The 144,179-nt window shown below is 37.0% G+C and overlaps 6 protein-coding genes across 22 annotated transcripts; 1 reads left to right on the forward strand and 5 right to left on the reverse strand.

The window, feature by feature from the left end:
- Positions 1–3,025: 3,025 nt before the first annotated feature.
- Positions 3,026–32,037, reverse strand: UBQLN1 (ubiquilin 1). Its single transcript, XM_026674828.2, has 12 exons — positions 31,588–32,037; positions 21,895–22,046; positions 16,041–16,153; positions 14,746–15,008; positions 13,467–13,625; positions 12,271–12,514; positions 11,355–11,497; positions 8,786–8,869; positions 7,327–7,442; positions 6,985–7,183; positions 6,063–6,242; positions 3,026–3,753 (listed from the first exon to the last, which is right to left on the reverse strand). The coding sequence occupies exons 1-11, from the start codon at positions 31,750–31,752 to the stop codon at positions 6,087–6,089; spliced, it is 1,794 nt and encodes a 597-aa protein (XP_026530613.1). The 5' UTR covers positions 31,753–32,037; the 3' UTR covers positions 3,026–3,753; positions 6,063–6,086.
- A 3,068-nt stretch (positions 32,038–35,105) lies between these two features.
- GKAP1 (G kinase anchoring protein 1) lies at positions 35,106–62,511 on the reverse strand. 2 transcript variants are annotated; one of them, XM_026674769.2, is made up of 12 exons: positions 62,216–62,507; positions 59,710–59,976; positions 59,427–59,570; positions 57,430–57,507; positions 49,702–49,834; positions 48,309–48,331; positions 45,410–45,559; positions 42,433–42,534; positions 39,226–39,289; positions 38,893–38,963; positions 37,083–37,160; positions 35,106–35,462 (listed from the first exon to the last, which is right to left on the reverse strand). In XM_026674769.2, the coding sequence occupies exons 2-12, from the start codon at positions 59,926–59,928 to the stop codon at positions 35,415–35,417; spliced, it is 1,110 nt and encodes a 369-aa protein (XP_026530554.1). In that variant the 5' UTR covers positions 59,929–59,976; positions 62,216–62,507; the 3' UTR covers positions 35,106–35,414. The 2 variants fall into 2 exon arrangements, with proteins under 2 accessions (XP_026530554.1, XP_026530571.1); XM_026674786.2 differs by lacking the exon at positions 45,410–45,559 and having other exon boundaries at positions 62,216–62,511.
- Positions 62,512–74,118: 11,607 nt separating this feature from the next.
- Positions 74,119–101,605, reverse strand: KIF27 (kinesin family member 27). The gene is made up of 18 exons (XM_087957855.1): positions 101,354–101,605; positions 100,280–100,679; positions 98,478–98,678; positions 96,479–97,449; positions 93,392–93,535; positions 92,955–93,155; positions 91,346–91,530; positions 89,488–89,621; positions 88,114–88,269; positions 87,520–87,725; positions 86,548–86,745; positions 85,779–85,886; positions 80,914–81,090; positions 79,813–80,028; positions 78,832–79,038; positions 78,131–78,329; positions 76,481–76,639; positions 74,119–74,645 (listed from the first exon to the last, which is right to left on the reverse strand). The coding sequence occupies exons 2-18, from the start codon at positions 100,575–100,577 to the stop codon at positions 74,215–74,217; spliced, it is 4,191 nt and encodes a 1,396-aa protein (XP_087813981.1). The 5' UTR covers positions 100,578–100,679; positions 101,354–101,605; the 3' UTR covers positions 74,119–74,214.
- A 1,405-nt stretch (positions 101,606–103,010) lies between these two features.
- QNG1 (Q-nucleotide N-glycosylase 1) lies at positions 103,011–111,537 on the reverse strand. 3 transcript variants are annotated; one of them, XM_087957868.1, is made up of 6 exons: positions 111,295–111,426; positions 110,288–110,432; positions 109,178–109,556; positions 106,750–107,009; positions 105,514–105,709; positions 103,011–103,727 (listed from the first exon to the last, which is right to left on the reverse strand). In XM_087957868.1, exons 3-6 carry the CDS (start codon positions 109,512–109,514, stop codon positions 103,495–103,497), a joined length of 1,026 nt encoding a protein of 341 aa, XP_087813994.1. In that variant the 5' UTR covers positions 109,515–109,556; positions 110,288–110,432; positions 111,295–111,426; the 3' UTR covers positions 103,011–103,494. The 3 variants fall into 3 exon arrangements, with proteins under 3 accessions (XP_087813994.1, XP_026530593.2, XP_087813995.1); XM_026674808.2 differs by lacking the exon at positions 110,288–110,432 and having other exon boundaries at positions 111,295–111,537; XM_087957869.1 differs by lacking the exon at positions 110,288–110,432 and having other exon boundaries at positions 110,910–111,347.
- A 679-nt stretch (positions 111,538–112,216) lies between these two features.
- Positions 112,217–126,277, reverse strand: HNRNPK (heterogeneous nuclear ribonucleoprotein K). Of its 13 annotated transcripts, none has more exons than XM_026674757.2 (16): positions 126,148–126,277; positions 123,958–124,013; positions 123,794–123,852; positions 123,247–123,344; positions 123,044–123,100; positions 121,714–121,757; positions 120,782–120,854; positions 119,956–120,069; positions 118,137–118,265; positions 117,547–117,848; positions 117,186–117,240; positions 115,040–115,090; positions 114,529–114,550; positions 114,367–114,449; positions 113,975–114,144; positions 112,217–113,202 (listed from the first exon to the last, which is right to left on the reverse strand). In XM_026674757.2, the coding sequence occupies exons 3-16, from the start codon at positions 123,840–123,842 to the stop codon at positions 113,172–113,174; spliced, it is 1,278 nt and encodes a 425-aa protein (XP_026530542.1). In that variant the 5' UTR covers positions 123,843–123,852; positions 123,958–124,013; positions 126,148–126,277; the 3' UTR covers positions 112,217–113,171. The 13 variants fall into 13 exon arrangements, with proteins under 13 accessions (XP_026530542.1, XP_026530527.1, XP_087813991.1 ...); XM_026674742.2 differs by having other exon boundaries at positions 112,217–113,262; XM_087957865.1 differs by having other exon boundaries at positions 125,894–126,277.
- Positions 126,278–126,358: 81 nt separating this feature from the next.
- Positions 126,359–130,924, forward strand: RMI1 (RecQ mediated genome instability 1). Of its 2 annotated transcripts, XM_087957870.1 has the most exons (3): positions 126,389–126,507; positions 126,993–127,440; positions 127,842–128,882. In XM_087957870.1, the coding sequence occupies exons 2-3, from the start codon at positions 126,999–127,001 to the stop codon at positions 127,892–127,894; spliced, it is 495 nt and encodes a 164-aa protein (XP_087813996.1). In that variant the 5' UTR covers positions 126,389–126,507; positions 126,993–126,998; the 3' UTR covers positions 127,895–128,882. The 2 variants fall into 2 exon arrangements, with proteins under 2 accessions (XP_026530515.1, XP_087813996.1); XM_026674730.2 differs by having other exon boundaries at positions 126,359–126,507; positions 126,993–130,924.
- The last annotated feature ends 13,255 nt before the right edge of the window (positions 130,925–144,179 follow it).

The following is a 144,179-nucleotide window of genomic DNA, read 5'->3' on the forward strand; positions in this document are numbered from 1 at the left end:
CGGTGAGCTTTCTACCGGAAAAGCTCACGGAAGCACTTTTTACCAAAAAGATGGCGGCGCCAGCAACCAGCGGCCCGGTAAGACTTGTTCCGCGGCCCGGTACCGGTCTGCGGACCGGCGGTTGGGGACCCCTGATCTAGAAGCACAATGCAGTTTTACCATCATAGGGCAGGACTCAGACTCTATTCTGAAAAAGCTGCTCCAACTGAATGAGTGGAGTATCAGCCTTGAGAGACTGGAATAAGGAATCACCTGAGACTGATCACTAGGCACTATCAAAACAGCTAGATGAAATTTTGCCTCCAAGCCCTCGGACTTGCAAGACCAAAGACTTTACCTAGAGAGCAGAGCAAAATCGCTCAATAAGGTTCCTATCCTAATGAAACATAGCTAGTGGCAGCCTGATTTAAGAGGCAGTTGTGAACCATATTCTTCTGTTGGAAACAATTATCTGATCTCTTGTTCTGTTGTGTTACTCCTGTGAATTCTAGTCATATAAAATCCTGAAACTCTTGACTTTGGAACTAGGTGACAAATCTGACCTGGCTATCTGAACTCTGGACTGGATTTTGACTTCTGTATATTCCTATTGAAAGCAAAAGCACATAGACAAGCTTTCTTTCCCAGAGATTCTGTTTTGATTTACACTCCTTTTCTTTCCTTGTCTGCTGTTGATCTACTCAGTCTTGAATAAATTTCTATTCTCACCTAGCAACGGTGTGTGTATGAGTTTAAAACCTGAAACAGGATGCTTGGTTTCATGCCCAGATCTGAATCCCAACTGAAAGGGGTGCAGATAATTTGCTTCCATGTTAATCTTCTAAAAAAAACAACACACCACCACCCTTCTCTTTTAAAGAGCCAATGACATCACCCTTTCTCTCAAAGAATTCACCATGGTTAAAATCCAATCACGTCACTTTGCAAGATATGGATCTAAATATACAGATGGTTGAGCTAGTGTAGGTAGTCTTCAGTTATTATCCATTCATTCAGTTAATATTTGAAGTTATGAAGGCACTGAATGAAATTTTCAGCCAGGCCTCAAAGTTGTGGCCATCACAGAGTCCTACGGTTATGATTGCCATTTGCAACCTTCACTGCTGACTGAAAGTCAATGTGGAAGCGGGCAGGTTGCAAATGGTGATTACACGGCACTGTGTCTAACAACTGGAACTGCTTAACTACTATTGTAATGGATGCAACCATCAGTGTAGTCATACGACATTGTACATTATGACTCCATTGCTTAGTGATGGAATTACTGGTTCCAATTACTATTGTTAGCATTTACTCTCCTAAGGCATACTTAACTCATCTTGAGGGCCTTTACTCTGGCACATCCACCTCTCATTTGTCCTTGAAGGTTGATACAAGATCCCTACCCACAGAGACAAGGCCCTTGACTTTGAATATGCAGAAATTACAGAACATGCCCTTTTCCACTGCCTATTCACTAGTCACAGAATTTTATACCTCCCTGCAGCTCTCGGATACCAAGTCTGACACAACATAATGTGGTACACAGCCACACTTAAAATTAATCAGATAACCCATGCCACAAACCAGTTTTATTATCTAGCCTTTTCTTATAGTGCTTTATATTTTTACTTCCCTGTGTTTCCCTATGTCCATTTATTGTTCCTACCTCTCCATTTAGGATTGTTTTTATATTTTAGCTTTTTATATATAACTAGCTGGCTACCCGTGCTTCACTACGAAACTATGTGATCCGGCTTAATTTTGGGGGAGGAAAATAAGGAGAAAAAATTCTACCTCTGCCTAGCAGCATCCATCGGTATTCATCTGGCTAGTGTCCTGTCAGTGTGTGAGAATTGAGGGCTACTTGGAAGCAGTAGCAGTGTTTGCTGTGTGTGCAAGAAGGAGACAGCAAGGAGCCTGAGTGTGGCTTAGGTCAACTGTACTGTACTAAAGCTGCTTGCTGCTGTGAAACTAAAACTGAAATCCCTCTTTTCTGCTTGTCTTTTGCAGGTGGGGGGAGGGGAGTAGAACTTCTTAGCATCAGTGTGTTGATAATAATATAGGAAATGCAAATGCTCTGATGGTCATTTTGAAAAATCCTTTCTTAGTGAGCACCTAGAAGCCAAGAGGAACATACGTGCCAAATTTCAAGTTTGTAGGCTTTATGGTTCTGGAGATTTTGTGATGAGTGAGTAGTATTATATGCATTTTTTAATATTCCCCTCATGTTGGCCTGACCTTAATAAAGGTTTGGTTTGATCTGTTAGCCCAGCGCTACCTGTTACCCCAAAACTCTACAGATATTCCTTATGACTGTAATATAGCTTGCCTATTACAGTCCTAAGTCATGGCAGTTGTAAAATGGGTTATCTATGTAACTGACCTATTTTATGTCGGTCATTAAGCAAGCTCATTGTTTGCTGAGCCAATTTTTCCAAAACCCCCAGAAGTAAATGCCAGGTTTTGGCAGAAATACCATAAAACAATTGTGACTGTAGGAGGCTGCAAATGGCCATACATGGGAGCCAGTTACTGAGTGCCCAAAATGTGGCCAGGTGAATGCAGTGTGTGTGTAAGAGATAGTTGGAATTGTGTCGTGAATACCCCAGGAAGTCAATGTAACAATGACTGGTCATTAAGCAACTTTATCCACTTATCATGCCTAATTACTTCAAACTACTCCCAGATAACCAAGCCATTTGAGCTTCAATCATTCACATAGAATCTGCTTCGCAGCCTGAGTCCAACTTGGAATAAAGATAAATGATTTTATCCAACAGGTATCCAATAGCAAAGCAACCTTGCAGATGAACCTTCAACATTGGGTTTTCTAAAATTATTGGCATTTCACCACCGTTATATTATGATATATAAATTAATTATGATCCACACACTGGAACCCACTTCATCATGATTGAAAAATTTTGGCATATCTGCCAAAACAAAGTAACTTGAGACACTTTTGTCTTATTCTTTGCTTGCTTACTACAATGTTAGCCCACCCAGAAAAATATACTGCAAGTCAAAACTTCACAATTTAATACATGGTGAATTTGTGCTTTATTACCTCCAACAGAAAGTGTGTTGCTCAAAATAATGGCCCATAGCAAGAGTGTCATGGCTGTGATTTTTAATTAGAGTAACAGAAGATAAAGAGACTGGAAATACCAGTTACGATATGTTGCTTTGAAAAAAGGAAACAGGTTATGTGGAAATAGCTAAAAGGGAAAAGGCAACACTATGTTAACTGAGCCAAGTCAACAATTATGGTTTGTTGTTCACATAAATCCAGTAAACCAGAACCAGAAAGTTTTGGTCTTAATTCCACGGGTGGCCTGCTATTGGGAGGAAATGACTTTCCCCCCCCTAACCCTTTGTTCCAGATATTGTCAGCTGTAATAATTGTTACAAAGATTATATCACAGGGTAGATGGAGAATCACAAATTATTCACAGGATAGGTAGACTACAAATTACAACTTGTAGTCATAAAGCTACAGCTTTGAAGTGAAATGTTGCCTTTCTGTTACTGTAGAACATTGAGATTGTTCAACTCTTTCAAAGATAGCTACCGAAGTTATGTTCAAAGCATTGCAGACTTAGAGACTTACATAAAGTGTGCCCTCTTGTGGTGGAATTATTAGCAAAACATTACTTGATGTATCTCAATGCGGGCATGTTGTTTGAAGATTAGAAACATTCTGAATATGCTTAAAATTATCACGCATTTCCATGATATATTTTATTATGCCATCCGACAAGTTCTTCATATCTGAAAGTATAGCAAGCATTAAACAAGTTTAATGTTTTGAGCAAAATTCAGAAAGGGAGACCTGTGACCCCCCCACAGCTTTCCATTTGAGTAACATCTGACATAATGTTTCTCAGCACTGACTCCACAGATTAACTGTAAATCAATGAAACCTACAAATTCCAAACCAATAGTCCAAACAATTGGGATAGATAGATAGATAGATAGATAGATAGATAGATAGATAGATAGATAGATAGATAGACAGACAGACAGACAGACAGACAGACAGACGGGTATGAATATCATTTACATTGATCACTGAAAGAATATATGGAAAGTGTTGTGGTAGTTATCTGTATTAGGAAGTATGAGTATTTCATTAAATAAATTACAATTGTGGTGTTATTAAAAATTAGAGTGGAGACATCAGCCAATGAAAAAATATACAACTGAAGAAGATATGTTAAGGTCAATCATTCTGTTTTAGCCTTTTTTAACTTTTCGTTTATCTTTTATATTAAGAGTTCAAGATCTACAAAAATAGTGTAAAGACAAAATCCTCCTTTTCCCCTCTAAACCAAACTACAACAACAAAAACCACATAGTTGATGTAACCTCTAACAGTCTCTGTGTAACAGGGGGCTTCCCCTGGCAGTCAAGGGTATCTCTAAGACAGTGAAGTAGAATGGTTCTTTCCTTCAAGTCCTGAGCACAACAATAAGTTTAGAAATTTATTTCCAGGACAGGGTTCCATACTTTAATTCTCATACCATGTTTTAAAGAAAAGATTAATAGTTGATCTGAAAAAAGAGATACAGCCAGGGAGGGCTAGATGGACAAACAATTTGATTCTAAAGCAGTAGTTTTGGTTTTCATACTGCCAGCATCTTCCAGCTCAATTCTTATGAAAGGTCAGCTAGGAAATCTATTACTGGACCCAGGAATGTTTAGAGCAAAGAATGCAGCTTGAGACCTCAGGACTAAATATGATCTCCCAAATTGTACTATCCTAATCTTTAATGTGGCATGAAGGGAAAACAAATGATTGGTGTTTATCACAGTAATAGTTAAAACTCAATGTAATGATAAATCTATTAAAATATAATTTAGTTAACATTACAAATCCAGCAAAAATCCAGATAAACTGATTTGAGACCATGTAAAATGTTCAAATCTGTGAAAGAAGCTTCTATTGCAATATTGTTTCAGATAATACTCCACTTCCAGAAAGAGCATCTTAAATGCAAATTACTTGGACTGGGAAAGAAGGAAGCTGAATTAAGATGGTCTCAGCTTTAATACTGTAGTCTGAATTTCTTTATCAAGATAAAATGACTTTAAATTGTTGCTCACAAAGAAGTTTAATTTATTTATTACCTGTGCACAAGAGAAATAACTACCAATAAAAACCCAAAAGATATACAGTATTTTTACATGGTGGTTAAAAGTAATTAATAGTATCACATGACAGGGTCAGTGAAAATTACAAATCATAATGCAAGTTAGAATCTCAAGGGGATAAAGTTGAGAAGCTTTAGCCAAAGGCAGTCTCAGATCAAATGTGGTCCTCCAATCTGCACAAAGATGAAGGTAATTACAATCAATCCTTGTGAATATTGAGACAATGTTACAATATAATTCTGTACATTTATCAAGATCAGATCAGCAACCTCAGTATTTTAAAAGACTCTGCCAAAGCACTTTTATCAAGAGATGCTTGCTAAAGATGCTGTAAAATTCTATTACATTGGAGATGCCTTGCACATTTCATTTATTCTGGGCTCTGAGATATTTTATATTATTGCAATGAAAAAAATCTGCTTGGGAAAAAAAAACCTTTTTCCAAATGTATATACTTTGTAGAGATAAAAGAGCAAGAATAATAGCTAAATCAAATGGTATAAATCTTGCAGCATTTTGCTAGTAAGAGAGACATGCCAAGTCACAATAAGCAATATGTACCCCACAAATCATAGCTTCAATTAGTTTCCTCTTTAATTTGTATTCTACATAAATTACTATCAAAGGCTAATGTTTAAAGAAGCAACTAAATTGGACAGTTGGAGGTCAGATAAAACCTGGTCACTCAACTGTGGAAACGGATTTCCTTTTTTAAAAAAATCACAATAAATGCAAAATGAAGAAGTGTTTGATGCATGCAACAACCAAGTGAAAAGCATTGATTCCCACTGTTTGAAGAAAACTACTGCACTCCACCTTAAATGCATCAGACTGGGCTTAATTAGAACAGGACAATTCCCAAGAGTCAGAATGAAATAAAGCTGGTAATTTTAAAGATTTAAGAGCTGTTATCAAAAATAAATTACATTTGTCAAGTTTCAGAAACGTTGCTATGATGGCTGGGAACCCAATAGCCTTTCAATGGCTGCATTGATGTCACCTCCTGTTGCTATTAAAGCTTGTAAGTTGGCTTCACGATTCAAGAAGCCCATTGCGCTGAGTTGCTCCAGTTGCTGCTGAAATCTGACTTCAGGATTTTGTAGTTGCTAAACAGAAATAAATAAAAACTTTTAATATTTTGATACTTTTCCATTCAATGCAGTTTGAAAATAAATGAATCAAAAAATGAATTTCAATCACTCTTTTGTAATCAAATATCCTGTTATTTCCCAAAACACTGTAATGATGTGAAGCAGAATACAGTAATACAGAAGTAAAATCTTAAAGATTCAAATGATTTCTATCCTGAGAACATAATAAGAAATGGGATAATAAGAAATCCCACAAAAAGCTCATAAAGAACATGCAGTGTCTTAGAGATGATTAAAAAAAATAATCTGCCAGATTATCCCTCGGGCCTGATGCGTATGCCCTAATTATGTGGGGTTTTTTAAACATATCATAAGGGAGCTTACTCCAAGTTAGGTAAAATAATTTACAAGTTATATTGGATAGCATGAACATGCTAAAGCAATAATGGATAAATTACTGCTGGAATATAAAAATGCAACTATTACTGTGTTTTGGTGACTAGGAGGTAAAGCCAGCCACCTCATCCAAAGATAAATATTACTTTGGAAAATATTTAAACTCTCTGAATACATATATATTCAGCTTGGTTGAACATTTAAACCAAATCTGGAGCAATGGGCCTGCATGCACCTCAATGACTTGGGAATCAAAGTTGCACCACCATAACTTTGAACCATTTATACCAACAGTTTCTATTGGCTAAGATCTCTGCTTCTCTAATTCCCCCCTAAATCAGAGGCTGGTCAACTCTTTTACCTGAGCATTTGCTCCAGCAAGGGCCTGTAACATCTGCTGAACAAACTGTTGGTGTCCAGTTTCACCAGTTCCTGAAGCTGGGTTTGTATTTTCATTTACAACTGAAGTGGGCACTGTTGTTCCGGTAGGAATAGCAGTATTCCCTAATCCAGCACTTCCTAAACCAGAATTTCCTAGTCCAGCTATACCAGTATTAAATCTGCATGAAAAGAAACATGGAAACAAATTACTTATACAGTGAACACTAAGAATCATACGTAGAAATGCATGAAGCCAAGAGGGCCTGAAAATGTACAGGGAAAAATCACAAATTGTACAAATAAAATTTTTGCCCAAACTTACCCAGGTATAAGGCCTGGAGCTTCTGTTGCTAGAGTTTGTAAACCTTGCTGAATCTGTAGCAAGGCCTGCATTGCTCTAGGATTTGACATTGCAGATAAAGTATCAGGGTTCTGCATCTATGAGAATGAAGAAATGTTCATTTCATAATGATTGAGAATGTCTCCCTTCAAAACTGTAAATAAGCAGACAACCTTTTCATTTTCTTTCTGAGGAAGAAATAGGAGGTGGCAAAGCTATTCTATAATTACTCCAGTTCTTCAAGCTCAAAATCTTAATGAAGAATTGAGCTTTCAAAAATGCAAGCAAATGTTATTTATCTCATGCCGTGAAGGGAGGAGAAAAAAGAGAAATACATGGTGTAGACTTCCAGGGAAGAAATGGCAGAGCAAAGACAGCTCCACAAAAAGCAGAGCCAATAACTGCAGCAGAACGAAGGGCCAAAGAGCAGACAATAATCAAGATCATCTGCAAGGCTTCAAGGCTTCCCAGGGAGAAGATCCATCTTGGGCTGGTTGAAAGCTCTGGTATGTAAGGGAACAGCTATATTGCTCAAACTATGGTCAGTGCTTTCAAAAGGACAGCATACAAGCAATCCCCAGGTTAAGAACAAGTGCCATTCCTAACTCTTGTATTTAAGTTGAATTTGTACATAAGTTGGAACTGATAGTTACATACTGCCTATTATTAAAAATGGCAGGTGCCATTTTCCTTCCTCGAATAGATAAACTGCTGAAACTGCACAATGTTTTTATTAACTTCTGAAAACAAGCTGTATATTAAAAACACGAGGCTTCAGCGGCTTGTCAGCCGAAAGAAAGACATTGGTGTTTGCCACTTTTAATAAAAGGAAGACTGTTTATAAGTACAGATTGTCCATAAATTGGCCATTCTTAACTTGGAGACTGTCTGTACTTCCTTTTTACTTTCTAAATAAGTTTTAAATGCAATTTTAAGAACTTATGCATGTTTTGCAATATGCATAAGGAGAAAGAAATATTTCATCATGCAAATTGTATCACTAAACTACAATACAATTCTTCAAAAATGAGAAACCTTCTAGGAGCTTGAGGACAACATTGGATCTAGCAATGATTTAAAGAAGAGGTAATTACTTTCTTAGCTTTAGGGAAAGACTTTTTAAAGCTATAAGTAAGCCTCCCATTGGACTTACATTACAGTTTTCATGCATTTTGTGGCTGAAACTACTGAAAACTTATTTACAAGAATTTTCAGCGGTGCAGATCGCTTTCTAAAGGACTCACAAAGGAACAGCTTGTAAGAATACATAAGACACCTATTCCTATACAACAGGAAAGTTCAAAAGGATGAATTGCCCCTTTTCTTAAATGCCAGAGATGATCAGATTGTAGATCAATGATCTGTGAAAAGTTTCATCTAAACAGAATAACATTTTTAATATGATTATTGTGTGCAATGTTAAACTCTTCTTTTGACATACTTGTTGAAGGAAAGTTGGAATTTGTTGTCTCATTTGTTCTTGAAGCTGTGGATTCCCAGCAAACAAAGGGTTGTTCAGCATCATCTATAGGGATAAACAGACATTTTATCATCATAAAACATTAAAAAAATAAAAAAAATAAAATAAAACAAAACAAAACCCAATCCTCAGGTAAATCTCCACTTAACAAACATATGCTGAAGCCATACAATCTTTCATGTATATTGAACTCTCCCCTTACCTGGCAAGGCAAGAGGTACAGACACATACAGGTAGTCCTTGGTCTATGATCAATTGCTTAGTGACTGTTTGAAATTATGATGCCCCTCCCCATGGCTACTTATGACCCAGATTTGAAGTTACTACGCCCCACCCCATGGTCACATGATTACATTTTGGGAACTTGGGAATTGGCATTTATAGCTATTTGCAGTATCCTGAGGTCATGTGATTGCAACTTAGGGTTTTTACTGGAAACCAATATTAACTTCTGATTTCCTGTGAAAAGGCCCACTGTAGACAATGGATTTACTTAACGGCCATGGTGTCTGCTTAATAACTGCAGTGATCCACTTAACGACCACCGGAAAATGGGATGTAAAATAAGGCACAGTCATGTGTCACTCACTTAATGATCAGCACAACTTACAACTATAATTCCGGACTTAATTATAGTCATAAATCAAGGACTATTGTTAAGCAAAGCAATATTTATACATATTATAGACAATAGCTGAGTTTATCATGGCAATATGAATTGCAATCCAGTGTGTAGTTTGTAAACTAGGGTTAATTGGTCAGTATTCTATACGAACCTGTTGTTCAAACAATAATTAAAATAAATCACAGCTCAGTAGAATGAAAGATTCAAGCAACTGGCAGGAATAAAGCTTCTATATTCATACTTAATTCATCCCTACCCACTTGATTCCACAGATTATTATGCCTACTTACTGTCTCATCTTTCAAACTACCACACTTCCTTTCATCATTCACCACTGTGTCCCTCAAACTATTAATTAGCTCCATTTCTTTTTATCCTCTTCACTGAGCAAATGTTTATTCATCTCCATCTGATTTTTCCACTTGAACATCCTTTTGCCAGTCAATTTGTTTAAGCCTCCTTTGATGTCACCCCTTCAAATTTTTAGTTTTTATCCTATTGATAAATGTGTTAAGAAAACAGCTCATTTTTACCCCAATGGTAAAAGTCTGCATAGTCCATTACTAGTAAGTGCATACAAGGCAAATTGATAAAATATACCCTGCCTAAGAAAAAAGGGGATTCCTAGCATTCTCTAAATTAGACCCTCTTCCATGTGCCTTATTCCTTAGTTCTTGAAAACACATTCTATAAAGCAGGGGTAGCCAACCTTTGGACCTCAGGGACCACCAAACTCATAATTTTAAATCCCAGGGACCACTAATTGGTTGTGGGTGTGGCCTAATTTGTGGGTGTGGCTTGGTGGTCATGTGACTGGCTGGGCATGGCTTGTATGTAAATATTATAAATATTTATATAAATATTGAATTTTTCATAAAAAAGAGCAACTTTTACCCAAAATCAGGCAGATTGAATTGCTCACAGAATCATTCAGTGATCTATCTATCTGCCATCGGCTAGCTCAGTCTCTCAAATTTGCTTGTCGTGAGTCTGCACTGAATACAACCTTCAGTCCTAAGGTAGGTTCGGCTGTGCTTAAAAGCAGAGCCGAAGATCTAAAGACTAGCTAGAAAGCAAGAAATCCAACCATTTCCTGCTTCCTAGCTAATCTAAATCTCCCGGCACAGCAGAACAGATGATGGTAGGAAAAAAATAGCAAATTAGCAGGCAAGTTTGCCGGGTAAGGAGTGAGTGGGCGGGGAGGCTTCCCACAGGCCATGTGGGTGGCGCAGCCTTCTGTTTCTGCACAGCCTGGGTTAATTGCTTTTGGATTAATTGCTCTGGGGGTTAGATTTCTCTGCAGCCCACCAAAATTTTCTCACGGCCCACCGGTGGGCCATGGCCCACTGGTTGGCAACTGCTGCTATAAAGGGCCTACAAAAGTCACAAAAGTACCAGCACTAACCATTAGGCTTCTTGACTTCTCAGAGATTTAATTCAGGCAGCTCAAAATTTGATTAGCAAATATTATATTGTTACAATATTTAATAAAGCAGTATTTACAAAACAACAAGTACAGCTAAAAGGAAGCACTTGGCACCCGAGGAGATAGTAGCAAATGTACTTTTGAATTTCACTCGATGTCTTGAAAGATCTTTGAAAGATCAAATATAAATAAAAACAATTTAAAAACAGATCAGAAATGATTGTGGCTGGAAACAATGAAATCAAAATAGTCATTACAACTTTTGTAGAATTCAAGAGAAAATATGGGGTATTTTAATTAATATGATCTGGAGCGGAGGATAAGGTACAAAGTGGCAACTTTGCAACAGTGCTATTTTTTTTTCATTTATGTCTAAATGAAATGTAATACTATTGATTAATAGAAGTCCACATTTTACTAGTTGTGGGAAAGACCATAGGTGAATTCTAATTCAGTATGGGTTTTTGTCAAGGACTTACCTGGGCTGCAAGATCAGGATTCTGGCTCAGTGACTGCATCATGCTTCTCATGTAAGGCGCAGACAACATGTTTTGCATCAACTGCGGGTTTTCTGTAATTTGCTGCAACAAGCTCTGCATGCCAGGTGTGTTGAACATTCCAGCTTGAAAGGGGAAAACAAAGTTTCAGCAACACAGTGCCATGACATCATCTCTCTCTCTGACTTAGATGACCACCTATCTATTCAGTGCAATTATTTTCATCACTCAGGACCAAACAAACATGCAATTCAACAGTCAAAATAAACAAAGAGATATCATGTCTATGGAGATTCTCAGTGATCCAGGTCTGGTTGTCCCAAAGGTGCTTTTTCAAGAGGCAACTGGACTTTCTGGGTTTTTGTTTTTTTTTGAAGACATTTAACTTCTCGTCCAAGAAGCTTCTTGAGCTCCAAGGAAACTTCTTGGATCAGAAGTGAAACGTCTTCAAAGAAAAACCAGAAAGTCCAGTTGCCTCTTGAAAAAGCACCTTTGGGATAAGAGATTTCGTGTTGTTTAATAATACTCAAATAACTAGTATTTCATTTGCAATCCAAACTCATTTAACACTCAACTGAATTTAGAACAAGACTAACATGTATGCCTTTCTGGATAGGTAATTTGAGCAATGTCCTAGTGTTGCAGTGGTTAGAATGCAGTATTGAAGGTTAATATTACAGACTGCAGACTGCCTGCACTTTGGCAGTTCGATTCTCACCAGGTCAAGGTTGACTAGCCTTCCATCTTTCCAAAATCAGTAAAATGAGGACCTAGGGACGTTATGCTGACTCTGTAAACTGCTTAGACAGGGCTGTTAAAGCCCTGTGAAACGGTATATATGTAGTCTAAGTGCTATTGCTATTTCAAGAAAATCAAGTAAGCTTTAAGACGAACATACCTCCTAGCCCAGGTCCCAAATTTGGCATTGCTGAGCTCTGTCCTGTGCTTCCAGTGCTGCTGCTTCCAACACTACTGCCTCCTCCACTATCTCCACTGTTGCTACTGCTGCTGTTTGGAGAGCTCTGTGTGGTTGTTTGAGGAGCCCAAGGATTTGGTAAAGGATCTCGATTTTCTGTGCGAGATGGCTGACTGTCCCCACCTGATGAATTGCTTACTAATGAAGCAAACGGATTGCCCCCAAACTATAAAAAAAATTAAGAAAGAAACAGATTTACCCAGCAGGGAAAAAACCCCAATTCCTCTGGAAACAGAATGGTCCACTGAACTTGCAGAACCACAATAACCCAATTGTTCCATGGATGGCCTCACTCATATCAACCTATTCAAAACTGTTATTTAAGATTTTGCATTAAAACTCATCAGATGAGAGCTGAAGATCTTCTGCTTTGTTAGAGATCTTCTGGGAATGTTTTTTACATACATACATACATACATACATACATACATACATACATACGGAAAGCAAACGAGAGTGTACAGAAAACCTCCTACCCAGAGAGGTAGCAAAATAATGCCCATGAAATGCCAACATGTCTATGATTCCCCACCCAAGGTGATGTCCATGGAACCCTGAAGTTTAAATAAACATTATTTAATTAAAGGGTTCACTAAATTACAAGATCATCAAATCTCATGGGATTTCATTGTCCCCAAAAGTTTCTATGTTTTTACTGTCCCCAAAAGTTTCTATGTTAAGTAGAATCTTTATTTGAACAAAATGTTTTAGAAAAATAGTATCAAATAATTTTATAAATTACATTAAAGGGTTTAAGACAAGGGTTTTGGTTTTTTAATTAAGTAGCATATTATGTTCAACAATTCATCATAACAGCAAGGGAATACAATAAAATACAAGCTAGATATTCATCGCTAAACATTTCTTATTTAAGCACTATTAGAGGGGTTTCTGCAAAAAAGTTTCTCAAAAATTGAAGCATCACATGCTAAGTAATTTGTGTCTAATGACACCATTGCAGTAGGCTATTTCCTCATTCTATAACTTAGCAGGATATGTATACCAAAATTATAGAAGGCAAGATAAAAGCTCATTTTTCGCCTCTTCAAATAAAATGAAAATGAAGGATTAAGTTAGACAGTTAATTTCAGCTTATTTAAAGTTCTAGGATTACTCACCTGCTCCTGTGCTGCATTCAGCATCGGCTCCTGTATATCTGTGTACATTCGTCTCAAAGCATTATAGCCACCAGGTATACTTTCAAGATTACTCAAGGCACGATCCTGATTTCTCATCATTTCTTGCATCATTGCAGGATTTCTAGCAAGTTCCAGAGTCTAAAAAAGTTAAGAAAAGAACAATTCTACCAACAAATACATATATCAGGAGGCAAAGACTACTTTCATGCTTATTCAAAATCTACGAAGGTAGAATAGCTTTGTAATTAAGATTCATTGTGAGAGACTGCTGGAGAGGTTAACAAAGAACAAGGACAAATTCTAGAAAGAAACATCTGACAGAGAAGGAGATTTTTGATACTTGATCTCATAAATGGCATCTCAATCTGGTTGATGTAAGTCAGGCAGAGGAGATATGTTGTGAATCCTGTTAAGGAACTTTGATTGGTAGGGTCTCGGAAGAGAGCATCTCTACCATTGCCAGTGCCCTATGGAGTATCTTGCCTATCCCTACTCTAGAATGAGGCAGGCCGCCACTCTTCCGGCCTTCTGGAAATCATCAAGATCTGGCTCTGCCAATTGGCATTGGGATCTAAGAATGGCATGCAAATTTGAGGGATTGTGGGTGATTTGAGGGTGCTTCTTCTGCATTTTAAAAAACTTTTTAACTTTGTTTTTGCCTATGTCTCTTTTATATGCCTGCATGGCTTGTATTTGTAAATTGCCTAGAGCCACTTAATTGAGATGAGTGCTGTATAAATTTGATAAACAAACAAACAAACTGTATCTTTATATATGTATGGATATATAGTAAAATTGCAATGGTTATCCCAATACTGGAATGCAATGGCTATTCACAATATATAGGTTTAACCAAATATACTTTGATTAGGTATGGTAAGTAACTAAACTGTGCTCAATCTGAACATACTTAAAATATAAATATTTTGTGATTAAGATTGTATTTTGAGATTCTAAAGTTATCCAAATAACCTCCCATCAAATCTTCTCCAATAGAAGAGCTTGAAACAACTTTGAAAAATTTGGTGTAAATGCAGATGGTTGGCAATAGTAAGTTAGACTGACCCAAGGTATGAATCATTATAAACCAACTTTGAATTCATCAGTATAAATATAAAGCAACAACAAAATTAATATAATGATATATTCATTAAACGAGCCATACTTTCACTTATTTTGAATGTGTTAATTATAATTTACTGTATGTGGTGACAAAGTCATTATCTAATACCTATTATATGATCAACAGTTAACTTACCTGTCGCATAATATCAGGGTTATTGAGCATATGACTGATTTCTGGATTTCTCTGTATCAGTTGCTGCATTTGAGGATTGGCCATAATTAATTGTCGCATTAGGTCTGGATTTGAAAGCATGCTTTGAACGAAGGGATTCTCCATAATCTGAACCATCATTTCTGGATTGGACATGAGCTGTCGCTGCATTTGACTTTGTAGTTCTGAGAAGTTTGAGGTACTTAGACCTAGGCTACTCAGACTTGCAAGTCCCCCAAGACCACCTTCAAGAAACAACAAAAATATTAAATATTGGTTTAGGGTTTGTTTCTGTATCACTTTTTATTAATAAGGTTTTTTTTAGTTAAAGGAAGTATGTTTTCTTATTAGCTGTCCAATTTTGTTTTGTGCCATTTTTTGAGTTGTGTCCAATACTTTAGGAATGTCAATGTCATTTGTACTGAAGCATGTAAAAGAGAAGTCTGATGACAGTAAGTGGTTCAGCAAGATTGCCGACATTGTTAAAAGTAGTTGTCTTTTAGCCTGAAAACCAGTTTGTGCCTATATGGTTCTCCCTCTTTTGCTCATAACGAAATGGTACGGTATCCCTTAAGGAATTGCTTCTTCTTACCTTAACAAAAATAATGATTTACTTTAAAAATTAGAAAAGCCGAATTATATTGTTTGTTACAGGAGAATAAAAATATAGCACAAGTAACAGAAACCTGGTAGAATGGAGAACATTTATGTTTTTTTATTTAATGGTCTATATAAAAGCCATCTCATAAAAAAGCCAGATTCCCAATAACTGTGCTTGTTGGAAACCAACAGTGAAGTTTCCAAATGGCGATCACATGATCGTGTGACATTGCAACATTGTAATTGCAAGATGGTTACCAAGTGCCTGAATCACAATCATGTGACTGCATTGATGCTGTGGCTGCAGCCATGAGGACCAATTGTAAGTTCCCCATGTTCAATGCTATTGTTACTTTGAATGGTCACTGAATAGTTCTTGGCCCTAATCTATTTAAATTCAGTTTTACACCCATACAGTATCCCTGTGTGTACAACCTGTATAATGAGACATTTTGGACCAGTACTTCCAAATTTCACAAGAATTCCCAGTACATATACACTTGTAAGACTAGTTACCATTTAGCTACATATATATGCATCAGTATATTTTCCTATATTCATGGGTGTTCATTTACTGTAAATATGGAAAGTCAATAAGATATATCTGGCAATGGACAATAGAGATCATACCAAATTAGAGCTTATTTAGAAAATATCCCTCTTACTAAGGGCCTTACCCAAACCAAATGGGGTGGTATTTGTTGGATTTGTAGAGGTACTATTGGTTGATGTTGTTGTGGTAGCAGTACTCCCTGAAGTACTTGTTTGCTGAGCTGAATTATCATGTGATCTATAAAACATTAAAAAAAAACATTTCTACATGAACAAATTTAATTAAAAATGAGAAACAGAAAGGTGTTTGAAAGTAGCCGTTCAGTTTTCATTTATAATGCTCAACATGATAAAAATATCTGATTAACTTTCTCTTATTCAAAGTAATTATGGTTGGATTTAAAGAGTTTTGTAACATCATGTCAGTTCTCAACTGATGAGTCAGTAGAATCTAGACATTCTAATGCAAATAGGGTGCATTACAATTTATTTTCTTTTTTTTAAGAGGAGGAAAGTTAAGAAAACAAACAAAGGGAAATTAAGATGGTCATATGCACTGAGAATGGACTTTGCTATTTTCAATCAAGTCTAAATCAAGTCCTTTGCATTTAAATTGAGTAAATATCACATATATATTTTGTCATAGTATACAGGTAGTCCTTAACTTGCAATCATTTGTTTGGGACCATTTAAAGTTACTACGGTTATGAACCGTTACAAAAAAATCAAAAAAGTGACTTACAACTGATCTGTGCATTTACAACTGTGGCAGCATTTCCACTGTCTCAGGATATATGAAAATATAGATTCTTGGCAACCGGCATGTATGAAGGTTGCAGCATCACAGGGACATGTGATCATCATCTGTGACCTTCCCAGCTGAGTTCTGATAAGCAATGGGGGAACCTGGATTTGTTTAATGATCATGTAATTCATTTAACAACTACAGTGATTTGCTTAACAACCATGGCATAAAGGTTGTAAAATTTGGTGCAACCTAACCTTCTTACTTAATGGAAATTTTGGTCTCACATGTGGTCATAAATCAAGAACTACTGGTATACTACTACATTTTTATAGTTTTTAATTGGATAATTTTGTACAAAGACATACGAAAAAATGATAAAAGACATATTCACCAAGTTAGTCTTATTTGATCAGTACCATTCTGCATGCAGAACAAATAACCATAACTATGATCTGAAACAATTACAATGCATTCAGAAAGTATTCAGACCCCTTTCACTTTTTGTCAATTTTGCTTTGATGCAACCTGATTCTACAGTTGTTGAAATTCATTTTCTTTTTTCCTCTTTAATCTACACTCAATACCCCATAATGGCAAAGTGAAAAAGAATTTTAGAAATGTCTATAAATTTATTTTAAAAACTGAAATATCACATTGGCATACGTTTTCAGATCCTTTGCAACAACGTGAAATTTAGCTCTGGTGCCTTCCATTTATCTTGATCATTGCTGATATGTTTCTACACCTTGGAGTCCACCTGTGGTAAATTGACTAGACATGATATGGAAAGGCACATATCTCTCTATGGAAGGGCTCACAGCTGACAATGTATACTGTAGCAGAGCAAAAGGAACCGCCTACAGAGCTCGGAGACAGGATTATTGCAAGGTACAGATCTGGGGAAGGCTACAATAAAATTTCTGCTTCACTGCAGGTTCCAAAGAGCATAGTGGCCTCCATAATTCTCAAATGGAAGAAGTTTGGCACAACCAAGACTCTTCCAAGAGCTGGTTGCCCAATCTAACTGAGCAATTGGGGGAGAAAGGCCTTAGTAAGAAAAATGACCAAAAATCTGATGGTTACTCTGAATGAACTCCAGAGATCCCGTGTAAAAATGGGACAGAGTAAAAACAGGACAACCATCACTTCAGCCCTCCACCAATTTGGGCTTTATGGTAAGAGTGCCAAGATGGAAGCCTCTCCTCAGTGTAAAACACATGAAAGCCCACTTGGGAGTTTGCATAAAAGCACCTGAAGAACTCTCAGACGGTGAGGAACATGATTCTCTGGTCTGATGAAACCAAGATTGAACTGTTTGGTCTCAATTCTAAATGTTATGTCTGGAGGAAACCAAGCACAGCTCATCACCTACCCAATACTATCCCAACAGTGAAGCATGGTGGTGGCAACATCAACATGAACTCAAAAGAGTCAAACAAATGGCAACTTCAAATCTCAACAAATAAATGCTCTGTCCTACATATTGGCAAAAAAATAAATAAATCAGAAAATAAAATACAGGCTGAATAGTCAAGACTTCTTGATGATCCAAACTCTGTCAAGGATCTTGGAGTACTCATCTCTAATTACCTAAATCCTAAAGTCCACTGTAACTACATAGGCAAAAAGGCGTTAAGAGTTGTTAACCTAATCTTACGTAGCTTTTTCTCTGGTAATATTACACTAATATCTAGAGCATACAAAACATTTGCTAGACCAATACTCAAATACAGCTCATCAGTCTGGAACCCACATTACGTATCTGATATTAATACAGTTAAGAAAGTCCAGAAATATTTCACAAGAAGACTTCTCCACTCCTCTACTCATTGCAGAATACCTTATGCCACCAGACTCGAAATTCTAGACCTAGAAAACCTAGAACTATGCCGCCTTCGGTCCGATCTAAGTATAGTATATAAAATCATACATTGCAATGTCCTACCTGTCAATGAATACTTCAGCTTCAACCATAACAACACAAGAGCAAACAATAGATACAAACTCAAGGTTAATCGCACCAAACTTGATTGCAGGAAATACGACTTCAGCAACAGAGTGGTCAATGTCTGGAATACTCTACCTGACTCTGTGGTTTCTTCCCCAAACCCCAAAAACTTTAACCTTAGACTGTCTACTATTGACCTCACCTCTTTCCTAAGAGGTCTGTAGCAGGCGTGCATAAGCACATCAATGTGCCTACTGTCCCTGTCCTATTCTTTCTTTTTTTATTTTTCTTATATGTATCCATAACTATGTTTTTACTTATACCTATTATCTTGTAAGCAATTGACAAAAATAAATAAATAAAACATCATGCTGTGGGGGTGTTTTTCAGCAGCCAGGACTGGGAGATTGGACAGGCTTGAGGGAAAGCTGAATGGAGCAAAGTACAGGGATATCGTCAATGAAAACCTGTTCCACAGCATTCAGGACTTCAGTCTGGGCCGAAGGCTCACTTTCCAACATGACAATGATCCTAAATACACAACCAACACAGGAGTGGCTTAGGGACAACTCTATGAATGTCCTAGAGTGGCCCAGCCAGAACCCTGACTTGAACCCTATTGAACATCTCTGGAGGGACCTGAAAATGGCTGTCCACCAATGGTCGCCATCCAACCTGGGCAAACTTGAGAGGATTTGCAAGGAAGAATGGTAGAAAATCCCCCAAACCAAGTGTGCCAAGCTTGTCGTGTCATATCCAATAAGACTCGAGGTGTAATTGCTACCAAAGGTGCTTCAACGTAATACTGAGGGAAGGGTCTGAATACTTATGCCAATGTGATATTTCAGGGTTTTTTTTTCCTTTTTAATAAATTTAGACTTTTCTACAATTCTATTTTCACTGTGTAGATTAATGAGAAAAAATGAATTTTAACAACTGTTGAATCAGGCTGCAGCATAACAAAATTGACAAAAATGAAGTATTTCTATGTGGGGAAAAGAAAGGAAAGTGGGGAAAGAGAGTGGAAAATTTAAGATCTGAAAAAACAACCCAAAAAATGAATAGTTTGAAAAGTAATTACAACATTAGGAAGAAACAGAAGAGAGGATTACAGAAGAGAGAATCAGAATGAGAGAAAGAAGGGGTCAAAAAGGGAAGGGAGAAGAGGGGGAAGAGGGAAAGGAAATTATAAAGGACAGAAACAGGACATAGAGAAACAGGGAAAACGTACAAAGATTAATGATATAAGCCTATTTAGAAGACACAGAGATAATGGGTGAAAACTTAACTGAAAGGGGGATTCTGCAAGGGTACATAAGATAGTATTGTTATATTACAAAAAGAAATGATCTTTGAAAATATGAAACAAATGTGATTAAAATGATAGATAAAATACTCATTGTAATGTAATGGAATGTTTAATAAATAAATGAAATAAAGAGAATGAGAGAATGAAATTAGAAAAGGAGGGGAACAATTTAATTATTATAAATGTGTTATAAAAATTTAAGTGAAGAGGAATATGAAAGAAACATGAAAAAATTATGGAAATATTATAAGTGTTCCTAGAAGTATGATACCCTATTGAAAAGAAATATTAAAGATGTCAAAGATTATAACTAACATTAATGATAGAGCTGAATTGGAATACAATAAGTATTTTATTATTGTTGTATATATATTTTCTCTTTAAGAACTTAGTGTGTATTTTAAGAATGTACCAAGCAGAATTCGACTGGAAGTTATGTGTTATATTGAATGTTATAATTGTAAAGACATAAATTGAAGTTTAAGTAAGAGTTGAATGGATAAAAATTAAAAGATACAAAGGTGTCATACTCCAATTAATAACTGCAGGGAAAAATTTTGTTTAATGAGAAAAGAAAATATGAAATTGAAACAGGACAGACAAAAGTATAAATATAATGACTACAAAGATATTGAAACTTAGAAAAAGATATATATAATGGAATTTAGAAAGGAATGAGATAATTAAAAGTAAGATTGAGAAAACTAAGGGAAGGGAAAAATTGAGAAAATGTTAAAATAGTAATAAGATATGGAATAGAACATAAAGATGAATATGAAATTGAATTTGTGTCTGTACAGAGAAGTGATAACCCGGGACCATGCTATTCTCAAAAAAAAGAAATTCTACTTGTATTATGTTTTGTGAAAACCCAAATAAAATTTTTATTTAAAAAAATGAAGGGGGTCTGAATACTTTCTGAATGCACTGTATTCCTACAGCAGAACAGTCAACCTAAGATGATCCATATAATGCTGAGCAGCACTTTTTAACATTCCTAGAAAGCACTGCAAATTGTGAGAATGTTTTGAATTGTAGTTGTGCAGTGTTTAGAGCGCAATACACTGACAAAAAAGGGCGGAAATGCAAGCAACAGCACTGACTGGGTCAACTGCTATTAAAGTTAAAGAAGCTGATGAGAAGATGATCAATATTTATCAGAAATATATAATAATTTCATAAATTACAAAAAAACAAAACAAAAATTGTTCTGGTCAAAATTATAAACAGAAAATTTCACTTCCTTCATTACTATGTTGCCAAGGTATTTAGCATATCAATTAAAATACAACAAAAGACATGACATCATTTGATTTATAACCTATTTTCTGTTTAAAGGACATTTAAAATAAATATAGATCACATCTATGTTGTTATAAGAAATTCAGATCAATTTGATGGGTTTGCATACTTTTCAACAGACATATTACTGATCATAAATCAGTATATTAGTATTCTTAGTTAATTTTTCTCTCTTCTCACTGTAAATTAATTACAGTTATCTGTAACGTACTTAAACTATACTTAAATCACTAGCACTGATGATGTTACCTACTTTGGGTAATTAAACATCTGCAAGAAAACAACCAAGCTCAGCGGGCACCAAAGACCCCTCATACTTAAAACATTAATGCTGTTACAATATCTATTCAACTAATCAAACAGAAAGGCTACAAACCTAATTAGTTGCTATTGTTTGATGAAAAAGGATATGAAATCCTAGAACTGCCATAACATGATGCAAGATAATGAACAAATTGCTATAATTGTTCAGCTTGTTCACAAACATATTCCAGAAGGATTTTTGCTCCTGGGGCTTATAATAGAAAGCAAATATACTTCAGAACAGACAGAATTGAGCACACTTCTTTCTATTTGGTTTTTATAAATTATTTTTAAAAAAACATCTTAAATAATATGAGTTGTTAAGTTGAAATAAAACTATTAATTAGAAGTTTACACAAACCAGCCTACCTGTTTTGTGTCTTGATGACAAGGTGAACAGTAAGTCCATCATGAATTCCATGTTGGGTCAATGTATCTTGATCTTTTAAGATTTTTCCAGCAAATATCAACACAAGTTGGTCAGAGTGAGCCTTGAAGCGCTTGGAGATTTCTTCCTTAAACTAAATAAAAGAGGGGAAATATAGCTTAGATTATGCATTAATTTGTTCAATTAACTTATGAGTTGCTCCTACGTTTAGTAAAACATACCATACAATTATATCAATTGCAGAAATTTGGCCCATTCCGATGCCTAAGACAAAGTGTTTATACAAACCTACAATTAATACATATGAAAACCACATAAATCATCTTTGTAGAAAAGGTACACTGGTGATACGGTAGAACACCTGAATACTTAGAGAAGGCATGTCCAACCCATGGCCCATATGTGGCCCTGAACAGCTAGTAATATGGTACCACAAAATCATAAACTTTTAACATTATGTGATTTATCTTATTTATCTCAATGGAATTGGTCCCATCCATGCTAGCAGAGGAGGCATGCTGCAGGACCCATTGGCCAGGGTATTCAGACTGGAGGGATCTAAGAGAAGAGCCTTCTCTGCCTTTAGTCCTGCCCTTTGGAACATTTTGCCAACCCTTTTGACCTTCCACAAGAGCTTAAAGACCTGGCTATGCCAGTTGGCTTGGGGCTCCAATGGGAAACTTCAGATTAATAACAAATCCCATCTCCCCCACCACCACTGCTCATCCTACTTCATCTTTTACTTGGGGTTACATATTTGTATTTTTATAGAATTTTATTGTGTACAGGCTTTATACAGATTTATATTTTAATATTTTAAGCTGCCCAAAGCTGCCCTATGGTAAGATGGGTGGCCAATAAATTTAGCAAGTAAGTAAGTAAGTAAATAAAAATACATTAACTATATTTTATATGCAGCCCAAGACAATTCTTCTTCATTCAATGTGGCGTAGGCAAGCCAAAAGGTTGGATACTCATGATTTAGAGCCTCATTCTGCAGACTTAAATACAGTCAGTCTACATATCATATTGAAATGTGATTTGGTTTGATTTATGTGGTACACAAATTGAGCTGTGGATAACATTGTGATCAAGACAGAAAAATTTAAATGTAACAATTTACTGGTTTAAAATTTCACCTACATTTAACTATAGTTCACCTTATTATTCAAAGAAAGCTAACATATAATTTATCAGCCATTAGTTTACTAGGAAAATGAGTGAGGATACAAGGAAAGCCACAGGATCAAGTCAACCGAGAATACAAAAGCATGGACATCTCTTCTTTCCCAACATCTCTTCTTTCCCAACATCTCTTCTTTCCCAATATCTTGCAAAGTCTTTCCAATGATACAAAAAAATTAGAAATTGCCAAATGTTCTGTCAATATGAAAGTTGGCAATCTAAATGAGAAAACATGACACGTAAATGTACTTACTGTCTCAATTTAAGCAGCCCTTCAAAACGCCAAATTGTTCTTCAGCTTTAAACATGATTAAGGATCACTATCTCTTTGCTAACCAAAATGTTGAAAGGCTGTGTCCGCTTCAAAAGTTAGCAGTTTAGAGCCAGTTTGGTCTAATGGGTTAAGATCTCAGACTAGAAACCAGGAAAGTGACTGCTAGTCCTGCCTTAGGCATGTAAGCAAGCTGAGTGACTTTGGGCCAGTCATTCTGTCGCAACCAGACTCATCTTACAGAGTAAATAGAAGGAAGAACGAATATTATGTATGTTCATTGCCTTGTGTTATTTTTAACAAGTATAAAACCAGGATTTAAAATCTAAAAGAAAAATTACCATTGAAAATTCAGATATTTGCCATTGCATGTGAATATGCATGTGAAGTCACAGATTATAATCAGCAGCAATCATGCTTAAGTGTTTTTCAAGTACACGCGTGCTCTGATAATATTTGGTGGTCATTGAAACGGCTATGTCAAATACTGAAAATATAGCCCTCTGACACACTAAGCAGAAGATTGGAGAGGATTTGCTTTGAATAACTGCAGTAATTATAATGTTCAAGAGCTCATGCATATTCCCTATAGAAATATTACTCTCTATTGGCAAGCAGAATATTATAATAGAAACTGCCATAGTTTTGCAATTAAGACAATAACTTACTACTGGATTTAGAATTTAATTTTTCTTTCATTTGCTTTCATTTTTTTAAACGATCAGCCTATATTCTAAAGTGATAAGTAAAAAAGCCTAGGCAGACATTCCAATGCCAGATTCAGTATTCTTTTATTATAATACAGTTTATACAGCATGCAGAATTCTTCTTTTAATACAGCATTTCTTTTACTTCTAACACAAAGAATACAGTCTCGACCTTATTGTGAGCAATATATAACAGCAGTTCAGGCCTCAAACCTCAAAAACAAAACGTTTGCTTGTTTAAAAATGAATAATATAGCCAAGCTATAATCAAGTTATATGGAGTTAGAGAGAAGGCCACGGAGAAGTGGAAATAACTTATAGCATTTTATCAGGAATGAGATGCACACATAGAAGAAAACCAAGGGAAAGGAAGAATAACATTAGAAATTGATTTGTCTGTATTCTATTTTATTTTTTGATTTTATCTCACACTTGAAAGAAACTTCAATTATATCTTTGCTGAATAGTTTATTTTTTTTAAATCTTATTCATTAAAGTCTAGCACTAGATTATTACATCATATAAAAATAAATGGCAATATCCAATTATTTAAAATCAAGTTGATCCTATGGACATTTCAACTTAGTCTGAGGTTCTCAATTAAAAGAGCATGGACTTGAAACCTTTACCTGCTTTGTGCATTTGTTGGCAACTTACTGACTATAAATAAGAATTACTTGAATATTGACAACCTCTTCAATTTTCATTAACTCAGGGTAAATTTTTCTCAATGGAATCTGTTCACACTTTCAACTGAAAATCATTAAATGACAAGTAAAAAACATAATGATCTTCATCAAATGTGAACAATCTTCTCATCCTTACATGGAATCGACAAAGGCAGTCACTAGCAATATTCATACATTTTTTTAACTATCTGTCCAGTTTTCTATTAGAAAGAAAATCACTAGATCACTGGTGTCAAACTCAATACCATCACGTGATGCATCATGACATACCACATTTTTTGTCTTTGCGGAGTTGGGGTAGGCATGGCCTGTGTGTGACACACCCAGTCCATGGGCCACCAGTTTGACAGGCCTACACTAGATCCTCCCCCAAATTCTTCAAACACAACAAACTCTAGGTAAATCTCATCTGATAATAATTGGCCCAAAGAGTGGAAAAATTGCAGCCTTAACCTAATTTCAAAAACTTTTTAAGCAGATTAGCCCTTTGAGTCTTTGGAGGAAAGGTAGAACAAGGACAGATTCAACTGGCCATCCCTGACCAAAACCATCTCAAATAAGATCTCACAAAAATCAACATCCCCATCATTGGCCTGAACAAAACAAGGCTATCAATTAAAACAAAAAACTAGCACAAAGTTGGTAATGAAACATACATAGGTGCAAGCTCACAACATATTGGTTGATCTAAAGGCACTGCTGCCAACCAACATACACAAAACAATCATCACAGTATTTCCCATATCTTGCAACCCTCAAAATAAAGATAAAATGCCCAAAAGACTTACTATTCATTGGTCAATGCCCAAAAGACTTACTATTCATTGGTCAATGCCATTCTCCCCACAATAGCAATGACAAAGATAAAACCAAATGCTTCTCCAAAGCCCCTAAATAAGTTAACCCAACCATTCTATAAAAAGAAAATTATAGGAGATATAAATGCTTGAGTAAGCTCAAGCCAAGTGAGTAAAAGCTTCATAGGCAAATTCTTATGTGAACCAAATGAAAATGGTGAACAACTAGCAACCATATCTAAGCTACAAATAATGTAGGTGATGAATACCTAATTTGAAAAATCAGCAAGGAAATGCTGGACCTGGCATTTTCCTACAAGGGAACCAAGGCTGGGAGCCACCCAGAGTTGGCTGAAAGACAGGTGGCTATGTTTTAAAATAAATCAGATCTACTACATATTAAGAGTCATGATGGTGCAGTGGTTAGAATGCAGTACTGTAGGCTACTTCTGCTGGCTGCCAGCAGTTCGATTCTGAGCAGCTCAATGTTGACTCAGCCTTCCATCCTTCCGAGGTCAGTAAAATGAGGACACAGATTGTTGGGGGCAATATGCGGACTTTGTAAACTGCTTGGAAATGACTGTACAGCACTGTGAAGTGGTCGATAAGTCTAAGTGCTGTTGCTATTAAGCATATGAAATTATCACAAATGTTAAAATAGTTCATGGACTCAATATTGATCGTATAATGACAATAGATACAACTGTATTTAAAGGATTTTGAAAAAAATGAGAATCATAACCTAAGTGCTATCCCAACAATATGGCTCATCAGGAAACTCAAAAACTGTACAGAGGCAGCAAAAATTCAGACAATAGTTGAAAGACGCTCTTGCATTAGCAATAGAGCTAGAGAGCTCTTAGAGAAGAGGAAGGAGGTCAAAGGAGAAAATACACTCGACAGGATTAAATTCTATAAGCAGAAATGCAAAGTGAAGCTAAAAGAAGACTATGAAAATGACTGAATTACAACTTGTGAAAACAAGGAAGAGGTGAGAAGCAGCATTTAAAAATACCAGAATGAAATGTCACAGAAAGAAGGGCCTTCAAGAAGGATGATACCAGCACAACTGATCAATGAATATTTGAAAAATGCAAGCATTTTCATATTATGATCTTTGCCTCAAAAATAGCCAAACTCTAACATTTATTAAAAATTCAACAGTATCAAAAATCAAGCTAGATGAGTTTTTTCATACAATTTAAGAGACAAAATCAGGTAAGACCCAAGGGCCACACCTTTGAAGTTTACAAAGCTAATAAGGCAACTGACCACATTCTTTAATGACTACCTAGACACAGGTGACATCTTTGACCAATGGAAATCTTCAAAGACAGTTCTTATATTTTAAAAATGGACTCCAAAAGTTTGCTAATTATCCAGCATAGTTTCTCATAAACTCCTGTTCATTCAAGTTATAATGGTTAAAATATGAAAAAACTAGTTATGAAAGGAAACCAATTTTCACAAAGGATACTCAACCATCAATGACCCACACACACAATTAACCAGTTAATGGAACGAACAGGAGAAATCTGTGTCTCTATACCTCGTATTTGCTGACTGTCAAAAAGCATTTGACAGTATATAACTGAATGCAATCAGAAATGTGTTGAGAAATCAAGATATCAATAAGAACTACACCCAGTTAACAGAAGGTGGCTCAACTGACACCAGTTTCTTTTGCTGTCCATCAACATCCTATTACATGAAGTCATCCAACAAATTACACAATCTCTCTAAAGCTTTTCAGAATGGCTCTCGGTGAAATTTTCAGATGGCTCAACTGGGCAGATAAAAGCAAGAAGCTCACCTACCTGCAGTTTTAGCTGACGATTCTGTAATGATCAGCCACGATGTCCAAGAGGCCAAACAGCAGCTAATTGAGTTTAGCTGCCGCTTGATAAACAAGCTTGGCTTGGAAATCAGCAGGAAAAAGATTGCAAAATTTATTCTATGAAAAGAAACTAAAAGATGAGTTGACAAAGGATGTGAACTCCTATACCTCACAATGGCTGGGAATCAATGCCATGCACACAGTGAATGAATAGATATTGTACCAAAGAACTATAGCAGGACTCAGCTTTAACCACATAAACCAATCCTGTACCATGTGGAAACCATCAAAGCAAGTGCAGATACTCCAACCCATCTTTATTCCAATAATGATCTACAGCATGTGACCTAAGAAAATTGGAAGTAGGGAAGCTTCAAGTAACATAATGTAAAATAGAAAAGTGAATATTTAAGATCTTGCTCAAAGACTGAATCCAAAATACAGAAATTTGTATCAATATTTAAGACATTGACAAAGTTGTTTGCCACCAGCTAATTGGCAACTCCAGCTGAAATCAATCTTGGAATTTTTCTTCACAGTAAATGATGTACTTCTAAAGAGCACATCCATGTAATGTGTGTATATGTATATTGGGCATGTGCAAAAAAAACCAGTGCCCGGTCAAAAAAAAATTCATTAGTTAATAACTGATTAATACTCTAAATGAAGAAATTCATTTTGTAAAGCAAACATTATTCTCTTGAATACATATATAGCCACAAGTATATCTTTATAAAGACCCTTTAGCAGAAATGAGAGAAATTGAAAGAATACAAAGAAAACAAGAGAAAGATAGAACGAGGGGGAAAACAATGGGAAGAGAAGAAAAAAAAACAAGGCAAAATTGGGGCAAGAAGAAATTAACTGTAGAAAGATTTAACTTGTCCCTTTATTGAACACACAAACATGAACTTATGCATGCTTAAAGTTCAGGTATGTGCTTCCACCTGCTGCAAGCACCTTCCCTTTTGATAGTATCTCCCTCTATTTGGGGGAACACAAGATGAAATCCTTCAATGCAAATTATTATGGGGTTATGACAATTTTGATTCTTTTATCTAGTAACTATTTACTCAACAATATTCAGATGCACAAATTTCCATTTCTATTATTCACATTTTAAATACACTCTACACAAACAATATTTATATGTAAATTCCTTGAAATATTACAACACTTTGGTTTGACTATTCATAATCTTCAATGCAATCTAACACAAAAGTTTCAGACACTAGAAAAGAATTTTTTTTTTTGCTTTTTTAGGTTAAATCAAATTTATAACTTTATGATAAATTTATCATCCAATGTTTAGATGCTCAGTATGTCAGTTTTTAACCCAAACATTCTGCTAATATGGCATGATTCAGTGGGAGGGCACATTAGTTGTTTTTTTTACAACTTTGCCTAACTGGGTTTGAAAACTTACAATAAACAATAAACATATTTCTTAGTTTAATAACTAAGTTTAATCTTTGCTGTAGCCTTTCCCTAGAACCAGCACATTGTACAAAAAACATGAATCAGAATTCTGATAATAGGTATGGTTGACTACATCAAAAAGCTTATTTCTCCCTGAACCAAGCAGTAAGATACTATAGTACAGAAAGTCCTTGATTATTCAGAGCCATAATCTACTGTCTTTTTATTATTGGTAAAAGAGAAGTTATAATTTAAAAGGTCTTGGCACCTAAAAGTATACAAGAATGTAAAAGAACAAATTCTGCTTTTGAAACATTTCTGCAGACAAACTTTTCTAACAAGAGAATTTATTAAAGATTTCTCACAGGCATTCTGATCCCACATTTGATTCTTTTCTTGCTGTAACTTCTTACTGTATTCTGAAGGTGAGTTTTTGTCCCAGATATGACAGTAACTGTATATTGTAGCCATATAACAAAACATATACAATGAAGCAAGTCATTTAAATAAATCATGAAATTGGAAACTTCAATGCCAGTATGCCAGAGAAACATAAACTATACAAAATGGTGTCTAGCATCTGTAAAATTTATTATTTAAAAAAATAGCAAAAAGGTCATTACATTGGATGTAATGCTTATGGCCAAAGTCAGACTAAACTTAGTTTCACTTTATTAAATAAGTTGTTTACAAACTCATACATCCCAAATCTTTCAAATTAAAAATACTTTTAAAAACTAATATTTGTAAGCAGCTTGTAAATTTCCTCTAAAAGTCATAAGGCAATTTTGTATCTGATATAAAGAGTTTAATGTTGAAATAACAGTGAAACTCTAACTCAAGGATGTCAAACTCACGTTGTCATGGCGGCGGCATGTGAGGCCATGAGTTTGACATCCCTGCTCTAACTTCTCTTTCAAAGAGCAATATGAACCAAAACTTTAGTTCCAAAACATAGCCCACAGCCTTGGACAGCTAATAATGCAGCTGCACCAGATAGTAACTTTTAACATTGTGTGATTTATATACATTATATATTTTACAGGTGTCCCAAGACAATTTCTCTTCACTCAATGTGGCCCAGGCAAGCCAAAACATTGGACACCAGAATGCTAACCAGTCTATCTCTAAAAATAATAAAACTAGAGTGATAAAGTAAAATAAAAAAATACCCCAAATTTACTGGTATAATGAATATTCACTTTATTTAGCATCAATAATTTTCCCTTATTTTGTAAATTTTTACTCTGTTGAATACCTGTTAAATTTTGTGTTCACAGAAATTCTAGATTTTGCCAATAATTTCTAAATTTGTCTTTATATTACAGTGATGTTTACCTGATAAGTTTCCATCTCAACATTGAAATGAGGCCTAATTCAAATTCCAATATACTTATATATTATTTTTCTCTATAGGCCAGAGCATAAAGTTAGTTAACAGGTTGGCAGATAGTATGCTTAAGAGCATAATGTCAGACATATAGAAGCTTAAACATATCTACAATACATAGATTTTGAAATACAGATAGTCCTCGACATAAAACCAAGTGAGACATTTGTTAAGTGAGTTTTGCTCATTTTACTACATTTCTTGCCACAGTTAAGTGAATCACTGCAGTTGTTAAGATAATAACATGGTTGTTAAGTAAATCTGGCCTCCCTGCTGACTTTGATTATACAAAAGGTAATCTTGTGGCCCTGGGACACTGCAATCGTCCTAAATATGAGTCAGTTGACAAGCGTCTGAATTTTAATTACATGACCATGGGGATGCCGCAACAGTCATGTGAAAAATGGTCATAACTTTTTAGTCACAGGCACTACATGAAATGTTATAAGTCAAGGACTACTTGTATACAAGTGGTAGACCATACATCAAGAAGACAAGTACAGATCCAATGCCCCATGTATCACTCTGTATCTACAGAGTGCACTGTGAGTTACTTCTATATCACACATCACTTCCAGAAAGCATTCTGCAAAAGAAACTCCATATCCATTACTACAATTCCTCAACATGTAAATATGTAAAGGAAACAAAGCCCCTGTTCCAAACCAACAGACTGTATAACCATCTATTTGTTAATGTATTGCAATGTAGAGCATAGGAGCTGAATCAGACCCAAAGGCCACCATTTCCTTCCTATGGGAAGGCTGCAGGCAGAGCTACAAGCACTCTCCCATTCATATGTCCACAGAGGCCTAAACCATCACCCAGCAGCCATTTCAATAGAAGACACGGGGCTAAACGTGAAGTAGAAAACCAGCCTGTGTTTGAAACGACTCCATACGTTTCGTTGCTAAACCCCCAAGGCCTGCTAGCCCGTGAGGACTGAGCTCAACACAGAAGTGCAGATTTCACCCCTTTTTGTGTGTTCCTTTCTAGACAAAGCCGAGGTCCATCTCCGGCCTCCAGGAACTACATCGGTCAGCCTCCCCATCTCATGGGCCGGTATCCAGGACACGCTGACAAAACCCGCTTGAGCCACACTTCTCTCCGCAAACCCACCTGGAAGAAAAACGCTCCAACTTCCACTCTGGAACCTAAGTCCGTGTCCAATCCCTTTTTCAGGCCTTCGGTGAGGCAACAGCTCCCGGCCCGCGCCAACAGCTGGGCCAGTGACTGTGCAGAAGCGCCGCGCGCTCTCCCGGCCTTTGGACGGCCTAGGAGCCCCCGGTAAAGAGCCGGGTGGTGGGTGGTTCCCTCGCCGCCGAGCGGTGGTACCGGCCACGCCCCTCCCCCTGCATAGCTCTGGCTCCCCGCCTCACCTGCCTGATGCTGCTTGTTTCTGGCACCGCGAACTCCTCCTTCTCCTTCGGGGTTTTCACGGTGACTTTAATGATCCGCGGCTCAGATGCTGAGGCAGACGCGGCCGGGACGGGGGGATCGGTGGGGCTCTGGGGCCCAGGAGGGTTTTCGCCGCTCTCAGACATGGCGCGCGCGGGGCGGGTGGACGAACGGCGGGGCGGCCTCCTGTGCTCGTTAGCCAAGCCGCGCAGCGAATGCTGGGTAAGGTCGACCCTCTCCTCTCTCCTCACCGTCTCGAGCGCGCGCGCACCCCACCACTATAAAGCTCTCCCACTCTCGGAGAGTTCAACGGAAACAGCCCGGCTCAATAGTGGCGCCTACTGATGACGTCATGGATCGGGGAAGTTACTAGAAAAGAGGAACTGACTTGGCCGGCGCATGAGAATTCTAATAGGGGGCTTCCCGCATGCGTAGAATGAGACCAAGATGGTGAGAGCGCATGCGCCTTGGGACTTTACTTTTTTACTGCGCAAACGCAGTTGAACCGAAAGGCCTAAGTTGGCATTGTTAGGTGAGCAGCTACTTTGACGTTGTCGGGAAGTACTTGCGCCGCTTGCTGACGTATTTTTTGACGACTCATGGATGGTTGTGGCGCAGTTTTTTGGCTGGTATTTGCTTCGTGGAAAGCTTTGGGTTTTAAAAGCTAAGGGGCTGTTTCTTTAATACTCTCCCCAAGTGGTTCTGGGGGAGGAACTGTATTCTAAAATCATTATTCATAATTATTTAAGAGCGCTCTTGAAACTTTTATTTGACTTATTTGATTAAATATATATCGGCTCAGGAAGACGTCTGAAGGCGTAACAGTGAATTATAAAGCCAACAAGAGAAATTGACGCTCCAAATACAGGGATCCCGCTTGTGCGGTGGCCAAATCTAGCTAGGATCAAATAGGGTGCAGAAGGGTCTGGGGAGATCACAATAATGAATAGTAATAATTTTTGTGGTGACTGGCATGTTTATTCTACCCGAAGTGTTGATTCATTTCACTTGCACTTTACATTTCACAATGGCAGAAAACATCTAGTACTATTGAATTTTGGCAATTCGACTTGAAAGTACTGAGGGGTATTTTAAAAAGGCAAGTTGGAGCCACAGAAATCTTGTGGACTACCTATTTCTCAGCTATTAGCAAGGTAGAGAACCACAATTACACATACTGAATAAGTTGTGCAAATCTTCAAAGCAGCACTTTATTTGAACGAAGTTGGACTGATGGCCAATTTTGTATCAAAATTTCTATGAAATGCTGTGATAGCTGCTTCTAATTGATAGAGCAGTTGTGACATTTCCCTTGTCAAAGTGGGTTCTGGATATACATAAAACCACATCTGTTGAAACTGACTGACAGGTCAGACCTATTGCGATATTGCACGATGGAACATCTCAACTCTAAGAGGCACTTGGGAATGCATCTCTATGAAGCAAAGAACCACATTAAGACAGATCAATATGATACAGATTATCTAGTTGAATTTTGTTTAGCTATTGTATGAACCCAGCATATGCTGTTCAGTTTGGAACCCAAAAAACAACGGAATAACTCATGATTAAAATACCTATTAACCATGTATTTTAGCTAGTCCACATTTAATACATGTCAGAATCAGTCTTAAAGGTAGCATAACACAGCCAAGATCAAAATCACCTTTACATTGTCTGTAGAATACAATAGAATAGAATTTTTTATTGGCCAAGTGTGATTGGACACATAAGGAATTTGTCTTGGTGCATATGCCCTCAGTATACATAAAAGATACATTTGTCAAGAATAGTAAGATACAATACTTAATAGTCATGGGGTACAATAAGCAATCAAATCATACAAGGAAACAGTCAATAAAAATTTTGTTTGAGCTTTCTGAATTGGCACAGAAAGAACATTCTTTGTTGTGCTTTTTTGATGACGTTTTTGATGTTAGGTGTCCATTTTAGGTTTTGAGATATGATAGAACTTAGAAATTTGAAGGTCTCTACTGTTGATGCTGTGTTGTCTAGTATTGTAAGAGGTGGTAGTATGGGAGGGTTTCTCCTAGTCTACCATTTCTAGTTTTGAGTGTGTTCAGTTTCAGATTGTTCTGGTCGCACCATGAGGCAAGTTGTACAACCTCCCATCTGTATGCAGATTCATCGTTGTCTCAATCACCGAGACCTATCACTGTTGTATTATCTGCAAACTTCAGTATTTTAACAGATGGATCATTTGAGATGCAGTCATTGGTATATATGGAGAAGTGGAGAAAGCACATAGCTTGGGGGGCGGGGAGCTGTGCTAATTGTATAGGTGTCAGATGTGATTCTGCCTAGCTTCACCTGCTGCTTTGTCTGTTAGGAAGCTTATGATCCACTTACAAGTGTGTTCAGGTATTGCTAGCTGGTTTAGTTTAGTTAGAAGAATGATGGTATTGAATGCTGAACTAAAGTCTACAAAGAGGACCCTTGCGTATTCTTTGGAGATTCAAGGTGTTGTAGGATGTAGTGCAGCATACATATATTAACAGCATCTGTTCTGTTTGCTCTATGCAAATTGCAGGGGGTCTAATAGCTGATCCATGATGGTATTCAGGTGGGACAGCACTAGCCTTTCATAACTACGGGTGTTAAAGCAACTGGTCTGTAAGTCATTCAGTTCCTTGGTGGAGGGCTTCTTTGGCACTGGGATGATAGTAGAGACTAAATATATGTTTCACTGGAAAACCTAAAGGTGCTTTTCAAAAAGGCAACTGGACTTTCTTGATATTTTGCCTTGAAAGCGTTTTGCTTCTAAACCAAGAACAACTTAGACAATGATGACCTGGATCACAGAATCTCCATTTAAAGGAAAAGAACAATTCCACTTTGCTTTGTATGAGATTATGAGAACTATGGTAAAACTGAATTATCATTGTCTATCTAGTTCTTTCCTGAACTATGCCTAAAGAGCAGACAGCTTACTTAGCAAAATTTACTCTTTATTATCTCATATCATTGCAAGCAATAGATATTAAATGTAGTATGAAAACTTGCTTCCTTATTTTAGGAGAGCTGCATTTCTATTGTGGCTATAAACAATATATTCAAATGGGTTTATAAAGTACATGTTAAAGATAAAAAATAGAAAAGTTAAATGTGCATGTTATCTAAAATAGCATTTTAAAAAAATAATGAAATGAGATTTTTTGTCTGTACCAATAAAAGCTCAACTATTGCATAAGTAATGGTGAAAAGATAAATTATATAATCTTGTTTATACTAGACCCCCAAAATATTTGTGTTGTATTAAAGTGTTTATCATTTTGCATTATGATTTGCATTATGCATTATGATTTAATTATTTTTTACAAACCCCATGCTTTGAGCTGTATCACTATTACCATATTCTTTTCTGTCTTATTTCTTCCCTCTAAGACAACCCAATTATTTGTAACTGCCCATCAGTAAAACACACACACATACACACAAAAGATAAAAATAATGAAATTAAAAGGTAAAAACCTTGAAAGAAGAGCCATTAACTATTATTTATTTTTCAATGAAATTATACATACTAGAATAAAAATGACGAATTTTTGATTGATGAAAAACTAGATATGCAGCATTAGAACACAGAGCATTAATGTATTTCATTTCCAACTTTAATCCAGAATAGCAATATATTGAATTAACTGTTAGTTAATTAAACTTTAATCACTACCCCTTAACTTCCCCTCAAAAAAACCTGCATAGTTAAGCAGTCGTATAAATATACATTTCTGCAAAACCCTGAAGATCAATATTCCTCTTTTTGGCTCTCAATTTAGTATAAAGGAAATCATCTGCCCTGGTCAGATTCTGAGTTTCTCTTCCCCTTTCTTCCACCCTGAAAAAACAGAAATGAAGAGATATTGAATTAATAATGATAATGAGGGGGTGGGGGAGAAGAAAATACAGTATGTTTTTTAAAACATCTGTAAGGCACCAACTGATACTGCTATTCTCACAAAGCATACTACAAAAGTAAATTCTCTTTAAAAAAAAGGCCCTCTAAGCTGCTGACCTTTGTGATAAAAATTCAATCAAGTGAAGTTCAAGGTACAGATAGTCCTCAAATTAAGACGATTTGTTCACTGACTGTTCAAAGTGATTGTAGCACTGAATGAATGGTGCTTATAGCTGTGTCCCCAAAGTTATAGCTGTTGCAGTTCCCCTGCAGACATTTGATCAAAATTGAAGCACTTAGCAGCTCACCTGCACTGACAACTGCAGGGTCGATTCGACTATCCTCACCCATCTTTTCCTGCTCTTTGGACCACTGTGCACAATAGCATTCCTTGATGGCTGTAGCATGGGGCTGAAGTAGAGGCCTTAGACCTTCAGAAGTCTCAGGTCTCTACTTCAATCCCACCATTGCCATGGATTGCCATCTCAAGTCCTGTGCTACAGTTAGCTATCCAGCATCACAGCCCCAGCGACTCCCATATCCTGCTAGCCCTGCTGCTCTGTGCTCCAATGGTCCTGCTGCCCTGTTAGTCTTGCTACCTTGTGCTCTGTTGGTCCTGCATTCACTGGCCCTGCCACCCTGCGCTCACTGGCCCATACTTCCTAGCTCTGTTTTCCTCAGCTGCTCTTTATCATCTTCCACTTACTATTGATGAGGGGCAGCTGGCCTAGCAGCAGCCAGGCCTTCTTCCTGAGGTCTTTTTTCCTATTCTCAAAATAGTGTGCACTGTATTCCCAAAGTTTTGGCAGACTTCTGAGGCCTTCTAAATCCTCAAGAAAACGCTATGGCTGCCATTCTCCAAATTACGTGGGCTGAGCATTGATTGGCAAGGCTGGTGAGCACAGGGCAGGTAAGACTGGCAGCCTGGAAGGACCAGCAGAGTACATGGTGGCAAAGCCAGCAAGGTAGCACAGTGAACATGGCAAGGCCAGAAAGATCAGCAGAATGATAGGGCTAGTGGAGTGAAGGGCTGCTAGGCCAGACTGAGGCTGCAGACTGTTAGGTGGACAAAAGGGCAAAGATGCCAGGGGGAAATAGGCACGTATGGGGTAATTGAAGAGAAGACACCCTTTATCTTATTGAGCCTCAGAACTGTGAGGACCAAAACCAGAAATAGCTTGGATTGGGATATGTCCTTCCCTAACAACCATTGGAATGGGGTTGATGATATAACAGGGAATACTGGAATTGCTGTCATTAAGTGATGCAGTCTCATGATGTTATGCTTTAAGGCCACATTGCTTATTGAAGGAAATTCTGATCTCAATTACCAATGTAACTCGAGGACTGACTGTATGAAAAATTCTTGTCCATGTTTAGGATAGTCTATCTGTCCTATAATAGTTCTTATATTCTTTCTATTCCACGTAGTTCAGCAATTTATAATCCATCAGAGAAGCACTTTAGTAGAGTAAGAAATTGCAATTGAAAAAAGGAGTAGAAAATTGGTTTTTAATAGCTTGTATTATTATTTAGTTTTATTATGTAGTTAAATATTACCTGGTATCTTGTTAATTCAGCTTGCAGTATTTTCACTTTAGATCTTTCTTGTTCCAATGCACCATGAAGACTGGCAACCTTTAAAAAAGTAAAATAGTTACTCTAAAACAGATTAAAACAGATTTCACATTTTTAATTAAAGTTACATTTTAAACAGGATGACATTATATATCTTATTAGAGTGAAAAATATAATTTGGTTGTATTATTTTACAAAATGAGCTTAAAGAGTGGTATGTTATGTGGTTCAGGCAGTGGATTAGGAATGGGAAGACAGCTTCTAGTCTTTCCTTAGGCACAGAAACCAGTTTGGTGACCTTGGACCAGTCACTCCTTCTTAATCCTACACCAGAATTAGGCTGTGCAACAAACTGGCTGAAAAGTAAAACCTCTTGTGACATTTTGCATTGATTGCTTTGCAGTATGGAGTAAGTAAGAACAGTGCAAAAGAGTGCAAAATTTTGTAATCGAATGGCACAAACACTAGTAAAAAAACATTTTGTGTTGTTAAACATTAGACCTAATTCCTTGTTGGTGACTGCTCAAGAAAATGATTTCACAATTTAGACCATCAATGATAGCAATTAAAACAGAATTTTGAAATTTCCCTGGAATTATATAAAGAAACAGCTGCAAACTATTTTTATGTCAGTATTTTTTCTGCAAGGATTCGATAGACATATCGTATTACAGAAACTGAAGCAATTTCTACTACCTCATACTCTAGAAATCCGGAAAATGTAAGTCCTGTCTTAAGCATGAAAGCTGATTAGATGACTTTGGGCCTGTCACTCTCTCTCAGGCCAACCTACCTTGCAATATTATTGTTGTGGGGAAAATAGAGGAGGCTAGATATTATTTTCATAACCTTATATTACCTATATGAGGCTTTGCTTCACTGACTGGCTGATCCTCCACATGGTCTTCACATACAGAGGTTGTGTGGTACTGTCCTGGAAGTGGGTGCCATTTGGAAGCAGCCACAATGACACAAAGCAATCTCTGCAATTCTCAAAATGGTGCCCTTTACCAGGACTGCACCATATGACCTCTGTATAGAAAGACCATGTGGCAAATCAGCCAGTTCTCCTTCCCAAAGGCTATCTTCAGAAAAGGTCAGAGAAACAAAGCCTCATATAGATAATTTAAGGTAGTGAACATACCTAATCTCCAACCTATTTTTCCCACAACCACCACCTTGCAAAGTGGGTTGGCCTGACAGTGAGTGACTGGCCTAAAGTCACTTAATCAGTTATAAGTGGACGAAACAGTCTATGATAGGGCAGAAATTTTTCAACTAAGGTACCTCAAATTAGGTAACTTACAGAATGCATCCAAAATCCAGGATCCCTGACTCCAGTGGAATTGAAATTTGACCAATTGTGAAACATTTGATGACATAACATTATCATAAAATTCTGAGGCAGGATGTACACTTTCCTGATTTTTAGAATATGATGCAGAAGAAATTGGTTCAGTTTCTATAATAGGATATGCTGGTTCTACGACAGGGGAGAAAAGGCCCAAGGGAACGGTACCCAGTGGGGTGGGAAGTGGACATGAGGTACCTCAGCGGGTAGGAAAGGCCCAGGGCAGGCCTTGTGAGCTGAAGATATGCTGTCTTCACAAAAGAGCATGTTATTTCTAAGGATCCTATACTCCCTGGCCTTCAAGAATAGTGTTTGCTTGATTGCAGTTTAAGTGAGAGAGTCCTACTCTACAAACAAAACTCCCTCAGAATTCTTCCAACAACAACTATTCTGACTTACTAATTTACAACAATATATATAAAAAGCCACTGAAATATTTACCTGTAAAGTTAATTCATTCTTAATACTCTGAGATTCATCAACCTGTAGGAGGATTTCAGCTTTATCTTTCACTAAAAAGTCAAACAGAGAAAATGTTAGTCTATTTCCCACATCTTCAAAAATGAAGTAGAATGGTATGCCAGCCCTGGAAAGGTAAAAAAGAAAGATGGAGTCTGCACTAAGTTTAAGCATAGATTGCATAAACCTACTCTAACATAATAGAATACATAGAACCATTTTTCTCAGTATTTTCCTAAACTGCTTCCAGATAGTTGAGTGATTGTACCAGTTCTTTAAAAAAAAATTTTTTTGAAAACATATAGTAGTACTTACTTTCACCTTCTTGAAGCATTTTCAATAGCTGTGCATTTCGTGCTTTTACTTCCTTGTATTTTGCCTGAATATTTTTTTAAAAAATAGTTAATACAAGTGATGTTGTATATTTCACCAAGTTTGTTTCAACATTAAGAGCATTAGCCGTTAGTTCACTTCTGTTAAATGCAAAAAATTATAACTTCAAAATTGTAAATTCATTCTGCAATCTATGAGTTTCAGAAAATAAATATAATTGCACATTAAAAAAAAAGTTCAATTTAAGAAAAATGTCCAAAGCTAGGATCTAATAATGAAACGAAGGACAAGGAGAAAGATATATATCTATTTTTGCCTTGAAATGCTGACCTTTGATTGCAATGTAACATGGCACAGAAAATCTGTTAATCATAAGAATATTCTAGAAATTCTGCATGTTTCCTTTTCTTCACATTAGGCTGTACAATCCAGGGAAGAGCTGGATTATTTTTAAGATAGCTTTCACTGCAAGATACAGGTAGTCCTTGCTTATGACTGGTTGCTTAGCAATCATGATGGACTCCCCATAAGATACTTGCACTACGATTTTAAAGTTCACAGCAGCACATCCACCCAGTCATACAATTGCATTCAGGCACTTAGCAACTGGTTCACATATATGGCCGTTTGTAGCATTCTGCAGTTATGTGACAATTTTTGGCTTTTGCTGGTTTTTAGCATGTACTTTGATAAAACAGATTCACTTCACCACCACTGAAAAAAGGTTGTAAAATTGGGCATGATCAAGTTGACCCCAAACAACATATGACTGTACTTCTGGGTTCAAATTAAGGTTGTAAATTGAGGGCTATCTGTACCCAATAGTACACTTATATAGTTATAACCTTTAATAAACAATTTCTATATGCTGTTCTTTAAATGATTAACATGCCTACCATTGCAATACTAATTGTTAACTAAAATATTTGAGAAAATAATGAAAAAACAGAGATTGAGAAATGACTGGATAGATTCAACAAATCTCAAAACAAGTATTAAAAAGGAATATTAGGCGATACAGGTAGTCCTCCTGTCCTCCTTATGGCACAATTGGGTATGGACTCGTTTGTGAGATGCCACATAACCACTATGCTTAACAACCACATACTGGGGCTTGCAGTTGCAGTCACTTGTAGTCACCTGGGAGAGGGCCGGGACCTCCAGGGAATAGTGAGGCAGGGAGAACCCAAACTTTCTGAGTGTGGTAGAGTGGGAAAGTAGCTAGGTCTCCCATTATATCTGAGGCGCCTGGGCCCTCTTTTGGCCCGCCGAGAGAATGATCACAAATGTTTCAAGAGTTACAGTAGCGTTTTCATTAGATTTGAGGTCTGTTTCTCCAGAGCACCGAGATTTTCCCTCTACAGAAATTCTTCCATCCTGGAGGAACAGATCTCAAATTAGGCGAAAGTGCAACTAAACACTAGCATTGTGAGTCTTTCAGAGGCTGGCATCTTCATTTTACTCTCCTCTCTGGAAGGCTCAGAAAGGGTCTATAACAGAAGGGAAAACAATACAGAACACCAGTGATCCAAAAGACTCAGAATGCTGGCGATTTTACAGGATTTGAAATTTGTTCTTCCAGCATATAAGAGGATTTATCTCACTGCATGGAGGAGAGGGGAAATCCCTGGAAGTGCTGGGGGAACCAATGTCAAATCCAATATCCCCCTCTGCTTGCAATCTTCCCAGCCAGATTTACGTATTTATTTAGAATTCTTTATTGGCCAAGCGTGACTGGACACACAAGGAATTTGTCTTGATGCAAATGCTCTCGGTATACATAAAAGATACATTTGTCAAGAGTCAAGAATCATAAAGTACAATACTTAATAGTCATAGGGTACAAAAAGCAATCAAATCATACTAGGAAACAGTCAATATAAATCGTAAGGATACAAGCAACAAAGTTAGTCATACAGTCACAAGTGGGAGGGGATGGGTGTTAAGGAGTGATGAGAAGATTAATAGTAATAGTAGTGCACTTTGTAAAGTTGGACAGTGTTGAGGGAATTATTTGTTTAGCAGAGTAATGTCGTTCGGGGAAAATGTTCTTTTGTCTAGTTGTTCTGGTGTGCAGTGCTCTATAGCATCATTTTGAGGGTAGGAGTTGAAACAGTTTATGTCTGGGATGTGAGGGGTCTGTAAATATTTTCACAGCCCTCTTTTTGACTCGTGCAGTATACAGGTCCTTGATTGAAGGCAGGTTGGTAGTAATTGTTTTTTCTGGAGTCCTAATTATCCTCTGAAGTCTCTGTCTATCCTGTTGGGTTGCAGAATCAAACCAGACAGTTATAGAGGTGCAGATGACAGACTCAATATTTCCTCTGTAGAACTGTATCAGCAGCTCCTTGGACATTTTGAGCTTTCTGAATTGGCGTAGAAAGAACATTCTTTGTTGTGCTTTTTTGATGACGTTTTTGATGTTAGGTGTCCATTTTAGGTCATGTGAGATAATAGAACCTAGAAATTTGAAGGTCTCTACTGTTGATACTGTGTTGTCTGGTATTGTAGGAGGTAGTAGTATGGGATTTATTTATTTATTGCCCACCTTTATTATTTTTATAAACAACTTAAGGCAGCGAACGCATCTAATATTCCTTCTTCCTCCTATTTTCCCCACAATAGCACTGTGAGATGAGTTAGATGGAAAGAGAATAACTGGCCCAAAGTTAACTTTCTGGGGAAACCAGCAGAGAAGATTGCAATGATTATCACATGATCTCAGGCACTTGACAACCATCATAAATATGAACTGGTTGCCAAGTGCTTGAAATGTGGTCATGTGACTGGAAGGGGCCCAGCATGACATTTTATGATGGCCAGAGAGCTTACTGTGAATGGTCATTAAAATATTGGTCATAAGTCAAAGACTACCAGTATTCAATTTTCCACTTACAAAGCAGTATACTCCAATGCAGGGGTCTCCAACCTTGGCAACTTTTAAGACTTGTGGACTTCAATTCCCAGAGTTCTTCAACTAGCTTTGTTGGAAACCCCTGCACTAGTGAATCCAGTTATATTTACTCCCAAGAAGATAATACAGATATTCATTGCTAAAGAAGTAAAAATGTTTAGAACTGTAACCTAATCAATATTTTAGACACACTATACTAAAAGCACTAAAAGCCACGTTTTCAACTGAAGTTTTAATTACAGTTAATAAATTATGTTTCTCAGGAGAATACATACCTCCCACTGACTGATTACACTCTTTAATTGCTGGATTTCTGCATCTTTCTTTTCAAGTTCCAATTTTGATCTCTCTAGTCTTCCATCTTTTAGAAAAATACCCTATAAATCAAGAATTAAAGAACTTAAAGGTTTATATCAGAGTTACAGAAATATAAAATATTAATAATTAATGCATTTTCACACACTGATAAAATATGCTCAGCGATGCATACATCCATATTTATTATGTCAGAATCATAATAGAACATCTTATGTCAATAATTGATCAGATTAGCAAAATTCTGTCTCATTGTAACATGTTTATAGTATTTATGTGATCATAGCCTGTCCTTACATTATTTTTTTGTTAATGGAAAAGATCTTTTCTCACTCTAAACAGATTCAGAAATTAAGAGGAACTTTAGTTTGTGAACCTAGTTTACAAAGAACCAAATAATCCAGGATTGGAAAAGACATCAATATATTTTTGTTTGTTTGCAAGAAATGCTAGCAGACAGAAATAGAACAGGAAAGAATAGATTGCTTGTATTAGTATGTCATCCTTGAAGTTGTGACTTTGCAGAATCCTATATAACTATTCTGTACCAATTTGACCATTATAGGGAAACTGAATTTTAGAGATAACTCAACAATCTGGGAATGTTTAAGTCATTATTTTGTAGATATTTATTTACCAGATTCCTCAATGACAATGACAGAGCTTCTAATTTACTACCTTCACTGGAAAAGTTCTTAAAAATTCTGGGAAATATTCAGGAAAATATCTATCTTGAAATATCTGTGTTGAAATGTACAGCATAGTAAAACATCAGGAGTTGAAAAAGAAATGTTTTATGACATTTTCTAATATTCATCAAATGTTTTATAACATTTGTCAAATTTCAATTCTACAGAAGTCATGGATCCCAGATTTTGGATGCATTCTATAAGTTCAGCCAATTGAGGAACTTGATTCAAAAATTGTTGCTTACGATGCTCTGCTTTCTCTAGTTAAAGATTACAAATTGACAAACAGGAGACTTTTAGATGCATACTTGACAACCCATGACTCACTGGGTCATCATTTCAGAGATATTTCCTTACCTAAACAGATAAACAGAATCACCAAGGTGGGCAAAAACAGCAGTCGCAATGGGAACAACTTCCACTTTCCTGCTGGCTTCTCCATTGACTTTGCTTGTAGAAAGCTGGCAGGGCGCATCAAAAATCATGACCAAAATGACTGCACAGGTGCTGCAATGGCCACAATTTTGCCAACAGAACTGGTCTGAAGATCCTTCAAATTTTAATCCAATGGGATTGAATGCAATGCAGTAATGATTCTGGACTCTGGATGTATTGTTTTTAAGTTATCTCATTTGAGGTACAGATAGTTCTCAATTTGCAAGCCCACAATCTTGATCATAATTCATGAGGGATCAGACCCAAGCTTACCTTTTTTGGCTAGGTCCTTAAGCAAACATAGTGGTTGTAATAGCAAATACATTATTTGCTATTGGATGGTTTTTGCTGGAAACTAGAAATGAATATTGGAAACCAGTAAAAACCATCGAAAATTGTGGTCATGTGACTGTGGGATGCTGCAATAGCCTAAATGCAGTCTATAGTTGGCAGGTGCCCAAAACCAGAATTTTTTTGCCAGAACAGAATCTGGGTTGTTAAGTCCCATTTTCAGGGTCCATTGGAACATCAAGCAGTTGCTAAGTGACCATCTGTAAGTTGAGGACTACCTGTACCTTGAGTCATAAATTGTTGCCTTAAGATGTAGCCTTCTGGCCATAGAATGTTACAAACAAACAAGACAGTTTTAGTAGAACACCGGACCACCTGCGACGTGTTGGGTCATCTTTTCAGAGGTTATTTCCTTACCAGATTCCTCAATACTTTCAATAATTGCGGAACTTCTAGTGCACTGTACTCACTACTAAAGTTGGGATACAACCAGAGATGGAACTGCCTTGAAAATAGCCCATGTTGAATTATATAACACAGTCAAACATCAGCACACAAATGTTTAACTACATTTTGTATTATATCATAAATTTGTTTTATGATTTTATGTCATTAAATGTTTCACAAAATAAATTTGTCAAATTTCAACTCCACTGGACTCAGAGATCCTGGATTTTGGATGTATTTTGTAAATTACCTAATTTGACGTAACTTGGTTGAAAAATTGCTGCCCTATCATATACTGTTTCGTCCACTTAAAGATTACAGGAACAAAGATTTTGGTAGTCTATAGAAAGATTATTGAGAGGTGTTTTTGAAGAAACAAATATCCAGGTTCAATTCAAGACAGGTTCAAAATCGATCTTCTGTCAAGACTTGGCAAGGCAGTAAGAATATCCTAACCAATATTAATATTAGCTTTCCCGAGAGTCTAAAAATCTTTAGTTGCCAACTTAGTTTCCATTATTGCCAGATATACGAACGTAACTATTCTATTTGTGGACTTTTCTGTAACATGACAAACCAGCTATTAATTTGTTTTGTATTTCTTTAAAATATTTTTATCATGCTCTTGAAATATAAAAGCTACAGAGTGACTTAACTAAGAATAGATATTCTATCTATATATTTGACACAATAAAAACAAAGACGAAGAAAAGAGAAGGAGAACAAGCAAAACCATGGCCCATTCTTAAAGTGATGTAATTCCTTGTCAGATAATTTCCAATATCAAGACATTTTCTAGGTTTTTTTTTGGCAAGTCTTGTGCTGCTTCTGTTTCTCCTTTGAGTTGTTTAGGACAAGGGTCTTCAAACTTGGCAAGTTTAAGACTTGTGGACTTCAACTCCCAAAATTCCTGAGCTAACATGACTGAAGAAGTAATTCTGGGAGTTGAAGTCCACAAGTCTTAAAGCTGTTAAGTTTGAAGACTTCTGGTATAGGATAATCAATTTTGACTCCTCTAATTCAACTATACTCCTTACTGCTGATATTATATGTATTTAATTCCTCTTAAATATACCTGTGTGCGGTCACAAAATGTACTGTTATCTATTCCATAATCTGTGATAGGCTCCCTTCTTTTTTCTTTATTTAGAATTTTATGCATATCATCTTCCAGTCTATTGAAGAATTCGCCATCATTCAAGAGAGTATGTGGCGAGTTCAATTCCTGTAAAGAAACTATAATTAACTTCTAACAAAAACCACCCAGCAGCTAGACAATAATTGTTTTAAGGCTCATGGATCAATTTCAAAACAGAAGTTATAAATTCTTATCAAGAAATCCTATGCTCATAGATAGATTTAAATATAAACTGTCACTGTTGATCAAGTTGTAATAATTCCCCATGCTGTTAGATAATAGGATATGTATGATAAATGTGTCCAACTGCATTTGAATGTAATGCTGAACTAGAAATATAAGAAGTTGTAATAAGCCTTAAAGCCACATATGTGTCCTCTCTTGTTTTATAGCTTTCCATCTATTTTAGATAAGCCACCTAAAACAAGAGTTCTTAAATTATACTGTGATCCCTAAAAGGAAAATGCATTTGTGGAGGCAGGGTAGAACCTTCACCCTGTGCTTTGTTATAGGCTTTATCAGGGCAAAATGAGAGTGAATTTTGACAGTACTTCTGCTTTGCTGCTACTAAGCCTGATCAGCTTTCAAACTAAAACAAATTTTGCACCTGCTCCCAATCTCCTCATGATCTTTATTCATGGGGGAGTCATGACTTATGTGAGAACTTCTACCCTAAAAAGTACAGGTGGTCCTTGACTTATGATCACAATTGGGACCAGAATTTAAATTGCTAAAAAGGTGGTTAAGTAAGTCATGCTTGATTTTATGACTATGTTTGCCACAGATGCTAAGCAAATCACTTCAGCTGTTAAATGAATCCAGAGTTCCCCATTACTTTGCTTGTCATAAGCTGGCTGAGATTGCAAATGGTGATCACATGACACTGGAATGCTGCAACTGTTATAAATATATGCTAGTTGCCAAGCATCCAAATTTTGACCATCTAACCATGGGGATACTGCAATGGTTCTAAATGTGAGGACAGGTCTTAATTATTTTTTTTCAGTGCCACTGTAACTTGGAACGGTCATTAAATGAATGGTTGTTAGTCAAGGATTACCTGTAGCTAACATTAACTCTAATTTGTTGAAATGAAGCAGTGACATAATCAATAATTTTAAGCCTCTATGACTCAAACAAGGCTCCATTAAATTCAATCATAGTGTGTCTTGGAAAACTCATAGTCCAAGGTTTGCTTATGTAATATTTGCAATGTGGACTCCAGTTAATAAGACATACATAATTAAGCGAGCCCTCAAACAAGGAAGAAAATGGTGGTGAATCAATAGAAGGTAAGGCATGAGCAAGCGTAATGGATACACAACAAACTGGAGTTTGGGATTATTATTTTGGACCTTAAAAAATCCTATTTTTTATTACAAACTTATTCAGAAAAATGTTTAATCAGTCATTAATCACAGGTAAAGAATGTATAAGAAACAGAACTAAACAATTTGTACTGCTATTCATTTTAGTGTGAATTTTTTTAAAAAGCATTCCTATCTTTCTGGATTCTCGGTTATTTATATTTTCTGAACAAAAATGTGGTTTGGAATATTTGAGGTTGTGATGGAATGTAGTTGGCTGAATTCCCAGGAAAGAGGAGGTATATTCCAGAGAAATAAGAGACAGCTCAATCTTGTTATTTTGTGTGAGAAAAAGCCTAAGTCACAAGTAGGGAAGAGTTCACAGGGTAATGGTAGATGCAGATATTAAAATACTTAGTCTGGTGAGATTCTGTCTATAGTGGAAACATAAAGAACTTCACGAGGAAGAATAATTACGTATTCTTGGTTTTAGGCCCAAAAGAGGTGCATTCATGCAGCATACTGATTTCAGGCCTTTAGAATGGTAGCATTCACTAGTTTTTTAGCCTTCCTCCCCTAGGAAACTAGCAAATATAATTGTTCCCATGATCACTCAGAAGGCCCCTTCTCCAAATTACGTTAGTTGATGAAGCAACCTTCCAAAGATCATAAGAATGGAGCCCACTTGCAGGATTGTACGAGATGGCCTTGATGAAAGACCATGCTCCACATCGACTGGGCATGCCTGAAGCTGGAGAAAAAGGCAAAAATAAGTAGACCAAGATGTGAGGCTTTATTCCCAAGGCTCAACAACCCACATGATAGCTGGGACAACTGGGATTGCAGTCATTGAGCAAAGCAGTAAAATGGGTATCTTCTTAATGACTGAGATTCCAGTCTCAATTGTAGTCATAAGTTGAAGACTACCTGTATATCAAACTGTAGAGGTACATGGAATGGTCTTGAACAACAGGAGGAAGAACTGCTATCAAAGCAGTGGTCAGGTAAGAAGAGCTTGAGGCTGGGCCAAGAAAACAATGTGAGAAATCATCTCAGACAAGCACCTCCCTAGTTCACACAAAGATAAAGTGAAGGAGGGGAAGAATACTCAAAATTGCAAGATTCTGTTACCATAGCTGTTACAATAAAATTAATCTGGACGTATAAGGTGTTTATTAGTCTAGTCCAGAGGTCCCCAACCCCCGGTTCGTGGACTGGCACCGGGTGACAGCATGCCAGAAACCAGGTTGCATCAACAAGCAAAGCTCTATACACGGGATGCAGGCAGCACACGAAACCATGCCCCCTCTGGCCCATGGAAAAACCTTTCTCTGCGGAACTCGTCTCTGGTGCCCAAAAGGTTTGGGGGTTACTGGTTTAGTCCAACTTGCTGGGCTGAGATAAAGTATTTCTCTGGGCTATCGAGGACAGGAGTGTTATATAAAAGAAAGTGTTCAGCAGTAACTTGCCATACATAATGTCACTAGAGATTTAGAATAATTAATGTTATGTTAAACTCAAGAACTTACCTCTTGCCTTTTGGGAAAATGATCTGAAACATGAGAAATGTCACAGGTAAAATATTTAAATAAATCTGAAGCCCCCCCAAAATCAGATTTCAATACCATATATTTACAAAAATTATAATACAAGGTACCCTGAATTTAAAATCCTTGTTTCTTGATTTAACAGTTTCTTGAGTCTAAATACCAACCATTCAAATGGGAATATTAGAGAGTACCTGAGTAGTATTTTTGCACACTAACTGTAGAGGAAATAGAGATGTTCTGAACCTTGGTCTACAATCTCTTTTTGTTGCTTTCACTGGTAATACTGAGTGGGCATTGGAGATTAAAAACTCCAGAATTCAAGAAAATAGAATTTTGGCCTGCCCTACTGATGTGTCCAATTCAACTAAATTTCCAGCATCCATGAGTTTTCATTTAAATTCTAATCCATTAATTTGATTGTTCCTCTCATCAAGATCTGTTAATTTTCTTAGCTCTTAACAGTTAAATGGCCTTCAACATAAACCAAAAGACATTTGCTAAAAAAAGATTTTTGTCTCTGAATTTTTATCTTGAGGAATGACCTTAGCTGGAAAACAATCTGGTGATTTGCCAGGAATTCTCAGCACCTTTCAAAAGCATAAACTAGTATATCTTCCTAAACCATTTCTCTAAGTGAAGGATTATACTCTGCACTGACTTCTGAACTCCTGGATGATATACTTCACTCAGGTTCAATTGTTCTAAACTTTAAATGATGATCCATAAAGTAATAATAATAATAACTGACTCCTCAGTTATCCATGATCTTCCCAACCAAGTAATATATGCAATGTATTGAAGAATAATTAGAAGCTGCAAGGTTTCTGACATGGAATCCCTGTTCATAACATATTTCAGTTCTTTTCAAAAGTTTCTCTGGGTGCTTTCAGATTAGGACTGAGTTATTGCCTTGAATTTTAAAGGGATGTTAGCAGAATTAGCTTGGGAATGCTCTTATATGCTTTTCAATAGAAGGTGGAGAAGGGCATTCAAGAAAGATGGGTCAAAGTACATTTTCCTCTCTTTTTACTACATTCAGTTAAATGGCCTTAATTGGAAGACCGTGTGCAATTCATATGTATTGTGATCACCAACTATCATTGCTTTCAGCATTTTTTTATATTAAATCTATTAGTTCTTAAAGTTTCTTAGTGGTTAAAAAGTGGGATGAATATGCCATGAAGTATTGATTACATAAATATATGTAAAACATGTAATATTTTACAACTAACAGCATTTTCAGTAATTTTAATATTTTCCATTAACTTCCTGAATGCAATTCCTTTTAATTGCCTTATAAATCAGTTTCTCCAACCTGGCAAAAGTTCTAAGTTCTGAGCATTCTGGTTCACAATTAAAAATAGAAACATACCTATGTTAGAATCAGACTGAAAATCTTTTAAAGACACTTTGAGAGGTTTGTCTTTTCCTTGATGAATTTTTCGTTTCTCTTTTTTGTGTATAGCCTTTGGTGGAAGAGATGTATTTTCAACACGTTCATATTCCTGTAACAGAATTAAAAAAAAAAATTTTTCTAATTATTTCAAAAATGTATATAATAAACTTCTATCAAAACAAAATTAAGCACAAAAAGGAAATAAAACATATAGTATAACATTTTGATTGATACAATTTATTATTTTTGGATGTTTCTCCAAATAGGTGAGCTCTATTTAGCATTATACAATGAATTGCACAATATTATGTAACATTATTATAAACATTATTTTCTTAATTTCCTGTTCACTTAATTGTCCCAAATGTTTTTACTCATCATAGGAAGTAGCTCTGCCTTAGGCATGAAAGCCCACTGGGTGACCGTGGACCCGTCATTTTCTTTCAGCTCAACCCATCTCACAGGATTGTTATTGTGGGAAAAATAGAAGGAGGAAGGAATATTTGGTATGTTTGCTGCCTTGAATTATTACAAAGTAATAAAAGTAGGATAAGAATCTAATAAATAAATAACTTCAAATATGATTCTATAGTTTTATTGTCATGAATGTATTACTTCAGTGAATAGAAATGTTCTTACAGGCCAAATAATTCAAATTTATCTTATATCTCTTAAATACTAAATATCAATGAGTCTAGCATTCTGTTGCCATAGTATCCTGCTAGATCCCATTCAAGGAAACAAAAGCAGGATATAAGTGTCATCATGAGTAGCCAATAATAGTTTGAACATCCATTAATTTCTCTAATAAGTTGCCTAAGTTATATTTTCTGTATTATTGAATTCTGTAGATTAACCAAATTTTGTAGACTATAAAGAAGAAATGTGAAATTAAATTATTTGTGGACACAATAGTTCAGCTTCATTGTATATTATTGGGTTCTAAGGAATAACTTATGAGGGTTCATAATAACAATAATAATAAAAATGATCAGGCATCTATAGGCAAAATGAAACCACAGTCAAAACTTCCACCAGCCTTTGTGCTTCATTTTTCCTGGACAAATACATAGGTGTGATTCAAAGTTTGAGACGACTGTCTAAGCCATGGGAAGGAATCAAATGGGGAATTAGCCTAGAATCCCTACAGGGCCCAAGAGGGCAAAGTCTGACCCACACACCCTTTCAAAATGCCACTGAACCTTATCTAGTTAGTCTCACCCAGATGTAAACTATAACTCTGAGAAGAATCCCGAGAAGTCTGTGTAATTCTAATAGGCTTGAGCTATAAACAACTAATTGAACTCTTCATATGTGAGTATGGTTGTCCGCGCCTTACATACTGTAATGTATTGCAAAATTTAGTAATTTACTTATAAAAAGTGGTCTATTTAAATATTGATTGCAGAAACATAAAACCCGTCTAATCACTTGTCATATTAATGGGCCCTATGAAGGAAGTTTACACAACACTTATAATTGTAGGAGTCACAATGCCACAATGTTTAAGAATCTTCTAATCGCTTCTTAATCTTGTTGTTTTGACAGAATTTTCTATAATTTTTTAATTTATATTTTTATTGGAGCAATTTATAAATGCTGTCAAATAGAATTATTCTATATGAATCACAACCTTTCTGGACTACATTGAGGGAGATATAAACAAAAAGGTACATATTGTTCTCTCTTATAATGCACGGTTAGTTTTACTTCTGGTCAAAATATTTGAAGAAAATATGAAAAATACCCAACTGTCTCTCACAATGAATCCTGCTGTTGGTTTATTGTCCATATTTCCTATGGCATATAAATTAAGGCAACATAAGAAACTGATTATTTTTATTGTTAGTTGATAAATTTGTTACAGCAAGTCACTGAAAGCTATTCTACATCTTTCATTACAGCAGTGGCATTTAGAAGCATGAGAAATTGCTATGGGTGAAAAACTGACACAATAAAGAACTGAGCATGGATGCCTGTATTTCTCCATTGGTCTACAAACCTGGGATTGCTTGGTGGTGGTGCCAATGAGGTAGTAACCAGTTACAATTGTGCTTAGCTTGCAAATCTAGAAAAATTGAACTAGGAGCTACAATCTACAAATTTAGCACTTCAACTTCTTCTCATATTTCTTATATTTGATTTTGTATTTTCTGTTTTTTAAAAGAATATGAAAGCATCAAGTACCTGAAACCTGTCACTCAAAATAAGTCCATCTATTTTCTGTAACTCCAGATTTCAACTGAACACCAGAAGAAAAAAACTCCCTTAAGAACAATTCAGTAATAGAATGTTCAGTGAGGTAGAACTTTATGTCTATAGCTAGTATATTCAAGCAGAGTATGGATCACTACCAATTAAGGATACTTTAATTTTTGCATATAATTGTATGCCTTACACAGCCCAAACAATTGTTTTAACTCTTTCAATTCTATGCTTTAAAAAAATTAGAAGCAAAGGTATCCAATAGGCAGCATCTTAATAAACATGGACATTAACAACCAAATGGCTGCTCAGATATATCCAGTGAGAATACCAATGTTAGTGTTGCCAGAGTAGAAACACTGAGGGTTTTCTTGGGGAAAGAACAAAACATGTCAACTATAGGTGCCCAGATTTATTTTGATAAAAAGAAAAAAGGATTACAAAGAAAAAGGTTATCTACACAACTGAACATCCTGAATGTTTCTGAGACACTTTGAGAGCCTTACATACATCCAGAGTATGCCTTCCCTCCTGGTTCAACATGATGGACAAACTCCAAAATCTTAGCTGTAATCACCTCTTTGCAATAGTAAGCTGTAGCCCTTCCCTAATTGCATCATTCAGAAAACAAAAAAGAAATATGACATCTGATAGGTAATTTTACCTTTTCTCTTATGACAAAGAAACAAAAAGTTCTAGGTGATTTCATAGCTCTTTAATGTGTTTCCATCTCGGTGCCTTAGACGTCTGTAAAACTCCACTCTCACCTACTTGTGCCTTAAATATGTGCTGTTCAGTCTTCAGTCATGAAGGTTCAGCCATTCTGTATCCAGATGGAAGAAAGGACCTTGGCCAAATATCTTGCAACTGGCAGCTGCTTCATTCCTGTTGATATGAGTCTTTGCAGTTACATTGTCACCAATATCAGTATATGCTTGCCCCTCAGCCCAAACAGGAAAGCCAGCACTTCTTATCACTTTACACTATGGGAATCTGAGGTAAATGCCCTGTTTTGTGCCAGTAAGCCCTCCCAATATATATTCCTCAGCTTTTGATACTAATAATTCTTTTACTCTGTTATTTCTCCCCCTTAAGGGGATTGTTCTTCTCAAAAACTGTTGATGTCCATCATGTCAGAGAAGCTTTCATTTAGACAAGACTCTGGTGAGTAGCACTTGTAGCACTGAAAGACAATATTCCATTTAGGTGATGATTCTTTGGTCTTGATTCCCTACCAATGAGGGCAGGAAAATGAGGTTTAAAATACAGGATGAGAGAACTTCTCTAATTGCAGAGCTATCTTCTTCAAGGAAACTGTGGAATCTGCTATATTTTATTGAAACACCATGAGATTCCCAATATCCAAGATGTCAAATTAAGATGGACAGCAGTTTTGTAACTATCTTGGAAGCTGAGGAGAACTCAAAGGGTGAGGATGTGCACTGAAATGCATTTGATACATTAACCAGAGAAACTTGCAATGTCTTCAAAGGGTGGAACTCTATGAGATCACCAAAGTGATAAAGTCTCCTTTCAATAAGCACATTCGAAAGCTCTGAACATCTCCATACATCTTGTGGTCTTTAGAACGTAATAGGATTCTTCCATTCCATTTTCTTGGGACTAAAACAAAAATTGAACATATGCCTGAGATACAGTTGTTTGCTGCTTATCGGATGAATGGCACTTTTATTCCTTTTAAAATTTTAAAGAGAGGAAAAACAGTTTTGAATTTTTGAAAACAGTTCAAAAGCACAACCCTCCTTGATAGTGCATGGGCTCAATGATCTAACATAAACACTTCACAGGAGACTACAAACTACTAAAATCTTTCCTACTACTAAGCATAGGGTGTTATGCTAAATTCTATCATTTATTGTACCTTTAGGAATCAGGCTTTGGGATTGGTTTTTATTCTTGCTGCTCATTTTACCTTCATTGTATTATTTGAATTGTTTAGCCCAGTAGTTTTTATACTTTTCATTACATGTTCATAAGAAAGGAAAATAATTATTGGGTGATTATAAGCATAAAAATAATCTAACTTGAAGAAAAAGGGTAAAAATCTCTGCCACCATGTTCACTATTTCTGCTTCTTGGCTGAAGTGTAATGGAGAAAAAGTAATTCTAGTCATTTTTCAGATCTTCTTATACTCTCTTTATTTGATATTTCAACATGCATGTCATGAAGAATTTCCAAAGACACTATTCCCCATTAAGGAGAATAATTTCTTTAATAAGAAATTCTGCCACATCATTAGCTGTCATAGCTTTTGGAGAAGCTTATGTGATATCTCCACATAGGAAGCTCAGTCAAAAAGTCTAGCACTGCCTTCTAGAGTATGTAGGAAGAGAACCTAGTCATGAATGTGTCCTCTGCTGTAAGAAAGCAGTTCATTCTCTGAAAAGAAAACATGTATTACAGTTGTTGACTTAATGACTAAGTCTGAAGCTTACAGGATTTGAGAACAAAAGCTTCCTGTCATCAGAATTCCTTATGGCCTCATTTTTATCCCTGAAACCCCTGGTACCAGAACCCATCACAGCTACTAGACAATTGATCACAACCTATGGCTATTGGGTTATATCCCAATGGATACTTATGGGGTTTCTTAGCCTGGTAGAAGGTAATTTGATCAAGAGAGGCTTACTCTACTGGCTATAAATAAGGAAGATGAGGACCCAAGGAATTGATTTCTGAAGAACTGTGCTTCTCCAACTGCCCCTTGTAATCTGTTTTCACTACTCAGTTAATGTGTAAATAGTTATTGAACACTGGAAAGTCTTGCAGAGAATTCTTTTCTGAGAAACAAAATTTTACTGGAAGCTGAAACTTCATCTCAGATGGCTCTACATCTTCCCAAATAAAAACTATAATATCTTGAATCGCCTTATCAGAAAACATTTAGAATTTTTTTCACTCTCTTATCTATTGGAAATATAAGAGAATTTGGGAAGAAAACCAAAAGGAACCTCAAACAAGAGACTGTTGGGCTAATTAAACTACTGGATCAGTTTTGCAGCAATTTTGCTGCTAGAGCCTCCTTATATCTGCAAGTTGAATTGTGATCAGCTAGGTCTTAGCATTTTTTAATCTTCTTCCCTTATCAATTCCTTCATGGTAGATGGTTTATTCAGTCTTATGGCCCTGAGTGGAAGAATCCCTAATCTCAAATCAAAAAGGGCAGAGCTGCTGCTCAAAAATGTTACCTAAGCAAATCCTCTCTTTCAAACCTTATCTATTTCCAAATACAATTCAGTCAGTATTCTGAGTATGTTTATCAGTATCCTGATTAAGTACACTTATCACTAACTCAGCAGAGCCACACTAACTGGTCACTGTGCCATCTGGACCTTCTGCATCACAGCAAACAGCAGTGACTCTTTACTGAACAAACAATCAAAGCACATAGGTTTTGCTTCCTTTTTTCTTGTCCTGACTTGGGACTTATCTCCAACCCTAGCCATGTGATTAGAAATTCCTGTTTGAATGTCTAAAATATATGCAGAAGTATATGTTTTGACTTCCTCCTTGGAACGTCTATTATACTACTGTAAATTCAAGGTCCAATTAATCCCTCACAGTTTACACTGAGTTCTTAGCAAAAAGGTATTTTAAAGAGAGAAAATGATATAGCTAGGAAATGTTTATAGGTATTTTTTTTAATTAAGATTCTTTTTTAACAGTAGGTAGGTAGGTAGGTAGATAGATGTTTGAGTATTTCTACTATTATGCTGGGAATACTTTTCCTACTAAAACAGAAGTCAATCTTATTACAATATTATTATTACAAAGACTTTTATAATTTAGTTTTACAAAATCAGTTACATAACTAGCAATGGAACACCTGCCACCCATATTTTGAACTGTGATCTAAAATTAGAGAAGATCTAATTACATTTTGTTACTCTAATTCCATTACCATACTGAAAAACAACTCTTTTATAGATTACTTTCTTTTTCATGGGACATTAGAAACTGATAATTGTATTTTCTGCAAGCACCAGAAGAATCCCCAGCTATATGCAATACATCAGAAAAGGCTCAATACATTTGTAATAGAAAGGCAGTATCACTGGTTTTCAGGAACAAGTTTCACACTGTTGTATATATTTTATTCATCTTTCCCCTGCCCTAAACAAAAATTGTAGTTTGTTGTTCTCAGACAAATTAAACCAGAAGGCCGAGTTTGTTGTTTGTTTATAGATCCTGATATTTTTTGGACAACCAAGCAGAATCCCAGACTTTATGTAACAGAAAGCTAACATTTCTTAATTTATTCATTCTAATAATTAGAACAAAACCGAAATGAGAAGAATGTAGGTGTACTAATGCACAGCTGGCTAATATGTTAGTTCTAATTTATGGTTCTATGATTTGATTAGTATTTTTCAGATGAAATGATAAATGCCTATAGTTTACTGAAAAAATCTGTTTAGCATACACATTGTTTAAATTGAAATTATATAATTTATATTAATATTGTATTAACTGATTCAGGCATTTTATAGTTTTCAATTTTATAACACTATATTTTAATATAAGCTATGACAAAATATGTTTCCTTCTCTTCTGATGTTTTTATATTCACACATTTTTGTCAATGGAAGTTTAAAAAGAACATTGAGGTTAGATTGGTAAACCAGTTTATTTAATCAATTCATGTTGAATCATATAAAACCTGTACGTGTATGTACAGGTAGTCTTTAGGACTGGACTCACTGGCAATTGGGACTGGAAATTCCACTGTTACACGATGTGGTTGTGAACAATACATGACCACATTGCTTAGTAGTGGTAATCCCGGCAGTGTGGCTTGCTATTATAACCCCAGGACTGTATGGCTTGTTAAACAAGGAACTCACTTGACCATGACATGAGAAGAGATAGGTGTTGGCAAGCAAGCTGGCAGTTGAGAGCTATGGGTGTGTGAGTGCCACAGGCAGTCAGGTGTTGCGGGCAGGCACTATGAAATGTGAGCAGGTAGAACCTATAGAAAACAAGTAGGCAGTGAACAACAGGCGAGAATGGGAATGACTTGTGACCCTTCTGCCATTTTCCCCATTAATTTTGAGGGAAGCCAGCATAGAAGGTCATTCATGGCAGTGATATGACCACAGAAACCTGAAAGTGTTTTAAGTACAAGCCAGTTGTCTGTACTGCAGTTGCATGACTGCAGGGGACACTGTGAGGGCTGCACCTTCGAGGAAAATCAAAAACCCACCTTTGTTCAACACCGTCATAACTCAGTGAATGAGTGGTTGTAATGTGAGGACTATCTATATTAAGGAAGGAAATTAAAAAATATTTTCTTTTTTTAGTGCAAGAAAAACAAAGTCCTATCTCGAACTGAGGCTTTCTTTCCTGACCCAATATTTAAATACTTTTAAGCTGCTCAAAACTTTTGTACATTAAGAAAATAATTGATATTATGATAGATCCAGGATTTTGAATGGATATTTATTATGCTTTCATCTTAAAGTGAAAGTAAGAAATACCTTTCTGTGTTCTTCATATTCCAGTTTGCTTAAAAGTAAAGCCTTTTCAAGGTCTGCTTCAAACATTTCAGAAGTCAGCTGAAAAAACAAGGCAGAAAAGCAGATGTTGTGACAAAACATTTATTTCACTATACATACCCTTTAATTTAAAACTATTATTTGATGAAGTGGACTCAGACTATTTTTCACTGTCCTTTACTGTATTCCTTAAGTGAAATTAAGAAGACCAGAACAAGAATGGTAAAATCTTGCTCCTGTAAAATAAATGTATATAGCAGCATGTGTATAAATACCATGTATGCTGGATCTACAAAACATTTTTCTCATCATTGATGTCTTTAGTAAGATTTTGTAGAGAATAGTAAAGGCAATTGTGGTACAGCTATTGATGTTGAAATGTTCCACATTCAAAAATATAATAATATACATTCTGAATTAAGGAAGACTTTGCTGTAACTCAGGGTTCTCTAAAATAGTCTATCTGAATGTCAAAAGGTCAATAAATGGGGAACAACAGGAACAGATTGAACTTGGAAGAGTGTAGTGATTTATGACTAAAATTCACCAATCTCCAACCAAATATCAGTATCCATTTTGATGGTCATCAGCTGCATCCTTCCCATTAATGATATCAAAATACAAGTTTAAAGAGGTATGCTAAATCCTGTATATTTTCATATTTCAAATATTACTTATTTTTATGAAGATTATTATGTATTATACTGTAGTTGCTATTATTATTCATAAAGTATTTTTTGCATAAAATTTATGTTTGGTGATTGATAAACAACCTTAAACTTAATAAAGAGGTTGATGAGCTGAAAGATTTGGGGATCCGTACTGTTAGGGATAACATTGTTTACCCTAACTGGTTTGGGTAAAAATAATAAATAAGGTATCATGGTTTGTTAGTTAAAGTGTGTGTAACTTTAACAGCAAGAATGTAATTACGGGTATGGTTGTAAAAGCACTATATAAAGCGAGGCAATTGCAGCTCGCTCTCTGGCTTACTGATCCCTAATTACTCAAAGGATTGATGACTGCGTTCTTGCTGAAACGGGAGAGAAAAGGAGTGTTGATATTTCTCAACGGAGAGAAGATAAAGATTGGACAGATTTATTGTAAGTGTACTGACATTGGCTATTCAACACGGACTTTGCAAATAGAGTATCCCGGCAAGACTTGACTGAAATTGATATATGACTACTGGACTGTTTATTATGACTATGCTATAATTCTTAAATGGAATAAACTATATTTTTGATAGCACAAGCGTATCTGTATTTTTACTGCATGTTAACAAGAAAACTTATTTCACACATTTACCTGTTTGGGATTGACTAAACAACTTAAGCTAATTCTGTTAGTTTGATTTCCTTAACACCCGTTGGGGAATCCAGGCTTAACACGTACTGTAAATAAATTTGCTCAAGATTGCAGCTTACTAATTCTATGCATGTATCCATAAGGATTGCTTTCAGTATATCCAAACCTTAGGCTGCAGTTTTATATCTAATTTTTTGCCAGAAGATCTAAGCAGCACAAAAGCCAATGTGATATAGTGATTATAGCAATAGCAATAGCACTTAAGACTTATATACCACTTTATAGTGCTTTACAGCCCTCTCTAAGCGGTTGAGAGTCAGCATATTGCCCCAACCTTGGAAGGATTGAAGGCTTGGAAGGATGGAAGGCTGAGTCAACCTTGAGCTGGTAGGATTTGAACTGCCAAATTGTAGGCAGCTGGCTGCAGCAGAAGTAGCTTACAGTACTGCACTCTAACCACTGCGCCACAGAGACTCCTATTATGATGCTAGGTTGGCATTGGAGAGTCATGAGTTCAAGTCTTATGTTCAGTCACGGAACCACACAAGGTGACTTTGGGGCAGCCACTCTCTCTCTTAAGGCCAACCTGCTTAAAGTTGTAGCTATGGCAAAATAATGAAGGAGTGCTAGAATTTGGCAGTAATATATTGAAAAATAAAATACTAAAGTACCTGCTCATCTCTTTGTCTCCACTGTTGCCAATCCTCTTCCTGGGAGTCTTTCCTCCCTGTGTGATTGAAAGCTTGTTCGTGCAGAGAAAAGCAGACTCCATGGGGGGCTTTTGGAGGAATTTTTTTAAAAGCAAGATTTCTGAGCTAAAAAAAATGAGAAGAATGAACTATTTTCACATATGAAAGAATGATTCGCTAAACTATTTTCACAGTTTAACTGTATGGTGATCTATTTTTCTTAAGATAATTTGGTGTTTTTTTTCCAATTTAACCCACACTTAACCTCATTTGCTTCACTCTGCTGTTGCTCCTTCTTTTTCCTCCTCTTTTCCTTTCTCTTTTCATTTATAGTCGACTTGTTGCCTGCAGTTTGTGTCTTTCCACCACTCTGATTACTTCTTCCCTTTCCAGATTCTGAATCAGAGCCACTGCCACTATCAACTTGCAATAGAGCAAATCTAGATGCAGTTGTAGGGACTGAACTAATTACAGCAGAAGCCATTTTAGTGCTGCAAGTGTCTGAAAACAGATCTCCAAATCACGGTATTCCCTGGAACAAGAAGAATATAATAGTAAATTACGGACTCCTTATGGTTCAGCATAAATAGAATGACAATCATAGCAATTTTGACCAGGCATAGAAACTTAGCATGATCAAAACCCTAAAAGTACATTTCAATCTTAACTTGTGTAAGATATAGGAAAATAATTGATAATTTTTCAGTAAGTTGTATTACCAAGTATAATTGTATCCTGGAAGGTTCTAAATCAGTGTTCTCCAAACTTGGCAACTGTAAGATATGGGAACTTCAACTCCTAAAATTTTCAGAATGCTGACTGAGGAATTCTGGGAGTTGAAGTCAACGTAAGATATGGGAACTTCAACTCCTAAAATTTTCAGAGTAGATTTTTTTTACCCTGCCTTTATGGTTGGGAACTCAAGACAGTATATAAAACTCTCTCTTCTTAAAATATTAAGTCATAATGCAAACATAGCAGTGCTGCTTCTTCAAACCTGCCATTCAATTTAGATGATGAACAATTACTGTGAGAGTAGCTGCTGTCACTTTATTCTTAGTGAGAACTATAAAAGAGTCTTCATGGGTTGTTTCCAGTGACTTGCATAAAAATATAGAATGATTTTAATTGAGTTATCTGGAAATATGATGTTGATGCTTTAATGAATCAATTAGAAAGATATATAATTATCTTTATATAGCTAACACAGAAATAAAAATAATAAAAATATGGTTTATACTAAATTTTGCATTATCTGAATCTGAGAGAAGTTCCATATTGTTTTACAAAAATAAATAAGACATAGATGCTTTGTCCTCTTTCTGGTGAAAGCAAATAACAGATTATTTCTGTATCCTTGATCTTCAACTGAGAATAAATGCTATAGCCAGGGTGATATTCTCCAATTTTTTCCAGATACTGTATTTCAGATGCTGCCATTTAATAAGCTAGTTTATATTTATGTTTCAAACCAGGTGTTAATTTTTGGTCTCCAGGAACGTTCACAAAACTTTTACTATTTTTGCTTCCAATTTCTTTTTAAAAAATTATTTAATACTTTATATTTCTTGTCAAGAAATACTAAGTCAAAAAATGTACATAAATAACATAAAATGAGCATTAAACATACTTATCTATATATTTTAACACCCTTCATGGACTGAATTGGAAAGTCTTCCAAAAATATCTCAAAAATGAAGTAATGGGAATTTATTTTATTATTGAAATAGCTCACCAAAGCTGAAATCTTTTTTAAAAATCTGTTAAAGCAGTGTATGTTAGTTAATTAGTAGGAACTATCCAATTAAAATAATCCTTTTGTTACTGCATTTGAAAGAAAACATTGTCTTCACCAAAAGCCTTAGACCAAGTATTTACTGTTTACAGATAGGAGGGCATAGACAATCTAGCCCAAAATAATGCTTGAAGTTGTGCTGTAAGAGAATAAGTGCCAAGAGCTATCAGCTCATTCTTGGTCAGCAGAACATTATACCACCATGAAATTAGATGCCCCATTGCTGATGCTTCTCCTCTTTCTTCCTTCGAGGCAATAGGTAACACAAACGAATTTTATACTACTACTGTCCTGTAAGTAGACCGTTTCTTAATGTGAGGAAAACGCTGCTGTAACCACTTATATCACAGCTGTTTTAAACCCATTTCACCCCTAGGCTGGGAATGAGATAAATCAAGGCTAAAGGCAACACTTTGGGGCAAGACCATCCCTTTTTCCCTTCCATAAAAAAAGGTGAAGAGTTCCGAACTTGAACCGTTAGAGAGAACGCCCTCAGCATTTACTCCAATACTTTTTGAAAGCAGCTCTGCTTGCTCAAATCAACAAATTAGGGCCTTTTTCTCCTCAGGAAGATGATGGCCTGGCTATCATCAAGCTTTAACCTCGGGAGTTTTGCAAGTAATCAATTGTGGCTCCTTGTATTGCTGCCTTCCGAGAGCGCCTTTGCACAGATTCAATCCTGGTCGTGAAAGGAAAAGGCGCCCCTATTCCTTCTGAAAATAAAAATTAACGGGGTTCTTTTGCTCCATGACCGGGTCACTTCCAATAAACACGGCCAGGGCCAGACCGATCTACAGCCATACCAGCGAGCCTTGGGCGTCCTCGCCTCCCTTCTCTTCACCGCCCCCCCCCGCCCCACCATTTGCTTTCTCGTTTCCCCGAGAGGGGTGGGGGCGCAGGCATTTCTTGCTCTTTCGGCTCTTTTCGAGGGGGGCTCCACACAGAAGCGGTAAAGGAGAGAAGTAAGAGCCCTCACCCGCCTTTCTGAGCCCAAAAGCCGCTCTCGGGTGACGGGGCGACGGCGGCTTCCCTGCAGGCTAAGCGGGCAGTTGCCGGCGTCTAGAAAACGGCTCGGACGTTATGGGCGCCAGAGAGCTCGCGGAGACGTCGGGCTGGCGAGCAGCGGCGGCGGCGGCAGGAGGAACGGGCGACGGGGGCGCGCGGAGAAGCGACAAGGTTTTTGCAAGCGGGAGCGCGCGGACGTGCTTCGCTCGGGCGCTCGCTCGCAGAGTTTGTTTACGTCTCGAGTCGGCCGGCTGGTATACAATACCAGAAAGCGGCAGCGACGCATGCGCAAACCAAGTGCGTTTGTGACGTAGCGAGACTAGGAGGAGAACCACCACCACCACCACCACCACCAGCAGCGGCTGGGTTTGAGGCGGCTGGCGGGAGTTTGAGGTGAGGCGATGGGCGGCTGGCGGGGCGAGTAAGAAAGAAGGGCGAGAGGCTTGGTTCCCAAACCCACACCAACGATATCACAAAAAGACGTTGAGAAAAACAAAGGACCGAAACATTTCCAAGTTCGTCGGATGGCCACGCCTGGCATCTGAAGTCTTGCGCTGCTCACCTCTGTTCCTGTTACCGGCCGGGCTGAGTCCGACGGTCTGGTTGCTCGATGTGCGTAATTGTCCCAGGATACCAGTGGTGCTGCTGTATATTGATGGAAGGAGACGGCAGCAGCGCTGGAGGTAAATGACTTCAAGCTATTGAGAAGTTTGCTGCTGGGAAACGTGTAGCGCCGTTCTAATGTATCGCTTTATTATTTCGTAGCTTCACGTAAAGCGCTTTATTATTTCGTAGCTTCACGTAAAGTACAATAATAACCTAATAACCTGTATCCGAAAAGTCGTGGGAACATAAAAGTGGAAAAAGTTGTCGAAAATGAGCCGGTGAAAATCTTGTGGGACTTTAGAATACAGATGGATCGCCATTTGGAACACAACATGCCAGATATTACGGTTGTCGAGGGCCAATGAATATCAATTTATTGATATTGCGGTACCAGGAGACGCCAGAGTTGAAGAACTTGAAAAAAATCGAAAGTGTACGGTTATGGGTGAAACATGTAACAGTGATATATCCATTGTCATTGGGGCACTTGGTATCATGTGCAAGAATTTTACAAAGCACATCAAGAAATTGCAGCTTCCTGCAATAACACCAGTGGAACTGCAAAAAACTGCGCTACTTGGAACATCATATAGTTTAAGAAAATACTTGGTTGATACCTAGGACGTGGCAGTAACCCGTATCAACCATTAGCACCAGTCACTGATATTTGTGATACATTTTTAAATGTTCAGTTGACAGAGTTTCATGTTTAATGAATAAAAGTGATAATAAAATAATTTAAGATAATTAAATATAATTAAGATAATTAAAATAGTTGGTGGATACCTAGGATGCTAGCAGCAACCTGTATCAATCAGAGCCAGTCAATGATATTTGTGATACATTTTTAAACGTACAGTTGACTGAGTTTTATGTTTAATGAATAAAAGTTTTATAATAATAATTTTCCATAGAAACCTTCTCCAGGCTGACTTAGTATCACTCTTATTCGTACCATAGCATCAGTTTAGGGAATATATTGGAGCTGCCCACTCCCATAGACTCCAGGAGGCACACAAAACAATAAAAGCAGTTAAAAACTTACCATCCCCCAGGCAGTCTAGATCCAAATAAAGCAAACCACAAATATATCAACCCCAGATCTGAAACCAAAACCAGGTCAGAAGCCCAGGAGGAGGGCACCCTCCATATCTCTCAGGGAAATTGCCAGGGGGCAGGAGCTTAGACACAGAAGGCAGGCTTTCTCGGTCCTGCCAAATAGTAATATTTAATTGAGAGGGTCTGGTGGATACTCACGGTGCCCCAATGTACAGGTAGTCATTAACTTAGAGCCACAATTGAGCCCAAAATTTCTGTTGAGACATTTGTTAACTGAATTTTGCCCCATTTTACAACATTGTCTCAGTTGTTAAGTGAATCACTGCAGTTGATAAATTAATAACCTGGTTATTAAGTGAACCTGGCTTCCCCATTGATTTTACTTGTCAGAAAGTTTAAAAGGTGATGATTACATGACCCTGGGACACAGCAACAGTCATAAATATGAGTCAGTTGCCAAGCAACTGAATTTTGATCACATGATCATGGGGATGCTGGAAGTGTAACTGAAAAACGGTAATAAGTCACTTTTTTCAATGCCATTTTAACTTTTTATAGTCACTAAGCAAACTTGTAAAGAAAGGACTACTTGTATCTGGTGGGCAGCAACAGTTGGAGACATGTGGTCCTTCAGATTACCAGGGTCTATACTGTAAAGTTCTTTATAGGTAATGACTAGCACTTTGAATTGCACCTGGAAGCCAATTGCCAACCAATGCAGCTGCTGCAATAGTGGTTGCACATGGGTGTACTATGAGGCACCCAATACTGTGCATGCAGCTGCACTGCAGTATGGGTGAGAGTTGGGGAGTTAAATTATGAATGTTTAAACCAAGAGTCTTCAAACTTGGCAAGTTTAAGACTTGTGGACTTCAATTCCCAGAATTCCTGAGTTAACATGACTAGAGGAGGAATTCTGGAAGTTGAAGTCCACAAGTCTTAAAGCTGTCAAGTTTGAAGAGCCCTGGTTTAAACTATGAACTTTAAATGTTGTATACCACCTAGAGTCACTCTGAAAGTTAAGTGGTTATATATATTTGTTTCATAAAAAATAAATTTTATACCAGATGTAGTTTTTGCATGGTGTTTAAGGGCATTTTAATTTAGAATGCATTATAATAATCCAGTCATAGGTGACCAGGGCATGAGTATCTGAACAGCCTCCCGGTTAGAAAAAGAACTCTAGAAGATGAACCTGTGGCAGACCCTGCTCACCACAACTGCGAAGTAACTATGAGTACAGAAGGATCCCCAAGTTGCTCACCAGTCTAGAATAGGAAACTACTACCCAATCCAAAACCAACTATAGAAACATAATCAGCTCTGGAGGTCAGGCAAACAGTTACATCCACCAGTCTTGTCAGTACCTGAGTTGAAATCTGTTCTCACCCATCTGGACCTGAACAATCTCTAGACATTAGGTAAGCACATTGATAGCTTCACCTGCAGAGTCCAGAATTGAGATATGAATTAGTATCACTGTCATACTGATATCAGATTCCAAACTGACAGCTCAATTATGGCAGAACATGAAAAGAGATCAGGGCATGAATCTGATATACCTTAAGGCAGGAGTTTCCAACCTTGGCAACTTTTAAAATTTGTGGACTTCAGTCCCAAAATTATGAGAGTTGAAGTGCACAGGTCTTAAAAGTTGCCAAGATTGAATACTTCTGCTTGATATACTTTATATACAGTATTTTTGATCTTTATCTCTTATTCCTCTTTATTATGGGAACTTCATAATTTTTGGTCTTTATTTTTTAGCAATTTTTGAATTTCCTTTTAAGATACTTTATCATCACAGTTATCTTGTGGCTTTACAGGCACTAACCTGCATGAATTCAGGGAACAGATGGGATTACTGTTATTAAACCTGGGTAGCAGTGTCCTTACCCAACTCAATGGCAGTGATGGTGGTAATGTTCCTCAAGCTTAAGGTTTTATGGATTTCTGTTACAGCAACACATAAAAAGCTAGACTGAAGTGCTGCACAATTTGGGGATCCTCTTGGACTCTCAACTTCTATTTGAAGAGCAAGTGGCAGCCGAGGCCAGAAGGACCTTTCCACAAATTCATCTTTAGGGCCAGTTGTATCCATTCATTGATTGAGAGACCCTACTCACAGTCATGTCTTGATCACCTCCCTTTTGGGTTGTTGCAATGCACTAGTGGGATTGCCAGTAACAACAATTGATTCAGAATGTAGCACTGTGGGTAGCTATCTTTACACACTCAATGCATGTAACACCACTACTTCATGAGCTGCAGGTCTAATTTAACATGCTAGTTACAGTACAATCTGTAAAGCTCTTCAGGCCCATCCAAGTTTCTTGGGGGACCACTAATTTCCACTAATTGAACCTGCTCATTCTCCTCCATGCTGCTTCGAGAGCCCAGGATGGGGGTTGACTCCTTCCTATGACGTCATAGCTGAGTCTGTACTAAGATATAAAGGCCAGCCTCCGGAAGAGACCCCAGCTTTTGACTCAGCTCCTTTCAGTCAGTAGCTGTGTCTCTGAAAGCTTCTGTTAGATAACACTCACCAGCGATCTTCAGTGCCGTTTTTCCTCGTTTCAAGCAAGGTTGGGAGCAGCGTTGCCAGAGCGCTGTTCAGGCAAGTTGGGCAGCGTCTGTAGACCTCCCCCACGCCTGCGGTTTGAGTGGTCATAAAAAGCGATCAGCAAACCGAGAACAGCTTCAGCCAGCTGAGGTTCTGTAGATAGCACTCACCAGCGATCTTCAGTACCTTTTTTCCTCGCTTCAGCAGCTCCCAGGATCTGGGCAGCTGCTCTTCCAGGAGAGCAGGGCTCTCTCTCTCCTGCAGCGTTGGGAGCAGCGTTGCCAGAGTGCTGTTCAGGAAAGTTAGGCAGCGTCTGAAGACCTCCCCCACGCCTGCGGTTTGAGCGGTCGTAAAAAGTGATCGGCAAACCGATACCACCGTCAGCCAGCTGATCGTGTGGCCAGAAGCTGCCCTTTCCTTTGCTGACGTCACTCGGGGCTCTTTATAGCCTAAGGAGAAATTCTTCGATCTCGGAGCCTGTTTCCCATAGTCAGTGGCCATCTTGGATTGAAGCCTTCCACCACGAGGTGAGCAGCCATTTTGTAAGCCCGGGGGCCAATTTATACCCTAAGAGGCTTAATACAAAAAATTTACAAACAGTTTCTTTCCAGCGTAAGAGCCTTTATTCTTCAAATGGAGCAAGATAAGGGTCAGGCAGAGTGTCCCCCCTCCCCAGTGGAACAGTCTCTTAAGCCAATAAGAGAAAAAGTTGTAGGCAACGCACCCAATCAGTCCAGAGGGAGGTGACTGCTAAAATCAGAGCTAAGGCTCTAGCCCCTAAGAAGGCAACTCAGGCTGAGTTGAGGGCAGAAAAGCACAGACATACAGCCCTAGAGAGGCAGTTCAACAGAACTATTCAACAGAAGGGAGTGCAACTACAGCATGTTTCAGGTAATACCTGTGGGCCCCAGCCAAGCCCTCCCAAGGGAGGAGAAGTTATCTATGAGCCTGTCTCCTGAGGCTTTTGCAGTACAATGATCTTCAGGATCTAAGCAGATCTGGGCCTTATTTCCAACAGGCTTCTGGGCCCTATGCTCCTCCCCCTCCCTCCAGGCCTCGAACCTCTTCTCAATCTAGGCCTGAAGCCACCTTCACTCCCTTAGCAGCGGGCCTTCGGCCTTCTGCCGCTACCTTTGAGCATAGACCAGGGGATATCCAAGATGTTGTCTCTTTGGCCATTAGGCAGGGATTGGCTGAAGGCTTCAAGCAAATCTATAAGTTGCCTCATCACCCTGATTTACACAGGCCCCAGGACCTCAGAGTCCATTCTTCTCTACCAGAATGGGAGGATGTTGATGAGGAGGGAAGGGCTTCACCATCTGAACACAGTTACTCCTCTCGTTCAGAACGTGAAGAGGGCGAGACCTGTGACCAAAATCTTTCAGAGGAAGAGGACTCTCACCCAGAGCAGACATCCTCTGCATTGGTCTTCAATCCTTCTCTCTTCAGGCCATTACTCAGCATGGCCTTGGTCAATGCCAAGCTGTCGCCAGAGGAAGTGGCTCCCGAACCACAAGGAAATCCCTCTAGCCAGGGGACTCATTCTTCTCCAAGCCTGTAGTCCAGGCAGGGGTTTTGCCTTCTCCCACTTTGTTCCTGGAACAGTGCGCTTCCCCTTCGGCAGGTCCTCGCCCATCTTCTCTGGATAAGCGTTTCTACAACGTCAGCGCAGCCCTAGACAATTCCCTGGCAGTGCCTTCTGTTGACATTCCAGTTCTGGCCTCGTTCCCATTTTCTGGCACTCTCACATGGGCATCCATACGGTGGCTGCACCAACTCCAGATTAGATTGCCTACATCTGACCTTTGGTCTCACCAAGGCCTTAATAAGATTATTGCAGCGGTAGAATTCACTGCAGATGCCACTCTCAATTCCGCCAAATTTGCATTGAGGGCCATGGCATCTTCAGTAGCAGCAAGAAGACTGTTATGGCTCAGAAATTGGCAGGCAGGCAGTTTCAGTTCCATTCGCAGGCGATAAGCTTTTTGGCGATGCTCTGGAACCTTATCTCATCGAAACCAGAGATAAACGTAAAATTATCTCTTCCTCTGGGAAGAGAGCCGACTATTGCCCAGCTCCTTATACTGGTAAACAGCCCTTTCGGGAGGGTGGGGGTTGTTCCTGCCGTCGCTCTAAGTAATCCCTCGTTCTCCCCACCCATCGGAGGTCGCCTAGCCTTCTTTGCCTCCAAATGGGAGGAGTCAACGGCGGATGCCTGCGTGCTCAGCACTATTAGGTCAGGATTACAATTGGACTTCCAAATTGATCTGTCCTGTCTCTCGGGACATTTCAAGGCAAGACCTCATGAATCAGGCCATTCAACTCCTTCTTGAAATCCGAGCTATTCAAACCTGTTCCCCCCTCTCAATGGGGACGTGGGCTTTATTCTTGCCTTTCATCGTTCCCAAAGCCTCAGGGGGGGTAGCAAACCATCCTGGATCTAAAATTTCTCAACCATTTTGTAAAATACAGGCTATTTAAAATGCAGACTCTGCATTCTATTTTAGAGAGCGTTCGGGAGGGCAATCTCCTCTCTTCCACTGATCTCATGGAGGCTTACCTCCACATCCCCATTTGGCCTCATCATCGCCAGTTTTTCCATTTCTGTTATCAGAATACCCATTACCAGTATCGAGCACTTCCCTTTGGCCTCTCATCGGCTTCAAGGGTCTTCACAAAGGTTCTGGCAGCATTGATGGCATCTCTGCTTTCTGTTCCAGTGAGGATCCAATGCTACTTGGACAACATTTTGATTCTGTCCTCCGTCATCCATGCAGCCCATCGGGATCTGCAAATTACCCTGTCATATCTCCAGAGCCACAGATTTTTCCATTCCTGTCCACTCTAATGGTTCCTGCTTCCCTACCAACAAGCAGGAACCAGCCATTCATCCATCAAGGTCCCGCTCTCGCCACAAATCCGGAGATCTCTCAATTGGTGGTGTTCCCCGTTAATCTGGAAGGGACTCCTTTTCAGGGTCCCAGACAGGCTAGTGATAACCACCGATGCCAGCCTCCTGGGTTGGGGTTCCCATATGCAGGGCCAGATAGCTCAGGACCTTGATCCAGGTCAGAGCAGGCCCTTCCCATAAATTGGCTAGAGCTCAGAGGCATTTTCTAGCTCTCAAGCATTTCAGGCACTCAGTGACCGGCTCTCATGTTCTAGTCCTTATGGACAACATGGCCTCCATGGCTCATGTCAACCAGCGGAGGGGGGACGAGGTCCAGAGCCCTCATGGGAGAGGCTCTACAGTTGGGGTTATGGGCAGAGCAACACCTGTTGTTGATCTCGGCGGACCACTTCTCCGGGATCAACAACTCCCAGGCCGACTGGCTCAGCAGGAGCCTAGTCAACCAGGCAGAATGGTCTATTCCTCCTTCTCTATTCAGGGACCTTTCCCTCAGATTCGGAACACTGGAGGTGGATCTTCTCCACTCCTCAAATTGCCCAGGTCACCAGATTCTTCGCCAGGTTTCCTTGCCAGGAAGCGGAGGGGACCAATGCCCTTCGGTGCAGATGGCCCAAAAGTCTCCTCTATGCCTTTCCCCCTCTCCCATCATTCCGGCAGTAATTCAGAAAATGTTGCAGGAACAAGCGGAGCCCTTCCTCCTGGCACCCTATTGGCCAAGGACGCCCTGGTTTGCGGACCTGGTCAACCTGTCGGTGGCTTCTCCTTGGAGGATCCCAGCCCATCTAATCTCCCTTCATCAGGGGATTCTGCTCCACCTGGAGCCTCAGTGGCTCAAGCTGACCATGTGGCACTTAAGCGGCAGCGGCTAGAGGTGGCTGATCTTCCTGAAAGGGTCATCATCACTATCCTGGCATCTCGCAAACCTCCCACAAGGCGCATCTATGATGCCACCTGGAAGCCCCTTCCCGATGGTGCCTTAGGGAGGGTCTCTCTCTCTCCTGCTTTAGCCCAGTTGGCAGAGGTTCTTAGATTCCTTCAGCATGATCTGGAGAAAGGTTTGGCCCCCAACACTTTTATGCAGGCAGGTTGAGGCCCTCTCCTCGGTTCTTTCATGGGGTTTGCTTCCTTTCTTATCCCATCACCCTTCAGTCAGGAGATTTTCGAAAGGGGCTTCCAACCTGCACCCTCCGGTGGTTCACAGGTATCCTTCCTGGGATCTTCATGTGGTCCTTTATGTCCTTACAAAGCCCCCTTTTGAACCCCTTAGAACACTGTCTCTCCATTTCCTGACTCTGAGGGTAGTGTTCCCCATTTCCATCACTTCAGCCAGGCAGATATCTGAGCTCGCTGCTCTTTCCATCAGACAGGACCTTTGTTCCTTTCACGATGATAGGGTTGTCCTCAGTCTGGACCCCTCATTTATTCCAAGGGTTAACACCTGTTTCACAGGTCCCAGTACATTATGTTGCCTTGCTTCTGCCCCATCCCACACCATGACTTAGAGCAGCAGTGGCACTCGCTAGACGTAGGTAGGGCTCTTACAATATACATTAAGCGCACTTCCTCCTTCAGGAAGTCTGAAGCCATTTTGTTTCCTTTTCCCTTCTCACTTGTGGCAAAAGGCCTCTTCTCCTACTATTAGCAGGTGGGTCAGATCTTGCATTGAGCAGGCCTACAAAGCTGCGGCCCTTCCGGTTCCTCGAGGTCTGACGGCGCACTCTACCAGAAACGTGGCCACTTCAGCTGCCTGGGGAACCCAAGCACCCTTGGAGGAGATCTGTCGTGCAGCCACGTGGACATCTCCGTCTCCTTTCATCAGATACTACCATCTGGATGTCTTTGCCTCGGCAACTGCAGCCTTCGGCAGACGTGTACTTCAACAAGTGGTTCAACAGTCGGTGTGATGAGCCGGACGAGGACCCACCCGTGGACATGCAAGCTTTGGTATGTCCCATCCTGGGCTCTCGATGCAGCATGGAGAATGGGCGTTGGTAGAGGTTACCCTGAACGCCCTTTCTATCTATGCTGCATGAGAGCCCAGCCCCTCCCTTGATTCGTCCGGAGAGGGTAAGTCATATTTCTGTATTCATTTGTGCTTTCAGAGACACCTTTCACTCTGTCAAGTATCTTCGCCAAAGCTGGGGTCTCTTCTGGGGGCTGGCTTTTATATCTTAGTACAGACTCAGCTATGACGTCATAGGAAGGAGTCAACCCCCATCCTGGGCTCTCTCGCAGCATAGATAGAAAGGGCGTTCAGGGTAACCTCTACCAACGCCCATTCCATGAGATTTGACAGGGCCTTGTCAATAAAGCAATGTAATCTGCTCGACTCAAGAGAGACACTTTCTTTATTGCACTGCCTGTCCCAGTTACCCCTTGAAATTCAGATGGCTGCAATTCTAGCCTTTTATAATGTCTCCAAAAACTGGCTTTTCTCCCTGAGTACTGAGCCAGGCTGGTGAATGAGCTGTTCTATAATAGTTTGATATAGAATGATTGTAGGCTGGTCTTGAATGTGTCATGTTTTTCATTTATCCTTATTTGGCTTGTTTTATATTAGTTTTAAACCCATGTTAACTATCCAAAGTTGCAATTATGAGTTGGGCAGCCAGGAAGTTGAATGAATGAATGAATGAAAAAAATGAAATGAATGAATGAAAAAAGGAATGGTATTGTATATGTGAATTACGTTTTTATATGAGTGTTCTCATGTTCATATTTTTACATAGCAGATACTATGATGCTATGATAAAAATTCCAATCATCATCAAATGAATCTAATGACAAGATTGCCTATTGCTAAGGTAATCTGATTTTTTTCATTTCTTAATAAAAATATTAAATCTGAAATGTTGAGTTTGATAAACATGGATGGGATCCATCTGCAGAGAGATCAATAGAATAGGAAACAGGTTAAAGAACAATAGTGCTGCCAGTTTCTAAGTGTCAATTTGCATACTGCTTTTAGTAAAAAAAAAAGATGCCTGGAAATTATTGCCCTTATATTAAAAATTCTCAACCATTATATTGATTATATTGTTATTGGCTAGTTTTCCATTGGTAAGGACCAAAGCATGGTGTATGCATGTTTGTATATCAAGAAAAACAATAAAAGTGGCTACACATAGCCTTTCCCATAAAATTCTGGACACATTTTAGTCATTACTTATTCCAGTGTTGTTGAAGAAAGGAAACATTATAACCTCACATTTAGCAAAGTATTCTGGTTTACAATTTGCTAAATATAAAATGTATCACTAACTTTGAAAAAAATTAATCTCAGATCATAAACAAAAACAATAAAAATAAATAAGAAAAACACAGCTAAAAAATATCACCACTATTTAGTTATTTCAGGGCTCAATTCTAATACAGTGATTTTGCTGTATTTGCTGATGCATTGTATTTTTTATTTTTACTTTGTTTCTTAGTTAAAACACAGAACTGCTATCCATCATTTCTTAACTTTTTATCCAAAGAAATATCTTAGGGTGTTCCTCTCTTAATAAGTCTAGCTTACAATTCTGGCTTCTGAAAGCGAAAGCTCAGTTTGGATAATAGCCTAGATAAAAAATCCCAAACTGCTGATAGGAGTCTCCAAGCATTACCAAAACTCCATTCCCACATGCTCTGAATTGAACCAGTATGTCAAGCAACTGCATTTTTCAGATGATTTCAACTTTAAAATAGTATTTAATGCTTCTAAAATTGCATTTCAGAGATAATCCATATTTCTGGTTGTGAAACTACTTCCATACAAATGTACCATATACAAACAAATACATTTCTCGGTAGAAAGATTTCTGAAAATTTTGTATATTCGAGTCTCTCCAGAGGTAAAAGGAAATCAACATTTATCTTTGCCCCTTTCGGCCAGCAGAAGCTTTTATTGGATAAGAGTAACTTCTGTTCCTAGAACAGTGGCTCAGGATCCAAATATCTTGAAAGGATTTGAAAGATTCTCTGGGTTTATTATAATTAGTAGGTTTAACTTCATCTTGGATTAAACACTGGGATATACAGATATTCTCTGACATAGCAAAATAATTTTTTATTACTTAAATTCAATTGATTGAGTTCATCCCCATCTGTATAAACAATCACTGAAATAGATTTAATGTTGATTATAGAAATAAAAACATTTACTTTAAAAATGGCATCCATCAAAATTATACTGGTAACAGTTCTAGGCCTAGTTCAAATATGATTTTATAGCCAAATAAGTTAGGGATAAGGTTTGCATTTCAGATGTAAGCATGTATTTATTTTAAATGTAAGTTTTAGCAATAAGAGATTTTCATTTTTTCCTTTTGTTAACTACATAATATCTTAGAAAAAATAGCTTTTTAAAGGACATTTCTACTTCATTGTAGGCTGTCCATATCTATATGGGCATCAGGGCAATTGATTTATTTAAAAATTATCAATTAAAAATATAATGCTCGCCCTTTCTTCACTTTGGTGCTTTTTCCATAATCATGGAAGGTATTGAGTACTTTGTTATTTATGCTTTCTTTGTTCTCATTAGTATGCTACTAGGATTGTGTGAACCAGTTCTCTGTATTATGCAGAACAGTATAATGCTGCACAGTACTGAAAGAATAAAAATCCATATTAATAAAAATAAGTAAAAAAAATATTTAAAGACAAAATTGTTCTCCTGTATATACTACCATGCCAGTGCCAAAAAGGAATCAGATTTCTTTAAAGCAAAATGAAAGACCAAGGTGAAGAATAACTGCTAACAATAATTTATACAAACATTGTAACTTCCTGAAATAGTGTGGAAAAATAAGAAACTGCAAAATTACTTTCTGAATTGTCATCTGAATTACATAGTATGGTCATGAGATTTTCTACACATTTCAATGGAATCTGCAGCAATAGAATTTATAGTAGCTCGTCTTGATAAAACCTCAGAAACAGGGATATGGCGTAATTCTTTACGGGAAAATTTTACTGGAGTTATTCCTTGAAACTGGGTCACTGGATTGCCTATCTGTGAATGAGTAAAGGGTTGTGAATGAGATTTCGTGAAATGTTGTACTTTCCCTGTGGGCTCCACACGATTATTATAGGTAGAGAGTACTGGTTCTGCAACTTCCTCTTCAAGTGTTTCTGGTGAAGTCTGCTGTGTTCCTATATCGCCTACAATGCAGTTTATTTCTTTTAATTTCCCTACAGTTTGGGGTCTCTGTCCGTGTTCTTCTAAAGAAATACTTGTTTCTTCTTGATTTATCATCCCATCATTAGAAGCATAACCTAAAATGAAATATTCAAAGCAACAATTAACTTAAATGCTTAAAGGTAATTTACAGTTTTTTACTGTTACAAATTTTAGTTGATCCAACTATTGTTCCCTTTTACTGTAAAATGACCTGATTGTGCAATTAAAAGTTAATAAAGAACATTGGCATTTGGATCTTGCATTACCTTTTCATTTATGGAAAAGGCTCTAAACTTGAACCTTTCATTAGTGGAAATGGGATGTGTTCATTTGTGTGTGTGTCAGAGAGAGTCAGACAACATTCAATTTTCAGATGCTGCCAATACCTCCATGTCTTTCCAAAACACACTTATTAGTGGGAATTTAAAATCAAAACCAGAGATTGCATTTGCAAAAATTAAAAATTCCTTATCTGAAATCTTGATTTGTTATCTGGAAATTAAAATTTAACTTCTGCCTTAAAATGAAGTATAAAGTATATTTAAAAACTATTATAAATAAAACAGATGTAAAATAAATCTATACAGTCTGTAACCTACAAATATAACATTGCAATCCAATTCCACTCAGAATGAGATAGGTGGATAGAAGCATTCCTGTCAAACAGACAACAAATGGTCAAAATTGGGAGTGTCCTATCAAATTCTGTACCTGTCAATAGTGGTGTCCCCCAAGGCAGTGTTCTAGGACCAACTCTCTTCATACTCTACATAAATGACCTCTGTGATCATATTAAGAGCAACTGCGTTCTCTTCGCTGATGACGTAAAGCTGTTCAATGCCACAGACAATACTGCTACCCGTCAAAAAGATCTTGACTATGTATCAGAATGGTCAAACAAATGGCAACTTCAAATCTCAACAAATAAATGCTCTGTCTTACATATTGGCAAAAAAAAATCAGAAAATAAAATACAAGCTGAATAGTCAAGACCTTGTTGCTGATCCAAGCTCTGTAAAGGACTGGAATACTCATCTCTAATGATCTAAGTGCTAGAGCCCACTGTAACTACATAGCCAAAAAGACGTTAAGAGTTGTTAACCTAATCTTACGTAGCTTTTTCCCTGGTAATATCACACTACTAACTAGAGCATACAAAACATTTGCTAGACCAATACTCGAATACAACTCATCAGTCTGGAACCCACATTACATATCTGATAATAGCACAGTTGAGAAAGTTGAGAAATATTTCACAAGAGTTCTCCACTCCTCTACTCGTTGTAGAATACCTTATGCCACCAGACTTGAAATTCTAGACCTAGAAAATCTAGAACTATGCCGCCTTTGGTCCAATCTAAGTATGGTATATAAAATCATACATTGCAATGACTTACCTGTCAATAAATACTTCAGCTTCAACCATAACAACACAAGAGCACACAATAGATACAAACTCAAGGTTAACCGTACCAAACTTGATTGCAGGAAATACGACTTCAGCAACAGAGTGGTCAATGTCTGGAATACTCTACCTGACTCTGTGGTTTCTTCCCCAAACCCCAAAAACTTTAACCTTAAGCTGTCTACTATTGACCTCACCCCTTTCCTAAGAGGTCTGTAGGGGGCGTGCATAAGCGCACCAATGTGCCTACCATCCCTGTCCTATTGTTTCTTTTATTTTTCTTATATGTACCCATTTCATGTATTCGTAACTATGTATATACTTATACCTATTATCGTATAAGCGATTGACAAATCAAATAAATAAATAAATATAAATAAATAAATAAATACTTAAATTAGATAGATAGATGGATCAGTAGATAATAGGTAGATAATAGGTAGAGACCTTTATAGGAACTTTTCTCTTAATGTGAGTTACTACTAAATTTTAGCTATATTAGGATTTTAGCTCTAATATTCATACATTTACTTTGTTTAGAGTGATGTGTTGCTTCTCCAACATCCTTTAATTTCTTCTTTAACTCTCGGCTGGTTTTCTTATAAAAAAACAAATCTCGTTCCAACTGCTGAAGTTTAACTTCATAGGCTTTAATAGTTTCTGCAATATTTTCACCTTCTTGGTCTAAAAAAAAGGCAAAAATTTGTTTTACTATGTTCCATTTTATTACAACATGTTGAACAAAGCGCATCTTGCTAGCATTTTTTCTCCAACTTTGTGAAAAATACATTTAAATATTTAAAAGAACCCCTATGATTTTAAAGCCATAGAAAAATGAATAACCCTAGATAAGAAAACAAAACATAATTGAAACACCTAACAAAAAAGTAGTTCATTGAACTTGTGAGAAAATAAATTAGTGTGGTCATTAATGTTTTAAAAAAGCAGAAAATTGCACCTATCATAAAGTAATAATTTAATGACAGCCAGACAGCCAGTAACAAGTTTGAAAATTACTTCTTTAAGCAATAATGAGATCAAGTTGGAAAAGGCACATCTAGACGAACCTGAGGATATTGTACCCAGATACAGATAGTCCTTGATTTAAAACCATTCATTTAATAATGGTTCAAAGTTACTACTACAGTGCTAAAAAAGTGACTTACGACCTGTTCTCAAAGTTGACCATGGCATTTCCCCCATGGTCACTGAGCAGAATTTAAGCACCTAACAACTGACTTACATTTACGACAGTTACAATGCCTTCGGGTCACAATTTGTGATTTTCTCATCTGCATTCCAACAAGAAAAGTCAATGAGGGAAGCCAGATTTGCTTAACAACTGCATGCTTCACTTAAACATGTGATTCACTTAATGACTGAAGTAAAATGGTTATAAAATTGGGTCAATCACATGATGACTGCATTGCCTAGCCATCAAAACTCCGGTCCCAAATGTGGTTACAAGTCAAAGACTACTGGTATGTTCTCGATAAATTGTAGATACCAAGATCCTGGTAAAGGAGGTCTTCAAAATTTTTTCCCTTTCTTCCTGTGGTCTTAATTCTGACCCTGCTACTGAATAACTGACATGAGACTGGGAGAAGTGGAGCTTTTAAACAATTATCTCCCCTTTTTATCAGTTCTAACATCCAATGAATGAATTTCTGTTCACAGAAAAAGAAAGAAGTCAATCTTCAATTTTTTTCGTCTAGTTATGTATGGAGTATGTTAAAATAATATGTATAATTAAAGCATGTTTGCCTGAGTTTATTACAATTGACATTTTAAAGCAAGAGCTAATATAATAAGTGTCTCATAACTCTTTGTCTCTGGTGCTCTGATTGTAATTTGTGGGAAAGCTGGGGCAGTAACAGCATTTTTAAGATTTTCTATTTTACATTAATATTCAAATATTTAATCTTATATATTGACTCTAATGAAGACCCCACATTACATGGAAATATGAAAATGGTACATATATATTTAAAATTAATTTTGATATTTCAAATGTAAGGAGCAAATATAGGCTCTGTGATACATACAGAAAAATTCAGATTCATCAGACCAGTTAGGACCTATCAAATTTTCATTCTCTTTGAGTGGTTCTAATAAAGGTCTTGTCTTGTTGGATGAGATCTATTTCCTACTGTAACCAGACACAAGATCCAATACCTTTACAGTGAAGTAATATCAACTGAATCTTTTGTTCGTGTTCTTTCTGTAGAAGGGTGAGGCGCCTGTCACATTGCAGCATGAGATGTTCAATTGCCAATTCAAGTTCTCTTGTTATAGTTTCTTGTTCCATTGCCCTCATTCTTAATTCTTCAGACTGCACTTGCAATTTATGTTCACTCTCACGGAGTCGAACAACCTAAAAATAAGTAGTATTTTCTTTGAACAAGTCTGTTTGAATATAAATTTAATGCATTGTCGCTTAGGATAATTTTTAAAGAATCAATTTGTAAGCTTGAACAGGAATTGTTAATAAAATCATCTAATTCCAATGGGCTGTGAAATGTATGTTTATAAAAACATCAGAGGTTTCGCTGCTGTCAGAGTTATAGCAAATATTTACCACAAACAAAATATTTTAAAATGATTTATGATACTGTATATGCACTCAGAATGGCTACTTTTTAAATATGTGTTATAATTAAAATTCAAATAATAATAGAATGTAAATGTTGCAAAAAAATCTTCTCCGTGTCTAGTGTAAGAATCCAAAAACAAATAATCAGTTTTTGTATTATGTATTTTCATACAGATTTTATTTTTGCACAACTCCTGTATTCATGATAAGTATATCAGATGGCAACTTTGTACCAATAAAAAGAACAGGCAGAATCTTCATTCTGAACACTATTCTGACAAACCTTGTTAAAATACTTAAAAAGAATTGCGCGCAGTTCAGTAGCAGACAATGATACCAACTTTCCCATCACACTGGCTTCACTATGTGTAACGATCTGTGATGATACTCTGATTGAGTTTTGATGGTTTTGTATGCTTTCGTTTTTATAAGCAATGGCTGCTTCCAAGGTTTCAATTCCTTCCTCAAGCTGGAATAAAGCATGCTCTTCCTAGGAAGAAAGAAAGCAGAAATGTCAAATGTATTACAATAAATCTGAAGGCTATTAATAATAATTAATCACACAATTCCTGTTCTTCAGAAGTCTATCATATGCTTCTTAGGGAAAGCAGAAACAGTATATGAACATCTATAGAAAAGGAGCCAATTCTCAATTTTTTTGTCTTTTGTGCTTGAAAAAGGCTCTTCTGTCTATAATGGAATTAAGTATGCAAACAGAGAGATCGAGAGATCTTTATTTATTTATTTATTTCACTATTTTAAAACACTGTTCCCCAATTCTCCTTCTTCTGTGGCTTTTTGTGATACTTTTTTAGTGGTAGACATTTCTCTCTTTTAAGTTATAATCCAGAAAAGGAAAGTAAAAAATTGTGAGGGTTTTTTTCCTCTTTCTCAATATCCTTAATTCTTTAGTCCCATTTGGCTCTATAATCACATGATCTTTCACAACTTTCCCTTATCTCTTTGTTTAATGAAACTGCATTCCTTAATTTAACAAAACTACATCCCTTAACAGATAGGGGCTGCTGCTTTTTAGAAGCAGAGAAGAAAATACACAAATACAGAAAATGAGAGAAGGGGGCATCTTTCCTGGAGGTACTTTTCACTGTTCAATTTCTTCTGAAAGGTTTTAACAAAATACTTTGATTCTTTTTTTAAAAAAAAAATCCCAGCTCTACATATTAACAATTTACCTACTAATTTGATTGCATTTGGATTTTTCTATTAACAGCAGCTAATAGTTATCAAATAGATAATGACTCACTTCTGCTGATAACACTCTGCCATTCTTTAATTTCTCATCCACACTGTTTCTTCTTTTCAACAGCTGATCCCTTTCTTTTTGCAAAGCCTGAACCTCTTCAAAAATCCTCCCTTGTTCATCAGTGGCACTCCTTTGAAGCTGCTTATTTTTGTCACAAAGTTCTTGATCTAACATACTTAGACGGGAAGATAATTTCAAACTATCTTCATTGAGAGCCTATGAAATCACAAAAGATTATAAAATTAAAAGAAATAATTTTAAAGATAGATGTGGCACTTTAAAGACTATCCCGTTTAATATGGCATAAATCTTCATATAATATATTCTACTGGAAACGCTTTAGACACATAGGATATCTTCATCCATCCATGGCTGAATTATTAGTACATACAATGAATATAATGTAGGCTAGATGCAGATAGTGTTTGGCCAGATTTTATTTCTCTTAAATCATGACTAATAATTTTACCACAACTTCTTTAGCTTCTTTTGTGATTTCAATTTAACTGGTCATCTGGTAAGAGCATCTACCATGTTGTGCCTGAGTTTCTGCTCAATTTAAAAGATAAGTGAAAGGAAAGCATATATCTTAACAGTTTAACATTATAGGGGGAAAGTGCAGAACTAAGGAGATAGAACAAGTTAAGAGTTCCTGTCAATGGGATCGCAACTACCCTAAAATGTCAGCATTCATCTTGCAAAAACATTTTCATAGCAATTGCATTTGCATCATAGCACAGCAAGAAGTTAATTTACTATTTTGCCCAACATAAAAAGTGTAGGCATGCAAATGCAAAGCCAATCTAAGAATGACACAAATCCTGCTTGTACCAAAACTATATCATCTATTTTGATAACAGAATATAGTGTGACAAAATATATTTTCTATGTTGGTTTGATATGTATTGGCTATTGGAGAAAGAGCAAAAGAAATGATTACAAAACATTCAGTAGTAGATGTATCCCATATTTTTCATTACAAAATCAGTTAATTTGAAATTGCTAAAACATTTTTATACCGAAGACACAGAAAGCTGAGTGCAAGTGCAGAGTGCTAATTTCTAATTTCAATTCCTAGCATACCACAGTATTAAAAAGTACCTGGCTGGATCTCAGTTTTTTAATTTCCAAATGGCTTTTCTCCTGCATCAGTGTTTCCTTCTTTAAAATAATCGCTTCTCTTCTTTTTAAATCTTCCTCCAAAGCAGCTAACTCTTGATGTTGGTGCAAAATCTTTTCTAATTCTTCATCTAAGCATTTCTTTTTCTCTTCTAATTTCTACATTGAGCAGAAATGATACACAAATTTAGCTTCTCAATTATATTAATTTTATTACTATAATACTAAAACTAGCTTAAACAGTGCTTATTTTTCAATGGGTTAAAATTTCCAACTGGCATTTATAGTGTAATGTTATGGACATCAACCCAAAAGTAAGTCACAATCAACTCAATGGTACATAGAGGACTATTTAATTTAGTCAGGTCAAATGACATATCTCATAAAACTGTAATTCATCCATGTACTAAAAACCCCCCACAACCTTTTAAGTTATAACATCAAAAATGACAGATAAATCGGACTTCCGGTTTCGCTAGGCTTCGGAGGCGGCGGGGTTTCGCGATCTCTGCGATCCCCGCCGCGCTAGCCGTTCTTGGTTCCTCCGACCCAGACGGGTCTGGAGGATAAGGTTGCCCCGTATAGGCAACCGAAGACAGGGAGGATCCGGGCAGGGGGTTGGGGTGTTCGCAGACTCCTTCCCCACCCGGCACAACCTCCTTTTCTCAAGTCGGTCCAGCGGCGGTCAGCAATGGCCGCCACAAAGAAGCCAGCAGCCGGACAAGATCGTGCTGGAGGAAGAAGGAGAAAGTTTTGAAGCGGAAGTTTTTTTTGGCTGAACTGGGACTAGAAGATACATTTAATACCTTGAAATCTAAGATTTGGTGGTTTTTTTGAAAGATACTTTGTTTCCAGAAGAGATTTGCAAGCGGCGAGTGAAAGTGTTTAAAGTGAAAGTTTACTCTCCTTCCACATGGAATTAACAAATGAATACTGAAAATCCTACTATTTTACAAAAGGTAAAAATTTAAAGCTTCTTGTTATAAGTGGGAAGGGAGAGGACAAAAGGAAAATTTATATTAAGATTTTGTTGAAGGAGATGCCTGGAAGATTTTGGAGATTAGAAGTTACTGCAATAAGATTTTGAAATACAGATTGGCTTTTTTTTTCTCCCTTTGCAACTGATATTAACCCAGGAAGAAGGGAAGAACTTTGTGCTTTGTTTGGATTGTTTGATGACTTTGGGACTTTGGGAATTGTTTTAAGCTTGGAAATATCTTTGGCTGTTTTAAGAAGAAGAAGAAGGGGGGAAAAAGAGAATTTACAATGACTTTATCTGCTGATGAACTGAGAGAGGAATATGGCAAAATAAAGAAAGACGATGTGGGAGAAATTTTTTGCTTTTTAGAAATGGCGCTTGCTACTTATCAGCAAACACAACAACTGATGGAAGAAGAAGAAGAAGAAGAAGCCATCTTTAACGAACCCACAGAGCTGATCAAGAAAGGAAGGAGAAAGAGAGGGGGAAAAAAAGGATATAAGACTTAAAAAAATATCTAAGAAAGTGAAAAATAAGATGCAAAATCAATACAAGGCTAGAAAGCAAAAGGAAAGAGAAATACAACAGAGAGGGGAAGTTAAGGGGGGTAAAAAGACCAGATGGGATAAGACAGGGAGGAAGAAGGGGAGAAAAGGCCACAAGGGCATGAAACAAGATGCGAAAAAGAAATTGTTTTTCAGGGATAAAGGGTAATATAATTTTGTTTTAAAAGGATTCTGCAAGGTACATAAGATAGTATTGTAGTATTTGTATTAGAAATAGAAAATTATAATTTTATAAGATTTGAGTAAAGACTAAAATATTAAAGGTTTAATAATGGTAGAATTTAAGATTTAATAAAATATTAAAAGGAAGGTTTAAAATGCTTAGTTTAAATATAGATTTTAATTGACTATTGTGTGGATGTTAGTATGAATATATTATTGTAATATTTGTTTTAGAAATAGATAATTGGAATGTTAAGAGATTTAATGTTTAATTATATATTTAATTATGTTATGGATTTACTATTTTCTTTTTGTAAGTAGTATGTACTAAGCAGAATCAGATAGGGAACTTGGTGTTACCTTAAATGTTAATTTAGAGGTGCGATGGAAAGGCATCATACTTTGATTTGTGATTTCAGGAGAAATTCTTTTATTTTATTATGGGGAATGAGATAAATAGACAATTGGAAAAGAATGGACAAAGGATAGAAATATAATGATTTAAATTAAGATAATAAACAAAATAGAATTAAAAAGAGTGGAAAGCGGGGAGAAGTTATAAGGAAGACACAGAATGGTAATTAAGATAGGTAATGGCATATAAGATGAATATGAATTTAATTGAAGTCCATACAAAGAGAGGTAATCCAGGGCCAAGCTACTTTTTTGAAAAAGAAGTTTTACTTTATGTGTTTTGTGTGTGTATGTTTATCTGAGATTTAATAAAACCTTGGAGGAAAGCGGGAGGAGAATAATTGTAAACAAGACAGAGGGAAATATGAATAGGATGACTAAATTTAAAGAGAAGAAATGAGAGTGTTAAAAGATATTTAAGTAGAAATGGGATATATTAAAACCACATTGTATAAAATAATGTATTATCTGCCTTGTAAAAATTTACAAGGGAAAGAGGTTTAATGTCTACAAGGTTTATGTTTTGTTTGTCTTTAAAAATTAATAAAATTTGTTTCAAAAAAAAAATGACAGATAAATCAATACATCTTGTGATTTGCAAAATAGTATGCACGTTAAGAATCCCATCACATACACTTCCAAACTCTATGCCTTTTAAAATAATTTACTCCTATAGATGTAGATTTTACTGGGGAAGTGGGGGTTGTCCTTGATGCTGTTTTTTTTTTAATTTTTCATGCTTTATCACTCTTTAAGAAAAATAAATTAAAATTGCTGTGTGGAAGAGCCTTCTGCAGCCTGCAAGACCCTTTCCTTCCCTTTTTCCCTTTTTTTCTTTGAGAAATTATCTGGATCATGCCTATACCTCTCATACAAAACAAAAAGTCTTCTGAATCAGGATGCACTGGGAGAATAGAATCTACTTTGGCTCTTTTTAGTTTTGCCCACCTCTGAGTTCTGTACATCAAATGATTATGCCTGCTTATTTGAGCTAACTTGCACTTGTTTTGCTGTCAAATGGGTTGGGGTTATTGAGGGATGGTTGACAGTTACCTCAGCAAATTTATATACCCATGATATAATCGCAACAATCACAAAAATATGGGGGATGTGAGATTATTTATTTATAAAATTTATAGGCTGCCCATCATTTAACATTGGGGGAGGGGGGAACAGAAAAGGAACAAGAGCCAACGTTGCATTGGTGTGTGCTGAAGAGAGGGAACGGGGAGTTGCATAGCTTGTCCTCCAGCTGAGGGACCAGAGCCAGCATTTAGAGGGAGACTGGAAGTTCAAATGCAGATAGTCCTTGACTTAGAACCATTCAACTATTCATTTAGTGACAATTTGAAGTTAGAACAGTGCTGAAAAAAGTGATTAATGACTGGTTTTCACAATTATGATTGTTATATCATCCTCCTGATCACATAATCAAAATTCAGGCATTTGACAATTGGCATATATTTATGACAGCTGCACTGTCCCAAGGTCATGTGATCACCATTTGTAACCTTCCTAGCTAGCTTCTGACAAGCAAAGTTAATGTGGGAAGCCAGATTCACTTAACAACTGCAGGGATTGGCATAATGACTGTGGCAGAAAAATCATAAAATGGGGCACAACTCATTTAACAGCTGTCTTGCTTAGCAATGGAAGTGTTGGGCTGAACTGTGGTCGTAAGTCGAGGATTACCTGTAGGTAGCATCTTTTTCAGAAGATCAGCAGAAGAGGCAGGAACAGCTGTATGGCGGTTGTATTGGAAACAAACTTTTGTTCCCCACCCAGAACTGAAATGCCTAAATGCTAGTAGCAGCTCTGACCAGTTATAAAGAATGCCTGGCTGAAAAACCTAGAACACACTAGCTGGCAACCAAAAGATTAGTTATCTGGGAGGCTGAAGAGTGTTTAGGCCAAGGAGAAAAGTTTTTCTGTACACCATAGCTGGCAGAGTGACTAAGGACAAGACTAACTAAGCTCTGATATTACACAAGATAGACTTTAAGTTGTGTCAGAAAATAAATGCTATTTTTGTATTAGAAATCTTCCTCACAAACTAAGTCAAAACTACTTCTTTCTTTGAGGTCTGTGCCATCTCCCAAAAAGAATCCATCACATGCTACTGAAAAGGCAATTTATAGTATCACTAATCATAATAAACTTTTGAACTACTCTACGTTCTTAGTTAAAAATAAAAATTTCCCCATAAGATAACAGAGTTCTAGGAGATCATACAGAGCAGGGGCTAAAATGGAAAACAAATTTATCTGTAATCCTATAAATGAGGAAAGGTTGATTGCATTATAAATGATTCACACAACCTCTTATGACTGGTGAAAATAAGATCTTGTTTGCTCCCCCCCGCCAATTCATAATTTCCTTTGATTTATCAGTGAAGCATTTTTATTCAGAGTATCACTTTCAATTTAAAAGACCCACAATCTCTTTAGAGTTTAGAAAAGCCATAACAATACCAAATTTTGCCAAGCTTTTAATTGTTAACTCATTCTATTACATTACTAATGTTAATCTTTTATCTTTTCTCTGTTTTTTTTAAATTTTAGCTAAAATACTTCTTAGAGGGGAAAAGCCAGGTATAAGTCAGAGAAATTAAATACTAAATAAATAGTTACAGCACTCAAGGCATTTAGTAGTCCCATGTTATGGATAGAGTAGAGCAAGGCTATCAAAAGTATTTCAACAGACTAGCATCACAAAACTTCAATTGCCTGCAATTGTTGAGGAGCCCCAGTTGAGTTTCTTTTTTTAAATGCAGCAATCTCTTCATCCTTTAGCTTTAGAATCTTCTCCTGCTGTTCTGTCTTTTGTTGAAGTTTCTGTAAGTAAAATATATATGATTAAATATACGTATATTGATTAAGACTTTCTATACATAATCTGATACCCAATTTGGTGTAATAGTTAAAGACACCATGCTAAAAAAGAGGAAATCATGAGCTGTAGATACAAACCCTGCTCGGTGGGGCAGTCTAATGGAAAACCACTTATAAAAAATATTGCCAAGAATACTGAAGGGATTTGCCCATCTAGTCACCAGGAGTCACGACTGACTCAAATGTACACATGCGTGTGCGCACACACACAGAGAGAGAGAGGGAGGGAGGGAGGGAGGGAGAAAAAGAGAGAGAGAGAGAAGTAATCTTTACAAGTCTCAACAGTTGATATCAACTTACAATACTGTTGAAAGCCTGGAATTGAAATAAAATATATGGTGTCTCAAGTATATTCAGAATTGAAATATGATTTGAACTAGGAACTTTTTGGGAACTTGAGTGTAATATATAATTTCTGAAACCCCTCTTTGGTAAATAATGACATGCAGTTAATGTATAGTTTTGTGGAACTGTTTACACATACAATTATACATTAACTACATGTAATATTCACTGAAAAAGTGAAAGTTGTGCATTATAATCAAGTGGAATGAGACTATCATTAAACACAGTAATAATTTACATATGAAATAAAATCTTTTACCTTGATTTTCAATTGACCATGCTGAATTCCTGTTTCCAGTATTTTCTTTTTTTCATTCTCTTCCTGCAATTTTTTCTGTAATTGGGCTTGTTGATTTTTCATGTGATTAATATTCTGTTCTAGTTCTGATATACGTTTCTCATTCTGAGTAGATAATGATGCTAGATTCTTAGTTTCCTGTTGTTTTTTCTGTATGACCTAAAGTCACATAGTACATTTTATTTCATCAGTTACTCTTATCTTACTTGATATAATACTATTTTGTTTGGTTAGCTTTATAATTGGACTATTTTACTAACTTGCTGCTTGTTTATAGTTCATTGCATATATGACTAGCTTTGGGCATTTTCAACACAAAAGTGAACTATATCTATTTTTTTATAAAGAAAAGACACAAAATATAAATAAAACAAAAATCATATTAATGTCTTGGTACTTGGCACAATATTGAGTCCATCATTAAGATATCAAGGATTTTTACAGGTGGAGAACATTACTTTCTGAAAACAAAATCTATTATTGGAAATACTCCATAATTAAGTAATTTTTATAGCTTATATTTCTTAATATCCATGTTGTCAACTCATAATTTAATTAGGGCAATTGCTGGAACCCTGACATAGGTTACATATGATATACAGAATTATTTGGACAAGAATTAAAGCATAGGGCAAATGAGCAAAAAAACCTACATTTCTGGAGAAAAGATCCATACTGTATTTGGGTGAGAGCCAGATAATGAACAAAGCATTGTAGTCACCTCCCATTAAGTAGTTTTCTGATCTCCAATTCATGTTCTAAATCCCTTTGTTGCCATGGCTATTACATCTATTCTACTATATCACACCAACCTAGCAAGATTCATGAATTATAATATCAAGTATCTATTCTCTAGTTGAGAGACTAGGTGAGATATTTTGTACTTTTTACAGATTATGCACAGGTTTTTATGAATTTCTCGAGTACAAATACCTGAACTTTCAGTTTTGCTGTATCCATCTTTTTTCTGAATTCTTTCTGTAATCTGGCTTTTTCAGCAATGTCCCTTAGTTCCTTGTTCTCCAGTTCTTGCAATTGCTTTTGTGTTTCTGCTAAATCAATTTTAGCCTGCTCTGCTTCATGCTCCAGCTGTGTTATTTTCAAAGAATATTGCTGGCTTACAGATCGAGCATCATTACCTTAAAAATAATAATTTTTAAAAATGGAGATCTCATTTGTGACTTTTGGCATTGTAGCTACTATTATCATTTTTTAAAACCATTTAACATATTACAAAAAAGAATTCAAAAACATGTTCAAGTGATATTAAAGATGGCTCCTCGTAAATATATTTTGTTCTTAAAAAACCCAGGAGGTAGAATAGGCAACAAAATTAAAATAAATGGCTCAACATCATTTAATGTAACTTTTTAGATAAAAATTCACAAACTAAATCTTAACAAATGCTGTACATTGACTTTAGGCTGACTTTAAAAAATTGTTTTTTCACTGTGGAGCAATCATTATAAAACTTGGTTTTTCTTTTATATATTGATATTCAAACTGTAAGTCACAAAATACATTTACCTGTTTTCACCAATTCTTTAATGAGTTCTTCTTTCATTCTGATATTAAGGGTAAGTTCGTTCATTTTTTGCTTAGCAGCAATAAGTTTTAGCTCTGAATTCTTTAACTTTTGCACATTTATTATCTGACTTTTCTTGATAAATTCAATATCCACACCTTTAAAGAAAGTATACTGTTTTAAGAATACATAATATATTCTCAGAGAGGCCTAAAATGTTAGATAGAAGCAGTTTTGGGACTAACAGAACAAAACTAGGCTAAGTGTATTATAAAATGAAATGTATTTCTGTAGAAGAGAATTTTTTTAAAAGGTTTTATTTTAAGTAAATATTGTTAAGTACAGAAAGCTTATGAAAAGAAGTGATTATATATGAACGTAACTACAGGGAGTCCTCGACTTACAACAGTTTGTTTAGTGACCATTTGAAGTTACAATGGCAATGAAAAAAGTGACTGATAACAATTTTTCACACTTATGATTGTTCCAATATCCCCATGGTCACAGGAACATAATTTAGATGTTTGGCAACTGACTCCTATTTATGACGGTTGCAATGTCCGAGGGGGGGTCACATCCTTCTGCAACCTTCTCATAAGCCAAGTCAATGACGAAGCCGCTTAACAACTGTGTTACTAACTTAACTATTGCAGTGATTCACTGAACAATTGTGGCAAGAAAGGTCCTAAATGGGGCAAAATTCGCTTAACAACTGACTCACTTAACAGCAGAAATTTTAGACCCAATTGTGGTTTTAAGTCAAGGACCATCTGTATATGTACCAAATATATGAATGGGGATTTCATATACAGCATGAATGGGGATTTCATATACAGGTGTAGTTTGAAAACTAATTGTGTGTACATTGGCCAATGAAGATAAACTTACTAAAACTTGTGAATACAGTGTTCAAAAATAGCATGCAGTAATATGGAGATGTGTATAATATCAAAATGTCACCTGTAATATGTTAATTCTCATTTGCTGGCATTCATAATAATTTTCCATATGTATTGATCAAAACTTAAAATGCTACATGTTTAAGTCTCTGTGTAGTAAAATATATTTTAATATCTTTTTAAAGTTTTACTGACATGTTAACTTATTCATTACATATTTGAATGCACTTAGTTTTTTAAAGAGCTTGTTTGCTTAAAATATTTTCATTGAAAGGCATTTCAGTTAATAAATATTTAAAACATTAAAAGAGCAAATATGTATATTCTATGAAATTTAATATAAGTATTATTGTACAAATGTCATCCTCATTAATTAATTATGCATTACTTTGAATACAAATCCATATTTCCAGAATCCCATTCCCATTTTATTCTTTGGACTACGTAAGACACAGTAATAATGGTATATCAATTTACCTTCTTTATCTGTAACAGCCTCTGTTGATGAAAGATTTCCGATTTCTGAACTGGCATGTTGTTGTACATCTTTTCCTTCAGTTATATAGTTAGAAGAAGCCTGCTTCCGTGTCCATGTACGGTTCAAGGAACGTCTAAGTAAAAATTAAAACAAGCATTTTTTTAAAAAAATTAAAATATACAAATACAGTTTGAGATGACAAATGTATTACAGGTAGTCCTTGACTTGCAACCATTTGTTTAGTGACCCTTCGAAGTTACAGTGGCACTAAAAAAAAGTTACTTATGACTATTTTCCACACTTACAATCATTGTAACTTCCCCATAATCGTGAGATCAAAATTCAGATGCTTGGCAACTGACAAAGTCAATGGGGAAGCCAGATTCGCTTAACAACCATGTTACTAATTTATTCACTTAACAACTGTCACGAGAAAATTTGTAAAATGGGGCAAAACTCGTTTAACTGTCTTGCTTAGCAACAGAAAGTGAGCAGTATGGGTTCATGGTCATAAGTTGAGGACTACCTGTCATTGTAGGTATTTTTACAGTGAAAGAATGTTTTATGAACAAAACAGTGCTGCAAGTATAAAAATGTGATAACTATTTTCTTTTGGCGCATTTGTTAACTTGTTTATTGATGAATTCAAAGACACGGTTTTATAAGGAGTATTGCATTTTATAGAAATACAACTTAGCTATTCTGGAACTAATCTGCAATGTACCGTGTTTCTCACAAAATAAGGCCAGGCCTTTTTTTTTTTTTTTTTGAGCCCCGAAAAAATGGCTAGGACGTCTTTTCGGGGTGAATTAATTCCCCCCGCGCACCAGCGCCGTCTCCAACAACAGCATCTGAGTCGCTCCCGCTTTTCCCCGTCCCGTAACAACAGGAAAAAACATTTTGAGGTACCTGGGAGCGCCGCGCGCCGCATTTTGGTTTAATCTCGAGCGGCTGGGTGGGCATGAGAAGAGCCGAGTGACGCTCTGTGGCTACCCTGCTGCTGCTACCCTTGGTGCTCCAGCCCCCGGCTTTGCAAGTTTGCAAAGTCCCGAGTGTGCAGCCCATTCCTGCATTCAAGCGCCCAGGCCGAGCTGCAGCTGTCCCTCACTCGCCAGCGCCGTCTCCAATAACAGCGGCAGCAGCGGTGGGAACCGTGCGCCGCCGTGCTGACCCAGGTAAGGGAGGGGTAAGGGAGCTCCTCTGTGCTCCACCATGACTGGCTGTTAGGAGCTGCTGATGGTAGCTGCCCGGGCACTCCTAATAGCAAGTTACTTCCCCCTGCCTTCCCCCTTCCCCCAATTTTGCATGTTTTAAACTAGGCCCAAATTTTGGGGAGGGGCTTAATTTCATTTTATGCCTAGAAAACATGCTGGATCTTCCTATTGGGAGGGGCGTATTGTTGGAGAAACACGGTAGTTTGGGTGGGTTACCTTTGTAAATATCCAAAAATTGCAATTATTGGGGTAATAATGTCATATCTAGGCTACTAAATGATACAGGGGACAGAAATCATAAAGATCCTGTACTGAAGGATCTGCTGGGGTTGCTAGTTGCCTACTAAACAAAATTTAAAGTGCTAGTGTTTATCTTTAAAACTGTAACCAGCTTCGAACTTGACAAACTGAGGGACCATCTCTACTAACCTCCTTTTATTCGATCAGCAGAAGAGGGCCCTTTGAGGGTTCCCCACCAGAAGTTACAGAAAACATTGTTGACTGTTGGTTCTGCTTCTTACCGTATTCTATAAAATTATTCTTTCAAATTTAAATATATTTTCATAGCATGAGCTAATAGATATACACATTAAATACCACAAGCTCTAATTATCACATTGGTCATATGTGATCAAAAACATACCTAAATCTGAATTTCCTTCCAGCCTTGGCACTGTTTTCATCATCATCATCATCATCACTGTGATCAGAAAAGCAATAATGCAGGACTTCATCTTGTTCTTCTATGTGTTCCATCATGATCTGATTACGGGTCTGAAATCCAGCTATAACTTTACTTAAGGAATACATCGGAGGGCTTGTATGCACCTTTTAAATAAGTTTTTAAAAATTAAATATTTTTTATTCCAGGTTCTGTTTAAAAATTACTCACTGGATAATGTAACTTTATATGAATCAAATCCCCATTTTCGGGGAGCAGATTGGAATGAGTTATTGTATTTACATCTTTGTTTGTCCTTATAATCAGAACTATATTAGTTGCTATTTTTATTTATTTGTCAAATCAGAAATGTGTCCATCTCCATAAAGACTGAGTATAACATTAAAATTAGTAAGAACTATAAAACAAAAAGCAATGTACATCCAGAAGAGAAAACTTTCAGACTAAGTAAAAATCCATAAGACAATTACCAACCATCTAATCCAGGACTGGGGGAAAGCAGTGTTTCCAGAGACTTTTTAAATGAAGTCGGGGCAGGATATGAAATTCCGAGTGATATGCTTTTACACAGAGCAGGGATAACAGAACAGGTAAAAAGTCCAAAGGCCTGTTTGATGAAACTATTTGATCACTGGAACCTGGAAGATGTTCGCAGGCCGGTTGTATAGGATAGACAGATTCTATCATAGTCAGATAGCCAGGTCCTATGCCATGAAAGCCATAGGTGGAAACCAGCCTCTTGAATTTCACCTGGAAGCCAAATGGCAACCTGTTGACCTCACGGACCATTATTGTTATATAAGAATGCCAAAAATGTCCGTTACTACCCATCTCACTGATTCTGGACCATCCAGGACTAAACATCGAAAAAATCTAGGATTTGGGGCCCTAAATACCCACAGTCCCTCAGTCTTGCTGTGATTGAGGCTGAATGTATTTCTCTCCATCCAGATTCTCAACCTCAGTCACTGACAACCTCACTTGGGCACCCGGGATTGAAATTACAATTGGAAACCATCAACAACTGACAAATGACCTTGCTCAGTAACTTATAGATGTTAAACAGAGGGGGTGAAAATATTGAGCCCTGAAGCATCTCCAAGTGAGTAGTCATAGGCTGCAGCACCTTTCTTCTTGCCAATAACAAGAATTATTTCTATAGAATATATATGTATTGGGTTTTTCTGTGTGTCAGGCTTTGCAGCTGTTTCTGTTTTAAATTTGGTGCTAGCCAAACTCAATACACAAGCCTGATGATGGCAGATGAGATTCTGCCGAAACGTCGCTACAACTTTAAAAGAACTATAATGACATGGGAAAATACCCGAACAAAGCTGAATACCATAAATATAAATACCCGCGAAAACTTCACACACACACACACACACACACACACACAAATAAATAAATATATATGGAACAAATATGGGAATATCAAAATCACCAGATATAAATAGAAGAAATGGAGGAAATCAAAGCATTATATTCATGTTACCACAGTTCCCTTCAACTATGATTAATAATTTGTAATTAATAAACATAAATAAAAAGATTTTTTTTTCATATATACCTTTCGAGAATCCAATCTTAATGGTATGTTATTCATCTGCATCAAACTTTTAGTTAATGGAACACTATAGGGTCTTTTAGCTGATATTACCGCGGCTGGTCCATCTCCAGAAGCACCATTAGAAGCAGGTGCCTTTGCCATTTTCTCCAATTTGTCATTTAGCTGGTTAATTATAAGTCGTTGCTCTACCATTTTTTCATTCTTGAAATGAAACAAAATTGCATTTATTAAACTACAGAATTGCAGAACTTAAAAGCCAAATTTGGATTCAACTTACATAGGAATAAATCTTGATAACCGTAATTATAATGTTCTCAAACTATTTAAGGTTGTAATATTCTTTTATTATTTTCTTGTAATTATTATTATTAAGCTATTATCTATAAGATATAATTATTTATATATTTCCTAAATTACTTGCAGAAAACCTAAATTACCTGTAACCTATTTGTATCCTGTGCCTCCTTTAGTGATTCCAGATATTCACGATTTTCTTGTATCAGCTTTTGTATCTGATCTTGCAATATTTTTATTTCCAGTTCTTTTTCACTGAAGACTTCTGCATCCGTTGCAAGAGCCTGCTAAATAGAGAACATATAAAATGAAAAGCCCACAAATTGAAATGCATTGTGAGATTTGCTGCAAATACAGTAATTCTGTTGTAAATACTGTATTGTATTAAATGTATATATTTTATTGTACATAATCCAAGTATAATATGCAAAAATTATGAACCCATATTGTTTCAAACAATTAAGTGTATTTAATTTAAACCAATGAAGAAGTTAAAAAGCCTTTGCCACTTTTTACATTTTGATCTTTTTGAAAGAATGATGTGTACCCTATTGTTTCCTTAAAATCATTCCTGCAAATAGTAATATTACATTAAAAAACATTCCTCATATTTCATGTACAATTTGAGATGGGATAGCTAAAAAGAGAATTACCATAACTGGAAAGGAAATCGAATTCTAATTGTGAATGGTGTAGTATTAATAACAGTTGTACAGAAAGTTACTAATGGAAAACTTCTCTTTCATCTTACATAATAATCTTCCTAAACATGTTTCCTTGTAGCAGCAGAAATGGGGAGAATTAAAGTCTATTTTCTTGTGTCACTACAATGCTTGGTATTGAACAGTACATCTGCCATCTGGAAACTGGCAAATAGAAGGAAAAATGGGGAAAAAGTAAATAAATAACCCAAAGAACAATTAACTTTTCAATTAATTTAATTACTTTCCGTAATTATAGTCCACTTGGCTATTAAGAGGAACTACAACTAAATCTTATTTATTAAATCTAGTTTATATCAGTAGAGTTATTATGACAAATTAGTATTCCTGTTTGCTGTCATAATTCCAAGATGCAGGGGGAGAAGTGGGGGTGGTGGTGTCTCAGATAAAGAGTTTGGGGGTGCCACGGGAGAAACGAGGGAAGGGTTGATGTAGGCTATGTGTGAGCTGGGAAAGATTAGCATGGGCTGGTGCAAGTCACGTGCAAACAGGAATGAGTGCTGCAGATGGGACAAAAGCAGGATCAACTTGTGACCTTCTCTGCCAGCTTCCCCACTGACTTGGCTTGTGAAGCCAGCAGGGAAGGTTACAAATGGTGAACATATAACTGCAGTTCATTGTGAGTAATTGCATGTACCCAAGAACTGGGATTTCTATGATTGTGGGGATGTTGTGAGGAAACAAACCCAAGAACTGGGATTTCTATGATTGTGGGGATGTTATGAGGAAACAAACCTGGAGGACATCTATTTTTTCAGGGTCACCATACCTTTGAATGATCATTAAACAAATGGACACAACCCTAGAATTACCTGTATGTGTCAGGTAACAAAACAGATGTTTGAACCAAAAAATGGGGGAATTGGTTTTCAGGCTGGGTTTTACTCTGCAAAAGCCAAGTGTCATGCATAGTGTGTGTATCAGATTAAAGTAAGATTGTTACACTGTTATAGAGTTCCCAGGAGCCAGATAAAATGTAGAATGTATCATATGAATATTTAAACCCTACCATTCCAGGGAATCCATTACGTTTATTAACATCACTAGAGTTTTGGTTGAACATATGAGTTCCTGATGAAATATATGCCTGAGAGTTTGCCATGCCAGTATTATCATCCTTAGTCATACCTTTGCTAGATGTAGTGTTATATGCTAATGATAAAGATAGTACCAATCAGCCTTGGACATTTTGACCAGCAAGCCACAAGCGCAACCAGTAAAACTCAAGTATGCTCATGTTGTTTTGTGCAAACTAGAATCTGATGCACAGACTACCTGGCAGGTTTAACACACCCCATTCTAAAACTGGTCTTGGATGGGGTGGCACGGCCCCAGACAGACCCTGTGCATAATCTTGGGGGTTCTCCTGGACTCATGACTCCTGCTTGAAGAGCAGGTGGCCAGGAGGGCCTTTGCACAACTGCGGCTTGTACACCAGTTAAGCCCTTTCATGGACCAACAATTCCTATTCAGTCACTCATGCTTTAGTTACCTCCCATCTTAACTATTGCAACGTGCTCTACATGGGGCTGCGCCTGAAATGGAAGATCCAGTTAGTGCAAAATTCAGCGGCCTGCATGGTTTTGTGCAGACCTTGGTGTGTACATGTATCACCTCTCTTGCAGGAACCACACTGGTTGCCAATTTGCTTTTGGGTGCAATTCAAGATGCTAGTTGTCTTTAAAGCCCTTAATGGTTTGGGACCAGGTTATCTGAGGGACCATCTCTTGTCAGTTACATTACCCAACCCACTAGAGTGGGGAGGCAAGGAATGCTGCAGGTCCTGTCCCCTAAGGCAGTGATGGGATTCAGCCAGTTCGCACCACATCGGGAGAACCGGTTGTTAAGTTTCTGAGCAGTTTGGTGAACTGGTTGTTGGAAGGAATCATTAAGGCAGAGAACCGGTTGTTAAATTATTTGAATCCCACCACTGCCCTAAGGAGATAGATCTTGCGGGACCCAGAACAATGGCCTTTTCCATGGTGGCTCCCTCCCTCTGGAACATCATCCCCGCAGAGATTAGTTTGGCCTCCCACTTTAATACTCTTTCAGAAGGCCCTAAGACGCCTTCTGCAAGTCAGCCTGGGGAACTCAGAGCGGGATGGAGCCCATTAAATAGCTAGTATGAATGTATGTTGTCGCTGGGGTGGGGAATTATTATTTTATTATTTTTCTTTTTATTATTTTTATTTCTTGGTGTTTTTATGTCCTTGTAAGCCACCTTGAGTCACCACGTGCAAATAGGTGGCAATATAACTTTTCAAAATAAATAAAAGCTATACGTGCAGTTTTCTCATACATACTCAAATTTGTACTAAAAAGGAAAAAAAAGACAAAGCAGTTTTAACACATTTACTTATTAGAAGCAATTTCTAGTGATTTAGAAGTAGATTTCCTATTATCTATAAGTAGCATTACATGTCTGTAGGTAAGAATTTCATAATGTGCAGATAACACTTCTGTATACAATCTTTTTATTGGCTCTTATATTAAATCTACAATAAGTACCTGATATTTCTTTAGCTCTCTCTTAAGCTGAAGAATCGTGATATGATACGGTCCTTCTTGGTCGGCTACTGTTCCACTGTTTACCTGGGGAATAGATGCCTCTCTCCTGAGTTCCTGAGCTACATGGATCCATTCTTGCAGTTTTTCAAGATGATTTTTTGATAGGTTGGCAATGTTTTTTAAATCAACAAGAAATAAATAAGCTTCTTCAATGCAATTTCGCAAATTAAAACTTTCAATTTGAAACTGAGCAAGCTGCTGTTCAAGGCAACGAATTCTGTTTTTGTCTTGGCATAAATCCTGTGACCCTTGGCTACCAGAAGACTGTCCATTAGTTTGTTGGTTTTGCAAGGCTTCCCGAAGCAACTTAATGGCAAGCTCCATTTCATCTATACGATCCCAGTCTGGGTTATAATTGACAATAGGTTTGTTCCTAATATTTTTTGCTCTGTTTGCATACTTGATGGAATTTAATGATTCATCAAAATCAGAAGAAGATGGACTAATACATGTTATCATGACAGTTTTTGCATTGCCTCCTAAAGAGTCTTTAAGGATACGTGTGATTTTAGCATCCCTGTATGGAATGTGTACGTTTTTTCTCTTTGGGTCTCCAAGTGCACTTATCACATTTCCCAAGGCTAGTAAGCCACTGTTGATCTGAATTGATTCTTTGAATCTTTCACCAGTGTTGCCAGTTTTTGTAACTCTTTCTGATCCAGCAAGATCTACAAAGTGGAACTTAGAAGCGATCTGCTGTCCTGAATTTTTAGGTGAATTTTGTGCACCCTCTTTGTCCTTCTGCAAAGGCTGCTGTTGTTGACAGACACTGATGGTAAAAACAGCATGGGATCGGCTGGAATGCTCATTCATTTGGGTTGTCCCTGTATGTCTAGCAGCATTCCCCGTTTCCAACAGGCTCATCACTTCTTCTGTACTTTCTACTTGGCAGTCTTTGGCACCAACAATTACTTAAAGAATAAAGGTTATAAATATAACATTTTCAGAACAAAACAGATTCAGTTTTTAACAAATATATAGGCGATCCAGTTATTTTTCAAGCAAGAAAGAATTCATATAAAATACAATATTATAAAATAAGCAGCAAAAGAAGCTTTTATCAAAATGTATGTTACATTATCACAAAGATGCTTTGCCTCTTACGTACTGGTATTTAAGAACTAGTATTTGTATGTAGTATAACATACATTTAGTTGTAGATTACAAACCAATAGTTGAGGTGTAGTACAAATGCTTTGCAAGCAAAAAGTCTCAATCAATATCTGCTAGCATAGGTAGAACTGGAAAGAAATCTATCAGAAATCCTGGAAAGTCACTGACTGTCAGTATAACCCCTAATGAGCTTAACAAATTATTGATCTAACCTACTATTCTTACAATATTTTTAACACCTATTCAACTGCATAAAAAATGGTTGCAGTGTCAATAGAAGTTAGGTAGGGGAAATTCTTGGGTGCGCCACTACACGTATATAGCTGTATGAAAAATTCATATTTTATGATGACCCACTGTGCCCCTAAGTGAGATAACAAATGGAAAGCAGCTTTAAATGGGCAAAAATATTCATAGCAGTACAATGGACATCTGAAGAAAATGTATGCATTGTTATTCTAGAAATATTCAGCTAAACTGTACACTTTTCTAAAGGATTTTCCTGATTTTTAAAATATATATTTTAAAGCAGAATGATGGAAAAAGATTAATTTTGCTGAAAGGTGCTATTTTAGATATGAGTGACAGTTTAATAACAGTGTTATTAAATGTTGAAAAGGGCTATTAAAACATTACATTTAAAGAACAAATTACATAAAAATGAAATGAACAAATTACATAAAAATTTCCTCTGAATAATTCAACTTTAATAAAAGGAACTTAACAATATCGTAGAGGTACTTCTATAGAAAATATGAAGATACATTTTTAAAAATGTTTCAAAATTATTAGCAAATAAAAACTTAGTTGAAATTTATATTTCTACCTGTATTGCCCTTTTCATCTTCTCTAATATGCAAGTCTTTCATAGATGTCTCTAGTTCCAGGAGATCTCTGAGTTCTTCTTTGTAGACTTCTATGTATGAAACTTTCACTGCAAAATCAGTATTATGGTTTTCAGAAATAATCTGAAATATTTCTTGAATTGCCCGTGGAATAATACCTCTCTCTTCTTCTGCAACTGATGCTAAAATGAGAAAAAAGGTTTTAATCTAAACACAGAGCTGAAATATGCAGATTCCAAAATATAATAGCAATACTGAAAATGAAGTAAAAGGAATCTGAATGTCTTTTAGCTCAATATGATATACATACATACATACATACATACATACACACACATATGACACATTCAATTGTCAGGGTCATATAAATAAGTAATACCATCACAGATAAAAATACAGGGAAAAAAAGGACTAAGCAAAATCCAAACAAACCTAGGAAAATACTCCGTGTCACATGGGGGGGTGTTGAGAGAGACCTATTTTCTTTTCTCATTCTGATAGTTCCCAGAACACCACAAATACTTCAAAAAGTTGTGATGAGGAGCTCTGGACTATGACGTATTTTGGTATGGTGGGTTGAAGGAGAGGACATATTTCCTCATTTGGGAGGATTCTCACCTTCTCCCTCAGTCCCCGACAATGAGGGGTAGAAAAGTACTTCATAACTTCAGTGTGATGCTGGTTAACACCCCTAGTGTTCTGGTCACATGTAAAATTTTATTCACAAGGAAAATGTCACAGTATAATTTTAAAATAACACTGCAATTCCTTTATCAACCAATTTATTTGCCATGTGTAAAATAGGTAAGAAGAACATGTGGTTAGGAAGATGATATCGACAAAGATATGCAGGAACTGTTAACTGGGCAAAAGGGACTGAAGCATTTTTTAAGTTCAGAACAAAAAAATAACATTTAGAACTGCTCAGACAGATGCTTACCTTATTCACTGAACTATGAGAAGGAGGAGAAAGTATAGAAGAGTTTCAAGATTCTTTTATTATAACCAATCTCAGTTCAAGTACAGTTGTTTTAGCCTTTTTCTAGAGTTAATTTTCGTGATATGGCCACATAATGGGGTATTTAGCCTAAATTTGCTTCCCTTCTCACAAATTTGTATGGAACCTCTAAACTGGCCAAAAGAAGACAACACTGGAGACTTTTAAAAAATTCAATAGCTATTCTATCCCAGGGCAGTAGCTCTGTTGAATTCTACTATATAGTGCAGCGTTGGTGTGGTGTCGGGGTTTTTCGGTTCAATGTGTGGAGTGTGAAGTGTGAAGGATGTGTGTTGGTGTTTATTTTCATGGTCATGATGTGCACTGAAGATGGGTGTTTGATTTCATTGTACGAGGTGCAATGACAATAAAGTAAAGTAAACTATTTCAAAATTAGTATCTTAGAAAGAATTGAGAGTAATCTTTTATAAAAGTAATCTTTTATAAAAGTAATCTTTTATAAAAGTAATCTTTTATAAAAGATTACTCTGAAAACATGTGACAGAAACTAGAATGAAATATGCCACATTATCTGTAATACATTTTGTTCATTTAAGCTAAAATGTTTTAGACCAATAGTTAGTATGGAAATATTAGGTAGACTACTGTAATCTTCATGCTGCATATTAAACTAATAGAATTACCCAACCTTTAGTCCCAACCTGTTCTAAAATGAAGAGTCAGGGACAGCAATTATCAATAAATATTCAGTTTGTGAAAAGATTGCTCTTATTATTCCTTTTACAGTGATTTTTTGATCATATAGTTAAATAACGAAGAACATACCAATGTGACCTCCTCCAATAGTGTAAGTCTTTCCAGAACCTGTCTGTCCATAGGCAAAAACTGTAGCATTATATCCTTCTATCAAAGATGCTACCAATGGTTTAATACATGTTGTATAGACTTCATCTTGGGTTGAATGCTTGCCAAAAACAAAGTCAAAAGTGAAGACACGGTCCTTTCCAATGATAATTTGCTGAGTATTTGAGATTAATCTCACACATACTTGATGATTGTGAAGTATTTCTTTTGAGAGTAAAGGCCTTATTCGTACTGCCACTTTAACAGGAATTTCTTCCATTGCTGTTTATATGTGCATTTGTTAATTTTAATATTCACAACCTTACTTTAATTCTTTCTTCAAACTATTCTCAGTCTTCCACATTTGACAATAAAAGATATTCTATAGGAAGCAAAAAATAACATTTTAGAGATTACTTTCCTTGAAATAAAAAAACATGCTAAATCTAGGAACATTGATTGAACTAGGAATATTGATTTAGCTTTGTATATAGTGACTGCTGAAAGGCTGTATTTCTTGTCCAAGAAGAATGATTAATTGAAGTGTGGTAGTAACCTGGATGTCCAAAATAGCTTAAAACTCAGTGGGCCCCATCTGAAATGAGGGCTTCTTTTAACAGTTGGTCAGTTATAGATGACCATAACTCTTAATCTCATTTTATGATTTACAACGGTGCTGTTGTCAGTTTGCTGTTTCACGTATTCAGATTTTAACTACGATTTGCACTTTTCAAAGCCAGGCATTTCGTGACTTAAAACGAATCACTAAAATAGTGGAAACTCCTGGTGATGCCATTTTGTACTATATTTTCCCTATGTGCAGGAATATCTTTTTCTTTTAAAAAAAAATTACCATTAAAAACCGCTATATTCAAGCACGCACTACAAATTATCACAGGCGTGGCTACTACATGAGAGGATTTTTTGAACCGTTTTTTTTTTTAACTCAGACCCCCACCCCCCCCCATCCCTTTCCTCCCGATCTCTCCGACACGCTCAAGCTCCCCCGAGCGCTTCCTCCCTCCCGAGTACGTCCGCGTAGCTTGCGCTATTCACGTTAGGCTTCCGCGGAAGATCCAAACGGACTCGCTCGCGGCGGGACCAGCTTGTCAGGCAGCAGCTGCCTTGCCGAGCTTGCAGCGGACCTTCAAACTCCTACTTCAAGGCTGGCCCCCAACAACAGCGGTAGCACCCCCTCCTCCACTGCGTCCGTCTTTTGTTTACGTTCGTTCACCAGGCAACTACGAAACGCTCCCGCCGCTGACAAGTACCAGCATCTTCCCTGAGACCGCCGCCGTAGCCTCGTCTGATAGGCCCGCCGAGCGCTCCGTCGGCGCAGGCGCACTGGTACCGGCGTTTTCCATCCGCCCGGTCTGCCAAGCGTCCCCGAAAGCTGAGGGCGGGAGTGAAGCGCCTATTTATTTTTTGCTTTAAGACAGGGGTGTCCAGCCTTGGTAACTTTTAAGACTTGTCGACTTCAACTCCCAGAATTCCCATGCTGGAGTTGAACGTCACAGGTCTTATAGTTGCCAAGGTTGGACAGCCGTGTCTTAAGCAAAGGGACCAGGAAAATGAACTTAATTTACACTGAAGTGCTTCCCTTACTTCCATTGCAACTGAATATGTGCATGGAAAAAAAACCATAAATGGTGATTAAACATCTAACTCGGGTCCCCAAACTTGGCAACTTTAAGACTTGTGGACTTCAACTCCCAGAATTCTGAGAGTTGAAATCCACAAGTCTTAAAGTTGCCAAGTTTGGGGACCTCTGATCTATCTCCTAGACATGGTATCCTCAGATGTTATCATTCCCAACTGTCCTTGTTGATGCAGGGGGCGCAGGCATTTCACCCCCCCCCTGCTCACCCCAGCTAATTGAAAGCAGTTTGGACAATTCACCCCCTAAAGTCATGCTCAGGAATGGTTTATCTTCTTTACATGATACCTTATCAGCTTGGAAGAATCCATGATTTTACTACAGATCCTTGACTTATGACCACAATGGAGCCCAAAATTTCTGCTAAGAGAGAGTTGTTAAGTGAATTTTGCCCTATTTTAGGAACTTTCTTGCCACAGTTATATAAATAAATCACTGTTGCTGTTAAATTAGTAACAGTAATTAATAATTAGTAATTAAGTGAATCTGGCTTCCCCATTGACTTTGCTTATCAGAAGGTCACAAAAGGATCACATGACCCAGGACGCTGCATCCATCATAAATAGGAACCAGTTGCCAAGCATCTGAATTTTGATCACATGACCTGGGGATGTTGCAACAGTCATAAGTTTGAATAAGGGTCATAAGTCACTTTTTTCAGTGCTGTTGTAACTGGTCACTAAAATAATGGTTGTAAGTTGAAGACTATCTGTATAGAAAGGGCCTATTTCAATACCTGTTATCTGCATGCAGAAGAATCAAAGAAAAAATGTATTTGCGTTGAGGTCAACTCCTACGGATTGTTTGTACAAGGCCTTTTTTAAAAAAAAGCTTTCTAAGATTTAAAAATATATATTTCCCATTTTATCTTACAATTCAAAGATTTCTTGGCAGTCTCTCATTCAATTACAGCTTAGTCTTTTGTATCAGCCAAGTCAACTAGAAGTTATATTTTAATAAACAAGGATTATGTTGTTTTCTAAAGAATCAGTTAATCTTTTTGTTAGCTCCATCTTCACATTTTTAAAATACTTTAAATAATTGAAATATTACTGATTGCTTTTTGTTGTTGGTTTTATTCTTTAGTTGTAATTTTAGAAAAAAAATGTTAAAATCTTGTGTATAAACTGAATCAATGTTGCTGAATGACATTACAATGTTTTGAACAAAATAATTCCTGATGAGCAGCACACAATTTCAGAAGATACATGAAATTTAAACTGAAATGGTTTTTTCTCAAATGCATGTTCAGATACATGTACACAAGTAGGTAATTTGATTACAATAATATTAATTTGTAAAATATCTTTTGATTTTATATGTAATTCAGATTTTTTACTTTCATACATTTTAATCAAACCCATTACAGAATTGGAATGTCAATATGCAAGAATATGCCTTTCTTCTGATAAAGTTGAGATTAAAGATTGAAATCTTAAGAGAATGCATGGGCATCAATGCCTTTTTTTTAAAAAAAAAAATCCAAATTATATATAGAAGTTTTGAAGATTTTGATGCTTTATATCATTTATAAATGGTATTAATAGTATATGGAACGTACATAGTGAAAAGGTACTCTTTTCATATCTTCTCGATGATCCCGAGCATAGTCCCATAAATAATAATCAAGGAGAATGGCATTGATCTTTTCACTCATGTTGTCACCTTTCTTTTTATAAAGTTCAAGCAAACTGCTGCAAATGAGCTCACAACACCAAATACTACAACCTCGAATCTCCACTTCCTGAATATCTCCAAACTGGAACATATGCCCTGCAAGGTAGGGAAGGATCAAAGAAAGTAACATGAATAAAGAAAATGGGAATATAAGAGGAAATATTTTAATCAATGTATACCTACCATTTTTTTACATTAACTGGGTTCATTCAAGTTACATATTTTCAGTATCTTAATCTACCAAGTAATTACCATACTGCTATACTGCCTCCCATCTAATATAAGATAAGATAAGATAAATTTATTGTCATTGTGCTCAGGAACCTGAGAACAACGAAATAAGGTGCTCTTTCGCAACATACAACTAAACAACACCAAAAGATGTATACAAATAACAATATAAAACAAATTAAAGCAAATAACAATTTAAAAACTGTACAACCAGGATATGTGTGTTAAGACCACCAGATTCATAACTTTGCATTTAACCTGATCACAGCACTTGGGTAAAAGCTATGTTGAAATCTACTTGTCTTGGCTTTCAGCACTCTATATCGTCTTCCTGATGGTAGGATCTCAAACATCGGGTGGCCTGGATGCGAAGGGTCTCTCAAGATCTTTTGTATCTTCCTTCTACATCCCATGTTGTACAAATCCTCCAATGAGGGAAGAGGACATCCACTGATCTTTTGTGCCCTTTTTATCACTCTTTGGAGTGCCCTTTTCTCCGCCTCTGTACAACTCCTAAACCACACACAGAGGCAATAAGATAAAATGCTCTCTATAGAGCTTCGATAAAAGGCAAGCAACAGACTTTCTGGCAGTTGTTGTGATCTTAAAAGTCTTAAAAAATACAGTCGTTGATGAGCCTTTTTTTCTAGGGCTAAAGTATTTGCCCCCCATGTTAGATCCTGTTTCAGGGTGATACCTAAAAACTTACATTCTGCCACCTGTTCTACCAAAACACCATCGATGTACAACGGCTGAATGTCCGAACATAAAAGAAGTTGTTAGTTTTTCCCTGCTTATGTGACATGAGGATAGGCCAGGGTCTGCTTTCTATTATGGCTCTGGCATTATGAAATAGCTCCTCTAGATTTTTAATTTTATTTAGTTAGATTTAAACACTATTTTGAAATAGTGACCCTGGGTGGCTCACAATATCAACAGCCAAAAAGCTACAATAAAAAATGAATTGCAATCTAGAGATTAGTTTAGCCCAGTTGGTTAAGATGATAGTTGCAACCACCTGACTGAAACTGCCCCTTTGTATATGAAAGCGACACTGACATTTTTGTACAAAGAGTTTAATGTATGTGGTGACAATTGCCAACTTGACTTTTGATTCCTCAATACTGTTAGAAAGGGACATAGATGGATGAAAGATTTAGCAAACACAAGTACACATGGATTGAGATATCAGGGGTAAAAACTGGGTATACGTGTTTTAGCAATCAAATTCCTCATGTTCATCACCTAGAAATAATTTTAAAATGAAATGTCTTCATTCCTAGACAAGAAATGACATTCTATATCTGGAATACTAGTACAGAAAATTTGGGAAAGGATCTTACCTATCCCTTTTTTCTTTTTGAAGAATAAAAAGTGAAAAAGTAAGGTACTCAGTTAGCACTGTCTTTTACATTTATACTCAAAACTTACATTTTACATTTATGCTCAAAAGTAATTGGGGCTTACTCCAAGATATCTATGTAGGATTGTAGATTATCACAAATGAAGACAATTGTAGATTTGTTTTTTTTTTCTGGGAATAGATAACTCTCAATTTCTATGTTTATTTCTGCTACTGTACATCAAAAGACTACTGATAAAAAGTGACAGATGAAATAGAAATTCTTCATGATCATGAATAATTTAATACCTTTCTTAAGTTTGTTCATTAATTCTTCTGAATATCTCATTGCTCCTAAATGAACAAGAACTTGTGGTATCCTGTAATCAGCAAATATAGAGATTTTGGAAATATCATTGAAGCAGCCATCTCCTTTCCCGTCCAACACACTCCAGGTGTCAGCCACAAGGATCTGTGCCCGTTTGTAAAAAGCTACCTTTCTACTCTGGTAGGAAAAGGAGAAAAAACAACAACAAAGTAATTAGAATAATTGGAATGTAGTCACATTTACAAAATTTAATTGTATTTCAACATGTTATTCTTACCACCTTTCATTTCAAAAGAAGCTAAATATGATGAGAATTATATGAAACATGACAGCTTATACATGAGGCGGTTAAAGTGCCAGACTTAGGAGTGGGAAGATACAGGGTTAAGTCCACTTCATGGAAGAAATCGCCTGGAGGACTGAGCCAGTCACTATATCTTAACACAAACCTATTCCATAAAGTTCTTGCTCTATTGGAGGAGAGAACACTATGTACTCTACACTATTTTTGCATTAGTTTCATTATTGCCTAAGCATTGCAAAAAATCAAAAATAGAGATGCAATAAGATATGATGTAAAGAAGTATTAAGTAACACCCCCCTCTGCCATTTTTCCCCAACTATTGCCTGCTACAGTACTTAATTATAATCTGCTTTAAGCTTTTGCGGTTATTGCTGATACATTCTGTGCTTGGGTCATTTTTTTCAGTTGTTTTAATCAATTACTCTTTTCTCTGAAAGCCATAATCTATCTTACCTTGCTAACAAATATGTTTTATGTAAGGGAGCCATTCCTGCCTTAATTTGGTCAGACTTTTGTTTTGAATATTGGATATAGCTTATTTCTCCATTGCTCTCAATCTTATATCATCGGCAAAGGTTGTCTTTTGCAAAATTGTGCCCACTGGATTCTTGCCATTGTCATCATATATCTTGGTAAATTGTGAGTTTTTATTTATACATATTGGAATAATTTTAATGCAAATATGTGTGGTTTCAATTCTGTAGCTGTTTGGGAATATTGGTCACACCATTAATGGCCTCACTATCTATGCTACAGACAATAAGATCACAGGAGATGTATACTGCGGTATTTTCCACTGTGCCACAGCAGAAAATGAGACACTATGGTATGCACCAGTTCATTGTCCATTTTTCTCATTTTAAAAAAAATGAAACCAAGAGGTTAGTAAAAATGCAGCCTATAAGAGATTTACCTGAAATGTAGCTTCATCTCTAAAAGATGGGAAATTTTCCACTATTATCTGTAATAATTTTTGGGCACTTTTTCCACTTTCTTTAACACATGTGAGGTAGGAGCCCCCAAATTTCTCCAGCAGAATTGTTCCAGCTTCGTTTAGTACACGATGTCTCTCCTCAATTAAAGGCATAGGCACCTCTGTATCAGAACGAAATGCATGCTTCACCTGATCCAAGGTCATAGTGGCATAATAAGAAGCACTAGTAATGGGTGTTCCTTCAGAAAGGGCAACAAATAAAAAATCATTTGAGGTAATTAGTAAAACACAAGACAAATAAATTTTTAAAATGTTCCAGTTAGGAAACAATTAAACAGAATTTATTTAGGCTGATTATTGGATCAATGAAACAATTTATTTCTCAGTTAATTTACCTCTAAATATTATATACTGGACCTGCTATTGGAAGTACAATTTAATATACTTTTAATTCAAATTATTTTTTAAAAAATGGAAATATTTGTAAATTTTTTTTAAAAAAAATTCCTTTGATTGACATTAGCAAAGACAATTCAGTAGTTGATGATCATTTAGCAGAGAGGGAAGAGGGTACGCTAATGTTGTCTTTGAGTTGAGTTTGACTGTGGTGACTTCAAAGTCCTGTCCAGGCAAGTTTTCTGCGGAACAGCATAGAAGTAATTTACTACAATTGGTCAATCTCTTGTAGCCTAATCCTGCTTAGCCATTTTTTGACCAAGATGATGCTGAAGGCTCCAATAGATAGAGACCTTGCAAAACAAGTTGTGGTTGTTGCAATTTTAAGCAATTAAAAGATCTTTATTTGAACTGGAACTCAATTACATGGTTGGCAATAAGCAGAAAAGAGTGAAGTAAATGGCCAGAGTAAGTCCTTGTGAGCATTTCATAATTGCCAGATAAATTGTTTTATATTTTATTTAGGGTTGTTTACATAAATAGCTGAGGTCTCCAAAGTAGTAGTGGTAGTAACTCTCCAGGCTTATTAAATCATTTTTAAAATTCTTTCCTTAGTGTCCTCTTCCAAACTTAAGATTCTAATGCTTCTTCTAACTGACATATATGTTGACAGATATAAATCAATGAAATGTCAACTTACTTTATCTATTAAAAACTATCAGTTGTGAAAATTAAATAATGCATCTGAATACCAGCCAGATGTTTAAACTAAACAAGAGGAAGATGTTGGTTTTTCCTGCTAATGCTCTATTTGTAAATTTCACAAAGGCATGCATCTTACTCAGCACGGCCTAATTCTGTTGATATATTTCCCTGTTTATTGGGAGAAGACTGCAAGAGAAATTTGAAGATGCAACTTTCCAGTCTGGGCAATCTGCCTTCAACTACATTGCCCTCAAAGCTTGTCTAATACCATGAGAGCATCAATTTGGGGCCAAGTATCCAAAGCAGAGGCAAAGTAAGAAACATATATATTATTCTTTATAGTCATGTTCTGATCCTTTTTCACCTAATGCTTTATAATAAGGAATGTCATGTGAAGTTTCCCAATCTTTGTTATTGTTGAAAGTAAATTTCAAATCCTAATCCAGATTAATCCCAGTCAGATTTATAGGGCTAAAGCATCTGAGAATTAATCCCTTCCTTCTGCTATTGCAGCCAAGTTTCTCCATATTCTTCCTTCTGGCAGAGAAAATTAAAAGAGGGGAAATCCCTCCAATGGGAATGCCTTTATTTTATTTTGTCTAATTCCTGGTTTGATGGGTAGATTCTGGAGAGGGAAAAAAGTAAGCCTAATTTGAGTCTTGATACTTCGGAATGGCAGTACATATTTTTATGCTACTCATTCAGTGTAATAGGTTGCTTAGCCACTGGAGTGATTCAATGTTACATTACATAACAAGGTAGTTTGATGGCACTATGTGAAATTACATTCATAATCACCTGCAAGTAATCCTTGACTTACAATCATAGTGACCATTTGAAGTGACAATGGCCCTGAAAAAACTGACATGACCAGTTTTCATAATTAGGAACATTGCAACATCCCCAGTGGTCATGTGATGAAAATTTGGAGACTTGGTAACTGGCATGTATTTAGAACAATTGCGCTGTCCTGGGGTGATGTCATCACCATTTGTAATTTTCCCAGCCAGCTTCCCACAAAATCAATGGAGGAAGTCAGATGTACTGAATGACAGAATGATTCGTTTAACAACTGTGGCAAAAAAGTCAAAAAATGTTGCAAAACTCACTTAACCACATCTTGCTTAGCAATGGAAATGTTGGGCTCCATTCTGGCCATAAGTCAAGGACTACCTGTAATTTCTTATCGATTTTATTCTACTTCATGAAAGAGTCTTGTTTATTCTATTGCTATTTATCAGTAAAGTCCAAACACACCCTTCAGCTGTACATCTAATGATTAATCAGTATAATCCAGAAAACTAACCTTCGTCTAGTGCTCTGTTGATGGCAGCACAAAGAGACCAATAGCCACTGTAAGTCTTGCCTTTGTATTTTACCAAGCATTTATGGTCTTCATGTTCAGACCAAAAGGAAAAATTGAGCACATCAGCAACAAATACCCAGTTCACTGCATCTTCACTTGCTTCTTGAGGGTTTAACTCATGAGAAGACTTCCAGCCAGCCACACTGAATTCCTTCTCTGTGACTTTATGGAACAACATCTCTGCAACCTTTTGCACACCACCATCTTCAATATACACATCTTTGCTGTTTTCTGCTATAAACTTGGCAGATTCTTTAGGATTTAAAATTACTTCCATATTTTCTTTGTTTCTGAATAAATGTGATGTTAAGCCTTTGACCTATAAATAGAGTTGATAGAATTCAAGAAAGATATATAACATTTATTCTGTTGACAATCCATTTAACTTCCCAGGTCTCTCCAAATTGTAATCAATCCCTATACAGGTTATGCAGCAGTAAATTCTATCTGTTTGACATCACTTATTCTCAAATTTGTATACCACTCTACCCTTCAAAAATGTAAACTGTTTCTGTTCTTAAAGCAGCAGCACCAATTTCGGCAACAATGTTTGTTATTCTCTGCTGACGCAAAGCCTTTATTTAGCTAATTGCATATATATTAATATAACAAAACATCTTACTGAGCCAAGCTCAAATTGAAGAGAATGGGGAATTACACAAAAGCCATGTGGGTGGATACATATTTATTCTTTAACTGTAGCACTTTGCAATGCTTTTTTTAATGATTAAACCATCCTTGCGGACCATATATTGAAAACAGCAAATTTGTGGCATTATAAACAGAACTCTTTCCAAAAGTGTCAAGGTGTTAACAGAAGGGTATATGTGAACATTATCACATAGATATTCAAGAAATGGGGGAGAAATGAAGTTTGTACTTCCAATGCTTTCAACATATTTCTGATTTTTTCTTCTTCCAAGTCAACCAGTGCACCATTTAAGCTTTCTTCAAAGGTACAAGAGATAAATAGATTGGTCATGCAAGGTTATCTAATGTCTTTCTCAGAAAGCAAAATTGCAATGGGAGAATAAAATGTAGAATCTTCACCAAATTGAATCCAATTTTTGAGGACTTCAGGGACGAAGTCTATGCCATTGTCTTCTGCCGACTTTTGTTTCTTTTTGTTTCACTTCTTAAGTCTCATTATGTCTCTGCCCTGAATCTTCTTTTACTAAGGACTTCCAGATCTGGGCTGCAAAAAATTGGACGACCACTAGATAATAGCAAAAAGTTAATATCCTTCTGCAACCAAGAGCTAGGCCAGTCCTATTTTAAACCCAAGCTTTTATAATCAACCAAAAGCCACGATTTCCTATAGAAATAAAACTAGTTGTGATTGCTCTGAAGGCTTTAGCTCCGCCCACTGAATGCAGAGATTGTGTCGGTGACCAATACAGTATTTTGATTTTTAGAAAACTTCCCCCCCAACCCTCCTCAGTTAAAAACCAATATTGCCTAATAAAATAGCCAAAGCGATGTCTTTTCATCAGGAGATTCACCTTTTAATGAATGCATGAACGGCAGAGATGAAGTGATAGAAAGTGCTCCTATTCTCAGCCAACCTAACAAGGGTTCACTCGAACAATAGAAAAAAGTTCCACCCCATCTTTCGTCCCCCACACCCGCCACGATTAGCACTTTCACCGATCGCCTTAGGAAATCTTGTTACAAAGTAACAGCGAGGCCACTTTAGGACTGCGCTTTTTCTCTACATCAGAATTTTGAAATGTTGATCTAGTCCAGTGCCAGTGATCGAACACACAAAAGCGGCACGGCCAAAAGCGGACTACCAACAGGAGCAGCGCTCGTTTGCCAATCCGATCCGATTCCCTGGCGCAGTTCCACACTGACAGGCGCCAAGTCGCATTCAGGTTGGTATTTGATTCTTGCCCGTTTCTACGGTTTTCATGACAGGCAGGAAGAGAACAAAAATGTGTTTCTTTTCCTCGATCTCTATTCACATGGCCAAACAAGGATCTTAGGCCTACGGAGAATACCCGGAAGTGTGAAGACTTCTAGCAAAATGTCTCGCCAAGAGATCAAATCCATCTTACCTTTTAAAATACCGTACTCGATTTAGGTATGCTTGCTCAGTAAACCCACGAGTGATTTCCGTCGATACAAAACGGCGTTTCTTCCTTTCAACCTTTCTCCAATCGTCCTTGCTTCTCTCTCCAATCAGAATGGACTATATTTGCATAAATTAGTGCGAAACTTGGTTACCGGATATCGGCGCCAGCTGCAACATGCTCTTATCTCGCGAGCAGCTACTCATGTTTTACTGTATTTGGTGGAATGGTGAATCCTTGGTGGGTTGGGTAAGTTTCTTTTTTGCACGATTAGTGATGATTCCTGACAGCTACAATTTTCGGTCCACGCAGACTTTACAAGCTTTTCAAAAGTGGCCTCCTTACCGGGTGTAGTGGTGGTTAACTGGCCCATTTTCACTCCATTGTTTTTGTAACCAAGGCAGAATCCGACCACCACTTAACCAGGCTAACTTAGAAGTGTGTATGTGGATGAACCAATCTTGACCCCCTAACGAGTTTATGCAGTTCTGAAATGTGAACTCTTGAAAATCTTCAGTTCAGCAATCGTAGTAATTCAATCCTCTTTACACCATGTGGGTTTTAACGTTTCCTATTAGTTTTCTAAAAATCATCCAACATCATCCCCTTTTTTATCAGGACTTTCTCCCTGCAGAGAACACTTGGAAATACCGTTCATTCAGAAACTAAGAACTTTACTAGTAAGTATAATTCATTCACAGAAATCCCATTGAATTCAACAAGGCTTACTTGACAAGGTAATGTAAACCTAGACTGTTTTGCTTATACAAGGTTGAAAGTTTTTGCATGGTCTTGAAATATCTCATATATAATTGCAAACAGGAAGGAATGGTTTTGTTTAGCATGAAGTTAAAACACAACAAAAACTATTAAAAAACAGGATCTGTCACATTCACATCCAGCTCAGTATTATTACAATTTTTATTTTATTTCAATAAAAGAAATAACCTTGGAAACTATCAGTACAAATGGCCAGGATTTTACATGAAAACATTCAGATTGATTTAGCACGCATTTCCTATGCCAGTCAATATGAAATATACAATTATTTCATTCAAATCTTTGTACAATGGAAACATATTAAACAAATGAAAACGGGCAAAGTTGCCAAGGCTATTATCAAGCTTTTAGTATTTTCTATAATTGCTTGCTATTAATTGACAAAACAGGTTTTGTAAGATTTTATTCAAACCAATGCAATGCAATACAATTAGTGAAATACAACTTGAGCAACAGAAAGAAAACCATATGTTAATTTATTTACACATACCAAAGTTAAAACCAGTGCAATCAATACTTCCCATTTACCAAAATATTTGAACTGGTACTCTGCTTCTCCGGTACAGAGAAGGGAAAAAAGCAAGCACAATAAATGTAGACTGTAGAGTGTATTTTAACTATGAAAATATCCATAAAGAAAGAACTGCAAGAATTGTTTCACTAAATTTATTTTTAAAATCATAGAACATTTTACAAAAGGGCGCTTACATTTCGCACACTGCATTGAATGGATGTTGGGGTAAGCAGACTATCAGTGTTACCACCCCATTTCAAAAACAAAAAAAAATTATAAAGCAGATGGATTCACAAGTGACAGAAAACATTACAGTTTACAACCAACATAGAAAAAAAAAATCTACCATCTCTGCTGCTGTTTCAAAATACCAATGTTAGTTTTGCAGGCCGTCCCAGCCCCACCCACCTATATGTAAAGAACTAAAACATTACATCTGGTGACAGCAAAAACTTCACTACACCTCAAATGCAGAACACCTATGAAGCAGAGGAATGTTGGCTTTTTAAACAGAAGCAGATTTTAAGAAAAAAAAAAGATGCAGGACTCCTTCAGTTCTTCACTAGTCTTAGAAAAACTTTCCAGAATACTGCTTCACACTATAAAAAAGAAAAAATATCTTGCATTAGAATCCTTCAACATCTGCATACTGCTTCACACTATAAGGAAAAAGAAAAAAAAGGCATATATTAGAATGGTTGCATAAACAACTTGAATCAATATTTACAAATACATTTACAAATATAAAATTATATAAAATTATATAAAATTATATAAAACATAACATTTATCAACTCATAATTAGTAGCTAATCTACAGGCAAAATTAAAAGTTATACATTACAAGATGCTCACTAAATAGTTGGTATTAAAGAAAAGCATGTAAAATCTAAAGTTGTTATACATGGCAGAAAAGGAAGAGGTGTGAAATGCTGCATTAACAGCAACAAAAGCTTTCAACTTGTCCTGTAGAGGCATGGACTGTGCCATATGGTAGACTGTGATTTGTTGTCACTTTAGTAATCTAAAAACAACAAAATCACTAGTCTTCCACACAGAACTAGACCAACGTCCAACTGAAATCTTCTATATTTTCTACAGGCTCTATATAAGATTAAAGTAGGCTTTTTGCAGCAGTTTTCACCAGAGAAATGAGAGCTGCTTTGGTTAAAGACACTTCCTGAAAGATTAGTTTTGAGTGCTTCTTCAATGAGTAAGAATGGAAGACAGAAGAGAAAGCATACTACTAAATTGAGAAGTTAGTATATAGTATGACTTATTATTTCTCTCTAAATGTTCTCTTTATAAAAACATACAACAAAAGCAATACATCTACTTGAAATTAGTAAGTCACAACTTAAAGGCAACTTGCCTGTTTTGCAGTAAATACTGTGCATTTTGAATCTGATCCTGTGTGCCTGTAATAGTTATTATTCGATCTTCTGAGCCCTCTAAGGGTTCGTCGATTTTGATTGAAGCTCCTGACTCATGGCGTATCTGTTTAATCCTCTGACCGCCTTTTCCAATAATAGAACCAGCCAGCTGAAAATAAGATTATATTTTACTGAACTAGTAACTTCTAATCCATAATTAGCATGAAAAAAGATAACTGGTACATGCAAATGAAAAAAATAATCAGTTTTACTTATTCTCATAATATTATGAGCAGCGTATAAATTTGGTACTGGAACTTAAGTAAATATAACAAACTAGAAAATTACTTTTTGTTAAGAAAAGTAAAAAAGAAGTAAACTTTATACTTACATCTTTGGGTATTGTTACTTGCGTTGTAATGATGGGTCCACCAAGATCTCCGTAAGAACCACGACCCCCTGCATAAGAATAGTCTAATTTAAAACGTATGCATCTTGCCCTTTAAATGACTAAACTATAAATTTTGTTCAATACGTATGCACAAAAGCTTACCATAACCTGATCCACCCTCGAACTAACAAAAAAGGGAGAAAAAAAAAGTCTTAAGTTTTCACATAAGCAATTTTAAGCTATATAATATTGTGAAAATATTTCACAAAAAACCAAGAATCTTATGTCATGTATCTTTAGACCCAAGCTGGCATCTAATGAGAACCTTGCATTAAAAAGTATTTAGACTTTATATCAGATATAATCTCAAGGTGAAATGGCAGGGAGAAATGTTGCAAACCATGACCAAAGAAAGCATTATATTTGCCTATTTAGAAATACGTCCCATCTAATTCAATGGTAATTATTTTCAGGGAAGAGGATTTTGGATTTTACTTCCATCACTAAAATGTAATGAAATTTAGCACTTTTTCCCTAGTGCAAGCTATTGGTAAAATTAGCTCTTGATTAATCTGCTCTTGTGTCAAGAGTATGTTTAGAAGACAGTTTTCTTCCCTTTCACAAACTCCAGCAAATCACCTAACTCTACAAGGGAGACAGAAAATGTACCTACCATTTCTGGTGTTTCTATGTCATCACAAGCACTGACATGACACTGCATCATCTTGCCAAGCAGAACACAACACAAAGAAAGGGGGGAGGGGAGGAAATCAGTGAGGATCTTCAAGCAAAATTGTAAGCCAAGTTCTAAATTATAGTATCATTATAAGTGTATGAAAGCTATAGTTTTACTATTAATCATGTCAGATGAATATCGAGTTATCATAGAACTTGAGAGTATAAGAGAGTAAGAAAAACAAGGACACTCTCGAAATACTGGCAATTTAAGCACACTCATACACAAAATGTTATTTATTGCTGAGTTACAGACTGAAATACACTATGACAATGTTCATTAATCCAGACTTGCTCCAGTTATACAATAAATACAAAGAATCTTCAGTGAAGAATTTTGGATCCAATAGAGCTTCCCACTCAAGAAAGGGTCATCTGCAGCCTTAGAAGGACGATAGCAATTCAGGGCTGCAGAGGAAATCAAAGAGGAATCACCTCATTCCTTCTTCTAATGCCAATAAAAGACTACTGGGTGAATTTCTAGATCCAAAATATTTACTTCCTATGTGTATTAACTGACTGCCATAATTCAGAATCAAGCACTTCTAGTCAAAATGCTGTTACAATTTGCTATACAATGAATAGAAATACACATCTCCTAGCTAAAGATAAAGGGATCAATATACTTCATTCTTTGGAGTTAAATTAGTTTAACTTCCAATTTATGATTTTAAAACACGTGCATTCAAAAAGCAATTTATTAATTTTAACACCTCAATCATCCATATATTTTTGGTGGAACAATTCTACTATAATTTTATGCAGACAGAATAGTTCCAGAAACATGCATATTCTGCTTTATGCAAATTAGTACATTGTATAAATTAAACATTAAGACTTAAAAGTACAATCATACAGTTAGAAGCAAGTTTTGCTAAATTCAGTGGGACTTATTCCCTTATAAACAAATACAGAACTGATGAATCCTTAATCACAATTTGTCTTACTTAAAAAGCAATAGCAAAACACTCTTTGAATCATGAAAAAAAACAAGGAAAAGCAAGAACTTTTTTTAACAGAAACTGCTCAGTCACATATACTATTGTATTGCTGTAAACAAAACACTAACAAGGCGAAACATTCTCACAATATTCAGATGTCTCAGATGAATTGCTATTACATACTCAAGGGAAAAAATCCTGAACATCGAACATCAAGGCAATTATATTATGCATGCATATGGTCATGGTCATATAATACATACAAATGGTTTAAATTGCATTAACTTATAAATTAAACCAAACGTGTGCGTTTCATAAGGTAAAAGTTGTTCCCTAATAGAAGGGCTTCTGAAAGTCACTGATTTAATAAAAGGAATCTCACTGGCAGAAGAGGAAAGGCTATTATCATTACCTCTCCTTCCTAAAGATGCCCTCCCTCCTCCTCTTTTCAGTAGTGGAGAAGAACTTTGTTGCAGTTGGAACAGGGAGAAATAAATTGTTCCTCACCCATTCCACAAAAAAACCCCATCTCAGTTTAGTTTTGGTCAGGTAATATTGCAACACAAAGAAGAAAACTGTGGATTTAAGCCTTTCTTTGCATGAAACAGTTGTACCATAGCCACTTAAACTGTTTCTTAACACATTTTTCTTGCAATAATCATTCCAAAGTACAGAATTAATTGCTCTAAAAATGGGCAACTGCTAACAATCCAACTATCTTTAAACATCTTAATTTAATTCTCTTGCTAAGAAAATTTGGGAGAACATCCCCATTCTGTAAACGGGATCACATTTGGAGTAACAAATTCCAACATTAAAGCTGAAAAATATCCCATATTTTGAACCTAAATGTAATTTTATATTTGTTTCTAATAGTGACAATATATAATCTGTTTTCTCAAATGTGTAAAATCTTTTAAGTTTAAAACTAGCTGATTTTTTTTTCAATTAGAAGGTATAACTATTTCCTTACACAAATGCCACACCGATTTTAAAAATACATATAATCAACATATCAGTATTTTGAAAATCTTGCTAAATTCAAAGTTAGTTTGAAATAAAAATGGATATTCTATCTGATATTTCTTTAGAAAAATACAGTTTGTTCACATGGTCAGATTTATTCTATTAAATCAAACTTACCATTCCATCATAACGATCCCCGGGTCTGCCTCTTCGATCATAAGACATAAGGTCCCTTAGGAATATAAAATAAATAATTTAGAATATTTATCTGCATCGTATTGCAATTTTACTTTTCTCCACTATCTGACATTTCAAAATACAAATTCATTTAGTGATAAGAATGAGGCACATCTGCTTTTAATTTAGTAGGACAATATCCAGCTATCAAAGTTGCACTTATTCCTGGTTCATTCTTACTAAAATTTGCACAAACTACTATTTTGACTTGTAATCTCTTGATCTCTGTCCCTAATTCTGCTGAACACCACATACTCAAGAGAGATTATCCTTAATGAGAGTTTTACGAAAGTTAACTTACCCGCCTCTAGGAGGAGGAGGGGGAGGAAGAGGAAGATTGCGAGCTCTGCTGCCACCTCTACCTCCACGACCTGGAGGAGGTGGAGGCGGTCCTCTGCGAGGGCTCATATCATCATAATCTCTTCGTGGGGGCATGGGGCGACCACGGCCAGGAGGCATTCGATCGAAGCCCCCTCTGCCCCGCATTGGAAACCCCACAGGACGCCCTCTTCTGTCATCAAACATCATTGTAAATCCACCATAGTCATAAGTTTCATCATAAAAATTGGGGTCGTAAGGCTGTGCACGTCCTTTTATTGGTGACTAATATAAAAAAGAGAAATATAAATAATTCACTATATTCAGTCATCTCATTTTAATCTTTGTAAATTTTGCATTGCATTTGCTTATTAATACACTATCCTGATTGTACTGTTAAAAAGAAATAAAACAGCAATAAAAATAGATGGTATCTATTTTAGAAATGTCTAACCTAAAATCTAATCCTGTATCAGCTAAACAGCTTTGCCTTTCTATACATTACTATATGCCTACATATTCAATTTTAAATAGACTTTATAGAGCATTCAAATGTGTTCTAGATTAAATTACCTCTGATATAAGATCCAATATTATTTTGATGCATTCCACAACTCTATCAGGTTTTCCACCAATTAGTACCACTCTGTCAGAAGAATGAGGGCAACATTCTTGGAAAAGCTTAATAGTGGTTTGAGTGTTCTGTCAAGAAAATGAAGAAACTTTTAAGCCAGTCATTTTATTTATGCGTATCCCTCATTATTTTTATAAATAACTCAAGGCAGTGAACATATCCAACAAATCCTCCTATTTTCCTCACATAAGCTTAATGTTTAATACTGCTGTTAAAACTCTGATCTTCATTAAACTCACTCTGAATAACCTTTTCCACTACATCTGAACTGAAAAATCAATTTTTCCTGTAATCGATTTAATTTCAGTCACCTTCAACCAAATCCTTATTACCAGTCACAATTCTAGACAGCATCTTTTGCAGATGCTAAAACAGCATTAAATGGAAAGTAATGCAATGTACAGAATCTCATACGCTAGCATAGAAAAGATCATTAGCTGGCAGAACAATTCACCTACTGAATAGTTCAATCCAGAAAGATAATACTGGTGACGCATATCAGAACATTAATGTTCAAGAAATTCTATTGTAGCATATTCCCTTCATGAAAATAAAGAGTCAAATCTCCAGGTTTTAAAATCTAAAATAGAGCTACATGTTATAATGCAGTTTTCATTGTGCTGCTCAGTCTCCGTTTTGGGTAACGGAAATGAATTATCTGTACCCTGGTCTCTTTAGTGCCAAAGGTTCATTATGTACAATACAGTATCATTAATACTTTTGCAAAATTTATTCAGTTGGGCTGCTTGAACAGTACTTAAACATGACCTTTGTGTTCCACTGAATTAATATTTAACTTTTTTAATTGGCATAATATTCAGTGATCCTTTAGACTACCAAGAATAATGGCTACATAAACTATTGCCATTATTATATTACTTGTTTCCACTCACTACTGGATAAGCCACACTAGAAAAAAACATTTAGAAACTTTAAGCAATATAAAGTTTAGCTGTAAAATGCAAAATAGGTTTAAGTATAGCCCTATCCAACATGCTGAGAGACTATGACAATTTTAGTACTTAGCTAAAATAACTTCTCCCTTTCCTTCATTGAAAGGAAAAAGCATATTTCTATATATTATAAAATATTTAGGCCTTTTTAATGTTGAGATTCTACAAGCATTAGTTGACACTAAATCTCACATGTATTTACAATGTTACCTTTGATGCATTATTCTCCTAATTCCACATCACACAGCAGACTATTGTATTTCTGGTACCTACTTAGTCATTTCTGACAATTACCCCAAAACAGCAACGTACAGGATGGAGCAGCCTACATACTGATGGTACAAGCCAGTTCAGCAATAGAATACCTACTTTTTTGGGTGCTGCATTTGCTTCCAACAGGTTTTAGGAGAATTAAGTTTTAACCTTTATATCCTTTCAGGGTAAGCAGCAAGTAACTACAGGACAGCCTCCTCCAAGCTGACTCTGAATGACCTACTCATTCTGCTTTAAATTTACTTAATTCAGAAAGTGAGATTCTGAAAGTAATGATTCTTTATTGCTGTACTTATTCTCTGGAATACTCTCTCCACCAATATTATCTTTCAGAAAGTAGTTTTTCCTCAGGTCTTTGGAGACTTAGAACTATTAAAGGTAGTATTTTTTGAAAATTCTTATGATCCAGTCTGCAGATATGTAACTGGTCTGGTATAGACACACTGGAAATAAATATGCATGAAAGAAAGCTGGCTACGTCTATGCTGAGAAAATAGTTATTTTTAAGGCTTTCAAATGACAAGTTTGTTACCTCTCGAAGCTCTTTGATTTTAGCACCCTTGACACCAATAATTCCTCCAGCCAAACTCTGGTGGATCAATAGTCTCAATTCACAGTCAAAGTCACTTCCTTTGTAATGCTGGTACTGTCATAGGATGTAAGAAATTAACAAGAGAATGATGTGAACATTACTTAAATTACTATCTTTTTAAAATATAGTGTTATATATATTGAATTAAAACAGTGCTGCTATATGCAGTTTTCTTCTGTTCTAATTTCCAGGACTCCCCACCTATCAGGTCTAGATTTATTGTTTTTAATTAAATGTGTTGTGATTTGAAGGAACCCATTCTAGTTATTTGCAGTTAATGTATACAAATAAAATTATATTTCAAATTATTATGATGGTTTGGGAGTTTGATGCTTCAAGCAATAATCCTGCTAAGGTCTTTACATTAATAGATTTTCCACCCAGATGTTTTTTTTTTTACATCAAATAGTCATATGTATTGGAAGATCAACCAACCCTTACTTATTAGTATGTGATTAGACAATGATCTTTATAGTGTCTGAAATGTTAAAATACTATATGCTTTTGCTAATGGGGGAGGGTAGAAAATGTCTACTATGAGGTCTTGGAAAATGGCTGTCAATCACTTCAAGAATACTGAACTAGGTACCATTATGATCTTACGTGGCAGAAGAGAAATTCCTAGTTCCTGTAATTCCAATATACAATTCTTCCATATGTGCCACCACCTTTACACGCTTTCTTGTGTTAGATGGTAAAGTTCACTACCAAAACAAGTGTGTCCAGATCTAAAGATTTGGTTATGTAATGTGAACTAAATACTCACCTCTTCCAGTGTTGGGATAATTTTCTTCAGAATTTCTCCAATTGTTTCAATATCTGCACTTATACTCAGTATACTGTTAAATCACATCAAGGTGTTACAAAAAGAGGGGAGGGGGAAATGAAGTAAGTTATATATTCACATGTATGCAGATTATAAATCAATTCATAGAACAGAACCTACAGTTAATATTCCCCACTTAATTCTGTTTACTGAAGATACAGAACATGCACCTTTGTTTATGCCCAATATTATAAATGGTATAAGTTTAAAATAAGATTTGGGAGATAGCGAATGAGTTTCTTGGAAGGAGTCAGATTAAGTGGACAAGATACTGATGAAGAATTGAAAGCAGGAGTGAATATTCATGTTCCCCGCCACCATTAATTTAGGACACCCTCACTATTACATTATTAAACTGGCACACCTTCTCATAAGGAACGTGAATATGCAAGAGGTGAACACTGTATTTGGAATAGGGTTATGAGACCAGTTAAAAATTAGATTACTAATGGGCTCTGCAAGAAAAGAAATACAAACGCAAGACAAAAAGACAACACAAATGAGAAGTGAAGGAGAGTGAACCAGGAGTTAGCATTTCATCAGAAAAATTATGAACAGGCAATGCTGAGGGAGCAAGGTGGGCCACAAAGACAGAGCAGAGCAAGAGACTATTTTGAAACAATCTGATTTACAATGCAGAAAATATACAATTGTAGCTGTGCTCCTTCCATTGAAATAAAATTAGTGGTTTGTTGGGTGGGCAACTCACGTAAAAGTTCAGTGACAAAAAGACTTAATGGGGAAAATAAGACAGAAAACTTAAAAACAATACACCGTCTACGGGGATACTATTTAATTATATAAAAGGCAGGTAATAATATACATTTCTCTCTTTCTAATCAGGCAGTGAGGCATAAACTGTTGGGACATACCGCTCGGGGCCACTGCTGTCTGGGACTGAAACACTGGCATTGTACTGCATTGGTCATTGGCGTTCGTGGATGTTGGCAATGGGCATGGGCATTCAATCAGAAGTTGTCAAGTAAGGCACCCGTTTGGCAACGAGCACATTTTTGGGCATAGCCAACCAGGGTTTTCACATGGGCGTTCAGGGGCGGATGGGCCAACGTCATGGTGGGCAACGCAGGGGCAAGTCGATCCAGTACATGGGCAACGGAGAGATATATGGCCAAAAAAACAAGGAGAGGGAAGAGGGGGGAAAAGCAATAAATTTTAATTTAATACAAACTATACTCATTACAAGCTTAAGTTGTTCTGAAGACTTAACACAATAACGGATAGCTACATTGACTGTGGCTTAACAGTTATGGACCGTAATAATGAGTTACTTGGCCTAAACTACTTTTGAACGTTAAAAGTTGCAGTAGCAGGCTGGCTCATGAGGGTAGACACAAGATCTGTAGAGATTCAGTTTACTGAAATCCTGGGAAATAGGGAAAGCCACTACTAATCCAGGAATTATGTGTATGAAATCTGGATTTAGGTATGTGAAATTTTAAGTACACTAGCTTCAGAAAGGTCAGTTAATGTACAAGTGATTACTACCCAGTCCTTGCTTATACCTCAGATCTAGTAACTAAAGGTTGACAGTTATAACATTCTACAAGAGTTTATTTTACAATATAATGAAAATATCAAACACAATGTGAAACAATGTAGTGCCAAATAATTCATTAAATACGAATATTACTAGATTGAAAAGATTATGCACAATAAAGATATTGCTTTTTACAAAGTTTGGTGCTAAACTATAAACCTTAGATAATGCTAAACGTGTCTATTCACAAGAGTCAACCCACTAAAAATGTGTAAATATATTTAAAGTTATATTCACGTAAAATTCCTTCCAGATGAGAATGTAGCTACCATGCTGTTTCTATATATAAAATACTCATATGAATCTTTCTCTATTAGAGAAATAAGCCTAGCGCACAAAAAGCATTGTATACCTAAATAAAGAATAGTAATCTGTAGTGTCTTCTAAAAACAACTATTTTTAACAATTTTTCAAGTATAAAAAAATAAATATGCTACCACTCTTTGTAGTTACTGTAAAATAAAGGATAGGAATCTCATCATATTACTTTATGTCTTAATTCTAAGAATGAATTGTGAGACTTGAGTTTAAAGAGGATTATAAGTGGCTTAGACTAGCTTATTACTTAAATAATACATTACTAGAAATAAATTCTTAATGCTATGTTTTGTAAAATAATCAGGGTTTAATGTGTAAATACTCACGTCTGTACGGAGTGCTTTAATATTTTTGCCACCTTTGCCAATTACTGCTCCAGCATTCTTAAAAAAAAAAAAAAAGTAGTTGTTTAAAGTTTCCCAAATAGCTTCAATAAAGAATAAACTTTTTTTTTTTTTTTTTTTTTTGGGGGGGGGGGAGAAGGAGAGATGGGGGTTAATGTAGTCAGTAAATTGGGAAATAAACATACTTTGCTCTGAAGCAGAATGCGCAGTTCCACCATCTCATCAGTGTTCCTTGACCTTTTGAAGGCCTGTTCCTCTTCTATATCCTCAGCTGGTCGTTTGCCTAATATTTAAGAGAATAAATTGTTTACAAAAATTGTTTTCTAATGGATTCTTGAAGCACAGAAGCTCATGCATCTTTATTTCATGCACCGATAATTTATTTATCTATCATATACCTTACCACCATTACCAAAATAGCATTGACAAAGCCCTTTAAGATTGGGGAAGATAAATATTTCAAATGAATAAATGAACTATTTTGGGCCCTTTAAATTAAATTTTAATCAAAATTATAAAAATGAAGATGTAATAAGAGTATGAAATCTCAAGCAGGATTTTGTGAATGTGTTAAAAAAGAAAAATCGACAGCAAAACAAATTTACACTGATCCCTCAACCCTCACTTGGAATACAGGAAGCATGTTTCAAGTTCTAGTAAACTGTTATGGGGCTCATAATAAATCCTATAATTAGTATTGTAAATGTACTATTTTATCATTTATAAACTTACCATTTGTCTCTGTGTTAGTAAAGGTCTCCTCTTGCTGTTCAGTCTCCATTGTTTTCAATCTTGAAGACAAAACCCATTAAATATAAATATACCGAAGTGCTCAAACAGAATCATCAGCTTTTAGAGAACATGACAGAGGTTAGCAACGGGTTGCCAGCACTTACCAGTATTATATATCTTTGCCAAGTAAATCTTCTGGGCGGGATCAACAACCCGTAGCCTATGAAAAGCAGCATACATGAAGGGATGATCTGGTTAATTTACAGGGGAGTATGTGTATCTAGTCAGTCTTGACTCCTGGCAACTACACCGACAAGGATTTTTCATATTTGTCACTGCATTTTTCCTAGAGCTGAGGTAAAGTGACTAGTCCAAAATGACCTCTATCCCTAAAGTAGGACAAAACTCAGGTTTCCTGGCTTCTAGTCCAGCACCTTAACCACTAAACTGAATTGGCTCTCAATTTACAGGTTAGGCTGCAATAATTAACATAAAAAGTGGATCAATAAATGTATTTTAGCAAATATATTGTTACTCTGCAACATTTATTTCTTTGATTAACTTTATCAACAGACCATGCTGTATTTTGGCACAATTTTAATTTCTAAAGCACAAATATTTATGGTTAAGAAAAAATATCACATTTCTGCTACTTTTTTTTCTTACCAAGTGCAGGCTGCCTGCTTTGATAGCTAAAATTTATTTCTTTTTATGTATAATTCTTTTAACAAGCAAATTACATTGGAACAGGTCATCGAAGTAAATTCCAGCATATGTAATTTTTATAACGTTTTTACAGAATATCTATATTAAGTTTAAATAGCTCATCTTGGAAGAACAATGAATGTAAGCTCAACTGAGAATTCTAAAATAAGATGATCTGAACTTTTTTAGATGAACTTGCAAAATTAATGTACAATTAGGACTCAAAATGATCTAACACTGAAATAACAGAAATTAACCGATAATTTTAAATTTGTAATGAGCTTGATATTGCTACAAAGTACAATATTTCTTCAAGTTTAGTACAACCTCATTACAACTGGTAAAATATGCTCACTGCACACAAAGGATTTTGGTTATCTGCGGGGGGGGGGGGGAAGAAATACTATTCACAGTCCTTTTAGTAATCGACAGAAGCAACAGCTATATTAGAAGGACGCGTTAAGCATGATTAACTGTTTAGTCCTGGTTTTAGGCGAAGAAAAAGTGCCTTGGCTATAAAGCAATGTTCTGTTCAAAACCGATCACCAGCTCTCTCTCAATCACGCGAGTTACGAGCAGTGGCTCATTTCTGGCTGACAAGGCGGGCCTGATTTAAGCACCTTATCCTAAACGACTCCCTCCCTACCACGATGATACAAAAGGTGAAGCCTCGCCGCGACCATAATAAATTGTGCAACCTCGGATGAAATGCCACTAAAAATGGCGGCTTTAACGCCAGCTTGAGCAGTAATGGCGATCACGAGCTGCTGAGGAGGAGTCCCGAGCGGAAGAAGTACCGCCACGCGGCAGCTCCACAAACACGGGATTCGCCGACTCAGGAGAACACAAAAGATGCCTGGAACCTCTTTGACGATTCCCCACCCCCACCCCCCTTTTCCCTGGGAAACCGAAGCGGGCGCTGGGGCCGACCGAGATCCGTCCCAATCGACGGGGCCACCAAGAAAAGGGAACGCCTCGCGCTCTCTCCTCCTCACCCCTCCCAACTACAACCAGCCGCCATGATTCCTGCAGCAGGAGGCACTGGGACTACCGGGCTTGAAGCCCGTCACCTTCTTGCCAATCATGCGGCACTCGCAATCGACGGTGGAGGGTCAAGGGCAGCCGCAGGCCGAAAAACGCCCTCTCGCCGTGGTGTAGTAACATCGGCCCACCCCTCAACCGAAGACATTTACCCATTTTAAGCACGTACCGGTTAATTTCGTAGGCCAAAGTATGTGGACACTACATATACCGTTCCCACCAACAAAAGGTGGAAGGGCGTTAACGGTTAGTCCGGTAAGCTCCCGGTTTCTTCACCATGCAACGGACTAAAAGCCGCCGAAACTGCCTCCCCAGTACGATAAGCGCTCAAAAAGCAAGAGCGCGCGGACTCACCCGCGTTACTATCGCTTCTATTCGCTCGCCTGCTGCAACCCCTGAATCCTTATTGGCTGTCACAGGTGTCGTTCTTTACCTGGGGACACTATTGAGTATCCCGCCCTCCGTGGCAACTGTCGGCGCGCCGCTAACCGCTAATTCTGCTTCAGGCCGCTAAAGCGGCTGACGCTGCAACGTACCAGTAAATATCTCTCTCCTTCCACCTATCTTTTCTGTTTCCTTTCGCCCCTGTTTAGAGAGTGGGTACTTACTGTGGGGAGGGGGGGAAAGAAGTTTTTAAAAAAATTATCGATCCCAACCGCTTTACAGTCGTTACCGCCGCTTCAAGGAGAGCGAAATTAACCCTAACCAGCGCGCGCGAGGGAAAAACAAAATGGCGTCGGCAAAAACTCCGCCTCGTCCTCACAGTCGATAATGGACAGGGGGAGGAATTCTCGCGAGAGCTGAGGAAGTTTGGTTCTCGCTTTGGCGCTTAAAACAAAAGGAGGCGGGAGAAGTGGGGGAGCGTCTGGCGTCGGTGCTGTGGGGACCGAAGTGGAGCGGGGTGCCGCTCCTCACCTCGTAGGGCTGGGGTCTTAGGGTTACATGGGCGCGTTCTTCTCGTAGAAGTGGTAAGAGAAAGTCTTCGGGTTTCTCATAAAAACCACTGAAATCGAACAGCCTTGAGGGAAGGGAGGGGAACCTGCAGGAAGCCCGAAAACAGTACCCTGATTACCTATAGTTGAAATGGTATTGATTTGCACGCATTTAATTGGACAATAATCGTGCAGTTTAGTCCCAAGTGTGGTTTTTAGACGATGTCCTATTTACGTTCAGTGAATATATTTGGATGGCAATCTTTGCTGCGGGTTTCTTTGCGGGTTTTATTAAAAGCAAGCGGCCTGATAAAATGAGTTTCTTAACGGGACAGCAGTAGATATTCTATTGCTTTCCTTCATAAGGAATAATCTATGTCATTCTCTTAAATTTAAGAGAATCTAAGATATGAGAGTCAAGGTATGAAACTCATGCACAAAAAATCTGCCAACATCCCTCCCCAAAGATTTATGTAATGCCATTTTTGGTTTTAAAATCCCTTCTTTCTTTTTTATCTTAGAAGAAAATGACTGCATCAGGTGTTGCACTAAGAGTGGAAACTTGGCTCTTATCTACCTGGCATGTGAAAGTGCCAATTCAATGGCTAGAAGCTTGTATTGATTGGATTGAAAAAGAACATATTGGAAGCAATTTGGCTCAGGCTGCTATTAACAAGAAAGTTTTTGAGCAGTGGCTTCTAACAGATCTCCGAGATCTTGAATACCCTGTTCTGCCTGAATTTATTTTAAATGATCCAAAAGGAGAATTGAATGGCTTTTATTCCGTGCAAATTGATTCAGTTGTTGATGTGAGCCAGCCTGCTTATTCCCAGTTGCAAAAAATAAGAGGAAAAAACACTGTAAATGAGGAAGTAACTGCTTATACACAGAGAACCTTGAGGTCATGGGAGGCAAATCCTACTCGAATGCTTCAGCTACAAATGACTGATGGTATACATCATATCCAAGGTATGGAATACCAACCTATTCCTCAACTCCATAGTGGTCTATCTCCAGGTACCAAAGTTATGATACAAGGGAAAGTTGCATTTCGTTTAGGTGTTCTTTTGCTTAAATCAGAAAATGTGAAATTATTGGGAGGTGAAGTTGATAGCCTTCTAGAGACATTTGCTTTGGAGAGAGTGCTTGCCAGGTTAATTGGAGAAGAAGACTGCAGTCCTGACATTGCCAGGTCTGATATTGGCAAAAATGAAATTGCAATGCCTGATGATGAATTAGGGCTTTCTGATGAAGAGCTTTTAGCAAGTCTTGAGGAAAATGATGAAATAAGGATAAACGAAGTTCTTCCTGAAAGTGGATACTGTACAAGAAGTACCAGTTTAAATTCTACTGTGCCTTCTCTTCCTCAGAGCTATGGGAACTGCTCACAACAAAGATCCGTAGAGTTAATTTCAAGAAATGAAGAACAAACTGTTTCAGTTCAAGAAAATATGGAAGGTGATTTTGATGGATTTTCAATGGACGATGACTTACTTTTAGTAGAAGAGATCCAGCAAGAACAGATACATGTTCTGAACACTAATACTAATATAAATAATCAAGCTGTTCAAGAAAAAAAATCTAGTGAAAGAGCAATGTATAATACATTTGAAGAAAGCATGGCAAATTTTACTACAAATCGCAAAAAACAATATACCCAAAATTTCGATGGCAGTAAGAAATGCTCTAAAATCTCTAATGATGGAGTAATAGACAATGCAGAATTCAGATTGTGTTCTAAGCAGGTAGAGATGATAGAAATAAAGAATAAATGTCATAAAGTCGATTTGGATACTGCTCCTTTTACATATCTATCTGTTCTATTAAGTAGCAAGCACAGAGATAATACGACTGTGAAAATCAAAGCATTTATAGTAACTCTTACAGGAAATCTCACAAGCAGTAATGGCTTCTGGAGTGTAACGGCAAAAATATCTGATGGCACAGCTTATCTAGAAGTTGAATTTGCTGATGAGATTCTTACAAGCTTAATTGGCTTTTCTGTGTCTGAAATGAAGCAACTGAAGAAAGATCCTGTCCTGTACCCAAAGCTTAGGGAGGGATTACAGAATTGCCAAACAGAACTAATAGACCTCTGTTGCTTGATGACTATTGAATTTAATGTTTGCCAGACAAAAGGAACAGTAATAGTTTTGCAAGATATTAGTATAAATGATTTGAATCACTTAAAAAGACGCTTAACATTTAGCAGCAGGTTATCTTAAGAAAAACCTGTATTGTAGACTAGGTATTGATTATGGTATTACTATTTGAATTCATGTTCAGTTGGATAATGGACAAATATTTTAATAATAGCACATATTTTCTTTAATTCACTCAAAATATGTATTTGCTTTAGCAATGTTCAACTACCGGTTTTTTAAACAGAAAAATAAAATTAAGAACTTATTTCATCCTTTGCACCTCTTACAGTGAGTAGAATGAAGTATACATATTTGGAATAAACAAGTCAGTCTTCTGTTGTGATTCCCTGTCCCGTGCCCCCCCCCTCCCAGTTTTACAATATTGGCATGGCATTTATATCCAATATATTTTGAAAAACTTGGAAGTAATTGAAATTGTTAATTAAAATATTGCTCCGATTTTTCAAGTTTGGAAATTTGATAGCTCAGTCACTTGTGTACCATATTTACATTGTATTTAGGTATTCATACAAATCTTTAGAAATAAAATTTATTCAAAGTAGCATGGAGGTGTTTTATGAATAAATCAGGGTGAAGCCATTTTAACCTGTTATCTGACAGGATATCTCTAACAAAGAATATGATAAATGAGCCAGCTGCAGGGTCAGTGGAGAGGGTGAGAATAATTAGACATGATGAGAGCTGGGTTGAGGATAAGGAAGAAAGCAAAGATAATGAAGGGATGTCTTTAGATTTGATTTGCTACTTTAGTATAAAATACTTCTATTATGCTTTTTGGAAGCTTTAGAAAAAGGAGAATGTTTCTAGCAATTTGCTTTCTACCATAATAAATTATTTGCACTTTAAAATAAGTATAGACTTGATTTATCTGCAATAGTTTTTTTTAAATGATATAAATTATTTTCTTCTAAAGTTAATATATTTGGCAGTTGTATCTTGACTAAGAATATTCATGGAGAGTTAAAAGATATCCTCAGCAGTGGCATGCATTCTTTTCCATTTTTATTTAAGGTAGTTCTCACATAGCAGTACAATAGGACTTTTATTTAAATGGGATAAAACTGCAGTTTTATGATAAAGAATTGGGGGTGCGGTTAAATAGTGACCAGGTGTCCATTGTCTAGGATATTATCTTTTCTAAGGGATGGATCTATGTTTAGTCAAGATTAGGGAAAATAATGTTTTACGTTATATATGGTACGTATTTTTTATAACCCGAAGCCATTGAAATGCATTGGCACCACAATGTCCTGGTAGTTGTAGTCCTAACCCATTCGGAACATGCCTGATTGGGAACAGTCACATAACTAATTTTCTGTTGCCTATAGTCATTCAATGTTAACCCCAATACATTTTAATTATTTTTCAGATACAACCAAATGTTTTAAATCTAGCAAACTGATGGGGAAGGAAAAAAATGACAAGTAGCTGCACTATACAGGTTGCATAACAAGGTTTCCAATGGTGAAACTTTCCATTAATGTTTTTATGCCAGGTATAGACATAAAATTTTAGAAGGACGTCCAATTACATAGTGGGGGCTACCAGCTGGTGAAACTTTCCATTAATGCTATTAAAGCAAAACAGAACTCTTCAGTAGCTAATGAAATTGGAGAATAGCGCTATTGATTTTTTTTTTAAAGTAGAATTGGAAAGTACACTTGAAAAAAATCCCTGGAACTCTTGAAAAAATTCTTAGAATTCTAGATAATTTGCTCCAAAAGGACATCTATTAAAGTATGTTAAAAGATTAAAATGTATCTTAGTTTCCCAAAGTTATATAATGAGGCTGAAAAATAATGGCTTAAGGAGTTCATAATAAGGTATTTCTTACTGCAATGATAACAAATGTATTCCCTAATCTCAGGTTAATTTTGAAGTGGAATGGAATGTTCAGTATTAATCAGACCAGACATATGTTCAAGTATATATGTTAAACTTTAAAAGGTAACCATAGTGGGGGATATTAACTGATGAAAATTCTGGAAAACAAGCCAAAACTAAGGATTCTTCCGCTGAAGTTTAAAGGAGGCAGGATAGCAGAATTGCTGTCACTAAGGAGATGATTCATTCTGAAACTAATAAGCTGATCACTTGCAACTGTATCAAACTGTTTGAGGGTGATTTATAACCACTTTATCATAAACACCTGTAGTTAAATATTTTTCAGGTGCTACATCTTCTTAATCTGTAAGGAAAAAAAAAGAATTACTAAATTTTGTTTAGCCCACTAAGCGCCACAGAATGTAGAGGCTGCACATTCATGCATAATAAATGTTTAAGCATTAGGTGTAGCTTTTGTTCATTTTGTTATTTATTAGAGTTAGTCTAGGCTATCTATTTGATTTAATGCTTTTAGTTTTTGTTATTTGTATTTTCTATGCCACTCAGAACACTGGAGTTGGGTGGTCAATAAATTTGAATAAACAAATGATTATAACAGAAATAAGGTCTTTTATCTCCCAATTCAAAATAAATACTAAAGGAATGTCTTTGGTTTGCAGTAATTTAAACACAAATTTAGAAACTATAATGTAAGAAAATTATTACAATAATGTAATAATTATTAAGAATCATTGCCCTTATTCAAATACAAAAGTACAGTATTAATGATCTTCAATAATGTAAGTACTTGATATATTACAAAGAATCAAAAAGGAATGGAATGGAACTTGGAGATCATTTATTCCAACTCTTTGCCCAATATAATCTTATAGAGCCTGTGAAAATGGCAATTAAACCTTTGATTAAACATATCTAGAAACAGTCTTCCACTGTTCCAGTACTGCACTGTTAGGTTTTTTTTTTTTTTTTTGCCTGATAACCAATTATCTAATTTAAATCCATTGTTTCTTCTATCTACTGGAAGAAATCTAAGCACTTTGGCTCCAGCTTCTATATAGCAGCCCTTCAGGTACTTTAAGACAGCTACTCAATACAGTCTCCTCCCAGTTTAAATATTCTAATTTTCCTCTTAAAGTTTTCCTTCCAAACCTTTATCATCATGGTTGGGGATACTTCAATGTAATGACATATTTCCTAAATTGTAGAGCCTAGAATTGTACCAATCCATTTTAGAAAGTTTGATAGTTGATCTTGTAGTTATTTCTAATACAATATAACCCATTTTTTGTAGTTGTATCACAATATTTGCTCATATTCAGTTTGTGTTCTACCAAGATATCCAGATCTTTTTTATCAGCTGAGCACAAGTATCCTCAGTTAATGACCATTTTTTCAGTGATTGTTCAAAGTTAACAGTGGTGCTGAATGAGTGGGACTTATGACCAATCTTCAAAGTTCTGGCTGTCCCAACACCCCAGCAATCGTGTGACTGCGATCTAAGCGCTTGGATGTCCAGCTCATACCTAATGATGGTTACAGCATCCCATAGTCATGATTGCCAGATGCAACTTTCTGTGGTGGCTTTCCACAAAAACATCAAGGGAAAATTCATCAGGGAAGTTAGCAAGTTGCTGAGATAAGCCTCTTGCACTTGACAGCAGCCACCCCACTCCACACTGCTCACACCACACCAGTTCTTCACACACGCTCCTATTGTATATCCTCCCCCACCTAGCAGCAGCCACCCCAAGCAACATTGCTCGCCTTGCACCAGCCCTTTGCACACGTCCCCTACCCTGCAGTAGCTACTCGCCTGGCAGCCATCTTACAAGCTGCCTGGAATATGCCACTTCCTGCTGGTACTCCACTGATCGTGCTTGTTGGAAAATGGCAGGGAGTTGTGAGGAGATCCTTGCTTAAAGTCCTATGAATTTTGCTTAATGACAGCAATAGGTATTGTCAGGATTGCTGTCGCTGAGTGGTGTAGGCACGTGATTTCACATTTTACAACTGCAATGGAATGGAATGGAAATTCTGGTGCCAATTTTCATAGTTAATCAAGAACTAACTTTATGGTCCTTCAAACACATGCTAGTAATTGATTTTTGGTTGAGCTAGTTTTTCCAGCAGATATTGGTGGACTCCTTTCTACATTTTATCTAATAAATATGAAATACATATTTTTAAAAAAATCTTATTGCAGCTGCATAAAAGTGTAACATTAAAAAGTTAAATGTATTTTATGATGTATGGTTATTTTATACATATCAATGGGAATATTACTTTCCTGTTTGCAACCAACTTCTCTCACTGAAATCAAAGATGAAAGTTTTACTCCATCAGGTATGTTCCTAGCTCAATGGGGGAAAACAAGTCATAGGAAAAGATGGCATATTGCTTTTAAAAACGCTTTGTAAATTTAAGACATAAAGCCATAAACAGCATGAAAATGATGATTTGAAAATTAACTATCTCATGCTTTCCAGATGCCATCGTAACAGGAAAAACCCATACTATATATTCTCACTTGATTCCAGATCTAGTTCAGCTCCAGAACTGACTAACTAGATAGCAGTCACATTGTTAGAAACAGGACTTGATAAATAATGCAGAAACCTCATTTACAAAATAGGGAAACTATATTGAATTTTCACATTCTGTTTTTAAAACAATACATTTATTCCTCTTTCAGCATCTTCTGCTGTGCAGCTATAATTTAGGAGTATTATGTCCTGTCACTACTTCATTTGTAAGCATTCAAGGCCTGCTAAGTAATTACTGAATAACCTTCTAATGAAATGCAGTAGCGGATTCTAATTAAATTGAAAAGTTGCTTAACATCTATACCACTTAAAATGAGATTTTGCTAAACATGGGTCATAATGAGTTCTCAGAATACATTACTAACATGTATAAATGCCAGGGTCAACACAGAATATTGCCTCCTGGGTCTACGAGAAGAGGTTTTATAGGCAAAATAAATAAAATAGACCAAAATTAGAACAATATTATACTGCTGGGAAAGTGAAATGATGTGAATAAATATAATGCACGCTAGGAGAATGGCATGCAGCATGAAATTAATCCTACAATAAATAATTCAAAATATATTTTAAAGATAAACAAAATATAAGCCTGTTTATGTATTCCTAAATTACAAAAAAAAGAGAACGTAAAATACAATTAAAATTAGGTTTGCTATTTTTTTTACCAGTACTGTGGACATTTTTCACACACACTATATTCTGCCAATTTTAATGAGTTATTTCTATATTGTACGAACCTATACTATGCTGAATAATCACTATTTGGAGAATTTTTAACCGTGGCCAAAGGCTTTTGGGCTCCCAATGCAATATTTATCTCCCAAATATATACTTATTCCCTTTTTGTTTGATAATGCTTACCAAATTAGTTCAAACTATGCATATTGTGGAATTACAGAGTTGAGCCATAACAGCCTAGCTCCCTCGCCAGGGTAGCCTGTTTCAAGAGAAGCAGCAAACTAACTCAGTAACATCCAAACTGCAGATTGTTTGCCAAGGTATTACTATAATTTCCCACAAATTATCTATTGTAAAATGTCTTTCATATTCATTTTTAAAACATTAATCTCTCTTCCCCCACCCCCAATTCTTAAAATAAGGATGCCAAATAAATAATACTCTGCCATCTTTACTACAACAGGGAAACAAGGTAAACACACACACCAGATCTAAGAGGATTAGTCAGATATGTGTCTGCAATCCAATCCCACACAATGCATCTTGCAAAAAGGGTCCTCAAAAGCACCATAAAATGAAGTTTATCATGCATAACCTTTGATAAAATCTGATCTGTAGGTGTAACTATTGGTGGCCATCAGGATCTTGTGTAGGATCTCTCCAAAAGTTGCCACTGATTTTTAATTAAGAGAGAAAATTACTAACCGTGTGGGAAGGAAGAATTATTTTATTAAGCCTGCTCTAATATTAAATTAAGCCAATTTTTTTAATGTCCTGGTCCATTTCTTACCTACATCTTTGTCTTACCTACATCTCTTTTTTCAAGTGCAGCCCTCAGCATGCCAGTCAAATGCCAAATGTAACTCTAGGCCTGAAAAGACTCACTAATTGACAAATTCCCTGACTCAGTGCCTGCAAGCTAGAGTAAGGAAGAGACAAACACCAGTGACCAAAGAGTTGCAAAATCTATCCAGTAAGAAGTTTTATCATGTTCTTCAAAAGACTTTTTTGCAACAAGAGTTGCTTTTCTCAACCTCAAAAACTGCAGCTTCTCTAACAAGTGCCTAGACCTGCTTCTAGCTGTCCAAACTAGACACACATACACATCCTTTCCTCTGTGAAGTTTGAAAGAATGGGCTGGCACTAATGTTGCCAGTGTTTGCTTTTGTCAAAGGCAACGCGCTTGTTCTTTAGCAGCTGTATGATAAAGTAGATCCAGCATTTTATGTTGATAGAAAAGATGAATTGGCTTTATCCAATGCATAGACATGCAGTAGATATAACAAAGTCAGAAACTTTTCAGAGGACAGAGATGGCAATTTTATTGTATCCTTAAAAATGAAAGTTAATGATCAATTTATTTAATTCTTCCAGATTAGAATGATTTGACAATGGTAACTCATGCCCTGATCAACACTTGACTGGGATTACTGTCGTGGTCTCTATGTGAGACAGTTTTTAAAGATAACCTAAATTCTGCAGTTGGTCCAGTGTGTGGCAGCTGGATTGTTGGTGTGTCAACTTCCTCCTTGCAAAGTAACCCCACTTAAACTATTGAACTGGTTGCCAGTAGGTTTCCAGGTCCAATTCAAAGTGATGTCATTGCTTACAAATATAGATATAGAATGGCACCCGGCAGTGGTGGGATTCAATTTTTTTTACTACCGGTTCTGTGGCTTGGTCAGCATGGCAGGGGAAAAATACTGTAAAATCTCCATTCCCTCCACACTCCTGGGGGAAGGATACTGCAAAACCCCATTCTCTCCCCACTCCACTAACCTGCTTTCCAGCTCCATTCTCCTGTGCAGGGCAACAAAAGAAGACCCAGCCAATCAGCTGGGACTCGGGAGACAGAGAATAGATGGGGGTGGGGCCAGTCAGAGGTGGTATTTGCTGGTTTTCAGAACTACTCAAAATTTCTGCTGCTGGTTCTCCAGAACTGGTCATAACCTGCTGAATACCACCTCTGGCACCAGGTTATATATCAGGTACCACCTTGTTAGAATGGAATCTACGCAATTTGTAGAGACAACTTGTGGAGGCCTGCTGAGAGCCTCTTGTTTAGGTGAGGTTGGAGGAGTTGAATCAGGCAGGAGGACTTTGTGGTCTCCTTGTTCTAAAACTCTCTGCTGCCAGAATTTTACACAGCTCCTTTCTTTCAGTTGTTTTTTCATAAGACCTTTAAAAGAAACCTGTTCCACTAGGCCACGAATCCTTGAAGATTGTTTAGAGATGCTGGTTTTGGGGTGGGTTATTACTGGTAGTCTAAAATATTGTTTTTTTATACTTAATTAGCTGATAACCCAGCATTGCCCGGATGTTTATTCATCCCGATCCTGTATTAGACAGGAATGGTGATGTCAAGTGGCAACGTAAGTGCGGAAAGAGCTGTGCGGAATCAGTGACAATGAAATTAGTTAAAAATGTTTTCCCTGTGCCCCCAAATGGCCATCCATTTGTCCTCAAGAATAGTCAAAGCCCTGTTGAAAATGTCCGGACCAAATGTAATTTGTAATGTTGGATTTTTCCCCTTATCAGAGGGAGCGCCCATGTGGAATACTGTGAAGCCATTACCATGGCAACTCCACTGTGCTGTAGTCTGTATCTTAACAGAACATACACCCTGAGGGGTGTTAGGGGTCTCTTAACCCCACAGTATTTCTTTCCAGAGAGTAAGTGATCTGTGTACCAAGTTTGGTTGAAATTACTTGAGGCGTTTCAGATACACATACATACATACAGAGAGCCATTTATATATATATAAGATAGAAAGATAGAAAGATAGAAGAAGGGGAAGAGGAGGAGGAGGAGGAGGAGGAGGAGGAGGAGGAGGAGGAGGAGGAGGAGGAGGAGGAGGAGGAGGAGGAGGAGGAGGAGGAGGAGGAGGAGGAGGAGGAGGAGGAGAGGAGGAGGAGGAGGAGGAGGAGGAGGAGGAGGAGGAGAAGAAGAAGAAGAAGAAGAAGAAGAAGAAGAAGAAGAAGAAGAAGAAGAAGAAGAAGAAGAAGAAGAAGAAGAAGAAGAAGAAGAAGAAGAAGAAGAAGAAGAAAGAAGAAAGAAGCCCCTTATGCACTTTTCCCCTTGGTCTCAGCATCTTTCTTGTATCATGGTGACCAGAATTGGATGCAGTATTCCAAAGGAGGCTTCACTAGTGCAGTATAACTTCATTCAATAAAATCCTTCAACTAAGAGATTAGTCATAGAAACTTATAGTAGAGAACATATAATAATGATATTACTGTAATTTACTTTTGGAAGGATGGATGGATCCAGGGATGTATACAGGGGTGGAATTCTACCGGTTCGGCCCGGTTCTATAGAACCGGTTGTTATGATTCCTGGTAGTCTGAAGAACCGGTAAATTGGGCCTCTGGCTTCTCTCCGCCTGCTTCTCCACTCCCTGCCCAGTCAGTACCTATCATGCATGTGCATCATCATGCACATTTGCGACATGCCTGCAGCCTGCTTTTGCCCGCTGCCAGGCCAGCCATTGCTGCCTGCCTTTTGCTGCGGCAAAGCGAAAAGCTTGCGAGTCCCTGGCTCCTCCCTTTGGGAAACGACTCCTGCTTGCTCACAGGTAAGCCTGTGAGTCGTCCTAGCCCCTTCCCCACTGTTCCCAGGCCTCTCGTGACCATCTCCAGGGCTCCCCAGGGCTCTCCTTGCCCAGCCTGCCTATATGCCCCCCCATCCCTGGGCTCAGCTGGCTGGCTAAGCCTCCACACGGTGCTCTCCCAGGTCTCCCTACTACGTGGCAGCCTCCCATAAGAAGCACCACCACCACAGCAACTCTGCCACCTCTGCCACCTTCGCCCACTTCCTTTCATTTTGCTGCTGCAGCTGCCTCTGCTGCTTCTACCGGGAGCAAAACAAAAGGAAGCAGGCAGAGGCAGCCAGGTCTGCCACCTCCACCCGCTTCCTTTCGTTTTTCTGATGCCGCCGCCTCTGTCCCAGCCACCTCTGCCGCTTCTCTTGGGCCAAAATGAAAGGAAGTGGGAGGAGGCAGCTGCCTCCCATAAGAAGTACCATTGCTGCAGCACCTCTGCCGCCTCTGCCACCTTCACCTGCTTCCTTTCGTTTTGCTGCTGCCACCATTGCCACCACCCACAGAGGTACCGTACTTTGGGAAGGCTTGGGGAGGTGCTCCATAGCCCCACTACCGCCGCATGCCTCCCCCTCCTTCTTCCTTTTCCCGCCACCCACTGCTATCTGGAGCTCACAGGATCATTCGGTTCGTCCCAGACCAGGTGTGTGTGTGTGAGTGTATGTGTGAGAGAGAGCCAAGAAAGAAAGAAAGAGCAAGAAAGAAAGGAAGGGAGAGCAAAAAAGAAAGAGGAAGGGAGAGAAAGAAAGAAAGAGGACGGGGGAGAAAGAAAGAGAGAAAGAATGAAAGAGGAAGAGAGAGAAAGAAAGAGGAAAGGAGAGAAAGAAAGAAAGAAAGAAAGAAAGAAAGAAAGAAAGAAAGAAAGAAAGAAAGAAAGAAAGAAAGAAAGAAAGAAAGAAAGAAAGAAAGAAAGAAAGAAAGAAAGAAAGAAAGAGAGGAGAAAGTGAATGAGATATATGGTTGGATAGATAAATACATGAAAGGAGGGAGGGAGGGAGGGAGGGAGGGAGAGAAAGAAAAAAGGAGAGGAAGGAAGGACACAAACCCTGGCTTCAGAAGAATCTTTGAAGCAGCACAGCAATCTAGGGCTGGCCTGCAAGGGATCTCAGAGGTCATCTAGTCCAACCCCCTGCTCCAGCAGGAGATTCTTACAGAATCATAGAATAGCAGGGTTAGGAGGGAGTGTGTGTCTGTGTCTGTGTCTGTGTCCATGGCTGTCAAAACCCCAAAACAGGTCAAGTAGCTTTGGGGAGATCAGTCATAAATTAGAACACTTGCTAAGCAATCAGCCATTAAGCGAGGACCACTTGTATTTGGTTTGCCAGTCACATGATCACCTGGCCACACCCACCCAGTCACATGGCCACCAAGCCACACCCACCCAGTCACACGACACCAAACCATGCCCACCGGTCATGTGACCACAAGCCACACTCACAAATTAAGCCACGCCCACAGAGCCGGTTGTTACAAAATTTGAATCCCACCTGTGGATGTATACTTTGTATTTTGCTCATTGTTAAACATTGTGAATTAGATTTAAGACTTAATTTAGTTTATTAATTGAAATAAGCAACTGGATTAGCCCTTTTCATTCAAGTTAACAAAACAAAATTAAATTCTGGTCATTATTCCAGTGTATTACAGTAGGTTTCTCCACATCCTGACTGACTTCAAAAATCAACTTCCAGAGAAACCCAAACATAACAGAGGCTAACAAATCTTTACCACATCTTAAATTTAAATGTATGGTACTTTCATTTGTTGCATTATTATCATTTTAATGTGGTCTGGATTAAAACAGCAGCCATTCTTTCCCAATTAGGGACTTGCATTTATGCATGTCTGTATATGTATAGGCCACAGAAGCTTCAAAGGCCATAGAAGCTACTACTGATATGGTGATGTAATCAGGGAACTTTTAATATTACATGAGAGCCATGAGCTTTTGGGTTTTGGACCATCCACCTTATTTTACAAAGTTTTTCTCCCCTCTGTTACTATTCCAAGTCCAGTCTTATGGGTAATCTTAGAGCTAGAACAACTACTTTGATACATGCAGGTTTACTCAGCCTCTGCCTTGTTATTGAAGATCACTCAAACTGGCTCATAAAATGCATTTTTAAACGCTGCAACAGAATATGCCTATTTTGTGAGGGGAAAATTATAATTATAATTATTCTAATTCTAATTAAATTATTTATTTAAATTCCCAGGTAGATTTTTTTTCAAAAAATAAAATAAAATCCCAGTCATGAGCACATCATTAACCGTATCACCACTGAAACATGTAGCTCATGGCTATAGCAGAAATTGTGTTGGAATAAGAGGGAAAATGCTATTTAATGCTAAAACAGCCAAAGGTGATTTAAGCTGTCTCAGCTGGGGACTGAAAATGAGAGTAAGGCAATGACATGAGAACATCTCATTAAAAATGGCGGCCGCGATGTATTTGCAAGATGTAAAGATGACGCTATAAGCTCTCTTATTTATAAGTTAGCATCACTGAGATGAATGGAGCTTCCTTTCTATGCAACGTGTTAAAGCTTGCTCTGGTGCCATCTCTGATCTCACCCGTCTGCTGTTTTCCCTTACCCAGTCATAACTCTATTGTTAAATGCTCAAAGAAAGATGCAATACTAATGTCAAACCACCATCAGCCATGGGTCATCACTGTGCTCTTATCATAGGCAAAATGCTATTTTCTGTTCCCAAAGATGTGGATTTATTAGACCTTTTATCAAACAATTTGGTTCCACAATGCATTACTAGGAATTAGTGAAATTGGTTAGGACCCTAATTATGTTTTTTTCTCCTTAAAAAATGTTCTTGGTTTGCTCCGAAAAAAAATTAAGTGGGCCTTTATTATAGTTGCAAAATTATATAAAAGAGTGCTGCCCTTATAAAATGAGGGTCACAGGTGGAGTGTAGCTGGACTAATAGGCAGGGTAAATAGAAAAATCCACTACTTGTGTACCCTACTTAAATAACATGGTTGGGTAAATGGATTTTTCTACTTCCTAGGAGTGTGCTTCTACATTAGTCTTGCAGCAATTAGAGGAAAGAGGTTGCTCTGCAAATTGGCTCAGCAAACCCCAGTGGCTCATCTTTTTATTGTACAAAACATCAAAATTGCTCCTAATCAATCCACTTCAACTTTGAGTCTAAAATTATTTAGCATCCCTTTCAATCTGGAGTACTTTGACAATGTTTTCCTTAAATTAACTAAAAGGGGAGGAGGTATTTGTATCAATATGGAGATTATGGTCCTGCAGCACAAAAGTTAACAGGGCAGAGAGTAAAGGGATCTGCAACTGATTAATACTTCTGGAGTAATTAGTCCACATTTTAAGGATAATAGTAATTAAGGCAGGAGGGTATTATGTAATGCAAAGAAACAGCTCATTAGGATTTTGAAGGAAGTAGCCAAATCCATGGAACTTTTATTTTTATATTATTTCTTTTCTGGGAGCCAAAAATTAATGTCAGACTTGTCATCATTATTCTTACCAAAGAAGCTTCTATGGACATTACCCTTCAAAAGGAGATAACAAACACTAAAAATTACAGCTATGTAATTTTATGTATTTTACAGAATTCATACGTGTTGCAGTGCTGTGTTGTGCTATATCATATAACAACAATATAACAACATGAAAGCAAGAACTCAAGGTTCTCCAGATGTTGTGAAACTAATTTAGCACTTCCAGCAGCTTCAGCTGACATAGCCAGTGTGGTGAGATACTGTATATTAGGAATTGTCGTTCAACCCAGTTGTAGCTCAGTTCCAGAGGTGGTATTCAGCAGGTTCTAACAAGTTCTGGAGAACTGGTAGCGGAAATTTTGAGTAGTTCCGAGAACCGGCAAATACCACCTCTGACTGGAGATTTTACAGTATCCTTCCCCTGCCATGCCCACCAAGCCACGTCCACAGAACCGGTAGTTAAAAATTTTGAATCCCACCACTGCTCAGTTCATTACCCATAGTTAATTGGAAATACCGTATTTGCCGGCGTATAAGATGACTTTTTTGCCCTGAAAAAGATGCCTCCAATTGGGGGGGTCGTCTTATATGCCGGGTCGTCTTATACGCCGGCAAATAGTAATTGGGAAGCACTGCGGCTGCCCGCGGCTGAGGCACTTTGCGCACCGTGGAAAGCGAATCCCGTGAAGCCGAAGGAGCAGCCAGCCTTCTCCCAGCTCCCAAGGAAGCGAGGCTCGCACCGCCCGGGCTCCGCTGAGGTATCCGGCTGGGGCTGTCAGGAGTTGTTACCGCTGGCGCGGTCGCTGGCTCCAGTCCCGCGTTGCCTCGGGAAGGGAAAGGCAAAGCAGCGGCTCTTCCTTTTGCCTTTCCCTTCCCGAGGCAACGGGACTGGAGCGCGAGCTGCGCCAGCGGGCAACTCCTGACAGCCCCAGCCGGATACCTCAGCGGAGCCCAGCGTGCGAGCCTGCTTCCTTGGGAGCTGGAGAAGGCTGGCTGCTCCTTTCGCTTCACGGATCATTCCACGGTAGACAAAAAGTGCCTCAAAAAAAAAAAAGTGCAAAAGTGGAAGGCGTGCGGAAGAGGGGGCGAGTATATAACAAACTATATTTTGAATGGAAATGTTGGGGGTCGTCTTATACGCCGGGTCGTCTTATACGCCGGCATATACGGTAATCGTTGACAAGTAGGATTGTCTTCTGAATACAACAAATTGCACAGGCTTCTTTTGGGTGATATTATCAGAGTGTCTTTTATTTTTGATCATTCAAAATTTTGCTCATTGATTAAGCAAAGTGAGTGTAATACACGGCATTATTGCTCTCCCAAGTAGCAAGTAGGACTTATATTATTAGCATATTTATTTCCACATAACAAAGTATACTGCAGTGACATTTTGCTGGGATAGGAATTCTGCTTGGATTTGCACTTTGAGTGCTAAAGAAACAATGGGAAACAATATAGCTGCTTGCTAAGTTATTTATGTTAGAGACCGGCTTGCTACCTGAAGAGGTCTAAAATAAGGAACTCTCTCTAGGTCTTCAATAAAATGACAAATTACCTATGTCAGTACCTGTACTGTGTAATTAAATGATATTGTAATCTTATTTTATTTATTTAACATATTTATATTGTGTTTTCCTAAATAAATTATTTTAAGAATTCAGGCTCTAGTTGCTTCACTGAAAAGAACCGGGCTTCAATTAAGAGAGTTCTATGTTGTTTTCATGAATAACAGTCTAAATGCAGACATTAAAATAGAGCAAAAGAGCAATCTAACATTTTATTTATTTGTGAAATTTATTTGCCACCCATCTTGCGGTTCAGTCAGTTTTGAGCAGCTACCATTAAAATCTTAAAAAAATTAGAGTGGGTTTTTTTGGGGGACCAAAGATGCTTCTTTTCCACATATATTTCTCATTATGCACTGCAGTACTGAGGAAAGACGTCCTTTGATGGCCATCACATAAAATTAGATAGATACAATATCTACATTCATTCTCGCAAAGAATCTGCTCTTTGTTAGTTCTATGGAACTCCTATTTTAATTCTTCCTCCATTTGCTTTGAACATGCCCAGCACATCCATCTGAAGCAAGACTGTCTGGTGCAGATGAGAGTCCAGAAAGCTGTTTGGAAAAGGCATAAACATAGGAAATATGATGAATAATGCCTCTCTAATGGAGAGCAGTGATTTTTCAGATTCCGCTCCTGTTACTTCTAATTTATAAAAGATGCTCTGAGTGCTACAACTTCATCATGCAGTTTCTGTCTGTCTTTTGAAATCTGGAAAGGAGAAACCTTTCTCTGGGTCCCAATTCTCAAAGAAGGCTTTTTCTGTCCCTTCCCTTCTTCTGCAGAATATGATATACAGCAGGTTTAGATGCTGTTAGTTGTAATGCAATTCTTTGGCTTTTTTTAATTAAGAATTTTAATTACAATATCAAAAGTAATGCAAACTAAACTTAGAGAATTAAAAAAAGTGCAAGAAAAGAAAAAAAAAGAATGTAATACAAAAAAAAGAAAGAAATATAAGAATAAGTGACTTCTAATCTTTATCAGGGCAACTAACTCTCTTGGTTGGTAAATGGGTGTAAGAGTTATGGTTCTTCCTGGGCATTTAAGTAGCTTATATTGCTGTATTGTTCTGTCTTTCCGTTTTTAATCTCATTACTACCGAAGATATGTAAGCAGCTTAGGATCAGACATGATTGGAATGGCATAAGCCTGTTAAAATAAATAAATTATTCTACTGTATATTCTATTTTTACAAAAGCAGAGCTTCTACAAGATTTGATACCGTAATATATGTTTAATAGCTCTAAAAATACAGAGTACAGTCCACTGTTTTAAAGGCACAATAAAACTAGGATTTGCAACTGCCTAGAAACAGCCCACTAATCATGAAAGTATCAAGCATACTACCTTATTACTTTAGAAATGAATTTCCAAGGATTAAAATCTTGGCCATGGCTTAAATGCTTAATTCAACCAAATGTTATGATCCGCTCTAGATTTCGGGTACCCTCATCACATCATGCACCAGGTAAACTACACGGTTAAACAAAGGTCTTTTCTCTTGTCACACAATATTTTGGCATTTGTCTGACTTTTTCACGTTTTGGCTGGAAGTTTAGTGAAAAAGATTCCCTCAAAATATGGAAGCTCAGATCAAGCACTATATTCCTATGTAGAATCCTGTACATCAGGATTAACAACATTGATGAACAACTAGCTATCCACATGATTGCCCGCAGAAAAAAAATCAAGTTCTTCCCACTATCTACATTTTACAATGTGAAAAGGGACATTTAGGGAGCTATAGTAAAGCTTCCTTATATGATCTAGGAAATAAAGCTTTTTTTGGTATTTGCTATCACTAAACAGGCTCTTCTG

The sequence above is a fragment of the Notechis scutatus genome, chromosome 2, assembly GCF_049901735.1.
Source record: "Notechis scutatus isolate UNSWTSFEM ecotype Mainland chromosome 2, rNotScu1.2, whole genome shotgun sequence".
Classification (NCBI taxonomy): Eukaryota; Metazoa; Chordata; class Lepidosauria; order Squamata; family Elapidae; genus Notechis; species Notechis scutatus.

Excerpts from the sequence above, each read along its gene's own strand:
- GKAP1 (XM_026674769.2), bottom strand. The coding sequence starts at position 59,928 with ATGGCTTCTGCTGTAATTAGTTCAGTCCCTACAACTGCATCTAGATTT. Across the intron at positions 45,560-48,308 it reads ATTTTCCCAAAAGGCAAGAG|GAATTGAACTCGCCACATAC; the intron begins GTAAGTTCTTGA and ends GTTTCTTTACAG. Across the intron at positions 37,161-38,892 it reads AGAATGAATTAACTTTACAG|GTTGCCAGTCTTCATGGTGC; the intron begins GTAAATATTTCA and ends ACTTTTTTAAAG.
- QNG1 (XM_026674808.2), bottom strand. The coding sequence starts at position 109,514 with ATGGAAGTAATTTTAAATCCTAAAGAATCTGCCAAGTTTATAGCAGAA. Across the intron at positions 105,710-106,749 it reads GAGATGAAGCTACATTTCAG|AGTAGAAAGGTAGCTTTTTA; the intron begins GTAAATCTCTTA and ends TTTTCCTACCAG. Across the intron at positions 103,728-105,513 it reads AATGAACAAACTTAAGAAAG|GGCATATGTTCCAGTTTGGA; the intron begins GTATTAAATTAT and ends CCTACCTTGCAG.
- RMI1 (XM_026674730.2), top strand. The coding sequence starts at position 126,999 with ATGACTGCATCAGGTGTTGCACTAAGAGTGGAAACTTGGCTCTTATCT.
- KIF27 (XM_087957855.1), bottom strand. The coding sequence starts at position 100,577 with ATGGAAGAAATTCCTGTTAAAGTGGCAGTACGAATAAGGCCTTTACTC. Across the intron at positions 91,531-92,954 it reads TAAGATTGGATTCTCGAAAG|GTGCATACAAGCCCTCCGAT; the intron begins GTATATATGAAA and ends CTTATTTAAAAG. Across the intron at positions 85,887-86,547 it reads ATGGTCAATTGAAAATCAAG|AAACTTCAACAAAAGACAGA; the intron begins GTAAAAGATTTT and ends TTTTACTTACAG.
- HNRNPK (XM_087957861.1), bottom strand. The coding sequence starts at position 123,842 with ATGGAGACTGAACAGCAAGAGGAGACCTTTACTAACACAGAGACAAAT. Across the intron at positions 123,345-123,793 it reads TACTAACACAGAGACAAATG|GCAAACGACCAGCTGAGGAT; the intron begins GTAAGTTTATAA and ends CTTAAATATTAG. Across the intron at positions 114,450-114,528 it reads CGAGGGTGGATCAGGTTATG|ACTATTCTTATGCAGGGGGT; the intron begins GTAAGCTTTTGT and ends GTTTTAAATTAG.
- UBQLN1 (XM_026674828.2), bottom strand. The coding sequence starts at position 31,752 with ATGTCTGAGAGCGGCGAAAACCCTCCTGGGCCCCAGAGCCCCACCGAT. Across the intron at positions 16,154-21,894 it reads GTCATCAAGACACAAAACAG|ATCACATGATAATTCAGCTC; the intron begins GTAGGCTGGTTT and ends AATGTTTTATAG. Across the intron at positions 8,870-11,354 it reads ATCCTGATCTTGCAGCCCAG|ATGATGCTGAACAACCCTTT; the intron begins GTAAGTCCTTGA and ends TTATCCCTATAG.